We start from the raw sequence: 123,631 nt of genomic DNA on the forward strand, positions 1-123,631 counted from the left end.
CAGCTGCAGAATCAGGCCCTTTGTACACATGGGCTTGCAGTAATCTTAAAAGAAATAGAATGGGACCAGCAAAATGGCACTTCAGCTCAAAGAAAAATCCAACGTCTTCCATCTGCTCCCTGATCTTGCAGCTGCAGTGAATTATGATGTGCTGTCACATTTATAGGGTGATTTCATCAACTGATTTATTTAATTAATTTAGATTTAACATTGTACAAAGGGTATGTGATAAAGTGGTGTAACTCTTTCCTCGGCCACCACACCAGCCAAGATTTATTTTAAGTATCCTCTGCCTCACTGTGTCCTCCCTTGTTCTTTTCAAACAGCAGCCAAGAGAGAGTTCAAAACAGCTGATTGGACCTAAAGCTGCAACCTCAATCTTGTGTTATGATCCATATATTTTCTCCACCAAAAAAATACCTATCACACTGGTGTATCCCTAGTGACTCTTGAATGCTAACAGTGGGTGCATCTGGGGCCAGATAGTTAGTTGGAGTGTTAACAATTTTAAGAATATGCATCTTGAATACCCTTCTTGGATATAACCTTGAAATGGCACCAACACCCTCTTTTACTTTGGGTGGAACAGTAAAATCTATAGGTGCTAATAGATAAAATCAGTAGCATTACAAATCCACACTTGTGATTTGGTATCATGCTGGTTGCAAAAATAAGACTCTTTCCCAATGATGGTTTCAATAATCATAGTACATTTATATAATGTAGAAACTGGAAATTGGGGCACGGGTTTAGGCAGCAGTTGTATGCAGACACAGGAAGTCATGATCTCTGTGCTGAAAAGATTCATATCAAATAGATAAGACAAGTTAATAGAACAGAAGTATTCAAAATTTAATATATTCTGATATATATGTATGTGTGTGTGCATGTGTGCATGAGAGAGAGCAAGAGAAAGGTATTTAATTATATTTCTTGACTGGGTGGACATAACTCTGAGAAACCAAAGGAAGCTGCAGTTTCAAAATTTTTTGCCTTAATATTCTCCAGTGGTCATTTAAAATGGGGACAAAGGCCATGCTGAGTAAATCCCAGTAAAATGCCAAGCATAGTTTAACTGAGTCAATGTAAAATATCTACATTTGTAACACTTATTTTGTAGAATTGATCTTGCTGCAGTTATGAGCCATAAGAATGCAATGATTTTCATATATAAGGAAATAATTTTTGGTAGAAGAAAGAATAAAAACAGTTAATAGGACTGGATATTTATTACAATGTGTACATAGAAGTGGTCTGAGCACCTTTTGTGTACCCTTGCATAATGGCCTAGGCTTTCTGAAGCCAGAGATAATAGAAAGGTTTTCTGTATTTCATTTTCACTTGTCTTGCTGTGGTTTTCATAGTCCTCGAAAACATTCAAGCTTTTGAACTGTATTTTCCTGATTAATTTTTCTATAAATGAATATTTACTAAAAACATAGCTTATTTCTATGGAATGAAACCACAGAAATAAAAGGTTTTTCACTAGTAGCAAAACTGTAAAATAAAAGCTCTGTTAAAATGTATGTCCTTAATCTGAAAAACTTTAATGTTTGTTGGCTGTTTTAATTTCCCAATACTGGATAAAATCAGTGCAAAGGGAAAAGCATTATTACAGAAACTTGAGTTGTTTCCACAGTGCTAGAATTAGGATTGCTAGAACTCTAGGCAGTATGGCAGTATTCAACAAATAAAATTGATAAAACCCCAATATTTTATTGTGTTAGACAATTATAAAAGGAGTCATCATGTGGTAGTTGGAAAAAAATGAGTTAAAACAGCGTAGGAACTATATCTTAATTTCAGAATTGACCTGCATAATTAGAAGAGGAGAATGTCACTGAGATAATGACTTGCTCAGACTTTTTGGAAGTTTATTAATCAAAAGGTAGAGATGAGAGGGAGAAAACAGCATAGAATGTTGAGTAATACAGAACCATGAGCTAAGAAGAAATTACACAGAAGATCTATTTTTCTAATAATACCCATTTCTAAATATCTTTTTACCTTATATCTACAGCTAAATGTGTGTATTTATGCCACAATCGGATTAGATTTACTTTCTCCATCAGTATAGTTTGAGTTAATAAAATTCTTCTTCTCCCTCCTCCCTCAACAGTTTGTGTAATTCTCATGTTGCAACAGAACCATGTCTAAAATCAGAGTCGGTTCCCTGTCGCTTCTGCACAGATTAACTGCTGTTCTTATTGACCAGTTCACCTTTTGATTATTCAATCAATACAAACAGCTCGGTGTGGATGCCAATGCCTTCCTCTGCCTCTCACTCTTTATTTTCTGTGTTTTCTACAGTAGATATTGTTTGTCATGGGCCCATGTCCTGGTTCTCTCTAAGGGGATTATTTAGGCTGCCCTGGCTGAGTGCGTGTGAAGTCAAGGATTTCTCCTCGCAAAAAACCAAAATCTCTGGTAAGTGCTTTCAAATCTGAAGCAGCATGCATGTGAGTTGATAGGTATGGGGAAATATAGTAGAAAATACTATGTTTAGCCAGAGATTTTATCTATTAGTGTTGAATGGGGTGTTGATTTTCATGATCATATCACATTTGGCAGATTCCTTCAGGGCTGTGCTTAGGGTTTTTTCAGTTTTACTTTTTTTCTCTTTTCTTCTTTCTGGTAGTGTTCAACTTGAAAACTGGCACCACCCGCTTCACTTCCAGACCAAACTGTGGTTTGCCTAGGAAGTGAAAATGAAATGCTTCTGAATCAGAAGTCTGATCTCCATATGGATTCGCTCAGTGTTATTAAGAAGCTAACAAAAAAATCATCCCCTCCTGTCAAATGCAGAATGTTTGACTTTCATATCCATTTTTTAACTAGGAAAACATGTTTGAACCTGGGAGATCAAGCAGTTCACAGACATCAAGCTAATCCATCACAAATCTAACAAATCAACATTTAAAAATAGCCTTAATGCTATCCTTTAGACAGTAACAAACATTATATTGTTATTACTGTATTATTAATGTGTTTTTACTAGTAGCCATAGTAGTCATCTGAGAGGAGATGTCTTCATAAACTGGACATGATTTTGTTAATGAAGTGATGGTGGAAAAATAAATTATTGGCCCTAGCCAGCACAAGAGAGAAGGGGCTAAGAAAAATTACATTTATTTATTTTTGCTTGCACTATACAGAATGATGTTGAGACATTTTTTGAACAAATCAAAATGTTCTCTGTTAGACATGTTTACAGACTCCAATTTTTTTACACTAAACCACTGAAGGAGCTTATAGAGAAGAAACTCCTTCAAAGATTTCTCTATACGGTTCATTACTTGCTGTTTGATGGGAAAGGCATAATAAATTGCTTCCACTTCAAAACAGAATATTAGTGTAGCTATTCCAACAGAAGACTAGATGTATATGTAGCTAAGAAAAATATCTAGAATCACTGCAGTGAATATTGCTGCTTGAAAACATTTGAAACCACTGCTCATTCACAAGGACTAGCATCTCCTTAGGCAGCAGATTAGAGCCTGGGTCACAGTAATCCCTCCTAAGGTGAAGTAGATGACACAATGTGTGCATGCTGGACAACTTCTTGTCACACCCCTCAGAAGTACTTGTCAAACACAAGACTCTTGTGGATCATTATTTGAACCCTTTAGTTTGTCTTTTCTAGCAGTTCTTACCTCTTTACAATCACCTTTTGCCATCGTCCTCACCACCCATGTTAGACTCCTTTTTCCACTCCCAGAATTTTCCTGACTCATGTACTCTTTTATGGCTGTCTTCTGACTCCTTCTGCATTTCATGCCCCATATCCTTTCTCTTCAGTGTTTGCCTCTGCACTGTGTGATCACTCCTTTTTCTTTCTGCCCTCAAAAATCTCATCTCCTATGTCAGGCATTTTAATTCCATTGCTGATTATATATCAGTGGTGAAGGGGCCATCATCTTGCCTGAGAAAAGTACATCTTTAATGCTCTGTAGCCATCTGAAATAGTAATATTCTTCTGTGCACTTACCTAGGCTGTAAGCATGCTGCACTTAAGCAAAAGGACTCCAAGCATCACATCAATAACAGGAGGAATGCAGTGATTATTTTGGTCATTTGAAGCAAATGAACAGGAGACCATGAGCAAAAATACCCTCTAACCGAAATCAAGAGGAAATGCTGTGAAAATTGTGAACTCTACATAGTGTTGGCAACTCTTGAATATTACAGTTTTGTAAATCCTTCTACTTGTCTATCAAGAAAGGCAAAAATATCACTTTATTTCCAGAGATTCATGGGATCTCTTGTCTCTTTTCCTGGCCTTCCTTTGACTTTTATGTTTGAATCCTTGGAAGAGTACAGAACAAAATTCATTGATTTGCCAGGTTTTGCATTAAATGATACACAACCTCTGTGTTCACCATAATTTCCACCTGAAATCATAAATCTGCTCACAGTCACTCAGTCTAGGATCACGGAGAAAGTTTTTAAAGGGCCCAAATGGAGGTTTCATAATAAAACCTATCAGCAGGTTTGGATTTCATTACAAACAATTTGTACTGTCCTTTTTCAAAAGCATGCAAGAAACATAGAAACTGGCCAAAAGACAAATCACAACTGAGTCGTGCTGTCACCAGAAAGACCTGAATTTTTACCTACTGATCATGGAAAAAAATGCTAGTAATGTTCACCAATGGGTTTTGTTTGTTATGTGGTGGGGATTTTTGTTTTGTTTTGGGTTTCTTTTTAGACACAACAAGCCATCTTGTGTCACTCAAAATTAGGATTTTTGCAGTCTATCTAGTGTACCACCACAAAAAAGTAGCTAAATTAAAAACTTTTGGAAAGTTAACCAAACACAGGACTGATCTTATATTGTGCCTAGTCTATCAGAAAGTAAAAAATTCACCATAAGGTATCAAACCAAGAGCAGTTGTCTGCTAACTGAAAGAAGACAGTAGGTTAATGTTATGTGTTGGAGAACTGCCCCCCTATAGAATTATCAGAAGCCATAAAGGCCAGAGTTCCTCCATCCAAATGTTCATGTCTTTTTGATTGGTACTGAGAAGAGCATTATAGAAAACCTAATTCTAAAGATTTCTCTCCGCTAAGAGCCATGCTGCCATTTTTTTAAATTAACTTTTTAAGAAAATTACAGGGCTCTGAAGGCCAAAATAGCTGATATCTTTCAAAAATGGTGAAATTATTAAACCCATGAATAGAATTTGAGAAATTGATATGAAACTACAGCATTCTTGCAGACATATTGTCCATGCTCAAGATATATGACAGGACTCTGGGCACCTAAGTGTAATATATCTTAAATGACTTCCTAGAAAGGTCTTGCTAAAAATACTGCTGTCTGTCTCCATAATTGAATGGTTCTAATATGTGCCTTTTAAAATGCTTATGCCTAGAAATTGTACTAAGGCTACTGTGCTTCTAGAAATTCCTTATATGTGGGAAAAAAAGATCAACTATTTTAATGTGATATTGATTATGATATGATATATTAATACACAATGTCCTTCTGAAATTTTATTTCTTTAATGAATAAAGAGAATTTCATTTAAGATATTGAATTCATTTTATATTCTTCATGAAACACAAGGAAATGCATTTCTCCTAATGGAGAGTTAACAAGTCTTAAGACTTTACAGTTTCTTTGAAAAAACCATGTACTATTTCCCAGTCCTTTACAATGGATGTTTAAAAAAAATATTGAAAGAAGCCATGATGGTTTTAAAGGAGAAGGAAAAATCAATAGGCAGCTACTTAGAGTATTGCAGTATGCAGATAAGCAGCTTTGCTAAGTCTGAACTTTGCACAGTAACATCAATACAACTTGTAGAACAATGAACTTCAATACAAATGCTGTGGAGGGAGAGAGGGAAAATGCCTCTTATAAACAAAGCTGTAAAAGGTGTTAATGCATGTTGACAAGAGCCTGCTTGAGTAATTTACTGCGTTCAAATACTTTGCAAACCAATTCCTAGCAATAACTGCTTCAGAGAAAAAGGCATGGAACTGATGTGGCCTATTTGTGTGAAACTCAGCCTTTCACCACTACAAAACTGTCTTGTTCAGAAAGGCTTTCCACAGAGGTTACTTTTTTTTTAATTGTGTAGAATTCAAATGCCTGTATATAAAGAATTATTTTACATGTGTAAATATTTCAGCGTAAAAGATTTGAAATATTTTGTGCATCATAGCTTCTTAAGTGCGTGCTACAAAGATTACATTGGCATGTGTCCTGGATAACTGCATTACAATTATGAGTGGTGAAGGCATGAATAAGTTACTGCTTATACCAAAGAAAGGATGTGGTGAGGTGTAAGAGTATTAAGTGCCCACTCTTTATGCCTTAAGGAAATAATTCATTGCATACCTGGCTATTTATTCAGCTTTCTAAAATGGAGTAGTGAGAATGATCTAGCCATCAGACTTTCCAAGCACTGAGTGGGGCTGAAATAGTAATTCCAGATTACTGGAATGACATGATTACTGACAAACGCTTCAGTCAAAGTTCTGGTTTTGCTGGGAAGCCTGGCTTCTAGGAATTTCTTGGGCAATCCCTTGGAGACCTTCAACTGATCATTTGTCCTCACACACGTCTAGAAGGTATAATTAATGGACTGCAAAACTCCTGGTTTCCTTTTTTTGTGGGGCATCTGATAGTTTTCTTACTGAGTTTTCCTCGTCTTTTAATATGTATACTGAGGATGAATACAGTGGTGGAGACTGTCTGGTTTGAGTCAATCAAACCAGTTGTAAAATAACCACTGGTCCCTGAACTAGTAGAAATTGCCATCAGAAGACTCTTAGGGTCCTGATAGCTGCTGCCACCTTCTCTGTAACTTGGACTTGTAAGTATGTCAGAAATTGTCTTTTCCCTGCCCTTGCTTTCTTACTCCTCAAGTCCACTGTCAACATCACATGAGAAATCAACCACTGCTTATAATTTCCATTGTAGGAAATCCTGCACGTTTTTGTAATGACAATATTTAAGTTCAAAATGGGTAACTAGAAAATCTAAGGAAAAAGAGAATTAGAGTAAAAAAACAAACAGTATGAGCATGGGAAGCAGTGATCTCGAGAGTATGCATCTTGGTTTGATTCCTAGAGTAGTACAGCTCCTAACAGAACCTTCTGACTGTTGACTAGACAAATTATAAGCAGAAAGTAAATGCGTTCATTTTCATGAAAACATAATAGCTAGATGTTTTTGCTGTTTATCTATTTCTATATTTTAAAATTACGAATACTGCAGTAGTGGGGGAAAAGTGAAGTTGAATGTTGATTTAATTAAAAACATAACAAAAAATGACTCTACAACATAAGCAATTTCAGCTACTGTCACTTGAAAGTTCGGAATAGTTTTGATATCTCATTTTTAGGTAATTGTAACTTTCTAAAGATTGCATCATTTCATGCAATTCCAGGCAAAAAAAAATTCTTTTAGCAAGCAGCCTTAAGTATACAAGGGAAAGCAAAAGGCTATGGTGTCATAAGACACCTGAGATGAGATCCAGGGATACACCTCGGCCCATTTCTCAATTCTTGCAGGCCAGTTGCTGCCCCATGATGTCAGGGAGCCCCAGAGATTCCAATCTTTCTGGCCTGATGTTTCCTTAATGTCACTCAAGGGTTGTGCTTTGTCCAGAGTACTTTTATTACGCAAGCCCCCACCCAAAATGCTGCAGGGGTCTGGTTTTGTTTATTTATTGGGTGTTTTGTTGTTTCTGCTTGGTTTTGTTTTCTCAATTTATTGTTCAAAACAATTCAGCATAAGACCTTTAAACCAAGATGATGATAACGTAAAATGGCACCTACAATTTGAGATGGGTCTTTCTAATACTGTGATACTTCTGAGTCAAACACGTTAATCCTGCATGACAGTCAGGAAGAATCAAACTGCTCTTGTTGCCCATCTGTCTTTGCTGGATAATTAAAAGTCTATCCAAACATTAACTCATCGAAGCCCTTACTGTTTTATATGCTTTATTGAGAGTGTTTGTAAAATTATGGACTTACCAAGATCTGAAAGGGTTGGTATGGTTGAAACAGGCACTCAAATCGGCTTGGAACACTTTATGTCACTTTCTTTTGGCAATTTGAATTAAGCAATTTTAGAGAATTTTAAAATATTTTGAGTATTTCTGCTTCTAGTAAAGTTGTATGAATATTTTTGCTCATGGTGTCCCTGTCAGCATGGAGTATGTCTAACTTTTCTTTCCTTTGGTGACAGTAAGCTACAAATCTGCTCTTTTTAGCTAGCTGCCTGAATTTTGGTACTTGCCTCACTGGTCTTTGATAATGGCACAAGTTAAAGCTGACTGTATACCTCCTCCTAAAGCTGAAGCATTCAGCTCCAAGGAAAACTCCTTAGCAAGTGTGGAGGCAACACAACTCTTTGCCTAACTGCAGCAATGCTGTGGTACATCTGCTTGAAGATCCAGTTCCATGCATTTTGCTGGTCTTTTTAATGTCAACAAACCCAGACATTGCTACTGTGCACTTTAGTGGTTTTCTGCACTTTTCTCTCCTGCAGTGGGAAATGTAAATCTAAATGTGACTTATCAGTGCTCTCCACTATCAGTCTGATGGGGTTTTTTTCATTGTCACACCCCTGCCCTCTGTGACTACAATGATTTGTTTCTTTTCTGTCCTTCTGAGACTGATGTTATGTGATGTTGATTTGAAGTTCTGGCAGAGTGGCCAGTCTTCCATTTGTCTTGGAGAGGACACTGAAACTAAATCATTTATCTGTTGCTGAAGTAAAGGAATTGTGCAGGAGCTCTCAGCAGTGAGGGTCGTAAGCTTGTTCCCAAAACAGTCTGGCTTACTGAAAAATAACTGCTGTGTGAATAAACCTCTGTTCATCTAATATGCTATGATATTCATCCAAATAAGTGAAAAGGCTGTTCTCTGATGTATTTTATGTGCTTTTTAATATGAACCACATAGAAAATAGGGTGTATATTTCCAAGGGAAGTCAGGGATCATTTTTGATCATCATTTTTGCTTAATTCAAAATCTCCTCTGGACACATTTGGAAAAACTCTGCTTATATCTGTGCATGGATATGAATTTGCAATTTATCAAGTTTTGATGCCAAATATACTGTTTCTGTAGTAGGTCATAATTCAATACTCTGAGTACACAGCACCATGCTGTTGATGCTCAGCCCCAAGAGAGGGAGTGGGCAAAATATGTGAATCTGATTTCCAGCACTGACTTCAGCAAAGAAAAATGTAAATAATCTATCAGTTTCCAAATCTTTCACAACAAGGATCGCTTCCCTCTTGATTCCTCTTTTTCTATATGGGAAATAGGGCTTTATCTGCATATTGCTGCATGCCATCCTTTCATGTTTCTACTTCTAAAGATTTTTTTCTTCTAGATTTTTCATGTTTGTATGTTCAGTGTTATTTAATCCCAAGAGTGAGAAAAGTGTTTGACTTTTATAGTTTTAAGGTATGAATGCTGTCATTTTGAGGCACCTACTTCCCTTTAAACTAAGAAACAAATGCCTAAGTTTACATGCTCAGCTTCTCTTTGCAAGCCTACTAGGTACATCTCTCAGATGCACTAATATTTTGAGGAACTACTTTTTCCTATAGAGAAGAATAAACAGCAAGTAGCCAATGATTTATTTTGCCTCTTGGGCTTCAGTGTTTGAAGATATTTGTTATTTGGGAACAATGACTCCGGTAATGTAACAGGAATTATTAATGGATTATGAATTAATTAAGCTTTTTCATTCCATATTAATAAGAAATCAAATGCCCTCTGAGGCCTTTAACAAATGTATAAGCACAAGTTTAATTCCATGAACTTCACAAGGAGCAGTCATTCACATTTAACATATGACAAAAACATTGAAACTGGGGGTTCCAGTGTCAGAACACAAAGCCCCCTATTTTTAATAACAGAATATCTCCTCAGCTGTTTGGAAAATGGAAATGTAAATATGTTAAACATATTTAAAAGATGTGGTGCACAAAGAGTTGGAATGAAATTCAAACCTAATACACAGACTTGGTTCACCAATATTGGCTTTTGTGTGCATCAGCAAGCTAAGTCAGATTTTGGAGAGATTTAACTAATTTATGCTTACTCTTTTGAAGTTTCTCATTAAAAAGTTAGAATATAATATCTGTTTATCCTTTTAAAATGTCATCTGAGTACTTAATTTTTTTAGGACATAGGGCAAGTAATTTTAATTTTACCTGCCAGATTGTTCTAAGTAGTGTTTTCCATACCGCGTTTGCTAAGCAAATTCTACCTGTGATAAATGTAAGCAGTGTGGAATGGAAAAATGTTCAGAAATTGAAACTTGTTCTGCAATCATTTCCTACCTAATCATAATTATGTATTTTTGAGAACTGTCTCTGAAATGGATCTCCCTATACAGGCAGTCACTTATATGCATTACTAGCTCATATGTTACTTGATTTTTGTGATTTTCCCAGGATAAGAAATTGAGGCAGGGACATTGCTGCTCGAATTTTATTCAAACTAATCAATCAGAACAGAAAATGAAGGCATTATTAACATTCAAACTGCATTTTCACTTCCCACAGACATGTTTTTTATTATTATGACTAACTGTGTCAGCAGTCAGACTAGACATAGACTCATTGCCAATTAATATAAAAATTCTTTTCTTTGATTTACTAGGAGAGATTGAGGGAACAGAATTGTTTTATTTTAGTTCATGCATTTTCTTTCCCCAGGCTTCACCTGATTGAGGTATTTGCTCTCTGTGGGTCAGTGTACTTTAAAGTTATTAATTACTTTAGTTCAATCTATAATACTTAATTAAAGCTTAAAACAAAAAATAAATTGGTTATGTTTGGTGGAAATGGTGTCAGTCAGATGGGATTTTAGCAACACAATAGAGCCGATGGGTTTGTTTTGTTTATAGCGATACTGGATGACCTTGAAGCGTTCATCTGGCCAATGTGGACTCTTTAAGATAAGAACCCAATTTCTTTTCTTCTCTTTACCTGGGTTAGGATTAACAGTTTGCATTATCAAAAGGATATTAGTACATGACAAGCCTACAGATATTTCTCCTGTTATTCTCCTTGCTGTCACTTAGAGCCAGCATGAAGGCACTGTCAGCAGAACTCACGCATATTTGACTGCAGCCCTGGCTGAACAGAGAGGAAGGCAGCTTTAATATTTACCCTCCAAGATTTGCTATTGCATTTCTTACTCTCATTCTGTAACTGAGCAGAACAACATTGTTGTTTTGTTGCTCTGAGAGGCAGAATTCAGAAATGAAAAAGTTATTAGATTAAAACAGCCATTTGCCTGCATCCTTAGAACAGAGACCAACCAGATTAAGAGTTAGGTATTAAACTCTTCCAAACCTTCTCTCCTTTGCTGGAATGATTAAAGTCCAAAGGACTTTGTAGCTGGTATCATTTAAAACCAGCTGGGCAAGAAAAGCCTTTTCAACATGCCACAAAATATTCTGCCCTATTCTAGACATCAGAGATAGCTGCTCTGCTATTTCTATGCTTTTCAGTTACCAGCCAGGACTAGGAGCACGTGTTTTTCCGTAATAAAAACAAAACCATTTTCATTAATCAACTGCATTAAACAACATTTTAATCCCAAATTTCACATTTATGCAACATACCATGATGTTTTAAGTTGCATCCAGCTGTTTCTTTAAGGTTAATTCTCTGTGAACAGAACTTGGTTTTGATATCCTAGAGAGATTTTTATACCTTTTGAATAACATAGATGGTCTGTTTTCTTTTGAATAACAACTATGGCCTCGTGAGGTGCTTCCTCCCATCTTCCTCCCTTCTGTAGTACAAATGCACTCTTTTAAAGGCAGCATCTGGGCTGAAGTTTTCTTCCGCTTATATAAAACCAAATGTTAAAAATGAATTTTAAAAAGGTCATTGTATGGGCTATGAGTGCCAATCTGATATAGATGTTACTCAAAACTGAACACAGGCAAATATACCCTTTTGACTATAATCGAATTCAGCTCTGGTTTAATATCTGGTTTATCTCATATCTAGCATTTTCTAGGGTAAAGCTTTAAAAAATATGGTATGTAATTTTATCTAACTCTTTTTGTGTGTGTGTTGTATACTCCTGTATAGTTTTGAAACATATTTAGGTATATGTACGCACTGTAAGTTGATCATTGCTACAATACCTTAGAAATTTTGGCTCCCAACGACTCCAACGCTCACTAGTCTGTAAAGAATTGGATGGTATTACAGGTTGCTATCCTGCTGATTCTGAAAGACAAACCTTCTTGTTCTGCCCTGATATTTTCTATGTGTATAATCTTCGCCGCACTCAGAGCACTGTGAAGACTCAGATGGTCAGTGTGTACCTTGCTGGTTGGAAAACGCTGTCTCCTGGGACTGCCAAGGCTCAGGATGCAGGCTGAGCTGAAGCACTCACAGACACGGGGGAAACTGCACTGACAGAGGGGTCAGTCCTCTGAAGGTGTTGTCATATGATAGGGGATGCTGACATTACTGGTGTTCCCCTAACAGAAGGCAATATGTGGGTGTGAAGTAGGCTTAGAGAACATAAGCTCTGTACAAACATCGTGCTCTTTCTGCAGGTTAATCAGGTCTTTAATAAAAGACCATGAAAATGTCAGCAGTCTGAACAAATAAAACAGAATTGTAACTGAATGTTCATTCAAACAAAGAAATATAAACCCTTTTTTTATTAACATTCTTCACACAGAGAGAAAATGGATTACAATTCTAATTAGAAAATATTTTATAAATATTATCTATAAATTTCATAACAAAACTGAATATATCTGCACATTAATCTTACAGAGGTGATCACACTTTAAGGCCTGCAGTCCAAAATTTTTTAATGAGTTTTTTTCCTTGGTAAACAGATTAAATAAATAGAGGAGTTAACTAATTAAGCAACCCTTTGTATTGGATTAATTAAGAGATGATAATGATAGGACAGAAAAGATGATAATTTTTGTATCAAGGCAAAAGGTCAATCAGTTATAGTTTTGGTCAGAAAGATCAAATACTCTTTAGCCAGCCTTTTGTTGGGTAGTGGTAAAATACAGCTATCCACGGAAATATGTTTTTCTGAATAGAGGAAGATGAAACTGAAAGGGAACTAATAACACGTGCTCCTGAATCCTATATTAGATATAATTTTTTATCCTTCCAGGTAGCATTATTCCTATGATACTATTTTGGGAGCAGGGTTTTTTACAAAGATATTTTTTTTAAAGTAATATGAAAACAAGCTGGCAAGCTGGTTTGCTTGCTTGCTCTTCTTATAATGCTTCTCTGTCTTCTCTTAAAATTTACTCTAGTAAGTTTTTTTCTCTGTAAAATCAGGTCAATATAATGATGGATCTAATAAGTGGAATGTAGATAGAAAGACAGGAAAACTATATGTTTTGTACACTGTAGATAGGTGGGAATACAGCTGGTAAAGCAAAATAGATTAAATTGCAGCATGGAAAATTTACATTTGATATAAGGAAAAACATCTATCCTCTAATATTGAGGAAATGAAGCATTAGAAGAGAAAGCCTAGCCAGACTCTGTAATTTCTACTTTTTTCAAGAAATAGTTATACAAATATTAGGAATGACAGTCATGTCTGATCTTTCTCTGGAACAGGGGATCGACTGCGTAACCTTTGTAGAAGAACGAAGAATGTGGAAGGAATCATGCATTACCTATCTAAAAAGACTGATGAGAAAGTCAGTAAGCACTTCATCATTTTCACTGTATGAAATGGTTTCTGTCTTTTTTTTTCTTTCTTTCTTTCTTTTCATTGTTTTCAGATAAAATGGGACAGTGTTTCTTAGATTCCATGGACCCTGCCAAAGCTGATTGTACCTGAGGAACCATGACCACACCCCTAAGATCCTCCCTGTGCTCTCAGATTTGCCTCTATTTGCTTTTCCCAGCTGGAGAGAAGGTTAAAAAGAAGCCTTCTACTTAGTGACACAAGGTAAATTCTAACTGACATCTAGTTTTGGCAAGGCTTCTCCTCTTTTAAATGCTGAGCTCTAAGCTCTGTTTCTTTGGTGTTTTTTGACACAGGTGTGGTGTAGTGCCATCGTGTGGATTCAGGATGGGTGGAGGCAGGACATAGGCTTGGAAGACAAAAGTAGGTGTGGGGCAGATGTGCAGGTATGGTTTGAATCACCATAGCCAAAGAAATGAAGATGTTATTCTAGATGACCAGGTTCTGAATAGCCATTCCTCCAACAGTTCTTGAACAGTGAGAATCATTTAATCTAGTAAATTGTGGAAGCAATAAAAAGACATAGTTGTAATCCAGAACTTTTTTGTCACAACCAGAGTTATGGATAAAGAAAAATTCTTTATCAAGATTCTTCTCCTTTCCTAGATGCCTTTTTTTTGGTTGCATATCTATCATGCTTATTGCAAATATCAGTGCAGGTTGGTCTACTTGCACAAAATTTTTGGTCTAACCATGATAATCACCTAACTAAACTCAGCAGCATAAATAGTATTAGTTATGCCAGGTAAGTGGAATCCATAATGGGACAGAAAAAAGAGATGTACAGAACTAAAGTAGTATGAATATGTCTGCAGCAGTGGGGACTATCAACTCCTGCCTGCATGGAAGCAACTAAGGCTGGAATGAGGCTTTCCAAGGAGTCCCCTAAACTGGACCATATTTTGCAGTATTTCTTAAAGAGAAAGACATAGATGAGATTGCCAAGTGGGATGTGAATTAAAATATAATGTGATGGATTGTGTCGCAGTTACCTGTGGCAGACAAATACTTTATTGTTTGCTATGTAGAAAATAGCAGTGCATATTTTGAAGCTTTGTAATGAGTTAAAATAACGGTCTGGAATTCATGCAATAACAGTTCAAAAACCTGTAATGGCTACATCATTAGAGGGTAAGCTGCTATTGTGTAGCTGATCTAGTTTATTGGGTTTGGACCAAAGCATAAGATAGTTTTTGTCATCATTAGTCTTTGCAGAAAGGTGTTTGAGTGTCTAACAGAGTTCCTGTTGGGTATTGTCCCTGCCACTGAACATATTATCCAGACATTAATGTTGATAGCTTTGCCAGTGTGTTTATGAGACAGGCCAAAATGTGAAGAGGCACAGACTAAACTAAGTCCTCCCTTCCTTCCTTGGTACGGCCTTGATGCTGTACGTGAATAGGAAATCTATTATTACCTCTGCAGTGCCTGTCTCATGGATTAATAGCAGAATTTAGCCTCCCTGCATGTTAACATACACTACTCTCTCAGCAGCAATAAATTCACACAAAAGTACCAGCAGTTCACCAAAAACATTGAGTCCTGTGCTCTTTTGATTCACCTCAGGTGCACTGTGCCTGAGATTTCATATGAATAAGTCTGGTTGATGATTACTGCATGAGAGGAGCCATATTACTGCTTTAATTACTTATAATGAAGGATCATGGGATGGTGATGTCATCATTTTAAGACTTGCTATGTCTAAGTGCACTGCCAGGAAGAGGAAAGTTGAATGATGATTTATGTACCTTGGACAAAATTCAGATAAAAACCACTTCAAAAATGTTAATTATTTGAGGTCATTTTCTATTACATAGGATCTGTTCTTTAGAATTTCTTCCAGGTTAATAGTGTTCAGCCTGGGTTGGTTTGACAAGAAAAAGCAGCAACTGTGTGGGGGAGGGAAAAGAAAGAGACAAAGGGTGTGATTTATCGATGTGCACTTTGCTATTTGTGACTAACAAAGAGATGGTTCACAAATGTCTCAGACTCAAAGCTGTGATCTGTCAGAACTGCTGAGCTGGGGAAATACTACTACTAAGTAAAAATAGATTGGTCAGCAGTTGCAGACTTATCTGTAAGCAGGTTATCCCATACTATCTGCATGTGCAGCAGGCAGATCATTTTGCTGGGTTAGGAGTAAGATAACTTTGTTGCTGTGCTGTGTTTATCAATCAATTATTTTAATTAGTTACATGATTGACTAATAATCCTTACTGATTAATTGATTTTTTTTTTGATCTGGCTAACACTTGCTTTATTACAAGGTAATTTATATTCGAGCTATATAAAATAGCTCAAATAAATAAACCTTTGATAATAAAGGTTTATTATCAAAGTGCAGAAGGTTTTTATTGCTTCTGAGGGAGTGAAAGAGTAAAAGCATGCAGAGGGAAGGAATACTGACATCTGTCAGGAAAGAAAGATATTAAAGGTACTACCAATCAGTGTTAGTCTGATAAAAAAATATTTGAAGGCTCTGTGAGAGCTTTGTGAGGGTTTGCACATTTTTTTGAAGTCTACTGCCATTAGCCAAAAATCAACCTTTTTTAATGATGAAAGGGATTTGGTTTAATATTATAACACTTCTCCCATGCTCTGTAATAACATAATCTGTAAATACTCTTATATTTACTAAATAATAAACCTAATGCTTGCAGTTTTCTTACCACCTCAACTCACAGTTTCATATATATACGTATACACACATATATACATATACACACATATATATTGCACACACATCATAGAATCCTAGAATATCTTGAGTTGGAAGGGACCCACAAGGATCATCAAGTCCAACCCAGCCGTGCACAAGACAGCCCCAAGAGCCATCCCCATGGCTCACGCCATGTGCCTGTGAGCCTTGTCCAAATGCTCCTTGAACTCTTGAAGAGACAAACTGTGTTATCGTGGGTAGTTATGTGCATATGACTTTGCTCATCATAAGTCTAAGGCAAGCTTTGCTGCAGCTAGCAGGAACCATCACAGTAAACAAGTGATGACACTGATTTGGCTCATGAGATCCTGATCCACACGTGTGTGTCATTACAGCTTGTGGTAGTATCTGTGGAGTGGCAATATGCTATATGTATCACAGAAATGATTTGCAGCCTGCCTGGAAACACTGAAAGAGCATCATAAGCAAGTTGTTACACTAAGCCTTCCAGGGGAAATGGACTGAGCTGTATACCACATACTGAGTTGCAGGACTTTTGGATGCTAGGCTTGAAAGTGTGAGCCTTGAATAAAAGTCTAAGCAAAGCAGTTTATCCAGGCATACAGACCAGGATTCAGTTTTATTTTTCTTCATTGCATTGTCTTTATACTGTTCTAGCATTGAATACCTTCTCATTTTATGTTCCAGTGTCTGTCACTGACCACGTTGGCTGTTTTCCTTGATTGAGAAAATGTTTGTGCTTGCTTGTTTCTGTCCTGAGACGTGCATTTTATTAGACTAATGACCCAGAACACTAACCCAGCAATGTTACTGAAGTTCATCCACAGGCCTACTACCATCAGTTCATCCACAGGCCTAGAAGCCTGACTAACACCTGCAGAATCAGAGTGAATTACACATTTATGATTTTCAAGGGATGGAGGTTTAATGAGAAAACATCAAACTGACTCAAGATGAAGTAGCCTGCTAACTGATTTTCATCCAGTTCAGGTAGTGCATGCTTTGTGAAGACTGCACATTACAGAGAATAAGGAATACACACAGCTAAGCTTATCTGGGGCTCCCTGCCAACTTCCAGCAGACAGGTGAAACTTTACTTTGTCTCCTCCTCCCTGTCAAATACTGTGGTCCACTTCTGTATGTATTGACTCTGAGCTCTGTTCCCAGCTACTGACTCTGGGCAACTTACTTGATATCACAAATCCACCTTTGGGGTATCTAATAGGGAATGTGTTTTTCACTGATTCTCTTTTGAGAAGAGAAATAACCATAATAACCATAATAATAATAATAATAATTCTGAGAATGGAGAGTATGTGGTAATGTTCATGCAACACTAAAGGCAATAGATCTGAGTTATTTCCACTAACAACACTGTATTTGTATTACAGAAAGATAAATCATAAATTTTTTTGCACTGGAGCAACAATAGTACAGTATGCCATTCTAATACTTGTAGTGAACTCTTTTTATGGCATCTAGATAGGAAGTAGTAGTAGTGTTTTTGCCACAAAAACTATGTAAATAAGAAATACTCCACCCCTGTTAAGGCACCATAGCTCTGCTTTTTGGTTCTGGATGGTTTAAATGCTTATTGTTAGCTGTAGTTTCTTGAGTCATTCAGCTCTTTTGGGTAGCTAATGAATTGCTTTCTGCAAATGAAAGAGCATTACTGTAATTATTTTGCGTGTGTGATATTTCCAGCTACGAGTCTTTGCTAAGCTTTAGATCACCCTTATGCAAGAGCAGTGAAGCAGATGATGTGCAAAAGGGAGAACTGTCACTGCCAGATGCTGCGTTTCAGAGCATGTCCACTCGCACAGTGGAGACACTGAGCAGCTGCCTCAGCCAGGCTCTGAGCTCAGCTGGCTGGTGACAAAACCATTGGGTTTATTCACTGGAGCCCAGTGCAGCTGATGAAACCCTTCTACTATTAGCTGGGGAGTCAGTATCTTCTCACTCTGCAGTGGAAAAACAGAATAGATGACACATTCTATTTGGGAAAGAAATTTTCTGATTCTGTTCCCTTGGCCTTTAAACTCAATCATCCCTCCTGTCCCAAATGTTGCAGGCTCTAAGACCTGGGACTGGCTTTGTGTGCTGACTATGTAGATTGCAGGCTGAGCCTTATGAGCTGTTTGTCAATTTGTGCTGGGTCACGGACGGTAGCAAAACAACTTTCCCAGGTTCACTGCACAGCTTGGAGCAATAAGGCCACTCCTGTGGGCTTTGTCAACAGGCTCTGGGCCACTCTGTCACTGCTCTGAGACTTGCAGCTCATCTGTAGCCACCCAGTACCAAAGTCTAAGAAACAGCATAGGCCTGGGACCCTAACTTCCTCAGGAAGCTGATCCTGGTGAGCCCTATACAGGTAAGACATCTTAGGTCAGTCCTGACATTTCACTCAGTATTGGTACTGGAAAGGTGACTGTTGGACAGGACATAGACAAGGACTGAGCTTGTCCTGCCCTGAGGATGTCCTCCTGGATAGCATTCACTACCCCTATGCAGGTCCCTTCACTGTGCTTCATGCCAGCCTTAGTGGTTTTAGGTCTGTATTGTGAAGTCTGCAGGGAAGCACTTGAACAGTTGATTGCAGAAGGCTAATATAGTAGAGAGAGGAATTATATAAAGAAGTACAATAAGATGTAGACAAGCAGAAAGTGTACCTCAGAGTTCAGAGAGGAAGTTGGAAGTAAAAAAAGAAAAGTTCAGAGGACAAATTTTTAGTGTGATCACATAGTGGAGATATTTTGAATTCTTACTCATGTAGGATTGTGTAGTGACATTAAGTCACCCTGTCTAAGCTGAGCTCTGAATCATCTTTATGAAGTCATTGCAGGTTTCTTACGGCAATAATCAATAGAAACTTTTTTTCAGTCTTATTCAAGCATTTCCTGGAGGGAAAACTGTTTTCAGGAGTTCTCTCTCATGAGTAATCACAGGAAGTTTGAAGGAGATAGGTATGTTGCTGATGCAGGTAACAATGGCATTTCAGGATGTATTTTAAAAGACTGGATAGGATTCACAATGAATGCACAGAGCAAAATAACTTTGAGAACATCCAGCAAATAGTTCGATTAATATTATAGAGCAAAACTCCTAAGCTAACACCCATAAATTTGGGATCTGTGGGACAGTTAGGTGAGGTTAAAGCCTTCCAAAATGGAAGATACTGAAGGCAGTAGGTCCTTTAAAATTACTTCTGGGTTGTGATTTGAGAGTTTTTGTCTAATAGCTTAGAAGAAGTTAATATTCTTAACTTCATGCTCTGATAATGTGGTTCCAGTTGGTTTGTGCTAGAGCTTCTTGTCATTCTCTGTCTACTTAAAGTTCTTCAAGTCCCCAGTGACTTGGAAATTGGTTCTGACAGAGCAGGCATTCTTGTTTTCAGTTTTCTACTGAACAAGATGTCAGCAGGTGACAACCAGTGTTTTCTTAACACAGTTAACGAGGTTAAAGAGACTTAATCTGTGTCCCTTTCTTGTGACTGTCTTATTATTCTGACACTGTTTCCCACTAGCATCTTAGCTGGTGGGTACTGAGGACTGTCAGCTTAATGTCTAACATTGTATTTCACTGCAAACTGCTTAATTTCATGTCCTCTAATCTGTGGAATCTTGTTAAGAATTATTGTGTTAGGCGTGCAAAATAAAGTAGATTCACCACAGGCGATTACCCGCTTAGCGTCTTGGAAGACTCTATCAAGCCAGTCTCAGGTACACTGGACATGTGCTTTTCTGTGTTCTCTGGCTGGTGGCATAGAAAGATATGTATGGTTTGTTTCAGACAGGAAATTTTTTGCTTGATTTGGTTTGACATGAAGCATCTTTTCCCTGTAGACACACAGCATCCTTTGAAAAAAGTGACTTCAGCACTTCTACAAATGATCCCAGAGCTGGGATTTGGGTCAGCAGGGTGGAGATAAAATTCCCTCCAAAATAATATATAAATAGTTACTATTTTATAGAGAGTTCTTATCAGGCTTCATCTATGGCACCACAACTTGGAGGGGCACCTCCAGGAGACCCAGCCTGCCAGTGTGCCTGGGGACTGCACTGGCTGCAGAAGTCAACACCCTCTAGGTCAACATCCCTACAACTCTCTGCCCTAGGACTTCATTTCTTAAAGTCTCCATCATCAACAGTTAAAGCATTGCAGCTTTTTAATATACCAGACATTCCTTTCATTCAGGGATGCCTTATGCAAAGCATTTGCTGAGGAACCAGTATAAAAAACTTGAGACAAAACCACCTTCCCCACGGGAGCACTTCCCCAGTACATGTTGATGAAACATGTCAAGACTCTCTAAATTGACTTCTTAGGTTCACTGCACGGTTTCTCTTTCAATCACAATCTTTTGTTCTGTCTGTGCCTTAGCTGTATATATTTTGTTACTCCTTCAATGGTTGATTTATTGGTGGAGAGACTGGCTGTGCCTAGTTTACATGAGACATATTATAGGAGAGATGAAAAGGTCTGGTTTAACTTAGAAATATTAGACCTGTAAAATTGTTGATTGTAGGTTGATAGAGCCTTGACTTACCTGATTTCTGTTTACCTGGATCAGTCAAACCAGTTTCTGCCAGGTGTTAACCAGGCAGTATTCCAGTGCAGTAAGTGTAATGGAAAAACAGATCATTTCAGATTGGATCCCATGAATTTTGTTTGTCAGAATCTAAGGGACAATAGCCAATATTTCAAAGTTTTCTCTTCCAATTAATGAGTGGGTGAGCCTGCTGAACTATTGCCCTGCATCAAACACCACCTGGTGAGGCCTTGTTTGTATTCACTGAGATCTCAGTTTTAGTTAAACGCTGCTCGATCTGCTAACAAAACTGAAACAGCTGTGTTGAGTTTCTCTGAGTTGCCATGAGTTAGAAACAAGAAACTGTTTCCTTCATATGTGCCGCTTTAGAGAAATTCCAAGGAAGACAAATTTCTCTGAGCTGAAATACAGGATGCTCCACAGCCCAAACAAATAGAAATAGACTCCAGGTAGCCTATCTGACAGTGCTAACTTAAAAGAGAAAACTGCCTAGCCGTTGATAATAGGAGACATATATGACTGTCAGCTCAGCTCGTAATATGCATAAATTAAAAATACGATGGTAACCTACTTTCGGTTATCTGCTTTAGGCACTTAAAGTTTCTCTTGTCTTTCTCCCCCTGGGCTCTGATTCCTGCTCTGTAAGTTCATGGAAGTCAAGGCACAAAGGAATAGCATAATGAACTTCTAAGGGTTTATATTATTTCTATGCATGTGAGTAAAGGTAGGCAGTATTTCACCAAAACAGATATATTTCCTTCTATCTGAAAACGAGGAAAAATAAATACGAAACTGTCCTTGGTGATTGGATTCGCAACACCAAGAGAAAAAAAATACTACTTTTATAATATTTTTAATATGTGCATTATAGGTAGAATTGAGTTTACTGTTATCTCGTGCTGTTGTTGCTGTTTGTACTGGAGAAAGTGCAGTCAGAGCCTTGTGCTAGATAATGGGTAACTGTGACAGAGACCCTGTCTCTTCTCCCCAGGTAAACCTTATATAATATTTTGCACTTTCATATAGGTAAGGTATCTTCTAGAAAAAAATGGTAAGAGGTCCTCTGTCACTGTATACTTTGAAACACTTTCATGACCTGGCATTTTGAACAGAGACCTGAGGGAAGAAAGGATTTTTCCCATTTTCTTGAAAAATTAAACCAGATCTGCCTGCTTGTTAAGCCTCTAACTAAAGGAACTGGCACACTCAGCACTTTCTGAAGATTTTCTGCTAAAATTCCAGAGAAGTCCATTTGACCATAACGTGTTTTGCACTCTACAGAGCCTTAGGGCCATGCAGTATATTAGAAGGTCGTGGACCTCTTGCTGCAGGGTGAATCTCTACTGGGCTGGCCAGGACTTAGCATCCAGTTCTCCTTTTACTTGCCAGGATGATTTTGAGAATGTTCTAGTTCTTTTTAAGTTCAAATGATGATCAAATTTCAAAGTTAAAAACCAGATATGAGTTATGGCACCTATTTTGTTATGTGCTGTTCTTGTTTTGGGGCTCAACTTTGTTTTGTGGGTTTTTTTGTTTTTGTTTTTGTTTTTTTTTTGGAAAACCAGGTTGTGCTAATATGCTTGGTGCCTTGTATATTTATAATATGTCATGGCTACCTACATTAACTAGACCAACAGACTATTTTCCTTTGAAATGGTTGTTTTCAGCTGTTTAAAATCTCATATTTTAACGAGATAACTTATGCAGCACTCAGTGTGGTTCCATGTGATACAGTTCTGAAAATTTAATTCAGAAAAGGTTAAGAATGAAAGAACATTAAAGAACAGTACTATAGTATTAGGCACTCAAAACAGGAACAGAGTTTACCTTTTCAGTCTGAATTAACCCCCTTTGTTCAGAGTATTTGTATATGTAATTGTATATTCTTGCATTTACAGGACTCTGAGCTTACTCAATGCATGGGAAAAGCAAGGCAGAGTCCTCTGTTAGTCTCAGGTATGTTATTTTGAGGTTACATCTTTTGAGTTGATTCCCAGGAATTAACAAGTTCCAGCACTAGTTCTGATGTTATTTCTAGGTGTTCCTGAATAAGACTGGTAAGGCATATTAGTGGGCAAATGAAAAATGCATGGGGCAATCTCAGCCCTCACATTTCCTCTTGATTTCATTTTTAATGTAATGTTCTTTAAATGTAGAGACATGTGTAATATAAAAACACATCCTGCTAGATCGATAGAATGCAGGGGCAAACGTGCCTCTATAAACCGTGGTGCAAATGAAGATGTGTGACCTGACTATCTGAGTGCTTTCTTTTATGGCCATGATACCATATATTTCAATATACAGTTTAGTGTGAATCCAGATCTCTTGAATTAGCCCAGGATCATATTTCCTGGTTTCTAATGATTACAATTTAGTAACATACAGGGCTGAAAGTAAATCAGATTATGTAGATCATTTAACCCAATACAGGTTAACTTAGAGGTGAAATCCCTTGTAAGTCCTGATTCTGATATTTTTATACTAATTCCTATAATGACAAAATTAATTGTTATTTCATTGAATGTGATCTTCTTTTCATTAACTTTAGTGTGCCTTCATGCTTATATTCATGCCTGAATAACGGCCATGAGTTTGTCAGCTCTTCCCTGACAGAATTTGACCTGACGATTTAGGAGAGAGAAGACTATCAGGTCACCATTTCCCCTTAAGGAATCGGGGCTAATCCACCAGTAACATGAATTACAGTACCTCTATTCTGCAACTTGAAAGTTTTCAACAACCAGGGCCCTTACCTGCTGTTGCCATAAAGCTCTTGTCATTATCAAAGAAGATAATGTGTATTATTTTAATTTTTTTTTCCTTACCATACTAAATCAAACATAGGAGTAGCAGGGTCTGACACTTCTGTCCCAGTGGCTTATTTTGTGGAAGACAGAATGATTTGAGTGTCCATGCCTCTCACCTTTGGCCCTGGGCTCTGTCAAAGCTCTGTCAGGGATTTTGTTTCGTTTGTATGGGAACTCTGTAAGGCGGTGAGTCAGCAGCTACCATGTTTTCCCAACTGCTTGCATCCCACCATGGTATCCCACCAGGACTGAAGACTGCTAACTCTGGCAGGACCACATCTCTGATAGCAGGTGACATTGTCATTGTCACTGTGGCAGGGACCGAACCTTTCTGTGGGTGGCAGGAACTGGTATGAAGAGTAGTGTGGCTGGGAAGTCTCTTTTGGCTCTCCCATGGAAAGTTGTCTGTGCAAGGAAAGTGAGGCCTCTTCTAAGGAGCAATGTGGCAAAGTTAAACCGGAAAAGATTTTGGAGCTTAGTTGTTGAACTTAAAGAATACCATGTTTGATACGGCTCAAGGAAGATACACTTTTGTCAGTCCAATTTGACTGCATTTCATACTGAAGTATTTGTCTATTTTGACTTAGTTATTTTTAAAATTCTGATATTTGAAACTCCTTATATTTGCTTTTCAGGTTTGAAGCCCCTGGGGTATACTGTGGTTATGTTTTCAAGTTTTCTGCAGCCAAATGTCCTATGTAACAAAGAAACAAAATGTAAGCTCAAGTTCACAAATATTTACTGGTCATTTAGGATGTATCACAGCTTTATCTGGCTGTTACTATTTTTATTTGAGTTGGTGACGAAGTGTTGTTTAGGGTCATCAACAAACTTCAGAAATAGTTTTGGTGAGTTGCAAATCATAGTGAGCAGATCTGACTGTATATTGGAGAGAATCACTCTCCAACACATTCACCTCCCCCAGGTCACTATAGGGGTACTTTAGCAAGGCAGTGAACAGGAAGCTTGCTTGGTCATAACCCAGGCTGTAAGTTCTTTATAAACAAGTAGGGAATTAAGGTTTCACATCTCTCAGGTGGGCTGTTATATTTGACACTGAATTCTAAGAAACTAGGATGAAAATAATCTTTTTATTGTTACAACCATAGTAGTACATTATCTGCTGGAAATGGACCTGGAGAAGAGTCAACAAAGGATGTTTTATATTTTGTTAGCTGGTTTTAATTTATCAGCTGCCAGTTTCAATATATTTCTCTAAATAGTTGTACTGCAAATTCTGGAAAAGTACATACCCCCTACTATTCGAATTCTGATGGGGTATGTGTGCTTGTGCATGTTCATAATATTTCCAGGCAGATCCAAAATGTTTGTTTAAAAGCTAGAAAAATCCAGTCTTCAAAGTTCAGAAGAACTTTACTGCTTATACTGATGTGGAGAGATATTTCATACTAATGTTTGCTAATACCTCAGGGAAATTAATGCCTCTTGAGTAATGGAATAAATGTTGAGCCTCAATGCCAAGGTGCCTCTGGGTTACAACTGTTAGGATGATGTTATTGTATGGTCCCAGGCAAAAAAGAATTGTCTCTGCAAATGAGATAATCATGAGTCATCAGCCCTGTTGCTGTCCCTGATGCTGGCTGGGGGACATTCCTGTGGCGATGGAATGACAGCCACCAGCACAGCTCTGCTGGATGCCCTGCAACATGCACATCAGCCTTGTGACAACGGGGTCTCTCTCACGTGGGACAGGGCACATCACCCCAGCAAGAGGCTGCATCCTGATTTCATTGGGCTCCTGTAATCCTGCTTGGCACGCCATAGTATAGAAAATGCAGCTTTGGTTTCACTGAGTTTTGATACTTATGTTATTGAAAGGGCAACAGTCCAGTGTCAGTGCATCACAACAACACGCACTCCATATGCCTTGTTGCTGACATAATAGGTAGCATTCATGGACAATCCTTTGAACAAAGATAGGAAAACTGAGATTGAGTTTTCTGTCGGTTTTGAGGGCTAATGTAATAAGACAGATGCAAGATGACATGAGATCCTGAGTGGAAACGAAACAAGAAAACAGCCATTGTGTGCAAGTATTGGGAGAACTTGTTTCCTCTTTGCATGGAAATGCTGTAGCATAATCACCCTGTGCTTCACGGGAACCTGCAGAAATGAGGTCAAACAGGTGAAAGTTTCAGATAAATCAGTGGTCAGAGAACTATTTTGTTACTGACTTCTGATGGCATCAGACATTGAGATCTTTTGTCCAAGAAAACAGATGGCTGTGATTTATGATTTTATTATGGTTTTGATAGTTAAGTTTATGCTTTCATTTAAACAATCTGATGGTCAGAAATCAGGCAATTTTTGTGGACTAATGTATTTTCTAATAGGCTCTATATTGTATTTACAGTGACACAAACTACCATTGTTGGAGGAACTTAGAATCTTATCGTCAAGAAGCAACAGTGAGGTCAGATGAGTCCTGTTGAAGCCAGCTCATGGGAGGGATAGCTTTGACAGGTCACCAAGGAACATTGGTCATGATCCTGGCCCAGGCTCACGATCTGTTCTGCTTTCCCTCACAGCATCTTCACTTATGCCAGTCTCTTGTCTCTGTTTTCACAAGAATCCTGGTTTTGCTTTGACATCCGTTTATTGGACAACACTGAGCTCTTGCTTAAACTTCATGTTATCAAGATAGTTGGTAGCACTCTTTCTCCAGAAGAATCATTTAATACCTCCTGACTTGAAAGAAATAGCTTCTTGGTTCCCTTGTCTAGGTGCCATGCTAGAGACATCTCTTAGCACAGGTTTGCTGTTTTCTTGTGGTATTGGGTGTTTCTGACCAATACATAGCACTTTTAGATGAGTATTCCAGGAAAACACAATGCTTTTAGCCTTTTCAAATGGACAAAAATTAAATAGATGATGTTCAAATGTTAGATGTATGTAACAAGTAGAGAAGAAAGGAATAGACAGAAGGATAGGAAAATAAAGCCCAGGAATTGTGGAAAAACATGTATATAAGAACTTGAATTAAGTATGCCATGCAGATAAATTGTCATTGTCAGGATCAAAATTTGATCTCTCCTTTTACTATTAGATCTACCTCAGGAATATCTGTTCAGTGCCATCCTAGTTGTAACTGTATGAAAGCCTCGACAGTTTGATCCCAAAGTAGTGTTGAGTGCAATTTTTATCATTTTAAAATATTTTTTGCCTACATGATCAACAGCAGCACTTCAGACTCTAAGACTCTACAGTAACCAACCTCATAGCATGGGGGAAAAAGTACTTGAGTCCTGAACTGATCAAGAATTAGATTTTAAACACAATGTTCTAGGAGGTGTTTTGCCTGAAAATATTTCAATGTTCATGTGTGAGTGTTTGGAAAACATGGCAAGGTGGAACAGTCCTCAAGTGTCCTGCCCTGATGCTAAATGAGCATGACCTAAGACTTCTGATGGAACCAAGAAACTGCTATCAATTAGCATCAGTTTCAGGAAGCATTATGGTATCAAGACATCTCAGGGTGCCTTTATAGAAGAAAAACCTACCATAATTTAATAGCTCAGCCTGCTGTGCCAAATGAATGAGTCAAAGCAGGGGAGAGTATGAGCCATAGTTTCACAATTGCAGCAGCCTTCAGGAAAGTGTTGATTTACTTCCAAAGTATTTTTGCTAGGAGAGTGCTGCGAGATGTTACTATAAAGATTGAGCTTGTCTGGGAAATTAAGGACACCTTGCTTTTCTATTCCCCATTTACAAGCACCAATTTTCATTCAGTTTTCAAAAGGCCTCCAGGCAAAGAAACCAAGTGAATGACATGAACGTGTATTTTATGCATATCAGAGCAGAAGTTAGCTGTTGGAAGGAGATGGTTGTTGTAGGCTTGTATTCCTCATGTAAACTCAAGGGCAGATGGTTCACAGCCTGTTTTGGGCCTCTTTAGGGATGTGGAAACCAGGCTGGGCAGGATAGGTTTCATTTTTTTCCCCTGAAGTTTGAATTCTGAGTGGAAAAGTTAAAATGCCTCCATTTTGATAGGCTTTTGTGAGGTTTCAGAGGCGCTGCAGTTATTTTTGCCTTCCATATGGTAGGCTATGTTTCCCGGATGAATTATGTTTCCTCAATATACCATCACTTTTCTTTGTTCACTGTAGAGACTGTAAAGGAGAACAGCTCCATAAAGAATAGTGACCACATTAACATGAGAGAGATCATCACTGTAGTTGGAACAATGAAGACACCAGTATTTAGTTCCTTTCTCATCCAAGTTGGCCAGTTTTTTCCAGGTGTGCTGTGCAAAAGCTATGATCCTCTGAAAATGAATAAATCTGCTTAACTTAAAAGCCTGGAAATCAAATGAAAAAATTATTCTGATGACCTTACTTCTGTTCCTTGTATGACGAACATGATGGCATCTAAAACTGGTTTTAGTGTGCTGGAGCAGAGCCTGAAGTTGGCAGAAGAGTATAGCTTTGGCTTCAGTTGCTGAGATGCCAGAAGAGATTGTAAGTCCTTGAAATTCTTCCAAGAAGTCACTTTGTCCTGGATGGAAACTGGCATTTATCAGTGCAGATGATAGTGGTGTATTTTAGATGGCATCAATATTGATTTGTATACTGCACGAGCTTTTAAATATGATTTAAGATAAAGCTTAGCTTAACGTAAGATGTTTCTCTACAAAGCATTGATTTAATGTTAATGTTTTATATGTTGCTTTCTTTGCTATAGCCTTTCCTTTGGTTTATGGAGACTTCCTCAGTTCCCTCTTTCAGGTGCTTGCAAAAGCCCCACAAATACTTGAGCACGTGAGTAAGTATTCGAAAGTTTAATTTATACTATCTGACAGGCAGCTTCAAATGCAATTAATGGTGGTCATTAGTGTTCATCTCAAATTCATTATTACCCTTCCAGGTGTTTGGACTTGGCTTATTGTTTTCCCACGCCTTATGATGACCATGGGAATGCTTGATGGAGATCTAACAGAAAAGCTGAAATAGGCTAGTTCTTTTACCAGTTCAGTAGGGTGGTTTCTTGTACTTTGCCTCTTACAATGCTGGGTATTGTAAGCAGAGTCCTTACAAGTCTAGAGAGATAATTTCCTATTTGGCTTGTATTTAAATAATCTATAGCAAATCATACTAGGTGCAATGGCACTGAGTATCAATCTACTGTGTGTCTCCTTGCTCTTGCTTGGGCGTTTCAGAGTGTGAAGGCTGGGGAACATCAGCGCTGTAGCTGCTGATCTGTGTCTGCGACTGAATCCTGACGCCCAGTTCTCCGGAGCAGCGCAGCTGTGTGGAGGCAGCATCAGCTTTGGGGAGAGGGGTAGAAAAAACATTTCCCCAGCAGGTTGAAGATGCCCTGAGAGGAGAGAGGCAGGGTTTCCTTCAGCCGGAGTCGCCGCGTCCCCTCCGGAGCCTGCGCGGGCGCGGTGCCGGCGGGCGTTGCGGGGCTGTGCCCGCCCCGTCCCGGGCTCCCCGCGGGCGCTGCGCGGCTGCGGCAGCGGGGCCGTGGCCGGGCGAGGGGCAGGCTCGGCGCTGCGGAGGGTTCGCCGGGCGGAGGCTGCTCCGGCAGCGGCGCAGCGAGTGCTCTGGGCGGTGTTTGCCAGCGGCGGCTTTTTCGGAGTGCTTTTCTCGGCGATCCCGACCTGTTAAAGCGCATTTCTGCTTTGGCTTGGTTAGATTTTTTTTTTTTTTCCCTTTCCCCTCCCGCCTGCGGTTTGAAAGTGGCGTTTCGCCGCTCAGCGAGACGCGTGCGTTCCGGGTTACTTTGGTTGCTTGCCAGGTAGCGCACATCTTTTACAGCATCCTCCCACCATCAAGCAAAAATTGTCTCCTCTCCCAAGGATTAATTATTCAACACGTTTAATGTGTTTGGGGCTGAGGGGGGAGGCGGCCACTCGGGCACATCCTGGTGCCGCAGCGCCTGTCCCCGCTTTGTCTCGCACCTGGTGTGTTTGCGCGGCTCTCCCGCCTTCCTCCCCCTCCAGCCGCCGCCTCCTGCTCCTCCCGCCCGCGCCCCGCTCCCTCCGCGCGGGGCCGGAGTGCACGGGCCGGGGCACCGGGACGCGCACCGGGACCCGGCGGTGCCGCTGCCGCCCGGCCCCGCACCTTGCCCGCGGGGATGCTCGGGGCGGGGCCGGCTCCGCGGGGGCTCCGCGGGCGGGGCGGGGCGGGGGCCGCCCGCCGGGCGGGGCGGCAAGTGCGGGGCGGCCCGGGGAGGAGGGCGGGGGGCTGGCGGGGGCCGGGCGGTGCCGCTGCCCGGTCAGCGCGGGGGGCTCGGCGGCGGGCGCGGCGCAGCCAGCGGGGTTTCGTTGGTGACTTCGCTTCTCCCCGCAGAGCCCGAGAGGCGCCGGCACCACTGAGGGGACGAGGTGCTTTTTCCCGGCCGGTGGCGGCGGGGCGGCACCGGACCCAGGAGGACCGAGGGAAGGACCGGCGGAGAGGCATCCCGGCGCGGGCCGTCCCGTCCCGTCCCTGCCCGGCTCGGCGCTCCCATCGCGGCTCGCTGCCGCCGCCCTGGGCCATGGGCCAGCCCGACTGAGAGCCCGCGGGTCCGTGCGCAGCCCGGCCGGTGCTGCCCGAGCGCCGAGGCGGGGCCGCAGCAGCCCCGGCGCGGGTGAAGATGCTCTCGGCGGGGCGCACGGCGGGAGCCCTCCTCCTCTGCGGGGGTAAGTACCGCCGAGCCCGGCCCCGCGGGAACTTCGCGGAGCTTGGGTGATGGGTGTCACCAGCGCCTGGGTCCGGCTCCGAAGATCTTTCCCAAAATACAGACAAGATATAAATAACCCTAATACGTTTTCTTCTTTTCTTAAGCGCTAAGTTAGAACAGATGTGAGTTTTCTTGTTCTTTAAATTTATGATGTGAAAGGGAAGAATATTAAAGTGTATTCTTATTCTAAGTTTTTAAAACGTTACTCCTTTTCTTTTTTCCTCCTCTCAGAGCTTTTTGTATCATCAGGTAAAATGCGTTTTTGATTGGTAAATGAAAATGACCAGAATATGAAAAGTTACTGAGTTGTAACTTAGATGATGCTATCCACAGATGCCAAGTTTCTAAAGCAAACAGCAAATCCATTATATCTCTTTTTCTTCCATATGGCTTTGTTTGCTGATGGATTTCTGACATTTACATGAATAAATCAAAGTTGTCGTATGGTAGAGAATGTAGTGTAACCTTGCACACCAAAAGTGCTTTTGTGAAAAAAAGCAAAGCCCAAACCAGTCCTGTAGTTCACTAGTTGATTTAACAGTGGATAGAGTGCACTATTAATTCTGTCTTTGTGATATCCCATAAGTGTGTGACTTGTTCCTCCTTGTTATTTTCAAAATAATTATATTAGTTCACACCATTTTAAACTTCTTTCTGTAACTTTCAAATATTATAAAGCTGCTATTTTATTTCATTATTTTGTTTCATTTTTTAATTTCATTTTTTCCTTTAGCACGCTAAAATACTTCAAGTTACCCGTATTCCTTCTCTTCCTAGTACATTATTGTTGAGGCCTGATCTTCATAAAAACTCATTGGTACTGAAATCTAGGATATCTGGTAATAAAATGTGTAGGATATACTGCATCTAAACACTCAGTAAAAAACTAAAATGGGTTGTATCCCAAGACATTTCACTGTCAAGAAGAATTAGCTGTACTTGTATTGCTAATGGATGATCTATCATGCCTACTTTGCTTTTATCTTCGGCAAATCCATTTCCTTTAATGTTTTTGGCAGAATTAGGAGAAATGTAATTTACGCAAGTTCTTCAGCTGGAGGGGTATGTTTTCATTAGCCAAAATGATTCACATGCATTTGCTTGAAGATGATTTTCAGTGTTTTCTGTTTAAGTTGGACAGATGAGCTTACTCCAGTTCATGCTGTGATAGCACAGATTATTGTACATACTTAATTAACTGATGTTTGGAACTCCGAAGCTGCTTTCTCGTAAGTTTTGGGGTTTGGGTTTATTTCATCATTTCCCTTTCAGTTGCACTATGATTAGATTTTACTTTTAGCTGTATGGCTTTATATGAACTACACTCTGAAACTTTCAAGGGGAAAAATTATTCTGTTCTCTATGTGTTCTCCCCACTCAAGATAGATATCTAAACCTTTCTGAGTATCAGACCTCAGCAGTTGAAAATACTCTCAAAGACTTTTTATTATTAAATGTGACCATAAATTGTTAACTCTTGGATCTGTCCATAGTTTGGAGGAATATTATAGGAGTTAATTTGAGTAGGGTAGGCTGCCAAATAGACTTTTTCTATATAACGCTTGCTTATACGTATAATTGCAAATATTTTGTTTATGCTCTCATCTTTGACTTAATTTTTTACTAAAACTATGGGGAAGAAACGTTGTGTACATTTATGCTCACACTTTAGTGTAATTGTATTCACAGTTATTTCCAGAAGTCTAAAATATTAGCAATGTTGTATGGGTGTCTGTTGGTGGAGAAGCACTGTTTCACACTGTTTAGATGTGTGACACTAATTCCTGTTTTATGGAATAAAAGCTGAGTTGACAACAGGGGTAAGATGAGACATTATGTCTTGAAGGTACCAGCAAAATCCCTGCATTCATGGAGTTTCAGTTTAGAAGCAGAGCTATCTTAGGAGTGATGATGCAATCCCCTCATAGGAGGAGGAATGCAGTGAAACTCCAGTGAGCTCCATCCTAGGGGAAAGGCAGAGATTCTTCAGTGGTAACCGTGTCGTGCTCTTGCCAGCTGTTGTGAAGGAATCTCTCTCACCTGGGCAAGACTTCATCATAGAGGATTCCCACCCAAAGTTAACAGGCAGTGATACCCTTGCACTCACCTGTTGTTGGTACATCTTTGGTTTATCTAAATGTGGGGTTTTGGAAAGCTTAAAAGTGCCATAGTTCTTAAAACATGTGCTCACAACAAACCCAAAGGCATTTTACTAAGTAAGCTGGGGTAATCAATCTAGTGAGTGTGCTGTTAGTTGAAAGAATTAGATTTGGTTATTTTGTATTGCTGGGTTTCAAAAAGCACACTGAACCATTTGTTCTGAAGCAGAAAAGTGTAGCCTTGCCGCTTTTGAACCAAAGGTCTCCTGCAGGCACTGGTATTAACATGCAGCAGCCTAGAAATAGTGAAAACAGAAGGAATGTTTCCTCTCAAATTAAGACTTTTGTCTCTTTCATCAATATCAATTAAAAGAAATGCAGGATTTTGTTATGGAATGTGTACATGTGTTTTTCAAAAGTTTCACATCCTGTCAGTTGTAGGGCTTCAGGGTGTTTACTTGCACATCGTGCTGCATGGCTTTTTGGTGCTGGAGTTTTGATTCGTTTCTGAAAGCTCATTGATATCAGAGGAGGACCTTGTTCAGTTAAATGTAAAAAAGAGTGCCTATGGAAAAGGCTTGGTAGGATTTTCTCATCTGGAAAGTAATTTTTGTTATTAAAAGGAATACTTTTGAAGAGATAATTTGTTTTCAGTGAATAAAATAAAGTTTGTAAGCATTATATTTTGCCTATTTCGTAAAATTGGATGGGAAACCTGCTTCTACATGAAAATATTAGGGATCCTACTTCAACAAGTGTGCTCTTGAATACAGATTTTTCAGCTTTTTCTCTGTTTTATTAACTGTGATATGAAACTACTGATGAATGTATCAGTTCTAATATGCATTTAGAATGAATTTGGATCTGTTTGGAATCGATTCTTACAGTATGTTTCCATGCTGCCAGAGTTAATGTTTTATTTTGACCGGTTACAATTTGCAGCAAGTCCTGGCTTAACTCATGTGTCCAGATCAAGGACAGACCAACTGTGCAAATATCAACATTCTTCTCTCCAAAGTTTAGATATTTTGTGTAATATTTGTTTTTCATGATAGTAAATGGATGCTTTCTCTAGGAAAAGAACACCTATGTGATTCTTCCAAAAAAAAAAAAAAAAGAGAAATCTCCTGTGCACTCACACCTACAGATCAAAGCAATGCTGATCAGATCAAATGGTGGAGCACAGACCACTGTCTTGAGCCAGGGACTGGGCTAAGACAGACACAAATTTGTGTGCCTATTTTTTTGATCAGTGCTCTGGTCAGAAAATATATGATCAGTATTTTACTTCTGTTTTATTATAACCCTGACTGCGAGGTAAGGTGAAAGGGAATCTGTGAAGAAATATGAGAGGCTCTTCACTAGATACATGTCTTATTTGAGGAGGATCGAATGGTTATGTGAAAATTTCAGACCTCACCGCTCTTTTTGATAGAAAACAAAGTATAAATTTCAGTGCTTTGGTTCCTTCCTACACTGTTACTTGTCTTTGCCCGGATGTTCAACATCTTACCTGCTGGCTCTTCCCCAGGCACCTCACAGCCTACTGGTGGCACTTGCCCTGTCTGACCACCCTGCTGCTGCCTGCATTGGACCGTGAAACTGCTGCTTCACTCGCACAGGACTGGCTGCAGAGTTCATCCCAGTGCTCCTGTGAACTGCCAGGAAAAGTGCCTGGACCCTTTGTGACCCTCTAAGCTTAGTGGCTCTCCTCATTCTATTCCCTTTCCCAGGTTCCTCACCTTCCAGTTCCTTCACAAATTAAATTTTGCACTGAAGTTCACAACCTGCAGCATTTTGCATTTCACAGAAAGTAATTTACTTTGTTGGTTTTTTTTCTAACTCATGCTAATAGAATCCATATTTGTGTTATATTTAGTTCCCTTGTCATTGTTATGTGCTCCCTTCTGAGGGTATGAGTCAGGGCAATATGTGGTATTGGTGTGATTAATTCTGCCAATCAGTTTGTTGCAGTCTTGGTCTTTGGCTTCATTCAAGAGTTTTGTTACTATCATAAAGACAGTATAAGGGAAATGAATATGAAGATTACAAACCCCCACCATTTTAATGCTTAAAACTCATTTGTTAGGCTTTGATTAGCAGACAAGATTTCTCGTAGCACTAACATAAGCAGTCAGTTTGTATGGCAGTGTGGGTTCTGCACCTGAATGCATCTTGCATATTCAGTAGTGTGTCCACCTTCAGTTTTCCATCTGTATGTCATATTATGGTCTTACATTTTTTTCTTTTACTGAAGCGACAGATATGACTGGTGAGAGCATGTGTATTTTGTTAATTTTCCTTCTGTCCCTTTCCCCTCAGTTTGGCACCTGAAAGGAAGGAAAGGATTTATTGTCTTGTTGCTGTACTTCCATGCTTGGCTGCTGGTCCTGCTCCTCCACAATGCTCTCTTGCCCATAATGCAAAGTAGCAAACACAAATATGCCATGGGTTGGAAAAAATCCGTACCACAGCAGCCTAGTGTTTTCTGGAGAGCCTTGATGTGTAAAGGTCATTTAGAGCCTGTCTGCGGTGAGGAGAGGGTTTGCTTTATTCAGACATTGGCATCCTTCAGCTTTCTGGCAGAACTGTAAGTTGTGCCAGCTGGTGATGGACTGGCAATTGTCTCCTGGTTTTGAAATGTTACAAATTGCCTGTAACAAAATCAACAAATGGGGTGTGTTTGTATTAGTAATAGTAACATTGCAAAGCTTACCTGAACACAGGTGGTAGTTCCCTACGTGAGAGAGGTGGATGTTAAGATCATCCTCTTTCAGGGTTGAGGCACGCTCGTGCTACAGTCTGTTCTTAGCTCTTGCTTTCCACTTTCGTTTGGTTTGGCAGAAGCAAAGCTTAAAAATTCACCAAAATATTCTAAAGAAACTTCAGAATTGTTTATTCTCAAGATGTTTTTTTTAAGACTGTATTACATTTAGGAAAGCAAGCGACTGAAGCATTGCAAGGATAAATACAGCAATTTCTGTGGGAGAAGGGTAGATTTGAGGTTTGCATATTAGTTTGGTTAGATCAGAATTCAAGTTCAGTTAACAGCTGTGTTACAGATTTGCTAATTGTCTCACACTCTCTCTCAGTTTTCTCTAAAGTACCGCCATCAAAAACTTTCTCCTTTGAAGATCATGTGCATTGTTGATTGACTAACACATAATTCCAAACTGGGGCGTATTGGAGCTGATGCAAAGTGGGGAAAGCACACTGGGAAACTTTACAGAATCTCTAGAGCAATGATGCATCAATGAAAAACAGCATCAGAGAAGCTGTAGAATAAAATCTATTCCGAGGCTTTATTTTTACATTGTGATCCTGTCTTTCATCAGTGAGATATATTGGTCTATTCCACAATGTTTTGGCAAAGTCATTTTGAACCTTTTGATGAATTTTCATGTTGATACGCTGCTAGTTAATAAGGTTATTGAGAAAGTTTTTGTTAATAAAACAATAAGTCAGCTGAAGTGTGAATAGCCAGAGGTATTTTGCTCCTTTGGGAGTTCACCTTTTTTAAAAGGTATCCGAAGCGATCCCTTTTTTCCCCACATGAGGAAAACACAAAACTGGTTTTGTTAAAGATTACTTCATAGAAGTAGAGGAACAGTTTCAGATTTCTAGATCTTGAAATGAGGCCATAAACATGCCAGGCACATTTTTACTTATGAGATGCCATGTAAATCTGCTGAAGCGAAGATGATCATCAGCGCTTTAGAGCTTAAGGGAAAATTGGTGCGATTGCTTTTAAAAAAAAAAAAAAGGGGATTGGAAAATTTGCTGGGGTAACACTGCCAAAAATGTTGTTTGACTGAATTACTTTAGAAATTTGGCTGATTGTAAATCAGGTGATTGTAAAAAGAAAATGGATATATGACTCTTAATGGCTGTCTAATGGCTTTTCAGTGTATGCCTTTAGAAAACTAATTAAACAATATATTTAACTGATATAACAAAGTTGCTTGTGTTGCTGTAATGGGTGGTTGTTTTTTTTTCTTTAGTGTCCATTATGGCTTTCTTGTAAGTGAGACAAATTTCAATCTTAGATAATAAAATTAAATCTAGGTTTTTCTCCTAATTCAGAGACACCAGGTTTTCTGATATGGGCAATTCCATTATCTGTTCTTTTCACATGTGAAATGGCAAAACTCGTATTGACATCAGTAGACAAGAATTTCACATATCTCTGAAACCTCTTAAAGACTAATTTTGCTACTGAATTAGAGCAAGCATCCAGTAGTCCTATCAGTGCCATTCCAAAAGGGGTTTGGAGATGAGACTTAAATCCTCCCAGTGGCTTAAGGACACAAAGTTGGTATTGCAAAATGTAGATGCATAATTGTGGATAGTTCTTTACCATTCTTACATCAAGAGCTGATACTTTCAGACTGGCCCCTAACACAGATGGTGCAGAGCAGCTCCCCTTGACTCCCTTAAGAGGTGATAGTTCTGCACTGGTTGGCTTCTGGAGGTTTTTGGCATTTGTTGATAAGTTTGCCTTCCATATTGCAATATCTAATGTGGACTTTAAAAAGTATTTCTGTGCAAAGAGAAATAAGAATGTAAGAAATATCAATGGTTCACAAAATGTTGGTGAGAATGGATTGGATTCACTAGGTTATCTTCTCCACCCTGTGCCACTGTGTTGCTGAAAAATTACCTCTCATGTTGAAAACAGCTCTTTTGTGTTGCTGCTGTGCATTTGAGGGGAAGGTACTGACAGCCAGTATTCCTGCTTGGTCAAGAAGGAGGGTAACAATTTAGATTAGTACAAATAAAATGGAATATAAAGAAAAGCTATGGTTTCCTGAAATTTAGCCCATAACAGTCTATGGCTTTAAAAAGCTGATTTAAAACAAACAAACAAACAAATAAATAAATAATTTCTATTTGGGTGGGAATACCCAGTATAGAGTGATTAATACATATGTTTATGACGGTCAGTCATCTCAGAGTAGCAGAGGGTTTGCAATGTGTATGTACTCTAGGGCAGCAATCAGACTTTCTTTTACACAGAATAAAAGCAGGCACTGGGAAATTATATGAACACATATTGCCAAATTGTTTTGTCCAAGACTGTAAGTTGAAACAGTGCTCTTCATGAAATCTAAATAATAGGGAGGGGGAAGAAAGAGATACAAAAAATTCTCATCAGGAAAAGGCTTAAAGTTTTGATTTTACAAGGAAAAGAAGTTTATTTTCCAGGAAAAAAACCCCAAAAATTCAAATGGGGAGTAAGGGAATGGGAGTGGATTTCAGTAGAGGGCATTAAATGTTATGTGAAGTTGCACTGTGATGATTGGGATGTTCTGAAAGGACCTTTGGAGAAAGTATCCAATGCTGATTATTAATAACAGAAAAGTGCTGCTTTGGCACCTCCAGTATGAAAACGTAATTTTGTAAAGCATTTTAACAGAGCTTTCTCCCATCTCTGAAGTGCTTAGGCATATGTTTAGGTTTATCCTGTATCAGCAAAATGCTTTAGACTGAGACTGCTGCATCAAAGCCCTGTAAAGAATTGCACAGCACTTCCCAAAGTTAAAACTCTGGCAGTACATTCAAGTGCCAAATGTCTCTTTGCTACCATTTGATGTCAAGTTCCCCTTTCCTGGTGTGTGCCCAGTCTAACAACTGGCATGGCTCCGAGGTGCAGGTTTCCCTGTTGTGTGACTAAGATATGACAAGTCAGAATAACATCTCAAACTTCTTTTGCTGTGTGCAAAATACAAAGACTCACCCAATTTGGGAGCTGCATGTGCTACTACTCAGGCATGTAGGTGAGGTTAGCTTGCACAGAACTCTGTATTGCCTTAGTTTACAATATCAAGGCTGGTTTGTTTAGAGCTAATTTGGATAGCTTTGTACTCCCTTGTCACCTGAGGTTTAGGTACAGTGTTCCTGACTGCTTCCTCTATGTGACTAAGGTACACATTTGAGATACTTTTCACTGACAGCATGAACAAAGTTGTGTGTGTATATATATAGAGAGAGAATGATTTATTTAACTGGATAGTTTTAATAGGTAGCTTTTTTAATAGTCTAACTTCCCTGAGTTAGACCAAGTAGGATGTCCTTAAAGCTTTCTATACGACTGTGGTTTCTGTGAACTCTAGATATTTGGCAATGGTTTCTGGGGCTACCTTGGCTCTCTCATGCTGCTTTTGAACCGTGAGTTATATAGTAGGTACCCTGTTTATTTTGATAGTCAAAGTGCCTTTAAAAAGAGAAGCAAATATAAAAGAACTGTGATTATCTGTTACTGCTTTTGAGCAATTCTGGATAGAGCTTTCTCTAGATGAGCCTGTGGACATCAATGAAATAAAAGGAGGAAGATGATTTCTGTAAAATGGCTCATCCCAGTTGCAATTATAAAAAGAAAAGAAAAAAAGCAATGGGAATGTTTAAATTTTGGGTTTGAACATACACGTTTTGAAGTAATGAAGAGGAAACAATATGGCTGTAATATAAATTTTATTGCACATTTCAATTCAGCATTGCTGACGTGCTCTGAAAGAAAAAGCATTTTAAACAGTTTTATTGCTTTGGTAAACTTTTGCCTTTGGGAAGATCAGAAAAGTTGTCCTAAGTTGCTTTGCTAAGGACTTTTTGGCTAGTGAGAGAGTTTCTAACATACATTTTCCAGATTTTTTTTGTACTTAGAAAAGGAGAGAGAAAACCCCCAAACATTTAGAACTTAGCTTCTGTAGATCCAGCAACAAGCAGGATATCTTAAGAGACTGCGATAGATCACCTATAAAAGCTCTGTAAAGACCAGAAACCTTTATAAAATTATTTTTCCTTATACTATTGAGGAATTTAAGTGAGCCTGTTGTTGGGAAAAGGGTCTTTATTTAACTGTTTATTTTCTTAGATTTCAGTCTAATAAAATTTGAAATGAAAATTGGACCAAAAATTTAAAGGCAGTAAATAGCTTAAGAAAATAAGTAACAATGGCAAGCCCAAGGTTTTACTTCTTGCCTTTTTTTGTGCTCCCCTACCCCTCTTGCCCTTTTTTTTAATTTTTTTTTAATCTGGCCACAAAAGACTATTTTCGTTTGTGTTTGTATAACTTTTCCAATAATTTATTAAGCCTTGTCTCCTGGGATCATGCAGTTAGGTGTCAGTTTTTCACTTTATGGAAAACATTCTGTCCTCTGTCTTTGCACAGGCCCTTTTGGGTTAGCCATCCTACGTAACTGACAGTTAGAAAGCAAATTAAAAGAATCTGTATTAGTCTCTACTTTGGCATTTTAGAATATATTTGTCCACAACACAACTTCTGGGAGACAATACAGGAAATGTAGGTTATTTAAGTATTTAGATTGGTAAGCACAAACTCAGTTTAGCTTGAATATAGTAGTTACACGTGTCAGAATAATCAGGAGACTGGTAACAAGGACTTAATTTATAAAATGTTCTATTGCTGAAGAATCCTTATGGCAAATGATTTTTTTCTCTTTCCACTGGTAATCCTTGGTGATGGTGATAATGTAAGAATTACTACACAGAGTCACACTAAAAATTCACCTAGCACAGTAGTTTATTTCCTGGTGATGCCTGGAGTATCCGATTTTGAATGGTGCATTTTGGCCTTCATACTTCTTGGAATGCAAAGGGAAATAACAAGAGCTTTGGGAATGCTGGTTTTGAAGAAAAATAGAAATGATTGGCAATATTTATTCACAGAGAACAGAGTTCAAATTTTTCAGTTTATGCAGAAATATTGTAAAGATGGATGTAATTGTGGAAATGACACATGAGACATAACAAATGATATAAGGAAAGCATTTTGGTAGCAAGGGGCTGCAGGAATCTCTCGTCTGAAGTCACTGTGGGATTTCTGTTACTTGAGAGGATCTTAAGAATGGGTGGGACAGCAATGTATTGATTTATTGTATTGGTTATGTGTAATTGATCCTACCTTGGATGGGTTGGATGACTTCTCTTGGAAACTTTTGACTTCATCTTACAGTTTTGTGCTTAAGGTATAAGAAATAGGACAAATGCAGCTTTTGAATGTCTGCTGAAGTTAATGCCTGGTATCTGATCAATCAGGGCTCTTAGGATGTGATAACTTGTGTCTGCAGTTAATGTAATTTGAGAGTTGATAGCAAAATACTTACGTTCTTAATCATCAACAACTGAATAGGCAGGAGTTAGATGCCTTTGATATCAAGATGAGCTTTTGGCGTTTCTGGTTTTCAGAATATCCCCGGGGATGTATTTGATATGTGGTGGTCTTTGTCTTCTCAAAAATCGAGTTCTAATACCATGCTCAGCATTCTCAAATCCCAGGCAATGATCTGGGGACCTCACACTGGCACTGAGCATTTCCAATTAGGGCCTTGAAAAATCTATGTACATATGGCCTAACCTTGTCACCCAGAAGAATTAAGAGTGCTCTTTTCTTTAGACAAAAAGGGAAATGCATTGGAGAGATGATGTTTGTTGAAGTAGACACAGGATTTGATGATCCATTTTCTTAAGAGTTAAACTGGATTTATGTTTTGGTAGGCTGTTCTTATTAAATGAGAATTTAATGATAGCAGAAAGACCATGAAAAAAATCAGCACTGGGGTTATAACTCTACTTGTCGGCATCATCCACTCTGAATCCTAAATTGCAATTGCCAGGCCCGTTTATCTGTCCTTGTCTTCTGCTGCTGAGATCTCCTCATTTTATCAATGAAATGCTTTGTTAGATTTTAATCTCTGAAGACCTGCAGCCTGTTTATTTCCATTGTTTCACAGTTAGCATTTTCCACTGCAGTAATGTATTCACTGTAGTTTTGCATTTTCCATTTCAGTGTTTATGTTTCAATGTGCTTAACTTAAAGTGGGGCTTGGGGCATGAGCTACTCAACCACTGTTGGCTGGCAGCATTGGTCTCATGGAAGGAACTGAGAATAAGGTCTTTTACAAAATAAAACTCTGGGGGAATATGGTGCAATTCTGTAATGTTATCCTATTCCCCATTCTGAGAAGATTTTTGTTTACCCTCTCTGTACCAGCGTGGCATAACAATAGGTTGTATCCCATTCTGAATGCAAGAAAGAGGCAGGAAATCACTATGAAGAGAGACTATTATTCCTCCTTTCCAAGGACTGAATTCAATCCTAGTTAGTCTTGATTTGAAGCAGAATTGTTACCTTGTCACCTCTTCTGGCATTTGGACAGAAACCTACAAATGTGTGGAACTGCCATTGAAAATGAAATTGCACTGGGCTATGTGATTACCTTTCCAAATGTCCTGATAGAGAGTGCAGACACTGTCACAGCATCTGTGATTGTTTAGACATGTGATTTGGTCTGGGAGGAATGTTTTGTTTGGATTTTTTCCACATTTAACTTTTGAATAGCTTGTGAGTCCAATCGGTCTCGCAATAGAATGAAAACCTTAACTCTTTTTACATTCATTAGAAAGATAGGAAGGAGCATTATTGTCACAGAGGTGATTTGGAGAAACTGCAGAACACCTCCAGAACACCTCATCTTTCCCTTTTCATGACAGACACCTTTCTAGCAGCTTTAATTGTGACTGCTCTTAGATATCACTAGATAATAGGTGTAGATGTATCCCTGTATCAGGGAGTATATTGCCTAAAGTGGTAACAACACTGAAGTTTTTTGTGCAAAGGCCTGCCTTTACCTTTTTTTGTTAAAAGCCCTCATGTATCTAGGGTTGACCAGAGTTCCAAAATATAACGCTGCTTAGAAAGAATGAGCTTAACAAAAAAGTTGTCAATGAAAGAATAAATTAAAAATAAAATAATAAAAAAAAAAACCCACAATGAAACTAATTCAGTTACTACACTCCAGCTTCTGTGCCCGTCTTACTTGCCTGGAGAAATTCCAGAAAAGTGGGTGTTAAAATGCTAGTTTCTTTTCTGTTCCTAATGTCAGTTATACTGGATGAGGGAAAACAGACTGAAGCTTAGGGAAAATCAGGAAACTGTCAATGCAGAAGTACTATCTAAAGCAGAATGGGCAAGATTTTCATATAATGGTTCACTAGTGTGTTTAAAGGGGTCATAGTCTTTTCTGGCATCACCTAATGAAGACTGATTTTTTTCACCTAGTTTTCAGGTAACCTGTGGACTGTAAAGTAATTAAAACAAGAATGAAACTGCCACTATTATGAATGGTGGGCTTGTTTCTTTTAAAGATGCTATACTTGATTCTGGAGAGCACATTGAGACTAGTTTTCATTCCTTCTGACGTGGTAACTTTTCCCAACATGAAGTAATGAAAGACAAATTTGGTGACAATTTCCAGGGTTTGTAAATTACTTTGGAATAAGAGCTGTAAAAGGGAGGGGTTTTTCCATTTATTTCAATGCAACATTAACACTGAAGTGTTAGTCAAAGATCATCTAGAATATCACACAAATTTTTCAGGGACTCTCTGTTTTAAGTATCTACTGCTGGTTTTTAATAACAAGATATTATATGGTGATATATGAAGTGGGAGGTTCACATAAAATAAGTATACTAGAAATTCCACATGGACTGTTTTGCTGATTTTTATCTCGCTAAATAATGATCCTGTTATTTTGCAAATGCTAGTGGAGAACCAGGTGCATTACAGGTGCTTTCCATTTTCAGGAGTCCGTGTTTCTCATTATAAAATTGAGTCAATTTATTGTCAAGTACACAGATAAATATGTGCAAGTTTATTTGGTTTTACTCTCTCTGGAGTAGTGTTTCTCAAACTATGGTTTAGTTCAGTACATGTTTGACAGATGCTGGTGGTCTTTGTCTCCATGTCAGTGTTGCTGTATTGTGCCTCCAGCAGCTCAGTATCCATGGGAAAATAGGTTAGGTTTTGATCACTGGTTGCTGAACTGTAGGCCTCTGATGGACTGTCAACCACAGTAAAGATCTGAGAAGCTTTATTAAACAACTGTTTCAGTAGTGCTTGCAATTAAGGCCTCGATGATAAACATGCATGTTGTCCTAAAAAGAGCATGAGGATTGAGAGATACAAAATGCAGGAACCCCTCTTGTGGGTGACAATATAACAAAATTTTTGTTAAACAATTTTGAATACACAGCTAGTCCTCTTTTTTTTTTCCTCTCTTTTCTCAATTATACATATATATGTGTGTAAAAATAACAAACCAGTCGAAGAAAAAAGTCAAAGCAAACAAAAGCCTCTGACTGTCAAATGCCTTGAGGCTGCTATTCTTAAGGCACAGAAGAAGACTAAAGTAACTTTCTGAAACAATGGACATTTTCATTATAGGAGGCTTAAAAATATGTTCAAAAATAAACTTAGAATCAAGCCTTCTTCAGAATATTAAAGGTTTATCTGGCCTGTCTGCAGCTGTCAGGTTACTTGGTCTGTTTAAATAAAATTTGTAAAGTAGGGATTAGTCTACTGGATCTGTAAGGTAAGGATTTCCCCTTTGTACACTTAGGCCTGTCAGATCTGGTTTGGGCACTGATGTCATACTTAATATATTATACTTTAACAGCAGTTGATGAACATCTATTCTTATCAGCAAAGCTGTCAGGTGAGAAAGGGAGAAATGGGCATTTCACATCTTACTGTCACATCTCCCAGCAGTTGTAGTATTCAGCCCTGCTTCCCTCACACTTGGTATGCAGAATGAATGAGGCTGTTTTAGTATGACTTCTGTTTTTATAGTTAGCTGAACTTTGAAATTGTCTCCTAAATCATCCTTGCCAATAGCATTAACTACCCCTTTGCTGGTAGTCAGAGATTATTCTACAGTAAGTTAAAGGGTAACTCATCTTCTTTTGTGATGACAGGAAACATGGAGGGATGTAAAAGATAATGGCTAATTCAAAGCAGAGCACTCCACTCTGCTTCTGGAAATCCATCAACTGCATTCAAACACGGATCTGAAATTTTGCAACAAACTTGGAAAGCTCTTTCCTTTTTGCTGCTTCAGTAAATTGTTATCTGGTGGAGGATGATGCAGATGCCCTTGAATTATAATGCCTTTCATTACGAAGGGGTGAATTGCACATTAGCCTGGCATTCAGAATCCTGGAGGATTCAACTGCTGTGCTTTTACTGCTTCAAAAAGGTAAAAGAGAGATGCAAAGTAGATAAATTATGTGGTATTAAAGAAAGGTCTATCCTTCCTTCTCCTTTTGCAGTACCAAACCCCTGAAAATAGATCATTTAAAAATGTACTCATGCAGAGATGAGTCATCCCAGCTGTATGACTGGACCAGGTAGTGAGGTGACAGGGGCAGGTGGAGCACAGGAACAGCAGGTGAATTGATCCTTGAGTAAACACCTGTGTTTACTTTTTTAAGATTTTCTTGTTAAAGACAGCTGCAGCAAAGGAACAAGAAAAATCTAATGTAATAACAAGCTATAGAAGGATATTTCAGAGAGTTACTTTTTTCAGAAACAAATGGTATCTAGCTCTCTTCAGTGGCAGTTCCATCCGTACTTCTCTGTTCATCACCTGGGTTGCTTCTGGTACGCAAAATCCTGTTGTGTTTGACAGTCAGATTGTTGCTGCTGTTATTAGCTGTTTCAAAGAAATGACATTTTTTTACTGCAGATGTGTGTGTGTGTTTGGGCGGGGTGTTGGGATCAAGAAAACATTCCTGCTAAATCAAGAGCATTATGTCTTCATTTACTGTGTTCTTCTGGAGCAAGGCATCTTGTAAGACCTTGAGCAAAAACTATGAAAATTCAGGATCAGACTGTTCGCTGGTGGGGAAACATGGACTGGTTTGAGACGGGCAACTCCCTTTTTAAACACTCCAAAAACCTTAGGAAACAGTGGGTCTGAGACAAATTTAAAGACAGCTCTCTGTTCTGAGAGGCTCTGTTTGGAGACAGGGGGAAAAAGACTAGATTCTTCTGTTACAACCACTCTTAATCTTTGAGTATAGAAGTAATTTGTTTAGGCAGCATTTACGTATGGCATTCAAAAACACTATAAAAATTATGAAGTAGATTGGTTTTGTTAGACTATGATTATTCACAACTCTTGAAATGTGTCATGTACCACAAAGCATTTTTAATTTCCTGAGAACAATGCAACTTAAGATACCTTTCTTCATGAGGCCATTTGATTTATTAGAAAACTGCTAGATCCATGCATCACAGACTGTGTTGTGATGATTGTTGTGTACCATTTCTACTGTGAAAACGGGAGAAGTGTGGTAGTGTGTTAAATTGTTGATGTACATTTTAACATGCCATATATATGTCTCTATACAAGGCCTGTTGAAGAAAAATAAAGGAAATATTCAATGCCATCCTTCCACTGTCATTGTAAAGCAGAGTAGGAGTTGCCTTACTAAAGTGTTCTGTCTTCCTTTGCTACCACGTGCAAAAGAGATTTATTGAAAGTAGAGAAAACAACACTGATGAGAGAAACAGACTTACAGTGAAAGCCATTATCACAATATAGCTACACTGTTTAGCAAACACCTTATGGAAGACAATACAATGTGCCAGCAAGGCTGCTTTTATTCTCCAGTATTTCTTTACAAGCTAATCGACAGTGTGCTTGATAAAATTAATCTTGTTATGATAGATGTATTTCCATTACAAGTAAATTTTACTAAATGGCTTAATTTATTTCATTTATTCCTTACAAAGTCAATATGATACTTGAGAATCAAGCAGTTCTTTGATGTCAGTGTGCTAAATGATTAAGGGGGCAAAATAAATAAATGAACGAGTAGGAAATAAGAGAGCCATCTACCAAAAAGAGTTTAAATTTTGTCCAAACATTGACAAGCACTGCTGCCTTCAGAGGGCTTGGACCAATTCCTATGACTCACACCCTTAAGAAAAAAAAATTAAACAATTTAAAAGTACCTGAACATTTGCATCCACAACCTTATTGTCTGTGATAAATCAGGGAAGGATATTTTGCACAAAGCTATTGTCCGAAAAGTTTATAGCTGTTTAATGAAACAAGTAGTTGGTATACTTTTGGTGCAAGGATGTACCTTTTTTTCCAGATAATATGCTTGCATGATACTGACTTGCAGTACGGTTCAGGCGTTTTTATTGGCATCTTTCATGATTTATGGCTTGCTGAGTGACATTTTATTTCCTACTCAAGGTAGTAACAGCTTGGAGTATTCAATTAATCACTTTTATAAGTAAAACTGATGCACTGGATATTTATAGAGCAATTTTCAGGCCAGGGTCCTTGAGATATCCAAATTACCAAGAGAAAACCATGTGGATGAACACAGCCTAGTGCATGCAGATACATATGAGCCAGCAAGGATTAAAGGAGGGGGCTGTAGCTGTAATGTCTAGACTAGCATTTGTGACTGCTAATACACTGCTAATATGGGTCTGTTTTTTCAAACAGAGGTGTTCAAAGGGAGCTTAAGGTCCATTATGAGTTTTCCTCCTGTGACAGAAGAGAAATAACTTTGGATAGGATCAGGCTTTGTGGATTTCAGCTGCAAAACTCTCATTAAGTTTCATTTCACCTTTTGTGTTGGTTTTGAGACCCTGTCAGAATTTCATTTGGCACAGAGAGAGCAGTAAGTTCATTGAAGAAACACGGAGTTTTAGAAACCATAATTGCTTTTACAGTCTGCTGGTGTGTAGCCTGGCAGGACAAGTGTCTCTGTCCAAAGGCTCTGTAGTTCATATCCCTGCATTCGTGATTAGATTTAATTTCTTAATAAAAACATTAAGTGTGGTTTAGGGAAAACATTGCAGTGAGATGATTAGTGATGGAATGAAAATACATGCTCTTACTGGAAATCAAGTGCTTTCCTCTGACTTTAAGGCATACAGTGATGAATATGCCACTGCTAATGTGCATTTTTCACTCAGCCTTAGAAGAAGAGGAACACTGAAGTGAATATGTGAATATAAATGCCCTAGAAAGAAAACGAGGTATCTGAAGGGAGGTTTGTTCATATTTTGGAAAATAATAACAAGTTGAATGAACAGGTTATTGTCAGAGCTTTTGTATATCAGGATTCTTTATGTGGAAAAGAATAACCTTCATGATCTCATGGGATTCTGGCTTCTGAGAGGTCAGCACACTGGCTTGTCAAGGAGTGCTTGACAGGCTACCGAGGACAAAACGTCAGATGAGGAGTTAGGAAAAATGGTTTCCTTGTCATTTCAGTTCTTGGCCAGATTTCTTCCACTTCACCCATTATTTCCTCCTCCAATTTATGGTGATAGAGATCCAATATTGTAAAAGCTGTTTGTGATCTGTGAATGGAAAAGTACTCTTAGTTCTAGGAACTAAATGTTACAGTCTTCTTGCTTGCTGTTCTCAAGCATTACCATAATTTTTTTAAGTATTTCGGTGTACAGGTTATTGAAAAAACTTGTTTTATTTGTTTCTCTTACAGAGATATTTCTTATTAATTTCATCATGTAAGACACTGCAGCATTGTGGGAATGGTGGGAAAAGACAAATGCTGTTAATCCACTCTTTTGTTGGTTTAAGTAGGATTCTCTCTTGGGTATTGCCTCCATTTGGAAGAATCAGACAGTGCTTGTGCCGGTTGTAATATGGTGTTTGTTTAAAGGCAGAATTCCAAATATATTTGTTGGCTTTCCTCCTGAAACATGACTGTAACAAGGACATGGATACCTTAGAGAGCTAAATATCCTACAGTCTGGTTTGCTACTGATGTGCATACATAATTTCCACTGACAGTAATGGGAGTTACATGTGTATAGAAAACAAAACAGACCCTTAAAAAATGTTGGTCAAGTAATAAAAGCTAGCCTAAAGACAGGGTGGAAATAGAGAGTGGGAGGGTGACTTTTTTTTTTTAACTTGCCTTGTCTTTAAAGATATCCTCACTTCACTCATGTTAACTTAATATTATTTTTATGGATTCAGTTCTGATTTATTATGGCATGAGAGTTAAGGTGGGATCCATGTGGAATAGCTAAGCAGAATATGGTTTTAAAATATGCTTGCTCCCTCTCCCAGCTCCCAGAAGAATTAGAAGTTTTCCTATATAGTGGTTGTATGGTAGAGGAGGCAGCCATAACCATTGTGATGCTTGTAAATCTTTTACACAGTAGCAAATAGTGCTGAGTGTGCACTGCAGGGGCTCTGTGCCCACACCACAGCATGGGCAGGGGTGCAGAGAGTCCTCCTGTAACTGAGTTACTGTATCCCAGTAGCATCCAGAATCCAAAATGTAAAACTGTCTGTCCCAGTGTATTTATTGGGAGCTCTACTGTCCCTTGCACTGTGTTATTTAGAACTCTGAAAACAAGAAACATAACTGCTTTGGATGCTGTTAGGATTTTGAGTGTTTTCCTTGAGCTTCCTTGAGAAGGGAGAAGCAAATTCCTGGATAGTTAGACCTGGCACTCTGTAGTCTATCCCTTAATTAAATTCTCTGCAACCAGTGTGTTTTCATTGTTAATCAATGGACGTTTGTCCTCAGAAGTAACTAACTCTGGGGAGTGTAAGAAAGGATAAATGTTCAGAAACCCAAATGTTACACAAAAGGCATAAAAATAAAATTGTCCTTTTTCAAAATAGCTGAACATTATGGCATCTTAATAAAAGGAGTGCTAGAATATGTTCTCCTAATAAACCTCAGTAAAACCTCTAAAAATAACTACACAGATATATTCTAAGTTGATTACCAGTAATTGAACTGACTTAATGTAGTTGGATGATGTCATGTGTAATATTCCTCTAAAGTAATTTCTGTAGACAAGCCATTTGAAGTCCTCTTGCAGCCAGCATAAACATCTTCGTGTTGCTAAACTGAGCGCTCGGACTGAAGCGCTCAGCGGGAGAGCTCTGACATCTGCCTGTTTTATCTTGTTCCTTCGAGCTACTGTTAGAACTGCCTGTTAGAGGCAGCTTTGCTGTGGCAAATATCTCATCCTTGTTTTAGTGAAAACCTGGAAGCTATATAACTGCATAGCAATTTAGGCCAGTCAGTTGTAGAATAAGAAACGCTAAAGATGGAAAGGATGTTTGAAAATGTCTGGCTTCCAAGTTTCCCTGCAGTATGCATTTCCAGTGTTCTGTCCAACTTCAGCCTGCCCAAGGAATGGGGACTGTTCCATGGTCTAATTCATCTCACTAGAAGGAAGCTTGGAAAATGATTTTCCTAGGTTTTAGTCTTGTTTTTGCATTTGCTTATACATTTCCTTGTATATCTGCTCTTGTATTTTTACAACCTTTTGAAGCTTTCTAGTTGGTTAATGCAGGTAGAATCTTCTTCTTAAATTTGTTGCTTTTGTGGAGGTGTTTAATAGGGTTGTGTGTGTGGTTTTTTAGTTTGTTTGATTATTTTATTTTATTTTATTTGTTTTTCAGGACCAAGACTGATTTAAGTATTCAGGGTGTTGTACAGGGTATAAATGTGGATTCTACAGTGAGAAATTGCTGTGTCCTGGCTTTGAGATTTTTTTATTTACTGATCTAGACTGCTTTAATTTAGAAGTACCTCAAAATTTTTTTCATCAACTCTCTGTATTGACAGTTTCATCTGTGCCATGAAGTACTGGGGTATCAGTCACCCTTGGGCACTTTTTGTTTGGGGCACCAGTATGTCAAATACTGAATAATCAATTTGTTTACACAATGGAGAAATTGAACTATCCAAGATTTACCTTGTTCTTTACCACATCTAAAGGTCTGGAGCAATAGTTTGTGAGAAAATTTCATACTTTTGCTGGTTTTTTTCTGAACCCACAGGATTTTTTTTTTTTTTTGGTCCAGAGAGGTTAGTCAGTGAGTGATTCAGTAAAGAAAGCACTGATACGCAAATCCTGTCAGAAATTTGCACTAACCTCCTGAACCTGTCAAAGTGCCAAAGGCACTGTTAGTTACAGTGCTGCCCTTAATCAAGAGGCCTGCAAGCCCAGGACTATGGCTTCTGTTCTTGTATTATTAAATATCAACAGCTAATAGCATGCTTAGTTAGTACTAGTTGATTTCTTTAAATGATAGCTTATGGGGGAAGAACACATCCTGTGGAAATGGGGAACAGTCATTAGCTTCCTCTTGAATAATGACATTTAGGAGCAGGCTTCAACATGCCCATGTTTTGCCCCTTTCCCTTTTAGCCTTTGAAGAGGTTTCCTCTTTCTCTCATATGTTGATTTGCCAACTGTCCTGGGTTGCCAGCCCAGAGCACTTAGTTCTGTTTTCCCAGAGGGCTTGTGACATGTTTTTCAAGCTCCTGCTGGACCATGAACCTAACTGGCTGAACCAGTATTCTTTTTAAAACCTCTGTTCTCTGTGTACTTAAATGACACATCCATTGTAACCTTTTTCAGAATCAGATGCACATCTTATGGGTTTGAGAATTGCTGGTGAAAGCTTCCTAGGAGTGGAATGCCAGCAGGACAAGGACTGACAGATTTTGGAGTCTTTCTGTCTCTTAAAAACAAGTCTCAGTCATTCAGATCAAGACTGAACCTATAGAGTTCTGAGAGAGGCTGACAATACCATTTTTATGTACAACAGTGCACTCTCTATTCATCAAGGAAATGACCACAGAAATGTGTACCCAGCTGTCTCCGTATCAGTAGCATCTATGCATAGCAGCTGCTGATGTTTGTGATGATCATTTCCTATCAGACCTTTCTTATTTTGATGGATAAGCATCAAAATAATTAGTTAAAATCTTGGAACTCAAGGACACCTAAGAACCTTCAACACCTAAGAATATTCAAAGCTATTTCAGTGACACTGCTGTTGCATTGCCTTAATCCAGTGAATCTAAGCCAACACTGAATGATGTTCCCTCAGACAGGGCGTTGTGGCAGTATGCCCTGCAGTCCTTGTCCTTGAGTATCCCCTGCTACAGCCCTGGTCTCGTGTCACTTAGACCAGAGGAGCCTGTGGAGCTGTGCAGGACCCTGCAGACTGTGTGGGCGTAGGGTGCTCACATCTCCAGCTGCTCAGGAGGTGCCTGCGGGCTCTCGCTGTGGAGCATGCCTTGGCCATTAGCAGATACCATCTGAGCTAAGCCCTGCTCCAGTGCTTTGATTCTTTGTTGTAATTTTTAAATCTTTGTAGCTGCTTTCACGAGGAAAACTTCTGGTTTTTTTAATTGTTTTTGAAAGTCCCTTTTGTACAATTTTACAAGAATCACAGCAAGAGAAGAGATGATATCACGGCCAGGGCTTTAATCTATTATTTATTAGACCTCAGTTAAATGAGGTGCCTGTGACAAACAGGGTGCATGGTTTCGGTTAAGTCCCCTGGGTCCTCTGGTATGCAGTGTATTAGAACTGTCAGGGCAAAGCACTCTTAGAGAGGAACTTTGTATTTGGACATAACCCCCCTTACTACTTACAGCTCCTCTTTGCAAAGGAAATTATATCTTTAAAAGCAGATTGTAGATGGATTAGGTCTGCACTGAAGACACATCTGTGTTAGAGATTTTACCTGATGGACATAGTTTTGCCATTTAGATATATCCTTAGCCTTTCTATGCCCCAGTTCCCCAGGTGTAAAACAGGGGTGAGATTCTTGACAGCACAAGGAAGAAGTGGAAATACATTAAACATGATGAGACCACTTAGTACTACAGCAATGGGGAGGGATTCTGTAACGAGGAGATTCCATTTCACATTTGTTTTTAAGGGCTTGGGAACACTTATCTGCACAGAAACTACACCACAAATTTCTGTCCATTAGTCTGTGAAAACCTTCTGCAAGGAAGGAACTTTCTGCATCTGTTGTAGACCTGCACATTCAAACTGTCCTGTGCTTTTCTGTGTGGGTAAGTAAATATTTCTCAACCTATGTTGGAAATTCTTTTTCTTGTCCTAAGTCAGATATTGTGAAAAGAGTCTGTGAAAAAGGATGAAATAAATATGCAGGGGATTTAAAAACTTTGTTTACACAAAATATGAACATGTAAACAAACATGACTTCTTTTTTTCCTCCCTGTTCATTTGTTGTTAAGCCAAATGAGCACTCATCCAGTCAGCAAAGGATCATCATTTTATGCTGTTGAGGTTCAACCAGGAGAAGACGTGGACTGGGAGACCTGGGAGAGTGAGATTCTTTGTGGATATTTTGATCCTCAGAGCAACAGTCCCTATCAGACACTTCTCAAAACCCTTATTTTTTCAGTAACCTTAATCATCTTTCAATGGGTGTTGCTTTTTTGAGAGCAGAACTAACATGCTGAGTACTTACAGGGGACTCTTGGGGCAGGAATGACATTTAAGATCAGATTTGCCTTTTTCCCAACCGTTTGACAATGTACTCAGAACTGAAATGATCTAGCCAACAGCAGTGTGATCCAGGAGGCCACTCTTAAGCAGGTGTTTTTTCAACCAGTTGTTAGAGCTCCCAGTTGAGGCTTTGCTTCCGGAGCCACTGAAGCCTCCCCTGTCAGATCAGTGGCTTGGAACAGTGATCAGTGTAGCAGGCTTCCCATTTGCATGGTTTCCTGACAGGAGGTAGATTTCTTTTATTTCTAAGTGTTGATAAAATCAGAACTCAATTGCTAGGCTCCCAGCCTGCATCCATGTCAGCTGTGTATTAGTAGGATACCTTCATTTTCTAAGGTTTGTAGGTCTCTGTTTGTACAATGTCTCTAGTGCACCTCACATATCTTACTGACAGTGGTTCTACTGAAAGATTCATTTACTTTGACCCTCTTTTCTTTCTTATGAATGTCTAACCAATAGCAACAAATTGTCTTAAAACTTCTGTTTCACTGTTGGTTGGTTTTGTTGTTTTGTTTCAATGTTTTCCCCCCCAGTTCTGTGAACAGCTGTAGTAGTTGTCCTTGCATGGAAAACTGGCAAATTTTTAGTCCTTACAAACAGTTCAAAGAGCAAAACCTACAGAAAAGGGAAGAGCTCAGCAGTATGCTTGCCATGTTTTTAAGAATGTATAGGAAAATACACACAGAAGAATCAGGGACCAGTTATACTGAAGCGGTATATACCAATGAGGCAGAGACACTTTTCTATTTAGGCATACTAATTGATGATTTGTATATGTGGCCACCTAACAGTACTGTAATCTTTGCAATCACCCACAAGATTTAAAAAAATAAACCCCAAATTGAATAGAACAGCATGCATAAGATGGCACTTGACTGCTCAATGTGGTGTTGTAGTATCAATGAAGATTGATTTAATGGTATTTTCCTCATATGAAATGCTCAGGAAACCAGTTTCCCATTTTTTCCTAGTATGTCGTCCAGGAAAACAGAATTTGAGTGAATTCTGTTAAAGTTATTGGAAAGTTATAGATGCTCTCCCCCTGGAAAGAATAATGGCAAATTTCATTGGGACATCTGTTTGGTTGTTTGAAAAAAAAAAATGGCACGAAGTTGACTTGATTTTTTTTTTTTAGTTGTTATTTCAAATACTATTTGATTGAAAATATATTTTGGATTTTAATGAAAAGTATATCCAGTGCTTTTCTGGGTGCACATTTATATACATGCAGAGTAATGAAAGGTCATTTTTGTTTTACTTGACTGTTCCTTTGTGACAGTTTTATTCCATTCATGGGAGAAAAGTTGAGAAAATATAATAATAAATCAAACTTTATTGTGGTTAATACCTTAAACATTGGAAATCATCTGGAATCTGTGATCAAATTATCAACTGACTACTGTCATTATTTTAAGTACCCATTTTCTGTTTCCACGTAAATAATAATGAGCAGTAGGGAACTGCTACATTACTTAGCACATTTATTAGCAATTTTTCCTTTTGTTGGGGCTTTATTAAAAAAAAAAAGGAGAGAGTGGAGTAGGAGCTCAGTGTCTGAAGGTAACTGACTTGGATTAAGTTGATATTTCTCTTTGGAATGTCCTGAAGAGTGCAGTACAGACCCAAATTAAATGCATGTATGTATGAAAATTCAGTATTTTTCAAGGCTGAAGCAAAACAAGGGTTAAGGTTTTTCATGTCTTTTGAACTGTGATAATTTCATGAAATTGTTGTGCAGCTGACCTGGGCAGGAAACCAAACTTCTTAGTCTGAAGTCAGATCCAGACCTGTAACTGAGAGGAAATGTGTATATATGGAACTTAGTATCACCTCTTCACTCATTCAAAAAATTTTAATTAAGGCCTCTTTTCTAGCTCACCTGTAATTTCAGAAGCTTATTCTCACTAGTTTGATAATCTGCCTGTCTCTTGCCTTTATCAGATTAATGTAGCAAATTATGCTCAATATAAAAATACATTAAATAATTTAAAGTATTATAAATTTCACATGATTTGACCAGCCAGACTAATTTTTAGATGTTTAGAATGTATTTACAAAAACATCTTCATAAAAATAACCTAACAATCTCCAAAGTCACGATACCTTGGAGGAGGAAATCTCTGTATTTTCTGGAGTCAATGTTGTCGAGATAAACAATTGAAACTTGTAAGAGTGCAGTCAACCTACTAAAATATTCTGTAAGTTCCTCCTTAGGTGTTTGCTGAACACTGCTACTTTAAGGTGAGAAAGGTGTGAGATAGCTGTGTAGACTGACTTTTGAACAGCCTGTAGTTGTACTTTCCCTGAATTAATTTCTACCTCTCAAGGTCTGTTGCCATGGTGGAGTTTGTTTTAGAAGAGCAACTAGTTTAGATCTTAAAACATGATGGAACAATTTGCATTATATCCAGGTGAGGCTTTCCATTTTTATCTTTGTGCTAAAAATCTTATTCCTGTTTCTTTAGCTGTGCCCATCCAGTTGTTGAATGTGCTTAATCTTGGTTTACTAATTTCCAGTATCTTGTTTTGTCTTGTAGTTTCTTATGGTTTCTGTTGAATTGTCCATTAATGTATCTTCGACAGAAAAGCATGTTCATAAATTTTCAGTGCAACGGCCTGATTAAATGTTGTGCTTCCTCCATGTGCTATTTTGTAGGTATCCAAATGGGCTGTGGAGGATTTGAGTGTTTTGTCTGTTGTTTGAAGTACAAGAGCAGTAGTTTGTTCATTAGGAGCATGAGGCTCAGGGTTGCAGATTAACCAGCTGCACTGCCTGCATTCATGTGGTCACAACCTTCCAAATTTACCCCATCATGAAAGGAAGAATTAATTATAGTCCTAATTGACTGTTTCCTTGGATATAAGCAGGAAGGAACTGCTAGGAGGCAAAGTGATTAATCAGTTAAGCCAGTTACATCAATCAAATGTGTGAGAAAGTTCATCATCCCAAAGGCAGAGTAAAGTAATGCCAAAATACAAAAGCCATCAACTCTTTCGTTGGGGTTTTCTGTGTTTCTTTTGTCAATTTTCAGAGGAATCGCAAAAAAACCCCCAAAACACAGAAAAAACAAAAACAAACAAACAAACCACAAAACCCAAACAACATGACACATGGTGAGTGACCCAGTCTGTTCTTGACAATCTGTCTAGATTACGGTGGAAAAGGTAATACAGCAATCTGTTCTCTTATCAGACATTGCACGTAGTCCTCATTAAAAGACCTTAGCATACGTTTTCCATGCAGATGGACAAGTCACATGTATCTCCCAAACAAATAACTCTGTGCTACTGTCTCATAAAACCTGTCAGTTGTGCCAGTGAACTGGAGTTTCTAGGTTGCAGTCTCTTGTGAGGTACTACCCAGAGAACTTGATCTAGTGCAAGCAGAAAGCTTTAACTCGCAGTTGAGAGTGCCTCGTAGTGCTCCCCCTGTGTCCCCTGGCTGCCAGCCCTTCTGCTCCCAGGGAACATGTGGCACCTTGAGGGCAAGTGAAAAAATTCTGGAAAATCCCTTTGTACCACTAGCATCTTCAGCTGAGGATATTTTGGCTAATTATAATCGACTGGATTGTAAACAGCACCTTTTAAAGAGCACTTAGGTATTCCTTGCTTTGGCTGAAACCTCTGTCAGAGAGAAAGGGAGGAGACAGGGATGGGTAAGCACTCTTCTTTGTGCCAGAGTGCCTTTGTGCAGGGCCAGGCCCTGCAGAGCTGGGTTGTCCATACAGCCTTTCTTCTGGGCAGAGCTGGTTTAAACCCAGCTCACTCCTTTAGTCGTGCACAGTTCCACAATGCATTGACACAGCTCAGGTGATGGAGTGAGAGGGGAAAAGACCACGTGTGGGTGAGAACAGCTTCTGCCAGTGTTGCCAATAACAGCAAAGGTCTGTGGCACTAAGGTCCCAGAGCCTCGAGGCACAAGCTCAACACAGACCGTATGAGTAACTTTGCTTCACAGGAACCACTTGTGTTCTTGTATGTATGAACTGTGTTTCCAGGACTGGAGACTTCGTTGTGGAGCATTATTTTAGGAAACAAACCAGTTCCATTCACTTTTATCTGTGTATAATTAGAAGCTGGTAAATAGAAGGCTTTCTGTTTGCTTGAGCTCTAGAGTGCTGTGGGTGCCAATCTTGTGACAATTGAAAGAAAACTTGGGAAACAGCTGTGCAGGAGGTTAGGAGGGGTGTGAAACCATAAGAATAAACAGGTTTCTATAAGTTAACTGTGGAAAAACTAATTACAATTTTGTAGAGTCTACTGGATGTAGTGATGTATTCAGATATAAAATCTCTACACAATATGTATAGAAATACCTATAAATATCCAGCAAAAAGCATCTGAGCAGTTATGCTGAACAGTTCTTGATTGTAGCTAACAGATTTGGGTCCAAAGTCTGTTTGTGTGCATCTGTATTGCTACTTGAGTTTTATGTTCACAGATGTGTATTCATGATTATGAATGAGCATATACTAGTACATAGTCTAACCTCTGTGCAACCAATATGAAATTTAAGTGTTGAGATGTAAATTGTTTAAATCAGAATATAAATATGAGCAGTATTAATCTTGTCCTTACTTTGTTTCTGTACTTTAAACATTGGACTCTGTAATGATGATATGTTGAATGTTAGTTAACAGCTTCACTTATCAACTTTCCATTTTAAATTAATTGTTTTGGAAAACAGGGTATTCTGCATGCTTAAGAAGAAACAAATTTAATCCAAATTGTTCTAGAAGAAACATGATTACAGGTTAAAGAAACAATTTGAATTTTTTTCCTGATTATAATGAATATCTACACAGTGCTGTTTGTGTTAGCATATATATTTATGATGTAGATTTTATTTATATATGTTTACTTTTATACATATCAAATCCATTGCAACTTTTTAATGCAGCTACTTTTAATCTTTTATCATTGTGCTCAATCTTTGGCAGATGGTTCTCGTTTCGTAAAACTGAACATTTCTAGGAAGGTCATCTTTCACTTGCATATAACTTAATTTCTTGAATCAAAGGTGAAATGTAGGAAATAATATTGGGACTGTAAATGTCTCTGTGTGATCAAAAGGTCTTTTGGCTAGTGTACTTTTGGACTTGGCATAAAAAAGGTTCTCTTGAGTAACAGGACAAGTGGCTCTAGGTGGCTTTGCTTGAGTAGGAATATTGGACCAGATGATTACCGGAGGTCCCTGCCAACCTCAAGCATTCTGTGATTTTGTGGTGTGTTGTTTTTAAAAAATCTATAGCACAAGACTACCATTTCTGAGCAAATACCATCTGTGCCTTCTCAAATTTTCTTTCAAAAGTGGAAAAGATATTGGTGACTATACGTACTTCAGAGATGGACAAGGTGTCTAAAAAATAAATCCAACCTACCACGAGTAGGGTAATGCTGAGGAAACAGAAATATTGTCTGCAGGTGAGCAAACTGTTTTACAAAGGATCCAAGACATATGGCCATGGAGGTTGCCCATTCTATTCTGGACCTCAGCCTTATGACCATGGAGGCCTGTTGTATAACTCTACTCTCTCTCTTGCTCCAGGAGAGAGTTATATTTTAGTCGTACAGCTGTATAAGTTGATTTGCTCTGCCTTTATTCGGAGAAAAGTGAATTAAACCCCTAATGAATAAATCTAATTTTAAAATTACATTGTTGATCTTCACTGCGGCAACATGCGAGATCCTTTCTGAGGTTTGCCAATCAAATGTGCAAAGTACAGTACAAAATAAAATATATGCAGCTAGGCATTCCCATTTTCAGAGACAGAGCAATGTGATCTTTGTAAAAACTGGTATTTCAGCAAAAATTGGGTCAATGAAAAAACTTTGAGTTGAGTAGGTCCACAAAGTCCTTATGGCATCCAATAAAAAATAGTGGGTCTAATGATATAGAGACTGACTGACTCCACTGGGCTTTTTGGTAAAGTAGCATTCGTTCAAATGGATGGTGATCACTGAAGAATTACAATTGATGTGCTACGTTAGTTTTGGTTTAAAATGGGATATTGTCCAACCTTAAAAACAAAATGTTACTGAATTAAAGCTACAGAAAAAAACACATTAAACTCTTAGAGTAGTGCTAATTGTCCAAATACTATTTTGAACCTAAATTCTGGACAAAAAAGTTTAAAGCAATGTATACCATTACCCAGGGAATTGTAGCCAAGGCTTTTAAATATGTTTTCCTTAGCATAAGTTCTTAAAATATAGCACTTTATCATTCTTTTTGACTAAACATTTTTATACAATAGTCCCCAAGCATACATCTTTCTCTCCTTAGGTGTAACCCATGCTCTCACACATTTATGTCACTGTGGATATGCTAAAATTTGTGTTCTTATCCTGTCTGCAAGTATTTGCAAAGTGTTGCATGTAGTCTCAAAGCTAGTGAAGTCTTCTAGAGTTCTTGACCTCAGCAAGTTTGGATAAGGCCAGTGATTGTATTAAAAATAAGTATTTTCATGCGATATGTCTGCACTTGTCAGCTGTTCTGAGTCTGTAGCCTGGTACAGGCTCAGCATTACTTGGGCAGTAGAATGAAGTGTGCTTTTAATGTGGCCTCTGAGGAGAGCTGCATGTCCAGGGGCTCCTTTGTGAAGTGTGGGCAGACTTGGCACAGCAGTGCCAGCTGTGGTATCATGGAATTGTTAGGGTTGGGAGGGACCTCTGGAGGTCATCCAGTCCAACCCCCCCTGCCAAGGCAGGATCACCTGGAGCAGGTGACAAAGGAACACGTCCCTGGGCAGCCCATTCCAGTGCTCTGCCACCCTTAGTGTAAAGGGACCTCATGCTGAGGTGAAACTTCCAGCCAATTCACCTCTACCTTTCACTCAGCTCTTCTCAAGCTGTTTTCAGTCTAAGAGTCAAGCATTTAAGGAAACTTTTGAGCCTGCTGTGCGTCCTTAAGTGAGACATAGTCGTCAGTCTGTGGTTTTCAGGATTCTCCTCCTTAAGCAAGACCAGTCAGATGGTGAGCTTGAAAGTTAGACAAAAGTGCTGGCAAATAGTAGGTCTATTTCTATGAATCTTACCCTTAGATATTGCTACCCAAATTTCTGTTCTCTCTTCAACACTAACTATAATCCATGTAACTAAGCATCTGATGCCTATCAGTTGTCCTCCATCTTTCTGAAGCACTCAGTTTTATGTGCAAGTATATGTGTGCACAAACACAGTAACACCCCCACAGGAAGTGGGGGTGAGTGCTGCCAGTGCTTTTGACGTTTTATTTTTTATATACTATTAAAATGTTGTATGTGTCATGTCATCGTTACAAACGTTATTGAGGATGACACCTTTGCAGCAGATCAGATAACCTTCGTCTAAATTACTTCCCACAATTGTCTTGTCTCTCAGTGGGCTGCTGTATTTGCAGCACTCAATGGAACTGGTACTCTGAGGTACTTGGAGACAGATCTATGCAGAGTCCCTCCAGAGAAAGCCCAGAGAGGTGTGAGGGTGCCAGGCTTCACTGGAAGTCCCTTTGTACCTGAATCCAAGTTGTCGGTTTGTTTTTTTTTGTTTTATTTTGTTGTTTTGTTTTGTTTTGTTTTTTTAAATTCTACATTGTGTTCCAGATACACAAGCAATTGGGTTAGACAGCTGAGCAAAGTTTTCTCCAGTGCATGGAAAAATATGGGAGGTCAAGCCCTTTCTAATAACATATAAAAACTAGGGAATAATCGCTGGAAACAGCATTGCCTTCAAACTGATTAATGCAAGCCTAAAGCCAGAATCTTATCTCTTTCTTTGAAATCCGTGTTGATTAAGTTGTTAATTGCTTTAAATTGGAGAAATATGGAATGGACTGACACTTATTTATTTTCCTTCCGACTGCTTTTGTCTTTGCCAGCCGGTGTGTGGAACTCCTGGTGAGGACCAGGAAAACTGTTCATTCCAGAGCAGAGCAATGGGAAAGCCACAAAATACTTTCAAGCAACTCCACCCTCACTTTTCTCACATTGAAATCTCAGTAGCAAAGTTGCCCAGTACATTTCACTGTCCTCAGAAAAATATTGGCACATCAACAAAAGAAATGTGCACCAAAAATGTAAATATGGACACGTGTGATTGGGTAATGCTTGGGAAGCAGCTTCAATGCTCCTTGAGGGACCTCTGGGACCTGAAGATTGACTTATACCCTGGACCTTTTATTCTTTAGCCTGAAACTAGGAGAATATTATTCAAAATTTTTTCTAGATGTCCAGCTTGGTTCTTGTGTGCATTTTGCATCATATATACATTGTGGTGGTGTCTGGAGTCAATGTGGATCCACGTTAAAACTGAAATTGAGTTTCTTATTTTCAGTAAAACCTGGGTTACCAAATAATGCTTTAGGAACATTTAGCTTCAGCCTTGGGTCCTGAACCTGTTTGCAGAGGAGATTTATGAAGAGTATATCCTACTGCAAGCATGTTAGCAGTAGCATAGAAAGAAATCTGTAAGTTATAAAGGCTTGTATGTTGTGGTCTCCTTTTGGCATGAAATGTAACAGTTGTCAGTAATGATAAAATTGGAATAGATAAGTGTTTCTATAAACTTAAGCTTTGTTAAGTTCTTACAACAAAAAACATTAAGCCAAGCAGCTATTCATTCCTGGTACAGGGAAACCCATGGAAAGCATTCATGGAAAGGTCAATGCACTTGGTATGTGCCATGACTTTAAAACTCTGCTTGTTTTGTTGATGCTGATGTTTGTGGTGTGTGTATGGAGGGTTTAAGGCACAGGTGAGAGTTTCTGAGCAGAGCCACCAAATCTGCAGTTTTTAATTTACATTTCTCTGGTATTCAGTTGAAATCTGAACTTGTGTTTTCATTCCACATTACAGTCTTTTAGCCTGGGAATATTGCTGCCTTGATAAAGAAAGAGGGGAAGCAGAGGAAATGATTTTTTTTACTGACACTTAAATTTAAAGCATGAGCTCTTGATGAAATAGAGCAACAAGCACCTTTGCAGAGGAGTTGAAAAATCAAAATGCCTTGGTAAAATGCGCATGAAGATACTGTGCTGGAACAAGACCTGATTACTTGTTTGTGACAGGAGATGCCACTGGAGGTGTTTTCAGCTCATAAACAGAGCAGAAAGCATCAGTTTCACCATCTGAGAAAAATGTAAATGCATAAACTTTGTGCTTCAGTATTCTTTTGGGGTTGGGTTGCCCAGGAGCTAGTAGCTGAACGACGACAGCACTTTCTTTGACTCTGGGACTGTCACTTACAGTTTGTTTATGCATCAAAAATGTGTGATCAGAATGACTACTCTGGTAGTCCTACAGTTCAGAATAAATGTCAGCATCAAGGACTATCTGTGTGAATCACTGCAAACCAGAACTCAGTGCAAACCTCAGTGTAGTAGAACTAGCTAATAATTATAAGCAGTAAGTGATCAGAAGTTACCCAACAGACAAGCTGCAGTTAAGCAGCCTTAGTAAAATCTTTATCAAAAGTGACTTTACGAGAGATATAAAGAATTGTCTTCTCTTCTGTTGGCATTGGAGGATATGAACATGGGGCAAAGTTTTAACTTTTAAAGTAAAAAAGGCATTGAAATAGTTATGGAATGTGTTAAGCAAATTCAGTCTTTATTAATCGGAGTAGGGTTGTTTTGTGTGTGCAATTGCTTGGCAGTCTGTGGTGGTTTGGCATGCCCTCCACCAAGGGATTGGGCTGGAACCCAGAAGCTCACTTAAAAGAAAATAAAGCTGTTGTAAAATCCTGTACAGGCCCCTACCATTCCAGGTTTTACTGCTGCTTTTATTGTTGTTTCTTTTAGACTTCTCTAGTTCATTGCTATAGCTTGTCAAGAGTTCAGTGTAGTTCATGTCTGTCTTAAAGCTGGTTGAGAAGAGCTGTCTAGAACAGTCTTCACTGTCCAATGCATATCATTAGTGGTCTGTCTTCCTGTTTCCAAGCCTTGTCAATACAATTTCTACCCTTTTGCTGACAACATTTATGCTTTAAGACAACAGCATAATGACTAGCTACTGTGCAGTAATGACTGAAAGTCCCCAAAGGAAAATTTCTGTTCTATTAAGCATTGATTTTGACAGCTGGGATATGGGGGGGGTTCTTGTCCTTTTATTATGATTTTTTTTTTATGATGGCAGGTGTGACACAGATCTTTATGAAACTGTTTTAGAAGCAGGTCTGCCTTGTAAGAGTACCTAGGAAAATGTATTCTCTGCCAGGTGTCTTAAGGAATTACAGGTTCAAATGCAGATGAGTCTTAACAGTATTTTAGTTCTTATATGTATATCTATTAAAAAGATAATAGAAATTGAACATTAAAAAACAACAATATGAAAAGAACTTATATTCTCTATTTCCTTTCATAGATCACCTAAAATATGGTAAACTACACCTAAAATACAATAATTAAACCAAAATGCTCTGTTAATTCATGACAAAACTTTAAATAAATCAATCAGTAAATAAGCTCACAGTTGCACTGAGATTTTGCTTCCTGGTCTGAAAAATTGAACTGCAGGCTCATAGCTCCCTTGAGTGTTTGGAAAGAGAATAGCAGCTCTTAATAACAGAGCACTTTCCTGTGAGAGGTGGACATTCATGTCATTACCATTTTTCTGGCAACTTTTCAACAACCAGCAGCAAAAGTTTTCATTGATTGCCTCCTGCTGTAAGTCAGTAATTAAACTGCTCTGTCTCTCTTTCATAAACTGCAGGAATTGCAGAAAATAAGGGAAGCTAGAGATATGGATAAAACACTATTCAGGCTGGGCTATTTCCTATGTCACTACATGTGGTCTAGCAGGCTAATTTTTACACATCTGCAGTAAATATAGAAAATAGATTTTCCTGTGCAACAATGGAGAATCCAAAGTAAAAATTCAATCCAGATGCTGTAAAGTCATCCACTCCCTAGAAAACGAGAAAGTTTTCTTTGAAAAGGCAGCTTTTCTCTGAAAATCAGGTCCCTCTTGCCACAGCCCAGGTACAAGGGTTGATCTTTTTGAAGATTTAGTCATTGTACAGTTATCCCAAACTTATACTATTACCATTTGGTCACGGTTTTGTTAATTGTTGCAATCCAGTGATGCTGAGGGGGGGAAAAAAGCTATTTGTGAGAAATATTGGTACCTATTTCACTTGAGTGTATTTTCCCTATGAAGATGGCTTAGGCATAGGAAATGGATGGAGGTGTTTGTGGATTGCACTGAGCTGTCAGAAAGTGATCCCTTATGCCTGACTCCATCTATCTCTAATTGACAGGAAGACTTGCGTTCATTTTGATGATGCAGAATCAAGTGCAGCTGGAGGAAAGGAAATGGGGAAATTTGAGCTTAAGTAGTAATGGAATGCAGGAGTTTGTGCATATACAAATCTTTGTCATAAATCAACAGTTAATTGTCTCTCATTGATTTTCATGACTTGGGATTGTGAAAATTTAGTACTTTATTAAGGAGTAGCACAGCGATCCAAATGTATATCTTAATGTAGGAAATGCATTGTGATACTGATGTCCTTTTAACTAAGATAATGAATTTAAAGTTATTTGTCTTTGCCTTCAAGGATCCTTTCATCTTGTCAAGTGTGCTGAACAATTTCTGCAGATAAGAGTGTCTTGTGATTTATTTTCATATTTTTATGAAATGAATATATTTAGTTGTCAGTACCTTGTGCTCCTAATCGCTGCTATAATGTTTACCTTCCATATGAGCTCAGCACTGTTAGAGTAAATATATGTGAAAGCTAATTAAAGTATAACAAGAATTTAGAGCACTTGTATGTTACTACATTATTAATTGAGGATTTTGTGGTTTTGAGATTTACAACTAGTGTACGTCAGTTTTATCACAGAACAGTGATACGTACATCACTGGTCTTCTCTAGCTCCTCATTATCACAATCTTTATGTATATATAATACATAAACACATTCTAGAAGGCACAGAGAGAGCATGCACAGAGGATGACTAGAAAAACAGATCTTTATTTAAAAATTAGAAATAAAGCAGCAGACCGAGTCCACCGTCTTGGCATCTCTGGTCATAGAATGCAGAATAATTCCACTTGGCAGAAATACAAACAACATGAATGAGCCTCGGATGCGTTGGGTTTTGGGGGTTAATTGAAACTCGTGAAAGCAAAAGAAAATTACTGAAAAGTGTTAGATTAGAGTGACCCAGTGTTTGCAGAGTCTGTCTCTGACAGAGCTGGGAGTTTTAAAAAGATCTCGTTGCAAGACTTTACTCTCAGTTTTGCTTTTCTTCTCAATAATCTTATTCCCTTTCTACAAACCTATATAATGCAGAAAAGAGAGGATGTAAATGTAAAAAGAATCTTTGAATACTTGAATCTCTTATTTTGTATATCTTCAGCAGTGCTAGGTTAGCCCCCAGCCCTATCCAGTTCCTGCTGCAGGGGGAGTATGTTCACAGAATGCATGCTATGAACTATTATTATTAAATCATAGAATATCTTGAGTTGGAAGGGACCCACAAGGACCATCAAGTTCAACTGCAAATTACTACAGTTTACCTTTTTGAAAAAATAATGTACAATGTACAATGTTTCCAGTGCTAGGGAAGTACTGATAGCATCTCAGTGGAAATACTTCCTGGTTTCCGATGCTGGAATTGTTGAAAGCTTTGTCTGTGTTCAAAGATTCAGCTACTATTTTTAAAAACTAATTTTTTCTTGTTCTTAGTGTTCCTTTTGCTTTAGAAGGTTCGCACTGAATAAGGTGCTATTTAGTTACAAAAATGGGCTACAAGCGTGAGCTCTCTTTGTGAGATCATTTCTCTGATGCTTGCAAATTTGGATTAATTCTCAAAGCAAAACACAGAGAGGTCACTAGAAATACAGAAGTATGGAGCATGATAAATTGAGTCTGTACAGAGCTGTATTGGAGTGGTATAAAAATGAACCATTATGTCATCTTCATTTTTTATACTGCCATGTAAACACCCTAGATTTCACCCAGATGTAAATAAATTATATTAAATATTTGCTACATAATTTGTGCTGTAAACAATAGTGAGTTTCTTTGTCTTACATTTCAGCTCCATACTCCGGTAGAGCAAAATTATATCCTGATATTCTCAAGCAATTAAGCTGTACTTTATAGGAATGGCAGAATCAGGATCTGAAGAATTTTCAGAAACCCCTGCAATCTCTCACAGAAGCTTTCCATGCATGCTAATTTCTATGAGGGATGCTTTAAGTTTTACTAACACTGGTATTTAGAACAGTGAAGCATCAAAAACTTACCCTTTTGCTAAAGTAACAAACCCCCAAACCCGAAACCAAAAAAATAACAAAAACCAACCAACCCAACAAACCAACTCCCCAAAACCATGAAACCAAACAAGACAAATGAGAAATCATAAGAAAGCAAGAGGAAAGAAACTTCTAGCTTTTTTTTTTGCACTTAAAATTAAAAAGTGATTTTCTAAAACTTACGTAGAAGTACAGTCTCTGGCAGGAAAGGTTTGACCTCGGTCTGAACTGGTAAGTAGAGCTCCAGTAGAAGTGCTGTCCTGTTCTCTGGTAGATACTGAGCTGCACAGATTTTCCACAGTTCTTACAAATCCAAATTCATTTCTTTTTGTTAAATTTAGAGTCTGTCTTTGATCTTGACATTTGTAAAATTTATGTTCAATATGCGTTATACAGAAAGAAAGCTTTCATTTTGTCAAATCCATCTTTTGGCTTTACCTCTGTCTTATTATTGTCTTGTGGAATTCATTCTCATTTAGTGACTAGCAGGTCAATATAGGTGGCTGATTGAGCTTTTTTTAATCTGATATTTCTATCTACCTATTTTCTAGATTTTCAGTCTAAAATTTAGGGTTGTTTTCAATATGAGCATGGGAATCTGTTGAGGAAAATCACAAGAGAGGCAATTAACTTAAACCAGACCAGTTTAACAGGTCTGGAGTATATTCTAGTTAAGTACTGTTTCTGCTTACCATCACTTCATAAGGACCTGTTCTCTCTGGAGGTATCATGTTCTGTAAAACATATGTATTTCACTAATACTGCTGTTATTGAAATTTATTCTGTTGTTCTCTAGCAATTCTGCTGCATTTAAATGTATACAACAGGTGAAACTTAGCAATTACTCAGCTCCATAAAGCTGGAGTATACTTTGAGAAAATTCCAGTATGAAGCTCTACAGCAGTCTTTCCCCAGTCAACTCTAACCTGGGGCCCAGACAAGCAGCTTTATAAAAAACTAATTAATTTCATTTTCACTTTAATGGAGTTTCTTATGTTTTCTGGTTCATACCAAATCTGTTACAATTTCTGTAATGATCAGCTTAAAAATAACACACCTAAAAGTAAATAACGTCGTGCTGCTGTCTTGCTGCTTAATTATGCCACTTCTTCCATTTGTCATCGTCCTAGTGACCCTCAAACACATTAGGAATTACACCTGGCAGTAATGCTGCAGCCTAAACTCGGTGAGCTGATGGTGGAATTTGACCTCTCTGTATAAAACCAGAAGAACTGTTTGTGATTTGTGCCCGAAGCAGTGTCCCCTGGGTGGTGATTACCCAGGGGTGGTGGTCCTACACCCAGGGTGGTTGGCAGGCTGGCTTGCCCTGGTGCCGGGCTGTGTGGGCACTTGAGGGGGAGATCAGTGGCCCCAGGGTCCCCCTGGTCCCCCTGGCACCTGTCCCCTGTGGCACAGGCCGACCCATGCTGTGGCCACCTGGTCAGCTGGTGATTGAATCCCAAGTGTTGCTTTTAGCTCTGCTGTTTCATACTGCTTTTCTATTAAGTGACAAGTGGGGTTTTTTTCTAAATTACAGACTTTTTGGTTTATGAGGGCAAGTTTATTTCCTAATTGTGTAGGGACTAGGAGGGAATTAAGTGAGGAAGTCCTTTAATTTAAAATATACAAGTGCATTACTGCCCTTGTTCTCTGATGAATCGGACATTAGGTATATTAATACTAGTAATGGAACATAATGGCTGCTCGTCAGAAGTAAAGATAATTATTTCAGGAACACAAAACTAACGTTGGCAGATAATTGCTTGTTGAAATCTGATGCTGTATAACAAATGGAGGATTATTAACAACAGACTGCCATGTTCATCTGTTATATCATTAAATCCTGCATGTTACAATGATAGGGCTGTCATTTCATTAAAAGCACCCCCCTTTTCTTGGAGATGCATGTCAATGTTTGATTAAGGATTTTGACTGCGTGAGGGCTGTTCTGTTCTAAATAAGTTGTTATCCTCCAAAATGTGGAGAAGCTCTGAGTAAATTTTGTCAGATGTGGATTATATATTACTTGCTGAATGAAAACTATCATTCCATTTCCATTTCTCTAATTTTTTTTCTTTATGTCTTTTTTAAAAACACAAACCAGTGTTTTTAATTGCACGTTCATCCAGCAGGCACCTTGAGATCTGTGAATATTTTCATCTACTGGACTAAAGTGTAACTTATAAATAATACAAACTAGTGAAAAGAAGTTGGAAGGTAACACTCAGGCTTGAGAGACACTTTTCAGATTACATGAGTGAAACCCAAAATAACTTTAGAACATAATGTTATATTTCAGCCATTTGAAGCTTCTCTTCAGAAGAGGATATTGGAGTTGGTTCTTCTGTCCAGGGTAATGAAATGCTTGTGACTAGGAACCCCACTATGTGTTGATTGTCCTCTCTTATCACCATCTCTAACATGCTTTGAGACTCTGCAGGTGATCCACCCAGACCTGAGATGGTTTTCCAGTTATCTGATCATGTCCTTTCCCAGGACAAATCTTGTGACTTGGACGGTTCACTCCAAAACATTGTCTGAAGTCTGCAGTTGTACCTTGAAAGATGGTTACAAACATTGTTTGGGAGAATGTCTTACAGCGGAGTCTTCCTCTATGCTAATAAAAAAATTCATGCCACTTCATTTTGTGACTAAAAAAATAAATTATGGTTTTTTTTCATCGTGGTTGATCATAAGAATACAATGTTTCTATAGTCCATTTAACAGTTTTCATCAAGAGTTGTCCCCCAGTGCTACTCAAGAGTAGAGCGGCATGCATAAAAAGTACTGAAAACATGTAAAGTTTTCTGCAGCAAATTGTGTACAAAAAAAAATCAATTTGTATCAAAAAAGGCATTATTTACCTAGTAATTCATGACTGAAAAAAGCCACGTGAAAAATTGCCTTATTTGAAAAGGCAGTCATGAAGGCTTCAAAGTACATATAATCTCATTTCTCTGCTCTCGTTTTACCTGCTTTCTCTCGCTGAACTGGAAAACTGCTGTCATAACTGTATCTATTTCCTGCAGGAGCTATTAGTTAGTAGCATTACATCCGCTTAAACGTGATCACTTTTCTCTTCTGTGTGTTACTGATATGCTATTATCCCATAATTTTGCTCATCCATCAGAGGTTGCCGTGTTTCCTGTGCTGTTTGTAGTACGGAGAGCTGAAACATCCTCTAAAAAAAAATTGAGAGATTCCAAAATATTTCAACAACACTCTCTCTGTTATGTTACTCATGTATATTACAGAGCACAACCTTCTCGTGATATATTTCAAGTTGTAATGTGAAATTTTTGTCTGCCTTTAATTCCTAAGCAAAAGCACTTTAACAATCAGTTTTGAATGTAACCATCTCAATTCCTCTTTATTTAAATGGCAGATTCATTAAAAACTCCATCTGGCTTCCATAGGAAGCTTGCACAAGTCCTTGGAAATGGATTTTTTTTTTTCAGGACACAAGGAAGTGTGGCCAGGATTAGAACCTCTTCCTCCTGCAGCATACTTGCCAGATGGCAAGTTTATTGAATCTGGTTTTAACTCACTAGGGCTTAAAAGAATGAGCACAGCTATGAGATGTGGGTGCTATGTTTCTACTTCAAAGGTCTCCTCTAAGATTAGCCTCCTGAGATTTATATGCAGAGTGTAGTTCTGACCTGAGCAGTCTGTTGCATACCTCTCATCTCTTTCAGTGCTTGAAGTGGAGTTAGGGTGACACAAACAACTTTACAAAATCCCAGTAATTTCAGATATTTGGTGAATCTTGTTACATAGCTAAATCAAATTCATATTTTTTAACTTATTTTATTTTACAGTGTTGTAAAGTCTCTTCACTTGAAATACGTTTTCTTTACATTTTCAAGTTAAACATGAAGGTATGAGATATCCACTGATGTCACTTAAAACTGTCCTTGGGTGTTGCCCTCAATATAGAAGTCTGCTCTGTACTAAAAGCTAACAATTCTGATGGACAAAATTTAGTTTTATCAGCTTTTAGGTGTGAATTGAGGAGTAAAAGATCTTGTTTCTACTTTAATTCCCTACAGCAGTGTTCCCTCCTTGCTTAAAGTGGCTTCTGATTTAAGATAGAGTCACAGAGTAGTCTGAGTTGGAAGGGACCCACAAGGATCATCGAGTCCAACTCTTTAGTGAATGGCCTCTCTGGGGATCTAACCCTGACCTTGGCATTATTAGCACCATGCTCTAACCAACTGAGCTAATTTCAGTTTTAAAACTTGTGAAATACATTTCTGGTTAATTAGTGGTGCAAATTCTAAATTATTTTATGAAGGAACCCTCTTTTCAAAATACAAAGCACGGGTTTGCATTTCTGTTATTTACAGAGAAATCAGATTTTTATATTACAGGATTTTTTTCCTTTTTTTTTACTATGGAGAAGACTCCTCCTGTGAACTGATGCCAAAGAACTTTAGAGAGTCTGCAGCATAAATATTAACTTTATCTTTCAAGTGCAGACCAGTCAAGATGCTGACCTCTGCTCAGGTGTAGTTGCTTGCAAGGTTTCAGGCATTTAAGTGGCCATGTCTGCCATAATTATTTATATATTTGGTTAAACACAACTGTACTCTCATGCAGTGTGAGCCCCGATTTATAAAGCAAAGAATATAAAGATTAACACACTTCTTTAAGAAAAGGAAACAAATAATTGCAACTCAAAATATTCCAGTTTTTCCCTTTTGCACTTTCACGTTACATATCAATACTGTTAATATGTACTCTACTTTCTGTATGCTCCTTTTACTGGAGGTGATTTCATGTCTCTCTGTGGTGCTGGTTCTTGTACCACAAGATGTGTTTGTGATGCTGAGCACACAGCATTACTCATGTTGGGACTACAGGCTTGGAAATAAGGAAATAATAATTATTCCTCTGTCCTGTAACTAATGTTGTATTAGGCTCATTTGTTTGCATTTGTGGGTTAAAAGTAATTTTTTAGTCTTGAGTAGTGAATTTTCAGTGTTGAATTTCTTGCGAGGAAGTTTTCATTGTTCTAGAATCAAGTTTTTATACAAAATACCCCAAGAGAGACTATTTGCTTGCACTGGGACTGGGCTTGTTATTTGGATGTTACCTTATCCGTCTCGGTAACGAACCTCTTTGTAGGACTTCTAATAACTCATATTCCCAGGTTTTCCTTCACTTCAAAACTGAGAGGGACCGAAAAAATATTTGAAATTTATTATAAATGTTCAGGAATCTTAACTTAAAAAGAAGATGTTGATAGCACCAGAATGAAAAGTAAAAATTTTCTCCAGAGAGAGGGTGTCAGGATTTAATGCTTTTCTAAAACTCTCAGAAAGAATATTGTTGGCTTCCCTTTGATTTAAGTCCTTTGAACTGAGTTCACCTACCATATTACTTTAGCACCTTATTCATATATTGCAAAGTATATGTAGGAAAAAAATAATGGGTCTCTGTAAATCTCATGGATGTAATTGCATCCAGGGATACTGATGATGTCATGAATCATTGCAAGGTACACTCGTTTCTGTGGTATTTCCAAATGAAATTAGAGATCTCTTGTTTACAGTTTGTTTGCGGTGCACTCCCTTCAGTAGAACAGCGTATGGACCCAATAATAATACAAAATAAATATGTGCTATAACCTGATGCTATTTTGAAGATATTTTGGAATTATATCCTTAATTTTACTGCTACGTTACTATCATTTCCAGTTGTGTCTGGCTTGATTTAAGCTGACAGAGCTTTATAGTAGTAACAGACGGAAATTGTTATTGTTTACATTTGTTCAGCAGATGTGTGAGCTTTTTATATGCTTGACTCCTTATCAAAGTGGATTAAATGATGCACAGTTCTGCAGTATGCAAGTGTTCTTTTGGATGGGAACAAGTATGGACTGTCAGTGCATGTGAAGTCCAAGAGTTGACAGTTCCAGTGTTTCAGTGCCTATGAGTGCAATGAGCATCACTTTGTCCTTTCCTTGCTTATCGAGCATTCCACTGTGATCATATTTGCAAGAAATGAAATTGGAGGGGAAGAATTGGAAATGGGTAGAGAGGCCATTGCAAAATGACCCGGTAAAATGAGATCAGTTGAAGAAACGGGCATCAAAGGGCAGTTGAGCTCTACTGAATGTAAATGTCTGCAGTGCCAGGGTGGGAGGTGACTGGGTCAGTCACAACCATTGTACCAAAAACAAATGTACGTTTTCGTCCTCATTCAGTTCCCAGCTTTCTCATCTGTCATATTTAAAATACTTACAAGACTTTCATATCAGTTTTTTTTAAACAACTCCCATTTTCTGTACCGAAAGTATCATGCTGGCTTGTTGAAAAAGGGAGGGAGCCACAAAAGGACTCCTGTGTAAGAAAGGTTTTATGTAATCTGAGGAAAAGTGGGTAATACATTTCTGTGTTTTCTCTCAACAGAGAGGATGTTTAGGCTTTCAGTGGAATTACAGCTGAGAGTGCCAGGTAGAAACTTAAGTAAAATTTGGCAAGCAGAACTTCCTTAAGTGTTCTGCTTAAACTGGACCTTGTCTACAGCAAGGCAGTTTTGCTTTCAAAAAGCAGATGATTTTGTAACTGGAACATAAGCTATAGAGCACATTTTTGGTGGCTGTGTCCTTGGCTTGAGTACAGTAAAACTGTATTTATTTACACCAGTTGAGGATCTGCCTTTTTCCACATCTTTTTTAGTGCTTCTTTACTTCTTAGAGACTGAAGCCTTTGGTTCTTTGGAAATACATCTCTTAAGAAAATACCAGTGCAGAAAGTCATTTAACTGGGGCTGCCTCTTCTCTTGTATGCCTTCCTTTGCAGTGGCCTTTGGTCTCTACTTCCCCAGGAAAGAGTACTTGGAGAACGTGTACATCGATGAGCCAGCAGGTATGCCGCTCCTGCGCATCCACGCCTTGAAGGATTCACATGAAGAAGTGGCCCACTTTCATCTGTGCCAGACTCTCATAATTTCTCGAGCAAGATCCCATGAAAATAATTGGTTTCAAATCAAAGAAAAAACAGGACTTCTCTACCTCAGCAAAAGCCTGGATAGAGACGATTTTAACACGTTGTGTAAGTATAAGAAGACTAGTTTTTCTTGTTGAGATATCTATTCTTAGAGAAAAATACATTCAGATGATGAGATTTCTCCAGCAGAAGAAAAAACACATCTGCCCTTTTAAAATGAGGAATCCGACTCAATGAAACCCACAACAGGGAACAATATGCCAAAGCAAATGGTGACCTTGGACAGATCCAGTTGCTTGCACTGGGGACTCCAATAGGGTGGGAAAGTTGCATTACTTGAAATATTTTTTTTCTGCATTTCACAGCTGTATAAGTCAAAGCTTTACACTGAGGTTTGCAGTTTGTTCATCTACTGATGCAAGTGAGGCCAATTCCAGCACTTAGTGCCCAGAGCAAGGCTGTTAGAGAGGTTCAAACTCTTGTAAATGGTCCTTGAATTCTGGTAACATGGATTCACAATGTACATTTGCATATAACACCCCAGAGCTCTTAGAAGAAATGGTTAATTGTGCCTCTCTCCCTCTCTTGAGATTTGGCTTTGTTAGAGAAGCTTACTGTTGAACTACAGAAATTAATTATCTCCTTTTTTTCCCCCCTTCTTTTATACTCTAGCAGCAAATTGGTTTTGGTGATTGTGATCTATGAGGAAATTAGGTATCATTAGAGGGTGGAGGAGGAAATGGGTGAGGAGTTAATGGCATAGTGCTGTGATCAGTTGCAGAAATTTTACTGTTGGAGAGAGTCTGTAGTAACTGTCTTCAGTTTGTAAGAACCATATATCAACTCTACCCTCTGACTTAGGTACCTTGATGTTGAAATTTTCAACTTCATACACTTACTGTTTTATTTTTCGAGTGCTGAGTGTTTGATATCCGAAAATGATACCATTTTCACTGCATTTTTGGTACTTGGTGTTCATGAATATCAGATAGCTCTTTGTAACTGAACAAAGGAGGAGCATCTATCCAGCACCTGAGAGCCTTGTTTTGTTCCTGCAAATCAAAGTGACCTACAACATCTTTTCAAGTGAATTAGATCTGTTACAGAGGTATTTCTGTGCTGTCTGTAGTCAAACCAAGGTAATCAAAATAAGGCTTGAGTGTGTAGTAGTAGATGCCACAGGATACTTTTAACTTCTATTTTATCTCTTGTCCAGCTCTTTATATTTCAAAATGATGAACAATCTGTCCTCTAAACCTAAACAATTTGACCCGTGTCCTCAACTGGAATAAACTGTCAGAATACAGTGACTGAAATGATAGTAGTTATGGGTCTGTCCTGAGTATCTCTTCCATTTCATGCATTATTTTTCCTGCTTCCACCCCACTCTACTCTAGTCCCTTCAAAAAGCAGTCATACAAAAAGCTGATTTTTAATAGAGACCTGTTTTATGTTAGTGTCTTACGTCTGTAATGCTGATATTGTTTGTGAAGTTCCATAATGTAAAATTGGTGCTAAACCCTTAGTATTTTTTACCTTACTGGGATTATTAAGGTTTAAGGTCTTCCCACCAGAAGAATTGTTTTATCACATAATAGGACTAAATGATCATTTATGAAATAATGGACTAGAGTAGAAAATGAGGAAAAGAAATGTTGACTTGTCTTCTGTAAAATATTTCTTCTGGCGTTTTTTTTCCCTTGAAGCTGTAGGGAACTGGATGCCATTATCAAAGGTGATGCTGTATGTCTTCCTTTCATCCCACCCTTTCCAAGAGAAGGAATGTGACTCTGCTACACGCACCACGGTTTTCCTCTCTTTGATCAATGCTACGGCACCAGCTTGCAGTTCCTTGACAGCAAGGCAACTTTGCTTCACAGAAATGGATCTCTCCTTTCACATCAAGGAGAATAAACCACCTGGCACATTTCATCAGCTCCAGTTACCCTCAGTTCATCATCTGTGTCAGAATCTCAGCATTTCCTACAAACTGCTAGCAGGTAAAACTGGAACTGAGCTGGTCATGTACCAGCAATAGATGCAAACAGCTGCACTGTTAAAGATCTCTTTTGCAGTAGATCCTCTAGATTGATTCTGTAAAGGAAGTTCCATTGCAAATGTAAACTGAGCCTGAAGATTTTGCTTTTGAGATATACAGAGGGGATGGGAAGGAGGACTATCCCCTTCCGTAAAGAAAAGATTACTTTTAGAAGTTTGTACCTGCTAAAAGCAGACTGAGAGTAACCTGAGCTTTAAATGGTCCTGCTTCTAGACTGTAGAATCTTCCCATCTGTTCCATGTTTTCTCCCTACCCTAATATAACCACACAAATTCCTTGTATTTCACTTCTGAGTCTGTCTTTTATTGTGTAGTCGTGATGCCCAAATGGATTGCAAAAGAGTACTAAAGAAGGAAACTATCAGAGCCCTATACCGGGAAGTGATTGTCCCTCTTTCTCCTGTGGCTGTTTTCCAGCTGAGGGTCTGCCCTTTCGCTACAATGAGAACAGCACCAGTGTGCGTGTGACACAGCGCCTGGACCGAGAGGAGAGGGAGAGATACGAGCTGATTGCCAAGTGCACCGTGAGAGAGGGAGTCAGGGAAATGCAGGTTGAGGTGCCCTTCCTGGTGAATGTGTTGGATGAAGATGACTCTCCTCCCTTCCTTCCCAATGGCACTGATACTGCAGATGCTGTTGTGGAGTTCAACAGGAAAGAGGTAATGTTCTCCTTTACCTAGTGCCTGGAGTAGGAACTCAGCAGTGGGAGGTGTGATTACTGGGAAGCACCAAGTTCTGGATAATGGATCTCAGCAATGAGCCCATCATCACACCATGCTCTAGAGACTGTAAAATGATGTTTGTAGGATTCCTGTCCCCCGAGTTATATCTTATTCAGGCCCCAAAAGAAAGAAGCGTTTGGGTTAATTAAACAGTGTGAAGAAATTTGAGCAGTTTCCAAGGTCAGGATGGACAATTGCTGAGTCTGTGGTTAGGACTGCTCTATCTCTCCACACTGAGCTCTGCTCTATTTGTTGAAGGGTTGTTTCCCCCAGATAATTAAAACTGAGTGTTGTTTTAGAGCAAGTATGTCTGTGTACCAGTCCCATACATGCAAATCTATGTAAGACATCAGAACTACATTCAGAACATTTATTAGGATGCTGTAACAATAGTGGTTGACTTCTGCAGGCAAACATTGCCCCTGTGAAGTTTCCAGGGCCAGGCTGTTAAGGGAGAACTCCAGGATCTTTTTATTGTGACCTTTCACTTCCCCCTTACCATGCCAAGGTCATCTTTCTAAAGATCTGAATCCCTGGGTGTCTTTTGGTAGTCAATTCTCCCTTCAAAGTACATTTTGATCATATTTGTGTCAAAGGGAAGGGAAAAGACTGATTTTGGGAGTTTGCTGCCATCTCCCGACTAGAAGTCGTCTTTACAAGACACCTGTGAACATCCCATTTACCTGGGCATAAAGTAATTCCTTTTTATATTTGAAAATTTTGAAATTTAGCTCTGGATGATAGAAAGTGAAGGTCTCATAAAACTGTTTGATAAAGTAAAATATTCTTTTTGAAATTACATGCCTGTGACGTGTTCACAATGTAGTGAATTTCAGTGATATTTTGTAGTAAAAAAAAAAAAAGGCATTATGTTTGGAAACATTCCATTCAAACAAATCTGAAAGAATAGAATTGCTAATAAAAATCTTAAAGGCCTTTTGGTCGCAGTATCCAAGTAGAAAACAGCAATCTAGTAGACTAAGCAGACAACCCAGGCCACTTCTGTCACGTGGGTAATGAGTTTGACCTGTCTGAATGTATTTCGTGTCTTGTAAGTGCTGATATTACTTACCTGCATTTTTAAGTAGCATTGTAGAATAACTGATTTTAAGAAAAGAAAAAAATCAAGAACTGTGTATGTGCACTCATTTCCTACCTCAGCAGTTTAGCACTGTATTTAGACTGTATTTAGCTCAAATGATTATATAGCAAGTTCTTTTCCACTGTTTCCTCTTTTGAGCTTCTAACTCAGACCCAAACAGGTGTGAAATAGTGATAACCTGAATCTTAAAATTAATTTGAATGAAAGTGGGTTTCAGTGAAAGTTGTAAGGTTTTATTTGACCAATATTTCAATCTCCAAAACACACATCATTCAGCAATGCCATTTATCTTTTCCTTCTAGGGAACCGTTCTTGCGACGCTGACTGTGTACGATGCAGACACCACACCTATTTATCCTCTTGAAAGCAGCAGAAAGAAATACACAGGAACCATTGTCACTGATGATCCTTGGATAAGTGAAACATTTCGTGTAGAGCACATCTTTGATGAAATCCACTTCAGCCCAAATGGCAGCCAAGTGAGGGGAACTCGACATGAGTACAGTAAGGTCTCTTTCTTCAAATAAAGGAGAAGTTGCTTGTTAGTGATTGACCAGTAAGCTATCATAAGCAGTTTGTAAATATTGAGCCAATGAAAGCTGAGAAATTTCAAGTTCGGAAAAGACTGAGTTTTAAATATGTACTGAAAAAATGGAGCTTGTGCATCTCTGGGATAGGGAGTGTACAGGATGATGTTTTGTAAACTGATAAGTAAGAGGTTTTGATTGTAGGATTCTCAGCATGGTAGGTAAGAAGGGAAGAGGGCCTCCCAAATGTCTTGAATGACACAGATATAACTCCATAAGAATGTATTTAATATTTAAATTGCCTTCTGTTTCCTGTTAGGAAATTTTGATATGTATACTTAATTTTGTTATGTCTCTTTTTGTTGGGGTTGCTGTATCAAAATATACACTTAAAGATAATGTGGGCTGGTAATAGACTAATCTTTTTCCTTTGCAGAACTGGTACTGAATAAAAGCATTTCAGTCACAGAGCATCGTTACTTCCAGCTGGATGTTTTGGTGAATGACACGGAATTTCATGGCCCAGAAAGATCAGTGATGCTTCATTTCAATGTCTCCATCCTCCCTGTCAGCATTCAGTTTTCAAACATGACTTACCAGTTCACAGTGAACAGAAATGCTGAACGCTTTGCACAGGTAAGAACTGTGTTAATGATACATTCACTTCCTGATAGAGCTTAGTGGATGGATCACTGGGATGAGGTGCCTTAAGCTGTTTGTTGGTTTTAACTGTTTTAAGTAGAATCAGTGAAAAATGTGATACCAGTATGATTGGTGCTGGATGCAGTGGGTAGCAGGTACACTGGCCAGTAGCTCTTCCATCACATAATAATAGAGAAGGACCCACACATGGAAGTACTAATAGAGAAAAATAACGTGTGTTATGGACAGGAGGACTTGCAACCATGAGTGGCTTAGGCTTGAATAACTGGAACAATATCAAGGGCAAAAAAATAAATTTGCCCAGCTGTTGGAGTTCCAGCTCTACATATTCCAGTATATTAATGGCTTTTCTTAAGATAATGGCTAGTTAGTAATTAATGTGTATCCTAACTTAATCCTCATTTTAGCTTAATCACCACCATTGCCATTAATAATGCTTCCCAGAAACACTTTCTAACAGGTTGACGTTAATCAGGTGAAAATTACAATGTAATTCCTATGGAACATGTACATTAATAAGGAACTAGTTCAATATAATTCACGTTATGAAAGTGAATATTAAAAACATCAGTGATGAACCTTTTTGGGAGAGCTGCTGGAAAGTTTGCCTTGTAACTATTGTAGCAGAGAGGAGGACTGAGATTAAAATATGATCATCCCAATTACAGAGAAAACCAATTCATTAGAAGACTCTTAAGGAAGAATTAAGTTTTATTAATCTTTAAGCCTCTGGCTAATTGTAAAAAGAAAGAAAAAGGGAAATTAGATATAGTGCATGTTCTTTTATTTAATCTGATGAAATACACTGTGGCTTGATAGCTCTTCAGAGTACAGAACAGGCTGTACATGAGCAATAAAAATGCTACTGCTCTGACAAGGGACATTTTGTCCATAGTTTGCACTGAATATCCTAAATCAGAGGAAGATACTGAGAGTGCTCACATAGCAGTCTTCCTATGAAAAGCTACTCCTTTATGACATTTTATGATGCCTTGTGGCTGCAACTTTTCAATTTGCAATCTGTAAGAAACTTCAGAGGCTATTCTGTTCCTTTTGTGCAGATCAAATTATTTTTGGTGTTACATTTGAGGTTTTTGTAGCACCAGATTGTGAAAGCTTTACTCTCCCCTGTTGCTTGGGGATAGGGTGAAACTGGTGGATTTCCCCCTAAAAGAAGTAATAGCACAGGTGTGTGAAGTACTCATAGTCTAAGCTCTTATGATCTAGAAATGTGCCCCAACTGTATCTTTGTCACAACATGACAACTTTGTAAAAAGTGTGGAAACTTACCTGTTAGGTAAGTATGAATTTAGATTAATTAATTAGGGTTTTTTTCTGTGTGTGTTTTTATATATAGGTGTATGCATACAATAATATTATGAATGAATGAGCTCCACATTAAATTTGGTCAGTTGTTTATCTGTGCATGCCCTAGATTGCTTGAACACATTAGTTTTAAAATCTGGGAGTATGCATTTTTTTAGTTTCAGAGTGCAAAACAACAACAACAACAAAAAAAAAAAAACCCCAAAAAACAAACAAAACAAACAAACAAAAACAAACAAAAAACCAAAAAAAACCAAAAAACCCCCCAAAAAACCCCAAAAAAACCAAACCAAACCAAAAAAAACCCAAAAAAAACCCACAAAAAGTTGACTTTTAAAGCTGCTGGTTTTTCATGTTGTCATGAGAGTCAAACATCTGAAAAGGAATTTTAGGATTTCTGGAAACAGTGATGCTTCCCACCAATTGTGCAGTTTCACTGGGTGGCAGTAGTAGTAGGGAAAACTCTTCCTGGCAAGAACTCCTCCGAGTCTTTGGGAAGAGATCTTTTTCTTTGTGCTGGCTAAACACAAATTCACAAAGAGATTTTGTTCTGATTCTTGAGCAGAGAAGTGCAAAACTCATCCTGGCTCTGGAGGTGGTGTTCTCAATCAGTGTCACCTCAGTTAAAGTGTCATCCACTTACTTCTGAGACTGGGTTTGAATTTACAGTGTGCTCAGCTTGGAGCACAAGTCAATGTAAGCAGCTTAGTCCCTAACACTTCACATTATTAAAGTTGGCTGCATAATTAGCCGTGATATGCCAGAGCAGTCAGGAAAAGTACTGGGCCAAATCAATATGAAGGCTGAACTGTCTCTTGCCCTAAGGAAAACACAGGAGCGTGAAGAAATTATTAACTGCTGGGCTGATGCCATTTGTCTATTTGAGCAGCTAAATGAATTGAATAACAGGAGCATGGCCTGACGGTACAGGCTTGCCCAGTGGCATTTAACTTATCAAAGGACTTAAAGATCTATTGACATTTACTGAGACAAATGATGAATAACATTGGCTGAGATTTTTAGAGAGGTTATATGTCCAAATGTCCCCAGAATTCAGTGAAGAGGAACATTATCATTATCCAGACTTCAATAAACTCTGGAGCTCAAGAGATGGATTTTTTTGTTCCTATTTCTGATAATGGTATTTCTATGTCAACTATTGAGAGTCTCGCAAAATGCACCTTTGAAGGTTCCTCCCCTATAAATTGATGTTAATCCTGATTACCCTTTACCCTGATTACCTGATTTTTCACCTTCCTGAGAAAGAGGAACTGGCTGCTTCCACCTTTTTGCCCTAGGGCTGTGCTTTGCTGCACCTGAGAACTGAGCTGACTCCAGAATTTGTGGAGCAGAGCAAAGTTACAAGGTTGGGCTTTCCTTAGTAGAATCAGGCAAAAAGAGAAAACCTATCTTTCTTGCAGAAATTTCTGGAGGGGGCTCTTCTAGCTTCTCCTCAAATTTTACAGAGAAAGCAAAACTGACCAATGCGCCGTTCTAAGGATAACCTGCTCTTCAGGGCCCCTGAAGTTATGGGATCTTGTCCATCCCCATTGAAGGAAATTTCTGCTGGTCAGAATCAGCAGTTCCTGGAAACAGCAGTTGTGACAGAGTAGGCAGAAAGGGCAGTTCAGTGTAGTTCTGTGTAAAGGTCAACACCACGGAACATCATTGTGTTCTCCTGCTGCCTCGAGGGAACACCATCCCAGCAGCTGCAAACCTCTGCCAGTTGCAATGCAGCACCAGGGCTGAGATGACGTGGTTCTGGAAGGGACATGTCTAGACCTTGTGTCTAGACAGAGTTTATAAACAGTGGAAATCTTGTCCTCTTTTTCTTCCTGCCAGTCCCAGCATGCTACGGAGAGGAGAGAGCCAGAAAGAAATGGCCTAGCTTCTGATTGCTTTAATAGTCTTTCTATGTTATCCTGCCACCAAAAAAAAACGCAACAAAACTGGTGCCAAATGAGCCATCAGTGATGTGAGTGGGAATAAGTTAGATAAAGTGGGACTATCTTATGACAAAATATGCTTATAGAACTTCAAAGGCTTCCCCTCTGACTTTAAATAGTCCAAGTTCGTGGGAAGAGGTCTTAGTACAAAAAAACCTTTTTTTTTCTGTTACATTTTTAAATAAGAATGCTGAAACCAAGATGTACAGATATGCTTTTACCAGCAGTGGTGTTACTTGAAAACATTTCTGAACTGCAGCGTTTGAAAACAATCCATCACCAAGTTCCCTTCAATAACACCCCACCCTTCACATTGTGGTTTTCCCTGCAAAGGAAGCCAATGCCTCTGGGCCTGATCCGAATCCCACTCTTGTAAATGGAAAAACCAAAGTGAATTTTGGATCAGTTCCTGTAGGAGCTGGACAGGACATGGGGCTTTACATTCCTCTGCTTCTTAGATGATGTGTTTCAGACTGAGGAGTGTTCTAGCATAGATATTCTGGCAGGCAGAAGTTCAAATATGGCAAACCAACATATTTTAAATTTTAGAATAAAATGTTTTAAAATTGCAAATGGGAAACAATGAGGTTCTTATTCCTTTTAAGGCTTTCAGAGAACTCTGCTGGACAGAAACTTTTTGACTGTAATATTATAAACATGAAGTAATAGCAATTTTTATGTTATTTGAAAAGAGTCTTAACTTTGTTAATGCTGAGCTCTTTGCTTTCTCGAAGAAGACCATAGTTTTTTTCACTAGTCAACCTGGGACAGAGCAGGGACTGAACTCAGACTTTCCCAAGGGTCTTGTTCTTACTGAACACTGCTGATCATCAGCAATAGGCACCAAATACTACTGATACTCTGGGTCAAGGCTTTTTGCATTTCCACTGCTAGCCTGAAGGCAATGGTAATGCTTGACCTCTCATTTTTACTGAGAATAAATCTCATTTAAAGCATTTGTAGTAAAATATAAAATCTGTAAACCCAAAATAAATGCTGAATTCTGCAAGTAGTAATATCCTTCATTTCATTCCAGATGTTTTTGGGAAACAACGTTTTTTGTGTATCGTTTTGTTTCTGTTGTTTGTGATTTCTTTGTTGGTGTTTGAGCCTAGATAGGAAAAATCTGCATTGAAAACTGTATGAAATTCCGTGGTGTAAACATCACCTACAAGCTGCTGTCCCCCAATGCAAGCTGCTATCCTGTGGGCATCGTTCAAGGCCGAGAAGACAAATACGGAAGCCTTTTTGTGAATGATTCCTCTGCGCTGCGCAGGCCCGAGTGCAAGGAAATCCAATACACTGTTCAAGCTACAGACAAGCAGAGCAGGAAACATGCCAAGACCCTCCTCACTGTTGTATTGGAAGGAACTCGTAAGTACCCCAGTCAGAACTATTCACTTACTGTTTCTGTGTCACCAGTATTAGTGATGCCAGTAACTGTAGCAGGGTGATCTATAGCTGATGGCGTTAAAAATGAGAATGAATCTGAGGTACAAGACACAGATCACAAAGTCTGTGTTTTGAGTTTGAGTCAGACCTTCCTGTAGCAGATATTTGTTTGAAGAGCTAATGCACAGAACTAATGCAGTGTATCACATGCAATTCATAATGCTCATGATGACATTTGACTTAGAAGAATCTTTAGTGTGTGTGTCTGTGTGATCTTTATTTTGTATTTCACATATTCCCATGGAATAAAAAAGAGTGTGCATTTGTGTATCTGTCTGTATGAAACAAGAAATCTCTGGCCTAAGTATATTTATTATATAGATATAAAAATATATAAATAATTTTTCTCCCCCCTTCTCCCTCCAATGTTTTCTTTTCTTTCTTTTTTTTATTTTTAAAAAGTTTTCTTAACATTCTTGTAGCAATTGCACTGACATCATTTGACTGAAAAGTTCATAAGGGCAGTGTTATGACCCACCCTTAAGGGGAAGGAAGTTAGAAGTATTCTATAACAGCCACAGCAGAAGAGCATTTCACTGGAAACATACTGATTTCTCTGCAAACTATATTGCATTTTATGCAAAACCTTTCAATTCTACCTGATAATCACCTCCTGTCCCTTCTACATGTCAGAAGTCCTATGGCAAGAGCAAATGGGTTGAAGAAAAAGAAACAAAAGCTTGCAGTGGACTTGCGTTTTTGCAAAAACCTTGTATTGTCTGAAAACATACATTTCCAGCTGATGCTCTTTGGGCTACTAACGTGTTAGCCCAAGAACTAAGTATTTTCTCTTAATTAAAAGTTCTGTATGAAGCTGTAAGTACTTGTGGTCTCCATTTTTCTGTTATTTTCTGTTAGCTTGTGTCTACAGTTCTAGGCAGTGACAGAGTGCTATCAAGCAGAGATAACCATGTCATTATGATCTTGCTGCTTATCTTTTATTTCATAGAAAAGAAACACCTGGACTTTTCTTTAATGGTTATCTAAGTTTACTCATAGTTGGGGCAGTCAGTGTTCAGTCTTTCACTGCTTTCTTCATCTTTCTTTCCTTCCTATCTATCTCCAAAAACAGAGTTTTCCTAATTTGAGCTGACTTGCTTGTGTGTTCATCTCCTCTGTCCTGAATTTACAGTAAACACTTTTCCCAACAGTTTTAAAAAAAGAAGAGGACTGCCCTGACTCTTGTGCTATAAGTAAGCACCACGCTGAATGTGAAGAGTGTGGTGGCCTGGGAGTACTAACAGGAAAATGCCAGTGGAGACAAGGCAGTGGAAAAGGTACATTTAGGTTGTGTGAAATCGAACTTCTGTTTAGTTGTAATAGTGCATTTTACTTCTGTAGATATAAACTGATTTATACATGTAAACTATGCAGAAACTGGAACCAAAAAAAGTTAATACCCATATGAAACATGCACTAGGAAGGAAAATGTGATTGAGTTGGCATGGTCATTCTTGATCTTGACCCTACTGAACATGAAATGTAAATCACCAGGTAGTGAATTGAGGTTGCAGCAGTGTAACTGGAACAGGTGACCTATGGCAAGATGATCTTTGTGACTGTGAATTGAGTTTGGAACATAGCACTGTGCCTCTGAGCAGGTACACCCCAGCAGAGTTGGTGAGCACAGGAGCAGTGTCTCAGTTTTCTGTGGTGTGTAGCACACACCTGGCTGGTGACAGCACTCCTGACTCTTCCAGAACAATGCTTCTGTGTCGATGCTTCATCCCTTCAAAGTGCATAAGTATCACAAATTCTCTACCATCACTTGTAACCCTCATATTTGCATGTAAAATTGTATAGAGACATCCTCAGTTGTGAAAACCACTCTTCAGTCTCAAGTTAATCAGCTAGCTCTTTTTGCTCTGTTTGCTAAAGCAATACTTGCTGTAACTGCAAGTGACATGAAAAAATAGCAAAAGCAGAAAGGATAGCAAAAAATGCTTCTTCCAGTTGCTTTTAGCTGTTGTTTTGCTTGTAACTTTAGCAGATATTTATATTTATAGATGTTTATTTTAAAACCTGTGCTTTAGAGTGTCAGTGTGGAGTGAGAAGATGCAATAAACTTTCCTTCCAAGCCTTGTGGTATTTTTGCAGCTGTCCATTTGTGTGTTGACAGGGATCACCACAAACTATTCCACGTGCACCCCGAGCATCAAGACTTGTCCAGATGGCATCTGTGATGTGGTGGAAAGCAAAGATCCAGCTGTGTGCCCCCAGGACTGCACAAGTATGGAAATCTTTAGGATGGGCTTATCTGTGTCACTACTGATCACTTCTCAAATTTCACTTTCCTGATCCCAGATACTTTCACAAGCTCAGCATCTCTGCATTTGAATTATACAAGAGAGTTAATGTTATGGGGATTAATCTTGTCCTTTTTTAAACCAGGCAGGTAACACCTATTGGCTGACAGTGATGGAAGGATAAGTTTTTTTCAGTAATTCTCATTCTGCTCCCTGTTAAATCACAGGTAGTGTTTTCCAGTGGAGGCAATTGCTGGAAGAGGTTTTAGGCATGTTAATGACCTACTTCCTAACTTAAGCACAGTATGATAGGAACTGTGTCTATTTGAACTCTCAGCTAAATAAGTTAAAAGAAACAAATTTCAATTTGAAATAAATGTGTTTACAAAGGATCATGTGGGTAGACAAAGGGTAGAAAAACAGTGTAATGCTCTTGAGCAATTTCCATCTTCTGTGAGATGATAATTTTTAAGTTGATGTTTTTATCCATCAGTATCTAATTCTGGAATAAAGACATAGATGTTTCTTGACTACTTCTTCTGACTCTGACATCGTATACTCCAAGTTTAGTTTTTAAAATGGGGTCTTAGAGGAACTAGCATTTTCTTACAGTTTAGGACTTAATGTTCTTCCATAAAATGAATTACTAAAGAGACTTCTTTGTGTTTCTAACGTGCAAGAATGGGATTGTGTGTTGTAAATTAGTGTTATTGCAAAGATAATTATTTCATTAGAGTGCATAAAAACAATCTTTAAAGTGCCAGAAATGCTTGAAGGAAATGGAGTAACTTCTCTAATCATCTGAAAAGAATTTTCTAATGATAATAACCACAATCAGTTTTAATTCTAAAAGTGGAAATATTTGTGCCAGAGGCTACAATGCTAAAACACATAATGTGCAACATATGCAGCATCAAATGTTTTGCTCAACAGAAGCCTGAAAGAAATATTGTCTTACTTGATAATAAGCAAGCAAGTAAGACAAGTTTTCAAGATGTTATGCATGCCCTTTAATGCCAGAGCTGAATAATTGTATACATGACTTGACACAATTCAGAACCTGGGTTGGTGCCCAAAAGCAGTGTACTTACAGACAGAGAAATAAGTGTGTTGTGGGAGCTCAGAGGTGCAGGAGTACCATTTTATCAACTTTTACTGGCAGGGGGCATTTCTTTGGGAATGGCAAGCAATAAATAGAAAGGCCCAGATGCATCAAGATCAAGAATGTTCTTTAAGTACAGACAGTTGTGACTTATTTTTGTAATTCATTTGTCGTTTTGATGGCCATGTACTTGAGTTCCAAAAGTGCTTTCTCACAGGAACACTGTGAATATTACATTCAAGGGCACTCAGCTGAAACTACTGTTGTCGTGGCTGTGCCTATCGAATAGAGGCAACCTAATTGCATTCTGAGCAAGAGACTTTCTTGTAGTAAGTAACTGCTTCAGAGCTGGTTGCAGTGAGTGAATCTGGCTAAGCAGTTGTAAATTAATTATCTTTGTAGGTTCCTCTGCACTTTGGCTTTCTGATGATGGAAAAATATACTGCTCAGACCTATATACCTTGCTGCTTTCTTGTTTTTAGCAGTAGTTGTACATCATCTTTGGTTTTGTCCAACAACTAGTTGTTTCTGGAGTTTCTACATACTGTGGAATAGGGCCATGTTTTACTCTTTTTCCAAATGACTTTGAAGCAGGGAAAGCTCTTTCCCACTACAGGACAGCTGATGATTTTAAACAGGAGTATGTGAAACATCACACAATCCAAAACAATAGTGACAATTCCTGGAATTTCCCTACCAGCAATGCTTTGGTGAAAATTAAGCTTTTTGGTCTCTGGAATGTGTATAGGAAGTTCCATGTTTCTAATGTACAGCTGCAGTAACAATGTACTCCTTTCCCTGCTGTGTAAAACCCCTTTGTCTTCAAATCCCTTGCTCAAGAACAGTTTAAGTAGGACTGGCTCATTCCCTGGTTCCCCCTTCTTCCAGGTCCTCAAACATGAGCAAATATACATAAATACATAACATTTTCTGAGGCTAAGGGGAACGTTATTTCATCACCTTGTCACGACAGAGAAAGTTGGCTAGGGAGTGGCGGGGAGCATAATCAAGACTTTTTGGGAACACTGATGCTTCTTTAAGTGTCAGCTCAGAGAGCAGTGACTCAGCAGAGTCTCTTCCAAAATTAACCAGCTGAGTTGCAGACAGTTTAGTAGGTGTGACCTCTTTAGAAGGACGGTCAAAATCTATTTTGCTTAAATGCTCTCCTAAAAAAGGATGTTTGCCTTTATGTTGGAAAAATATTGTCCTTCTCTGTTCATTTTACAAGTCCCAAAAAATGGAAAAGAAATATTTGCTCTACTACTGCGTTAGATGGGATGGAGGACAATGAACTGAAATAAAAAGAAGACTATATTGAAAAAACTACTTTTTAATCTTTTGAATACCTTCATGGTTTAGGCGATTTTTCTGAAAATCAGCTAAGCTTCAGAATTTAACTGGTTTCTGTCTATGCAATGGTGTTGGTGATTAAAGGAAGCTTATAGATGGAAAATGTCATGAGTAATGGTCATTTTTATAATATATACAGAAAAAAATTATTTACTTGGAAGAGTTGCTGTTACTGTACATGAAAAACTCCTGTTTGAAATCAGGAGTATGAGTTTCTGTGTTTTTTCATAATATTGAACAGTGCATTTCTAGATAAAGAAAGATCCATTTTTTAATCACTTACACTTGGCACTTACTCTTAGTGCTTTTCACTAGACTGTCCCGTGGCATTTTACAGAGGTGGTTAAGTATCATTATCTCCATTTGACAATGGAACAAATGATACCTAGAATATTATGCTGACTTTTCCAAAGTAAGGGGAAATTGGCATCAGAACCAGGAATGGAACTCAATAACTGCTAATGAGGACTAATGTTTAAACAGTCCAAGTCCCCCTATTTCAGAATCTCACAAATTTCAGAATTCAGAATCTCCCCTCAGGAGTCCCTGTCATTACTGCTGCATTGTGCTGCCCTGTCAAATTCCAGATACTGGCATAAACCCATGGCTAACTCTGAGCCTTTTATTCCCTTTCACCTACATGTAAGAATCTTGGCTTTTGTCTGTATTTGATTAGGTGGAAACATTATTGGTGGCCATGGGAAGGGTATTGGAAATCTTGGAATTAAGTCAGGACATGGAATTTGTTACTGCTTCCCAAGACAGAACTGTTATTGTGAGAAAGATGATATCAAAGGTAAGTCTAAACATTATCTGCTGTTGTCATAGTAATCTTTTTCTCTGTTTGTATCTACCATGTGTATAAGTACAATGATCTACACTTGTGGGCTTGCTAATAAACAATATCTTTGGTCAGAGACTGCTAACATACAACTAGTTAAGAACTGTCACCTTGACATCTACTGTGGAGCCTGAAAAATTCCGGAGTGGTTATTTATAGCCTTGGCTAAAGATTCTTTTTTGTTCATTACCACATGACAAACAAGTCAGTAGTCCTTTGATTTCCAGCAGCATTTGCATTTCAGTGAGACTCACCTGATATTTACAGAGGCCCCTAGGAGCATTAAAATAATGACTTCTATTACTTTTAAGTAATTCCAGCTTCCTAATAATTTCTGAAAATCTCAGCTTCAAAATGTCAGAGATAGCCAGCACCCATGGTATTAGGAGGAGGAGTGGATTGCTTTTTTCATTGACCTTTGTTTAAATAGAAAAGCTTTGTGTAGTTGTTTGAAACAGATTGAAACAGATAATGGATTTTTAAAATTGTATTTATTATGGCTAATAATAAACATAACATGAAATATTTTGCAACTCTAAAACCAAATTATTTAGAATTTATATAAAAAGAGAAAAATTAAAATAGATGTAAGAAAAAAGGGAAGCGTAAAGCTTCTTCCTTCTTATTTCTTTTTGTTTAATCTTTTTTTTTTTTCTATTCTAGAAAGGTAGTGTGCTGTTTCCACTTATTGCTGAGGTACAGCATGCAGGTGTAGCTAATTACGTATGTGAAGTCACTTAATCCTGACTTGAGATACAGTAGTGCCCAGGACATTATTTTGGATCTCATAGTTTCTTTGGGAAGTGACCCCCTAGGGATGCTGTCTGGGGGCACACAGACTTAAAGAAAGTTTCTAAAGTAAGACACTAAATGTGCTTCTGCAGAAAGGGAAGTAGTAAATGGGGAAGAAAAAGCCTGCATGTTTCTTTAGCAGCAGATGCAGCATGAGGCAATGTTTTCAGAAACAATTACTTTGTAAAATACAAAGCAGAAATATCCTATGTCACCTTATGATCCAAAAGATGAAGAGAAATATTCTTTATTATCTAACAGTTGAAATAATTAATTATTTTTTTATTTGAAGAAGAGTTTATTTGATGGCTTAAAAGACTCTACCATAAACTGTTGTGCACAAGCAAAATTCAGTCATAGGTATGCAGAGAGATAAGTGGTATCTGATACCAGAAGATATCAGGCTGGGTGTTAAAGAAGAGTGTCAGAGGTAGCCAGTATCTATGAAGATGAGAAATATGTGGTCAAGCTGGCTGTCCCCTACACTGGCACAGGCAGTTAGGCAAACAATTCCTTGCTGGTGTCCAAAATAAAAAGAAGTAGTAGTGCAATGGGCATATTTACAATTTCTCAAATTTCTTTGTGAAACAGCTATTAAGTTTTTCCCTAGGTTATTAAATTATTTTGAGCTCTATTTCTGCCACACCTGTGTGTGTTCCATGCCCTCCCAAATCAGAAGTAGGAGATCACAAGCAACATTCTAAGAAACTCTTCTTGGTCCACAGAGCAACTATGTGATGAAGTGTGCAAGACTGTGATAGCAGGGGCAGTGCTGCTGTCCTTCATCATTTCTGTGCTGCTTTCTTCCTATTTCATCCATCGTTACCACAAGAATTCTCCGAAGCCACCTATTGCCTCTGCAGAAATGACCTTCCGGCGCCCAACCCAATCCTACCCCATCAGTTACTCCTCCAGCAACGTCCGACGGCCTTCTCTGGATTCCGTGGAGAACCAGGTGTCCGTGGACACCTTTAAAATACCAGTAAGCCTGATGTCATTTTGCATGCTGTTTTTTGATGTCAGCCTTGTTTATCCGTGCAGAAAATGTTACAGAAGTACCCAGTACAAATAATGACATTGGAATTCACACGTACAAGCTGGGAACTGGAGATACTTTATGAGCATTTGGATAAACATTATAATTTATAAGGCCTATTTGTTCTTCCACTTTTGTTATGCTTTAACATATTGTAATACTTCACATCTAATTTCAGTTCATGGTTTTTTCCTAATGTAACTGCATTTGATAGTAGTGTGGTTTTACTTTTAACATTAAATACTAATAATAGCAGGTTTGTACTCTGGGATAAGCCATAATACTACAACAAGGCTAAGTTTAAAACGTAACAAAAAACCCCTGCTGAAACCTCTTCCTGATTTTTGACATACAGATTGTGGATGTCAGTTGGTGTGGGAGTTTTACCCACATTTAAGGATTTTTGCCCAGTCATGCTATCATACCTTTAACCTATTTTTTTTCCTTCATTGAATCCCATACTACCCAAGATGCTTGACAGATGGTGCATTTTCATGAACCAAAACAGTAGAGAAACACTGACACTTTATGTGACATGTGGCAACATTACATCTATTTGAATGTGAGATATTGAGGTCTTCACAGACCTTGTGCTCTGCTTTAATTGCTTGTCTGATTTCTGTGTCTGTCATCATTTTGCAACCTTAAGGTTTAATAGTGTTAATTTCATAAGAGAGGATAATTGTTTTTTTCTGATGAATTCTTAAGGGAAAGCCTTATTCTGTGAGTAAAACTAACTTACTTCTTCACAAAGGTCATATATTCAGTTATTCTGAAAGCAAGCATTTATTCTGTATCGCTTCATTTTTCATTTGTACCCTATTTCCCAGACCTGCAAATACAATCCATTATCCACAGAGTACATGTACAACCTGTTTTAAAGGAGGTGTTTTCAAGGTAATGGAAAAAACACTTGCAAAATACCTACATATTCATAAGGTTTTATAGGAATACACTGATATTGATAAAAAGAGCAACCAACACTGTACACTGAAGTGTTCCTATTCCTGAGGAATAGCTAGCCACTTCTTTTCCTTGCTTCATCTCATAGAGTTGCTTTTCTCTCCTGCAGGAAGATCCAAAGTGGGAAGTCCCTCGGAAGAACCTAGTTCTGGGCAAGACTCTTGGAGAAGGAGAATTTGGAAAGGTCGTCAAGGCAACAGCATTCCGACTCAAGGGAAGGGCTGGCTATACCACTGTAGCAGTGAAAATGTTAAAAGGTACATTGCCATCTGGATTTGAAATGATTTGCAAACTGTTTGTGGTAATCTCTGAATTGATTTTAAGAGGGGCCAGCATGATAGCAAAAGGGTGGCTAAAAACAACCAGTGTCACCACCTCTATTTCTTCCAGCATTCTGACATATTCTGACAGATTTCTGACTTTAGGAGCTAGCATCACATTGATCCAAGTAACTAATTCTAAATCATAATGTGCAAGGAGCCTCTGTCTTAGCATAGCAAATGTGTTTAATTTTGTTTGGCATTGATGGAAATATTGTGAGGGTTTGTTAAACTTTCTAATTTTTTTTTTTTTCCCTCTATCCAGTTTTCTGGACCAAAGCTTTTCAAATAAATTGTGTTATAATCATGTGAAGAGACAGAACAGACCTATTAAGTTACTTTTCTGATTGAGAATTCCATCCAGATTGAGAATTCCATCTAGTTTTATCCTTTCTGATCTGCTTTTCAATCATTAGGAGCTCAGCCAAACTGGCTTGAATAACCCAGTGCTGTCTCCTGCTGTCTTAGTTTTCCCTAAGACTTTAGAACTGGGAAAAACAAAGTATGCCTTGATAATGTTAAGATGATATGAGACCTTGAACTCAACCACTTCCTGCTGCTTATAAGTAAAAGCGTGCCATTAGAGAAAAATGTTGTACTTATTACCATTTCTGTTATATTCAAACTACGTCTGCTGCTGCTTGAAAGATGCTGCATATCCCATCACTTTACCTAAGAAATAAATGCATTATGAAGTGCATGCCTTCATTCAAGAGGTTCAGTGGAGAATAGGTCACATGGAGGAAGTCTAGGAACTAAGATTTTTCAGAAGTAAAGACTAGTTAACTATTATTTGTAATACTTGTATGTCATTATCAATAGAATAGTCATTATTTCATTTCATGTTTATTTGTGCACTTAGTGACAGTGCTTTTTCTAGCACATTTTCATCAGCAACCTGTGCCTGAGTTCAGATTCAAAGACATAGTGGTGAAAATGTTGCTTTTACTTGCAGATAATTTAACATTCAGTTTCCCCTAGCTGTTATGAAGGAAAGAATTGACAGAATTGACAATGTGAAGGAGTAAAATTTTATTTTAAGCACCTTATTTTAATAAATTGATCTGACATTTACGGTAATGCTTCAGGCTCTAATGAATCTCTCTGTAATGTAAATTAAACTGCTAATAGTCACCTGAAATTCTCTTTTACAGCTTCACACTGGAGAACATTTGTCATTCTGCAAATATTTATGTGTTATTATTGGTTTAACTTGACTGTTCACACATGACAGTCAAAGAACCACTGTATTAGTTGTCAGTGCCCTTTACAATGCTATCATGAAGTATAAAGGACAGTTATTTTGGATCAGGCCAACATCACCCATTGTTTCTCTGTAACAGATGCAGAGCAGGTAATTTGTCCAAGCCAGGGACTATACCAGACTATGTCTGATCTTTAAAAGGCAATGGTAGGTGCACCAGGATGTTAATGGAGAAAGCTTCCTGCTTATTTTATAAAAGACAGCTCCTGCCTGAGCTATGTAGATGGGCACAATCTGTGGTTAAAAACAGACCAGTGAGGACTCTCCCCTACTGTGTCAACTTGGCATTATGTACTGGGGAGGGAACAGGGAGCAAAAATCAAATAGCTGAGCTCCATAGTCTTGGAGCTATGGATGGATGTTTAAAGGAGCAGAGGGATAATTTTTTTTTACCCCATTATTCCCACTTTTCTCATATGAATTAAATCTGACATCCTGCCTGATATGAATGCCCTCGTTACAATAAAATTAAAGCAGGAAACACCAACCAATATGTAAATACAAATTATTGGGAATTTGTGGGGAAAAAAAAAAAGGGGGCTTAAAGGTCCAGGGCTAGATGTCTCCATTTGAAGTTAGATTTTCCAGCAGATAAACAGGTATGGTACATGGAGAATTTTGTTCTATTGTGTGTGTTCATGTCACATTACTCCAGAACTAGAAAAATAGGACTTTTCTCACGGGCATTAAGTTGATTTTCTTATTTTTGGTTTACATAAATACATATTTTTTTGTAGGCCTCCTCAGTATTGAGAGACCATCCGATATTGTACTCCCTGGGGTAGAAGACTCTACTATGAGTGGAGATTCAGACTATGAGATAATATATGGTGGATACAAACATATGGTAGTGATGGAAACATATAGTACAACAGAATAAAAATTATTCTGATCAGAGCAAACTAGTTGCACATATATTTTAAATGAATATATAAATTAATCCTCTGGTGCTTACAGCCTTTATGGGAAAACATACAGCAAGCTACCAAAGAGCAGAAGCTGAACTTGTTTTTATTAGTCTTAAATAAGGATGAACCCGTACTTGTCAAATGCCCAACTCACATACTTGTCAAATGCCCAGTGTCACACTGTAGAAACTATCCAGACAGGTTCTGTGTGTCAGAGAGATTTAAGGTGAGGTAACAAAAGGGTTATCTCTGACCCACAGTGTCTTTATGACTAGGAATCTCCTTCAAGCCCCAGTGTGTCCAAATAGGAAACTTGTCAGTCTGAAGAATTTTTCAAAAGAGCCCAAACACTTGAAAGCCTAAGAAAGCCTCTAGAGGCCATATGTTATCACATGATTCTCACTGAATCTGCATACACGTGACTCAGTAAAATCAGTCTGAACTATACATTTAGCTTCTGAACTCTAAATCTGGATCTGTGCTAGTAGACTAGTGGATTTTTACTCTGTTGGAAAATGTATTTAGGAGGAGAAGGGCTTTATCCTGTCAGTTAACTGAGAGAGCCTTTTTTGGTTTGATCAACGTAAAATCATGTCTTTCTTAGGCTTCTGAAGCTTTGATTGCACTGATTCACCCTAAAAAGTTTCTCTAGAAAACTAGAAAAGCTCTGTAGTAATTTCATGGCATTTGCAATACATTACAGGCTCTGGTTTGGATTCTTGCCTGACCTACTTGTCCTATAGTCATTTGTCTCAGGGCAAAGTGGTGACCAGAGCAGGTTCCTACCAAGCCAGAACAGCAGCAGTCACTTTGACTAGGTTCTGATGTGAATGACTGCAGGACAGTGGACATGGGGAAATTCCTCTCCTGTGGAGAGTTTTCCAAACCCCTTGCTAACTCCAGGATTGATGGTAGATGTCGTAGTTCAAATGGTACATAGAGAACTCTCGAGTAATGCTTTCCTAATCATAACTGTGTGTTTGGTCCCTTTCTGCAGAAAATGCTTCCCAGAGTGAGCTGCGAGATCTACTTTCGGAGTTCAACCTTTTGAAACAGGTGAACCATCCCCATGTCATCAAACTTTATGGAGCCTGCAGTCAAGATGGTAAATATTAGAAGCTTGTTATTAAGACAAAACCATCAAGCAAGGAAACAAAACCAGTTCATTGATGGGTTTGTACCACTGCTTAATAATTGCTGAGCACTCTTTAAATTTGCTGCTGGCTGAAAAAAATGAGGGGCGTATAAGAAAAACAATGTTTGAAAGGAAGGGGAAATAGTATTCCAGTGTAACTAAGCATTCTTCAGTGGTTTTCTTCAATGCACTTTTTGATTTTGAAACTATTTTAAATTAACAAGTCTCCTATGAATTCTCTTCCAATCAATATATATTTTTATATTATCTTGATGCTCAGTAAGTGTTTTCTAATATGGGTTATATTTCAAGTTTAATTGAATTTTCATTATTGTTGTTATTATTTATACTAAAACAATGCAAAAAGACAACTACAGAATCCTTCTGTTAAAATGTAGCTGGACAGTTGGATTAATACTCAGTTTTCCTCCACTGTCATAAAACTATTATCTCCCTCTTACAAAATGGTTGCTAAAAGCCACAGTCATGGATGGGTATATTTCAAGGGGGAAAATCTTCAGACACGTGTATTATAAGCTGCCAATGAAGCAAATTCTGTTGTACACAGAAACTGCTCATTTTGAATGAGGTTGCACGGCAACATTCTCTTCTTTTTGCATCTGCAGTTGTGCAGCCTAAAATCACAGTATGGATTCTGCAACTCTGGGCAAAGGCCTGCCTTCTTTGCCACCCAGTTCTGTTGCAAGTGGCACTCTTAGTTGTAGACAGAGATTGTAGTTCAGGAGTGAGTCATCTCTGAGTCTTAGTAAGGTAATGAACCAGTGGGGCGGGTTATTTTTTTTCTTTTCAGAACAATGTATTTTTTCATCCCAAAGGAAGTGAAATTGTTCTGAGTCACAGGCTTTTAATAAATATCAAGTTAATTCATTAGTGTCTGAGGTGGGAGGGCTTTGATAGAGCAGACAAATGTATTTAGCATTAAGGCACTGAGTCGGTATTATTCATGTGGATAATGGGGAGCAGAAATTAATGGATTGCAATGCCAGAATGTTTCTAAGTGCTCTCAAAAGGTACCTTAAATGCAATGCTGAAATTAACAGATGATTTGAGCTCAGTGTCACAAGCTCAAGAAAATTATTTTTATTTTAATTTTTTTTTTAAAGTTTCTCTAAGGCTGTTTCACAGATCTGATTTGTAAGAAGGTTGTCTCTTTTTGGTCTCAAATTATCTAGATGAGGGAATATAGGCAGGAGCCAGCATTCTGCCTTGATTTAGGCTGAAACTCACTCACTTTGCATAGAGGATGTAAGCTAAAAATATTCTCATTCTCTGGCTGATTCAGTGCTTTTTACATAAAGGCCAGAGGTGTCTGGAGCAATGTGCTGACTAGAAGAAACTTTTTTGAAAAAAAACCCATAAAATGGTTATCTGTTAGTTGTTTACTTATCCGTGTGTTTGTTTCTTTCAGGCCCACTGTATTTAATTGTGGAATACGCTAAGTACGGCTCCTTGCGCAGTTTTCTCAGGGAAAGTCGAAAAGTTGGCCCGAGCTACGTGGGTGGTGATGGCAACAGAAATTCCAGTTATCTGGACAACCCTGATGAGAGAGCCTTGACAATGGGAGACCTGATCTCGTTTGCGTGGCAGATATCCCGCGGGATGCAGTACCTGGCAGAAATGAAGGTAGGGCAGTGTAACGGTGACCCACACGTGTGCTTGTGATAGACACGTCAGCTCTTGGCTCCTCCACAAGAAGCATAAACACGGCTGTTGTTTCCTTCCCAAAGCTCGTGCATCGTGATCTAGCAGCCAGAAATGTGTTGGTGGCAGAAGGGCGCAAAATGAAGATTTCTGATTTCGGCCTCTCACGTGACGTGTATGAAGAAGATTCGTACGTAAAGAGGAGCAAGGTACAGTGCACATTAAAAGCAGTACTGAAAATTATTAGCTAATCAAGAAAATGAATTTATACTGCAGCACTTGAGCATGGGTGAAAAAGATAATAGCTATTAACTTAAAATAATTCTTTATTTTAAAGAAATAAAAATGAAGATGAAGCAAAATCATGAACTTAATCATTGGGACAGAAATATATATGTATGTGTAAAAGATGTATCATATTTAAGTCACTGTTAGCTTTTCCACTCCTCATTTATCAAGTCCTCTCATTCCACTCCTTATTTATCCAGTTCCTCATCACACTATGTGAAAACACAAACAAAACCACACATCTTTTTTTCTTTGTCTCTTTCTATTTATAATTAAAAATATAAACAAAAAAATCTCAAGGAGTTGAAAAAAGTGTAGTCAATTTGTATAAAGATCCTAATTTTAGGAATGATCACTTCTATGCAGAAGACCTGAAGCAAAGCCCTCTTACAAACACTTCTGAACGTATGAAAGATGCCAAACATTAATCAAAATTTTACATCACAGGTCAGAGTAGATCAGGAGCTCATGATATCTGCCAGAGGTTACTTAAAGTAGTTGTGTTTTTCCTGCCAGAGTAAATTATTACTGGGTGCCTTGATAAAGTTCTGCCTTCTCACAGTGCTCATGGCAGTATGGTACCATGGCACATGGTAACCTTTCACCTGTAGGAATGTGAAAGGAAATTTGATGGAAAGACAAGTTATGTCACTACTTTCCTGCAAAAGAAACACTTGAGCATTATAACTTTGAGACTAAGAAGATAAGGCTTACCATTTAATTATTCTTTTGAAAGCCACTGTCAAATAGAGTAAGATAAATCCTGCTTTCTGCCTGTTTTCATCCACCTGTCTCTGACATCAGAGGAATTTCCATGAGTCAATCCCAGGCTAGACTGTGATCTTCATGAACACAACTTTCTACTGACTTTATCAGATGAGCATTGTCAGTTCAGTTCCCTCTCTGACTTAATATGAAAGAGTTGCCAACAGAATTTTTGCATGTAAAAATGTTAGAATTTTATGAAAAGATTTCCATAAAATACCGTGCATTTTTAGTTTAGCTTTCCCTGTTTTTTCAGGCCAGTTTGTGTGAATGTTTCGTAAGTCAAAACAAGCTGAGAAGAAAAAAAACTTTTAGAAGACATGGTCTTCTGTAAAAGGGTTTTAGCATGTTTGTTTAGCTGTTTTCTGATATGTTTTTACACTGATCTGTACCAGTTACTCTGTATTTTAAGAATGATGCATTCACATAAAGGCATTTAGGCAGTTTCATTTCACTTGGTGGGCCATGATATACTGAATGGATATTTTCTCTTCACTTCTGAGACACTCTTCGCCTGTAGTACTATTCAGAGCCTAGCAAGCATCTGTCTGCTTGGATGGGGAGACAGGGAAAATAAAAAATTGAGAGGAAGGCAGAAGGATAAGTTTCAAATCCTACTAAAACAGGTTTTGCATAGATATATATGAATTTCATGGGAATGAAAAATAAGGCATATGAATGCTAGTCATATTGCAAAGGTTATGAAACATCTTGAAATTTTGCAAACCTAGATTTTCATGAATATCTGGGGCAGATTTTTCAGATTTTCTCAGTGAATTTCTACCAGTGAAAAGTAGCAATATGTAGATTCCATTTAGAAACTAGTAACCAAATATGACAGTCCAGGTTCAGTTTTGAAATCAAAGGTATCAGGGTCCTTCCATTTATGCATCATCCCTTATATAAATGAGATAGCTCTTTCTCTTTAACCATCATTCCCCATAATTTTTGCACTTGCACACTTTGGAAGTTCTTTGTTAAGAGGAGAACTGAGTTTATCTGGCTTAAAACTGGTGACCACCGGCAAAAAAACCACACAACCTTCTCACACATAATTAGATTGCTAAGTGTATGAAACAAAATGAATGAGGGATTTTAAAAACTCTTACAATTGTCCTCACTATTTTTCTTATGAAATGCCAAATCATCAAGTCCATTGAAAAATTCTATAGTATGGATAGAGTATCTTTTGTCATTTTGAAGATAAATACCTTTTTTTTTTTTTTTCACTAGGAAACTTAATTTTCTGACCAGTAATTGCATTGTTGCTTTTTTACCTCCTAGGGTCGAATACCTGTGAAATGGATGGCCATAGAGTCCCTATTTGACCATATCTATACAACACAAAGTGATGTGTAAGTGTAAATCCTTGCATACTTTCTGGTTTCTGTGCTTGTTTAAGGAGATGAGGGAGGAAGCACAACAAGGTACATAGGAGCCAGACTGGTTCCTCTTGCAAAAAAACATGAAAAACACAGTTTGGATGGCACCATCAACTGGCAATGATACATAAGATTTTTGCCATTGAATTAAATATGAATAAAAGATTACCAGAGGTATTTATGTACATAATTCCTGTTGAAATCAAGGGTTGGATGTGTCCATGTGACACAATTGCCTTTGAATTTATAAACACAAATGATTTGTCTTAGCTAAAGGTAATAGCTGTATCTGAACTTCTCAGTTCTGTTCATCACTTGTTTGTAACACTTACTGGCAGGTGAGAGATGGATTGGAAGAAGGGAGGAAGAATTTAATGCCTGACCTCACTCCTATTGGAATCAATGACAAAACTCCAATTAATTTTAATGACAGTTAGTTCAGACCTTAGGGGAATGGTCCAGTTCCAGTGCCAAAATACAAGTTCATTTGCATGATTAGGGAAATAGAGACCCTGAAGATGGATATGCTGCTCTCTCCACCTGTGATGATGAGGTGACAAAACAACCACAGCTAAGCTGTTTTCACGTTAAGATCAGATACTTGCATTTCTTTCTCTTTGGGGTGAATGATGCTTGTGATTTCACCAGGTAGACACTGAGTATTATTTATTTAGGAGAAAAACCTCTGAAGGACTGTAAAAGCAGCAGTACTTACGCCTGATTTTCTGCTAGGTAGCATTTTGATACCTTTCAAGTTTCCCTTGAAAGAGAGGACGTGACTAAAGTAATGTTTTCATTACACTCAAATGGAGTAAAACATACCAATTTCAGTGGCATTGCCCCTTGAGGGCAAAAACACTTTGATAATAGCAAATGTCCAAATAAGCATCTTTTGATTTGTACTTCTAAAATAATTACATTTATTTTTTACTCTTTTCTCTGCAGTAGTGAAATAAAGTATTTTGCATGCCTTGGAAATTCCTTACAAAATGAATTTCCAAAATATTTTCCTTTGTTTAGTTTCAGTTGGAGTAAGAAAAGAAAAAAAGATTGGGGTAATTCTTGAGAGAATGTCACATTTACATAGATCCCCTTCCAGGTTTTTCTGCGTCTCTTTTTATTCTCCTCAGAGCATCCATTGTTCTGACTTGCTTCTTTAAATCTCCTTTTCTCAGAGAATTGTTAAAATTCCTCTAAAAACTTCTTAGCATATTTTTAATTTCTTCATTTTCTTCAAAACGGTTTTGTCACTATGGTTTGGGGCCAGAACAGATTGTGTTGTCATGTAACTGCCTCTTCTTTGATTGCTGATTGATCTTCTGGATCCAGCATCATTCCTCCCCATTTGTTTTCCTGATGGGCTGTTATTAAGTAAGCCCAGGAGCCTGTTCCTTGTACAACACCACGCAGAGATTGCCCGGTGGCATCAGGCAAGCTCAGAGCCCTGAGCGACACAACACGCTGGTGCTCTGTGGCTTTCCTGCTCCCCAGGTCTGGGTTAGTGTCTCCTGTGACGCTGTGCTGATTTACCAGCTTTCTTGGAGGTGCATCAGGCATTCTAAAGAGAGCACTGCCTTGTGTTTTGTAGGTCTGCTTCAGTACAAGGGCATCAAGGTGCTAAATATCTGCACATGCTTACACGGTGCCTTTGACTCACTTGGTGGGGTCACCTTTGCTGTGTCATTGTACATTAAATCATCTGAGTGCTGTGCAGCAGCTCCTAATTTAGCCAAGTTCCTACAGAGCAGAACCAAGGCCACGCAGAGTTGCAATCCAAATCCTCTCCAGCACTGGATTGCACGGATGCCAGTTCAACAGCAGCAGACTGATCAATGAAGTACTTTTTTTGCAGCATTGATTGTTATTTTTTTAGATAATTGCACTCACTGAAAATATTATTTTATGGATATTCTTTGTTGTTTGTGGTGATGCAGTTATATTTTAGGTGAACATATTACTCATCAACCATTCCAATATGCTCTTTTTTCTGATATTTTGTGTTTCTGTTTTCCAGCTTTCTAAAGCTGTTCTATATAGTTAGTGGTTAGCAAAGCTTAATAGCAGTACCACTTGCCAGCATTTACAAAAATCCCATTTTTGCTTCAGAGGTCGATGACATCAGTGGAAAGCAAGCATACTGTCTTCCTCTTCACAAACTTTTCTTTCCTGCCTTCTTCTGATCATATTTTTATTCAGCAATAAACATAACATAGAGGAAAATTTTTCAGCCCTCATTTGTCCTCCCACAGTATTTAATTTGTATAATAATTTTGAAGTATTGCAGCATTCTATAGCATTCTATTCTAATACATCCATCTACTAAACAATTTTAATTAAGAAATTATTCATCTGATCTCTCCTTCCATAATTCTGTAAAATTCCTCTTAAGCAGAAGTGGATTTTAAAAATAAAGCCTGCCATGCTCCAAAGTTTATTTGAATTAATCATGGACAGAATTATAACCTGATGGCAGAGCATAATTGGCTTCAAAAAGGGTATGAGGAGAAATATTAATAAAGTATATGAAAATGCTATAAATATTCATAAGCTTTCAAGAATATGCAGTGTGATTAAAAATTAATTCAGTGAATGGCATCAGGGAGAAGAATGGCAGCATACCGCTTAGGACTGTGTGAGAGTCACTTTGGCTTCTCTGATCATTTTGGAAGTTTTATTGCTGTACTTTTGGGCTTACCATTGTTCTTCAGAATGTGAGAAGCGCAGGTGGAATGTAGTCAGACAGGAGGTGAGGTATTTGGCTAACATTTTGCGATGGAATTTTCATAGGGAATTAGATACCGCTGTTTGGTTTGGCAGTAAGTGTGTAACACTTCCTAAAATTTTCTTAAAAGTAGAATTTACAGAGAAATTACCAAAGCTAACATTTTTTCATAAATTGTATGCAATTTTGCTTCCAGATGAATCCTACTGAGCATTCCCCTTGAGTGAAAAAGTTTCCTTCATTTTGAACATCCAGATTTTGTCAATTCTGTCAGTTGAGCAGATTCAATGTAATTTGTAGCTCCTTTGTCTCTCAAAAAAGCTTTTCACTAAGGAAAGGGAAGTATTTTTGCCTCTCTTCTCCTGGCCTGTCCTCCAAAAATGGATTAATTCTTCTAAATACTTCCAACCTATTGCACAAGGTCTTTTTGTTTGAGCTCCTCAGTAAAGCAGGTTTATAAATTCACCATTTCTTCTGTTCATTATAGAAAATAGTTTCTTCTGTTCTATGCCAAACTTTATTTTAGGCATCTGGTATTTCCAGAATAAATTCTTTCCTCTTCATTCATTAGAAAATTAAGTCCTGAATCACTGAAATGGCCCAACAGACCAGCTGATATGGTTGAAGTAAATACATTGTGCTATCTCATAGTCGAGACAGCAAACCAGTCCCTTGGTAACTGTGTAAATTTAATTTAGACAGTTATTTCTGATTAGGACTCTAAGGGCTAATTAGGGATGTTAAACTCCCTCTGTAGACAGGAAAAAGAGGGGCACTTGGAGGAGCACTGCATAGAAGAGGAACAAGCCTTTGGGCTGGGCCACCATGGGAAGGACTTTCTGCTGCCTAGAGAAGATGGGCCTTCCCAGGATATAGTTAGCTTTTGTCAGTGGATAAAAGAGTGGTTTCCATTTTCTCTACTGTTTTGGTTGCTAACCTGTTCAATGAACAGTATTTGGGAATAAGGATGGCTCTATTTGCATCCTTACAGCCCTTCTGGCTTGGCAGTATCTTGAATTTTGTTGGGTTCTGAAAACAGTAGAAAGAGATTTGTCGTGTGAATGCCACACTAAGCTCATGAAACCCACCACTATAAATAAAAGCTCACTTTGTCTTTTTCAGGTGGTCATTTGGAGTTCTGCTGTGGGAGATTGTTACTTTGGGAGGCAATCCCTACCCAGGTATTGCTCCTGAAAGACTCTTTAACCTCCTAAAAACAGGCTATAGAATGGAGAGACCAGAAAACTGCAGTGAAGAAATGTAAGTAGCTCTTTATCTGATTAGATTCATAAATGTTAATAAATGCACTTAAAAGTTTAAATAAATACCACATAAATACTATTCTGTATATCTCAGAGATACAGTCAAAATATGTAGTGCTTAAAAGAATGTTATGAAATTAGTGAACATTAAAGTGACAGAAAAAGATTGCCAACAAAATCCTTACAGCTACATCCAAAAATATTTGTAGGATATTGAATAACATGCTTACCAAACAATTAAAAGAGTTTGAACATTTAAAACTTTTGAGGGTGGGGGAAGGAGGAAAATTTCATGAAACACAGTGGTAGGTGAAATATTCAAGAAAATATCTTTGTACTTTCCTGCAAATGAGACAGATGTTCCATCCACAGTCATTCTCTATTAATTGTCCTGGCATTACAAAGGAGAAATGATACCTTGACACAGAAATCTACACTCTATAAGATATAAATTTTCTGTGACTTGGTAAGCCCATGGCAATTTCTTTCCTATTTGGAGACAGTCCATAATTTGTTGGCTGATTTATTAAAACACTCTCAATATGAAATATATTCTGTCTGTGGTCTTCCATGTTATTTGGAGATGAGGCATGATTTCTGTTCAGCCTGCAAATCTGGTCATGGTCGTGGTTTTTTTGAAAGTTACCAGGCTGTAATCACTGTGACCACTCTTTTGACTGATTTTCAATTGGAAGGATGCTTTGGCCACATCTGGGCTGAGAAAATACAGTATAAATAATAAATCATTTTTTTTAATAGGCAGAGAAAAAACATTAAGCATCTATGAATTTAGGGCAGTGTAGAAGTTTACAAGTGTGATTAGCAGGTATCCTCTAGGAAATGTATAATATTTAATTTTTTCTTTGTTTCATCTCACCAGGGAATAAGACCTCAGTTCAAACATGTTATATCATTGATAATTATTAGGTTAGGCAAGCTGACCATCTCTGTGTTTCATTTTCTTATTCAAGCCACATCATGGTTTTCTGACTTTTTTCAAATTTTTCTGTTTTACTCAGAAAATTTTCTGACAGCCTTTGAAAGCCCACTTTAAGGACCATTTTTCTTAAATTGCATTCTCTGCTTTACCCAGTCAAGCAAGAGAGATTGTGGATGAAAGCAAAAAATGCAGTGCTTTTCAATAGGTTGGTCTAGTTCTCATAGCCAACTGTTTCACAATTAGAGCACTTACGTGACAAGATCACTTAGTCCTGAAAACACCTGAGCTAGAAAAACAATGTGAACAGCACAGGCTGGAGAGTTTCACTTCCAGAACTTGGCCAACGTTTGTCTGGTAGTCACTCCACTACAAAACTTTAATTCTGTTCCCTTTCCTTTTCATACTGTATGCCATAGAAGGCAGTTAAAGACAGAATAAAACCAGATGTAATCAAATAACAATAACAGAAATAAGCAAAAGAACATTAGTTTGTGCAAATAGTCTTAGGATAGACTTCACTTTGAAGAAAAGTTTACAGAAACTTTTAAGAATTTAAGCAAATGAAGAACAAATTTCTACTTTCTGGTATAACAGCAGAGTTTTTCAGGTTGACATACAAATTTCTTTGGTGTCATATGCAAACAAAATTAAATTAAATCTGGCCTGCTGCCTACACAGGAGGTGGTCCCTTGAGAGACTGAAAACAGAGAAAGAAACCTAAGACTACAGTCCTTCAAGGACAGCCAAGTGCATCATTATTTAAACTCATAAAGACTCATGGAAATAAAAGCCCGTTGTTGTGAATGTCAGTTGTTAATTTAAGGGAACATTTAACAGAACACAGCAGAGACTGATGTACTTGTGGATGGCCTTCATGCCACAGTTCAGCTTCAGTACAATAAATTATTTGAGCAGAAGCACAGCCCACTTCTAACAATTTTGGGTTTTTTTCCACCTTGTGGTGGGTCACAGGTACAACCTCATGTTGCGCTGCTGGAAGCAAGAACCTGATAAAAGACCAACATTTACTGAGATCAGCAAGGAACTAGAGAAAATGATGGTGAAGAGTAGGGTAAGTGTGGAAAGCATGAATTCTGAAAGTTTTTGGGATCATCTGAGTTTGAATGTACAGAAAAAATGATTTTTATTTTAAAGCAAAGTAATTTATTTTTCATCAATTTTTGAAGTATTTACATATCTAGTTTCTTGCAGCATTTCATGCAATCAGAGAACTGAAAGGTGTATGATCCCACCATTCTAAGTTACTTTAGAACTATTATAATCCTGTATAGAGTTTCTTTAAATGAATGGATACTGAGGTCTAAAAATAAGTCCAAGTTGCATATATTTATAAAATGTATACATACCTACTTGCACATAAAACTTAAATTTTTTTTTCCATCTAATAGTTATGCTCTATGCAAAAAGATCTAATAAACAAGTGTGAACAACTGGCTTCAGAATGTGAATGTAAAAATAAGTTCTAAATTAAAAATGGCAAAGTGGAAGGTCCAGGCTGTACATTAAATCACTCTGATTTATCAACCACTAACTTATATTTGCTGAGAATCTGTGTGCAAAAGATATGCATGTCCACTGACAGACTTGTAATACAGAAGCTGGCAAGTTTTCTGAAATGATCATCATAATTAAAACAAAATCAATCCAAAATAGAACTTGACAAATTAGTCATTTTTCTTCTTGCCTAAGTGACAAATTCTGAAGATTTTTTTCCGTCATAAAATTGCATAACTTCATCTTTTAAAGTTCAATTTCAGTAAATTTCCAAAGGAAAAGCCACTGTGAAAATAAAAACTGTATTTTAGATTAGTCGAAAATGCTTCATGTTTCTTTTTTGCATCAAAGCAGTTTGGTAGCATAGATGAAAACCAACAAATTCTTACAGTTGACCTAAATATTTACTTTTAGAACAGCATCAAAAGCTTTATTTGACAATATTTTCTTGTTATATAATAGCTTTTTTAAAATTATTATGAGATCTGAGTACCTTCTCCTTTAAGAATGCATATGTATCTACATATGTATTTCAGGCATACATATGTATCAGGGCATACCAGAAACTGAGAAAAAGCGAAATCAAAGAAATCAGCACAGCCCTTCAATTTTTGGGGTATTTTCCTGATGTGCAGAATGAAGCAGGGGAAGTATTAATGTATCTTTAGCATGTCCAGTGTCCAGGCAAACCAGATGCTTCCAAAGATGCCGTGGTGCCAGAGGTTCTAGCAAAAGACAGATGCAGTGGGATCTGTACTTCCTTGTTGTAAAGAAAGCAAATGCACATTTAGCCCTTATACCCAAACAGCAACACTGTACATTAACCAGCTTTTTCTGTATTCACTTCTCAGGACTACTTAGATCTTGCGGCTTCCACACCTTCCGATTCCTTACTTTACGATGACGGGCTCTCAGAAGAGGAGACACCTCTCGTGGACTGTAATAATGCTCCCCTCCCTCGAACCCTCCCTTCCACATGGATTGAAAACAAACTCTATGGTAGAATTTCACATGCATTTACTAGATTCTAGCAACACACACACAAAAAAAAAAAAAAATTGATTTTTCTTCTGCACTGTTCTCAGACTCTGTAACCCCATTACAGTGTTTCTTGTCCGAATGAAGCCAATCAAAATTTGCTTGGAAGCTTCTTTTGGGTTTTTTTTGTTTGTTTGTTTTTTCTTTTGGTAAATGTCAAAGTTTGCATCAGGATCATCCTTTAGTCATTTTGCAGCTGTGTTTAAAATAAACATTTTTAAAAGGATGTGAAAATAAGTAAAATGACTAGATATCATACAGTAAAAGAAAAAAAAAGATCAGGGAAGTATTCTCAGGGGAAATATAAAATGCTAATGAGTATCTAATTCAACTATCCTGTTGGGGGAGGCTAGAACATTTAAAATATGTTAGATTCTGCACCTCTAATTTAAGCAATAGACTTTTTTTTTTTAAATACTGTTTTTTGCATAACTCAATGATAGGACTCATCTGCAATATTTTTCATTTATTAAGAAGGATTTCTAAATTTCAGCTGCTGTTAATACATTCTGGATCCATAAGCTGAAATGTATTTAATGTATCATAGGATGAAAACAGATTATTATATACAGAAGGTAGAAATACTGTATATAAATATTATATGCAGACTAAATTGACATGTAAATTCCTTTGAAAATGTAATTAACAATGGGCATTTTGAAACTACATTCAGCTGTTTTCACGTCCTTTGATTTGTTATGAACATGTTATTACTAAACCTTGACTGAATGATGTAGCAAGTGTTTTTAAAAAGAACATATGCTTTCATATTGTGATGGTGAGATGGACAGTAAAAATGGTTCTTGCCAAAACTCCTACATTTTGTCTCCTGATTAAATATTCTACATGGTTTTAGATATTTACGAACATCACAGATACTTTTTTCATTCTTCAAGCAGTACGACTTTTAAAAAGTTGGATCTTTTAGTTTAAAAGTTGCCATTAGTACATGGCTTTGGGTCTATTTTTGATCTATACCTTAGCTATTATTTTCTTCATTAGGTTTCCCCAGCTCACATTGACTTTGGGGCACTTAGTGGTCAGATTGTTAAAAGAATGAAGTAGCAGGAAAAGCTGCCATGAGGTTGATGGCAGATGCTGCATGCTTAATAAGCAACAAAATCAGTTTTCTGTTTTTTAAAATCTCAACCCTAGTATGGTTCTGTGCTTGTACAGCTGAATCAACATGGTGCTGAGCACTCTGTGTGTCCATTTTGGTAATTGCTTGTGCCTGAACTGAGAAATAGTTTCTAGACTCAATGCAAATAATTACAAGCCTAAAATAGACATTTAAATGCTGAATCAAGACAAGAGTGCTCAAGACTTTGTTGGACTTTACTCAGTTGTGCTCCTGGGATTTCCTGAAATTAAGCAGGGGATCCCTGGTGAGGGTGTGAGAGTGTCCCCAGAACCTCACTGAAGCCAAAGGAAAGGCACCCATTTAAGTAAATGGAAATAACTCTCAGTCATTGGAATGGACTTTGGATCCTGTCCCAAATAGGTTTATTAATTATTGAAGCATTTCCTGTACAGCAAGAACTTCCTCTTGCAAAGCAATACATTGCTATGATTGTTAAAAAATAAAATTGTGGAAAGTTGGAGGCTCATGAGAAGAACAATTCTTAGCTTTTTATTATGCACATGTGCAATGTATGCACACAATATTTTATCAAGTAAGCACTTTAATTTTTCCAGGGTTTTTGCCTACATCTGAATTTGTGCTTCAGGGATTTCAAAACATCATTTATATTAATTGATTTGGGACAAAATCCAGTGGACTGGCTTAAAATATTAAAGGGAGTTTTGCCAAGGGCCTTACTGTCTGCACATGAAGTTATGGTTCTTCAGTGCAGAAAAAATTATCTGTTTTCATTTTTAGGCATGTCATACCCGAACTGGCCTGAGGAGAGCCCCGTTCCACTCACAAGATTCGATGGCACTAACTCTGTGTTTTCAAGATATGCAAATGATAGTGTATATGCTAACTGGATGGTTTCACACTCACCGGCAAAATTTATGGACAAGTTTGATAGCTAAAATTTTCTTTGTGAAAGGTAAAGGACTCCTGAGGAGAACAAAGAGGCAAAGAGTGGGAAGTCCATTGGCTCGTTCTTTGTACAGTCAACAACTAACTTTTAAATTGGCAAACCCTTTTATTGGTAGTTTTTAAAATGTGTTATTCATGCTGAAGACTGTAACTCGTACTTTCCCCTTTCAGAAAACATATCAAGCTGGATAAAAGTTGTAGTTCCAGTACTTCTTTCTGGATTGCCATTTTGCCTATGGTTCCATTTGGCAACTTCTTACTGCAAATGGCCTTGCACTTCATCCTCGATGTTTTTTAGACTAACCATCCTGTGTTACAGCTTTCTTGGATGGCAAAATGTACTCGAACTGCTACTTTTATAGTGGCTGTTAGAATACGACCACTTGACCTAAGCAGGAAGCACAAACAAAATATGGAAAGGAGGGGGGAAACAGGCTCCGAAATTACTGAGCTTGCTATCGAATGACAAGTGTTACAATGATGTTGGCAGTAATGAAGCCTGTATCTTGGTTTGGAAGCAAACATTAAGTAACTCTATAGAGGACTTGAGATTCAACATTTGAAGTCTTGTAAAATGTATTGTCTTGTCTTAATGAGAAGAGAACTTGTTTTATTAGTCTTAACTTCTCTTACCTTTAGCACAATGGAGATAAATTTGATACCAGATAAGTTGTATAGACTGATGGCAATCAAGAGTGTTCATCTGACACAATTTACTTTCCATCACCTACATGTTAGTAATGTTAAAAAATACAATCTTGTACAATCATAATTTCTCTTATAAGTTAAAAATAGGCTATACAGTCTTTTTAGACTGGATTCATAGAATTGAATAGTAGCATCATGGAATGGTTTGGGTTGGAAAGAAACTTACAGATCATCTAGTTCCACACCCCACCCCACCCCCTGCTGTGGGCAGGGACACCATCCACTAAACCAGGTTGCTCAAAGCTCCATCCAACCTGTCCTTGAACGCTTCCAGGGATGGGGCATCCACAAGTTCTCTCTCTGCGCAACTTGTTCCAGTGCCTCGCCACCCTCACAGTAAAGAATTTCTCCCCAATACCTAATTTAAACCTGCCCTCTTTTAAGCCAGACCCCTGTCCTATCACTACATGCCCTTGTAAAAACTCCTTTTCAGCTGCCCTGTAGGCTCCCTTCAGGTACTGGAAGGCTGCTCTAAGGTCTCCCTGAAGCCTTCCCTTCTGCAAGGCTGAACAGCCCAAACTCTCTCAGCCTGTCTTCACAGGAGGGATGCTCAACCCTCTGATCATCTTTGTGACCTTCCACTGGACTCACTCCAACAGGTCCACTTTCTTATGCTGGGGACTCCAGAGCTGGATGCTGTATTCCAGGTGGGGTCTCATAAGATTAGAGGGCCAGAATCACCTTCTTGACTTTCTGACCACAACACGCAGCCCAGGACACATTTAGTTTGTTGGACTGTGAGAACATGTTGCCCAGTCATGTTGAGCTTCTCATCATTCAAGACCCCCAAGTCCTTTTCCCCATGGCTGCTCTCAATCCATTCTCTGCCCAACTTGTATTTGGGATTGCCCTGACCCAAGTGCAGGATCTTGTCTTGGTCTTGTTGAACTTCATGAGGTTGCACTGGCCCAGCTCTCAAGCCTGTCAAGGTCCCTGTGGATGGCATCCCTTCCCTCCAGTGTGTCGACTGCACCACACAGCTTGGTGTGGTTGAAAAAATGTGCAGAGGGTGCACTGATCCCACTGGTCATGTTACCAACAAAGATCTTAAATAGCACTTGTCCCAGTACTGACCTCTGAGGAATGCAACTCGTCAGTGGTTCTCCTCTTGGACATCAAGCTGTTGACACAACTCTTTGAGTGTGACCATCCAGTCGATTCCTTATCCACCGCGTGGTGCATCCAGCAAATCCATGCCTCTCCGGTTTCAAGATAAGGATGTCATGCAAGACGTTGTCAAATGCTCTGCACAAGTCCAGGTAGATGGTGTCAGTTGTTCTTCCCTTATCCACCAGTGCTGTAATCCTGTCACAGAAGGATATTTGTTGGGTTTGCCCTTAGTGACACCATGTTGGCTGTCACCAATCACATCCTTATTTTCCATATTTTCTCATCAGGTTCCATGGATTTGTGTGCCTTCAGGTTCCTTAGATGGTCTCAAACCTGATCATCTATGGTGGGTAGTTCTTTATTCTCACAGTCCCTGCCTTTGCCTTCTCAGCAGAGTGATTTGGGCCCCAGTGGCTGGAGCACTTGCTGGTGACAACTGAGGCAAAAATGTCATTGAGTACCTCAGATTTCTCCATGTCCCAGATAACCAAGTCTCCCAGTTCCTTGTGGACTGGGCTCACATTTTCACCGATGTACCTATAGAAGCTTTTCTTGTTGCCCTTGATGTCCCTGGCCAAATTTAATTCTGTCAGAGCTTTAGCTTTCATAACCTGATCCCTGGCTGCTTGGACAATTTCTCTGTATTCCTTCCAGGCTATCTGTCCTTGTTTTCCTTGTTTTCCCTGTTGCGTTGTCCCTCCAATGGACATTAGGGTAGTTGAAGTCCCCCATGAGGACCAGGGCTTGTCAACATGAGGCTGTTCCTATGTGTCTGTAGAGGGTCTCATCCACTCAGTCTTCCTGGCTGGTTGGCCTCAGCAATCCCCCACTATGATGTCCCCTGTCCCTGCCCTCCCTTTAATTCTGACCCATAAGCTCCTCATCCATCACCAGGCACAGTTCCAAGCGCTCCAGGTGGTCATGAACATAGAGGGCAACACCCCCTCCTCCCTTTCCCTGTCTGTCCTTCCTAAAGAGCCTGTATTCTTTAACTTCAACACTCCAGTCATAGGAGCCATCCTACCACATCTCTGATGCCAGTAAGATCACAGCCCTGCAGGTGTGCACAGTCTCTAACTGCTCGTTTATTCCTCATGCTATGTACATTTGCCTAGAGACATTTAAGTTTGGCCCTTGATGAAGGAGAGTTACTGGCAGGAGTATCTGGAATTCCTTTGTGCAGCAGTTCAGGTGCTCTTCTGCTGACCTGCACTCCCTCTCCAGGCTCTGGGCATCTCTTGTTGGTGCTGGCATCAAACTAGGAGTAGGATGGATTGAGGATTCCCTCTCCCAGCAGCTTCAGTTTAAAGCTGCCTTCATCAGCTTGGCAAGCCTGTGACCAGAGATGCTCTTCCTGTTCTCTGGCAGATGGGCCCCCCCCTCAGACTCCATCAGCCAGGTTTTTCAGCATGAGTCCCCAGGGGTAGCCAGACCTCTGCCCATGGCACTAGTCCCATAATCATTTGCAGATTTGCCAGATTCAACTGGCCCTTTCAAACCCTTCCCTTTGACAGGAAGGACTGATGAAAAAACAGCCTGCACTCGAGGGTCCCTTACTGCCACTCCCAGGGCTCTGTAATCCTTGGTAGTCCTCACATTGCTCCTGGCTGTACCATTGGTGCCCACATGAAACAACAGCAGTTCGTCTTTGGACTGTACGAGGCTTGGTAGTCTCTCAGTGACATCCCTGATCCAAGCCCTGACAGGGGGCCCAGTGAGCCCCTCTCCAGAGAGCACATCAGGTTGGGAAATGGGTGCATTCCTACCTCTCAGAATAGTCCCCTGCTACTGACACCTGCCACCTTTTCTTAGTTGCTGTGGTTGTTACACAAGGAGGAGATCAGGCTGCCTTACTCAGCACCAGCCTCTCTCCTGATATAGTGGCTCTATAGTGGCTACTCTTCAGCCTGCAGAGTGGTGAAGCAGTTCTGCAAGGGCACCTCATGTTTCAGGGGAAATCTCTTCCTCTTGCAGGTCCTTGCCATTTCAAGTGTCTATTCTCCTGCCTTGTTGCCCCCCCCTTCCCCCTCCCCTTCTGTGTGTGCATGGTGGGGGAGTTTTTGCCGGTTTGGCTGTGAGTTTACTGCAGGCTGTGCTCAGAACCAGCTCTCTAACTCCTTCTCAGCTTCCCTGGAGTTATGTAGCCTTCTCACTACCTCCTGCAGCTCACCACTTGCTGCACGAGGTCCTCTGCCTCAGCACATCTTCCGCAGACATTCAAATACAGCGATTCTGTTTGCAGTCTTGTTCTGTGGGTTGGAGTCCTCCTCTCAGCTCCAAATTGGACACTGCCACAACATAATTCCAAATAAGCCTATTACCTTGGAAGTCACGAGCAAATAACACTTGCACAGCAAAATGGCTCTAAAACTCTACTGTTGAAACCATACAAGGAAAATGTCATGGCAATTTTTTAAGGTGAAATATAAAAATGTTATGCTTACAAAAGTGACTTGATATTTGGGAGAACAATCAGACTGTGAGTCATGTTCAGTGTGGAAGCGTAAATGATCAGCACTACTTTTGTCTTTGTTTGTAATCCACCATGGTTAAAGGTAACCTTTTGTTTGCTACAAATGTTGGGATGTAAATCCCGAGTGACTTGTTGTTAGCGTTGTGATGGTTATTCTAAATAATCCAATTCTACCAAAGCTTGCTCCTGTCACTTACAATCCAATTTAGATGTTTCAGATCTGTTCTCAGATGTTGTTTTGTGTATCAACTTTATGTTTCCATTAAAGTCTGTGATTTCAGAAACATGATCTTGAGTCAGACTGCCAAAACCTGAACACAGATTTTCATTTTACGAAAAATGGGCGTGTTGAAATTTAAAGACTTTCACTGTTGGATTTCATACTTGATCCTGTCCTGGTTTTGGACAAGCACTAAGCAGAGTGACCTTTTCTTTGTACAAACATTTGCCATGTTGAGTAAAACTTATGCACAGTAAACAGATACAGCTATATATCCAGAAGGGGTTCCACTGTGATATAATGGTGATCTTCACTGGTGTGACACAACTGTCAGGGTGCATACTTTTAAAACAAATGGCACTGAAAATTAAACATATTATATGTGGGTTTTTTTTCTATTGAGAGTACTATGAAAAAGTAGAGAAAAATGACACTTGTGGTAACTTTTGACTCCAGTCCCTTTCCTATATTTTATGCTTGTAAATGGGAATTCTTTACTTGCCATGAGCAATCAAGGCATCAAAATTTTTGGGTTTGTTTGGGTTTTTTTCTTCCTTAAATGAAGAATTTCTTTTTACTTGCTACCTTCAGCAACAGTGTGCAGTTGAGAGATGGGAAGCACCTGGCTTCTAACCTGACAAGCCCTGCGACAACATTGTAGGTGAGTGGAACAGTAAGTGATGCTGGAATAGCCAGTGGGTGCAGGGAATATTGTGTATTTTAGACTTCCAGCATAAATCAGTGTTATTTCAACCATTAATTCCTGTGAAAAGTTATTACCACCCACGTTACTGGACACAGATTCTGCATATAAAATACATAGGTCATAATGACAGTAGCCATACACAATTACCTGTATTAAGTGCAGTTTAATGAAAAATTCTTAAGTGTTTCCTAATCCATTTAATTTTGGCTCCCTTCTTGCTCATGAATGTTGGCAAGAAATAGATTATTGTTTTGGAGTATCCATTCACAATATGAAAGCTTCTTATGTCTTCTGCATATTCTATTTTTGTAAATATTTCCCTTGAAGTGTTTCCTGTTTGTTCTGTGTTGCCACTAGTTAGAATGGTGACAATCTTGTTTCAGTTCCCCATTAGAGAGTAGATGTATTTCCCACGTGGGAAAAAAGTGATACAGCAGATGATTATTTCCATCAGTGCCAGAAATACTTATGTACTTGGCTGCCCTGAGGAAAGTGAATTCGAAGGGAACAAATGACTCACCTAAATATACAGGTTGGAGGAAATAACTTTCTAAAAATTTCTGCTAACCTTTTCTAAATATCTGTGAAAATGACATGGTTTACCTGGTCTGTGCTTTGAGTTGTGACAGATGGGGGAGAGCATGAATCTCATGTGTCAGTACAGTCCTTAGAGCAGCACAAGGAAATTATTGCAATATTTGTTCTCACAAACTTTTCCAGAGGTAGAGTAGTTAGAAAATCTACTGTGAAGTTGCAGATTTTAATTTGCAGACATTAACCTGTTTCATATAATAGAAATTTTAAAACATACTGTCCCATGGATATGAGGCACATAACAATTGTGGGTACAATTTGTCATGCAAAATATGCATGAATCTTTATGGTGCGCTCAACTGGACCTAAGCAGTTCTCAAAAACATAGAGTAAAAGCAAGTTTCTATTCCTTAATGTTTTATTATCAATCTTATATGAATAATACAAGCCTCAAAATATATCTAAAAAGGATATTTCTACTGTTACTTGTGAAAGTTTTTAAAAATTACTTATAATTTTTAAATACTTTGTTTCAAAATCCAGCCTACCTGAAAGCCGTGTTTCTCACTGTAGCTACAATAGTAAATTTATAACAAAATACCAGAGATAACATTCCAGAGCACCAGCCCTTAAGTTGTGCATTCCCTAAAGATGTATAAAAGTGTTTAAAATTTTAATAAGAAGACCTAAGCTGTTCAGGTCCACTGAATCTAACTTCACAAAATTTAAGTAGCCCCTCTGAAGTTAGTGGAATCATTCATGAATATATTATTCATAAACATTTGCTGGTCTAAAATCAAATATCCCAATAATCAACTAGAAAAAGTACGAAGAATATTTCCAAAATGTGGACAAAGCAGCAATAGTCTTGGTCTACCCATTCCTAGTACAATATTGTAACTTGCCTATTGGCAAGCAGTATTTAGAAGCAGGTGCTAGACACTAGAGGACAGGTAAGCACAAATACATTTCTAATGTTTACCTAGAAGAGACAGTGAATGAAATACTTTTTGGTCTTTATCAAGTTCTTCAGTACAGCTGGGTTGTTCATGTGAAACAGCATTTTGTATTTGTTTCTCATCTCTAAACTTTGGGATAGCAGTCTGTGTCTTCAGTTACAACAGAGAGATATATACTCTTACTACAGTTTTGAGAAGATTAATAGTTCCTCTCTTTTTATGGTGTGGTTTTTTTGGCTTTACCTAGTTTTATAAAGGGTTACATGGTATCTTAACACAACAAATTTCTTGCTAAAACCTCTTTCTCTGAGCTGCTATGAAAGTTAATTTTGCTAATAATTTTCTGAAATCAAGTAAAACCATTTTGCCTACCTGAGGACAGACAAGTGCACTTCCCCTTAAGCTCCTCTGAAATAATTAGCTCCTTGCTTTGGGCTAATAAGGTGCATCTCATAAAAATGCAACTTTACCTCATCCGGAAGCTTTTTCCTATGGATTAATGTAATCCAAATGGTTGGGACAATTTAAGAGCATTGCAGTTGTACCTCTAATCATCTCGGTGGCCTCCTCTGGACCTGCTCTGACCATGGACCATGCCCTTCCTGTGCTGGGGACCCCAGGTCAGGTCTCACTAGAGCAGAGTAGGAGGGGAGAGTCACCAGCCTTGACCTGTTGGTTACACTTCTTTTGAGGCAGCCCAGGATACAGATGACTTTCCTGCTGGAAAGATTATCCTTTGTAGCAGGACTACTTTTTTATGTATTTCATGATCTCCTGTAAGGGAAAGACAAAAGATAATTTAAGCCAACACATCTAGAGCTGTACTTTTAGAATTATATTTGCAAAAATATTTATTATTGAATACTTCAGGGACATGTAATTTTAAGCTTTCAAAACAATAGTGCCAAAAGTAGTTGTGGAGTTACTTTACACCACACTAGCACTACGTCTCTTGGACAAGGAGTCAACAGATGACTGCAAAGAGCAGATGAGTGGTCTCTTTCTTCTCTGCTATCACCCTGGTATTCCCTTAGTCCCCAGTCAATCATTGCAGTTTCTAGTCTGATTCTTCTGCATTCAACAGGTCACATAAATAATTGTTAAAGCCCTTATACAATTTTTCAGCTGTTCAGGGCTTTCCCTCCCAACATGATAATAGTTGAAAGAGTTTGATGTGAACACTGATTTCCATTTGCAACATGTGCCATTTTCATAGCTTCCTGCCAATGCAATTTCCTGTCTGAATTTACTGTGCTTAAGGATGGAAGTATTTTAAATTTTTTAATAAAACAAAATCAAATGAACATGTATTTTAAGCATTTGGTTTGCAACAAATCTTGCTTGCCTACATTTAGGTGTATTTTAGGATGGTTTGGGGAAAAAACCCAAACAACTCCAGTTCCTCTTTCAGATTTTGTGATGTAAGCTATGGCCTGATGCAAGTCACTAAAACAGTAGGAACACTGATCCTGCTTGTTTGCCAAATTGCTACCAATAACAAGAACAGTATCTCTTTATTGGAGAGTATCTCACAAAAAAAGGAAGAGATTTGGAATAACTTCATTTCAGTCTTACATCTGTTGTGAAAGAAAATGTCAAAAGGGTGGAATCTCAAGCAAGAGGTGGCTGATTTGACACAGGAGGAGGATGTGAGTGAGGGCTGATCTCATTCCTTGAGAAAGCTGGTAAAGGGTTAATCTTCAGATGATTGAAAAGCTTGGAAGAGCATTGTAAAGACTGAGACGTGGGAAAAGCCTATGGAAAGATCCAGGACATAAACACCAGATTTATAGTATGGGTTTTTTTTAATGCATATGTAGCTTCAAGAACCAGCCAGCAAGAAGCAAGTAGAGTTCACTGTTCTCCAAGGTAGTTTTTGTCTGGTCAAGACTGTTACTGATTGATTTGACAGAAGACAAGAATTATTCTTTCTGGTACAGGGTATGAATAATTGAGGGAGATTTTAGCCTTGAGTCAGGAATTGTTCAAACACTCACTTAACTGGTTTTGCTGTGTAGAGAGAGGCTTTCTGAACAGTGGCCTGGTCCAACATAGGAAATAGAAAGGCATTAAGTTTATACTCATTATAAGGATTTTTATTTTAAAACATGGCTGTTGAAGGTCTCACCCAGTGTTGCTCTTCCAGGATCATTTCTCAAAATGAACTGTGACAATTTCTTAAATACTGAAGAGAAACAGGGGATGTGGGTTTCTGTAAAAATACTACTGAGAATATTTTAATTTATACCAAAACCCATTTATCATCATCTTTATATGCACAAAGATAAAGTAAGCAATCAAATTAGACTGCAACAAGTTGTCATCAGAGGCAACTTTTTAACCAAACAGAAATACTGTTTATTGAATCATTTCTCTTTGCTTAATTGAGTCTCCATTATGGTTTATCCATGTTACAAAATGTGAAATGAATGTTTTGAAATGCTAGACCTTAAACTAGAGATTGCTTTTAATTGTTACCATTTCAAGTGATAATCACATATTTATTAGGCAATAAATAACAACACTATTCACAGTGCTAAACCTTGAAATGCAGTGATATGAATAGCACATATTATCTTTATTCTATAAAAGGCATTGAACCTACAGTAAAGACCTTGTCATATAAGGTTTGAGTGTAGCTCAGGGGGGAGGAGATACAGTACTGTAGCTTGCATATTGACCCCATAATTCACACTACAACAGAAAGCTTACAAAAATATCACATCCCCCTCAGCAATTAAGCAGCACCTCCTTATGTGTCACAGTCAACAAGAGCCCCTAGTTAATCTGGATACTGGAGTTCAGTTAAAAGCTGAAATTAGAGCTTTTAAGCTTTTAGCCTACTTGCTAATTCCACGCAGTCCCTTGGTGGCTCCCTGTCCCCAGCTTTAGGTTTGCTGTGCCCCCACCTCCCTCCACAGCAAGAATGTTGCTGCTGGCCTGGGTGTCTGGGAGAGAAAGTTGTGCCAGTTCTGCTGGCAGTTACCCATCTCAGGCAAGGGGTGCTCAGGGACCCCCTCCTTCCTTCCTTTTGGCCCTCATCTTTCCAGTACCCCAGCCCAACGGGTTTTCCCCATGGAAATGGCCTGGGTGCATAAGCACAAGTGAGCATCATCCTAATCATCAGTTCTGCCTCACACTTTCTTATTAGTAGAAAGATTCAGGATGTGCTGCTTGTGTATAGTCCAGGTCTTATCAAACCTTACAGATAGCCTGCACCTGCTAACAGCTCTCAAGCAGCAGCCTTGACTGAGAGATCAAAATTGCAAACATTCACACCACACAAACATACACAAAATTATCAGCAATATTTTAGCATTCACAGGTTAATTTATTTTTTTTTCACCTGCTACATAGGGCCAAATTTTATAATTCACATTTTTCTGCATTCGTAATGATCACCTTAATGTTTTGAGTGTACGTCAGTAACTTAAATACAGCTTGCATGCAGTTTCTAAGATGCTTGAGTTGCAGAAAAAGTAAATTTTAAAAACTTTTTATCTCCATGCTTATCCTGTCATGATTTATTTTTTTTTAAATAGTACAAATCCTTGCTTGTCTAGCCCAGTGTCAGAACTGGTAACTAACATTCATTAAATTTAAATTAAAAAGAGGATAAAACTGGAATAGGAATGTAATTTATAACCATTTGAGTCCATCTAGTAAATAATTCTGAACCTGACGCTCCTTAATTTAAATGGGGTACAGGCTGCCAGATCAGGTCTTTCTCATTCTAGTTCTAAAAATAGGAACAGGAAATGAGAAGCAGGAACACATTTTCCTTGCTCTTGAGAAGGAGTGGCAACAAATTCAAGTGATTTTTCGAAGCATCTTGCTATTCAGCTCTCCTGTGATTGCATTCCTAATGTAAAATCTTGCTTTGAATTAATTTGATTTGGAGTTCCATTTTACCAACAGCTGTGAGCCATTGCAAGATTCTGATTAGCAAAACTGTTTCCTAACAAAAATAAAGACAAAACGATTGTTACAAGTCAACAGTAAAAGGGGAGCTTTGTGAGACTGCTAGGAAGGTAGTGCAGTGACATTTGATCCTGACTTTGCAAATCAGTTCATCTTTCCCAGCTGCTTTTATAACGATAATAGTGAAATCTCAACAGCATGCTTTAACACATTTCCAAAATCAGCCACTGCTTTTATGCACCACGGGAACAGATGCCAATTTCCAGGAAAATCTAAACAGAGTATTTTCAACTGCTCAGTTGAGGTATGGTGGTTTTTTTCTGGTTGTCTGTTGATATTCTATGGTATCCAGGAGGGTTCTCTTTTGATGAGGGAACAGTGTAGATCCTACCCTCCTTTTGCCTTGCCTTACATTGTTTCAGCCCTGTGAGAATTTTTTCAGTCATTGGTAGTAAAGTGGTACTAATACAATCAAAGTAGTTATGTGATTTTATTATTTATTTCCATGTCATTTTATTGAAGGCATAGTTTACAAATATTAAAATTGTGGAACTTAAAAACATTTTAATGATGTATACACAACACTGAATGGTACCAGAAACAAAAGAATCAAATAACTTACTTTATGAACTGACTGGAGTTTGGACTCAAAGGGAGGGAGATGTTTTTTGGGCAATGACAGATATGCCTGTAGCTAACACTAGGAAGAAAACCCCAAACCCTAAACTGGAGTGGAGTAGATAGATATTGCAAACAATAGACCAGCACGTTACAAACAATGAACAAGAGAAGTTTCTTGGTCTCTGATCCTGTCTATTGTACAAAGAAATGATCACTGGCTTTGTAGTAACTTTTTGCTAAGCTCTCAGCATGGAGGATCATCTCTGTACTTTACCTCTCTACAGTTTTGTCTTTATTCTGTGTGGAAGGTGGTGGTGGTTTTATTGACTACTGGACAGGCTTAGTGGGTACAACTGATTGTGCAGTAACAAATATTAAATACTGATATACTGAGTATTTTCTATAAAAAATTAAGCATCTCAGATCAAGAAAGCCCAAATATTTTTCTCTATAAAGATACTGTATTTAATCTAGATATTTATCTGAATAATTTGAGCTCTGGTGCATGAAACTTTCCAGCACAAGGAAGAACCCAACCAGATAACCAACCAAAAGACCTTGATAATTTATATTGTTATCTCATCAGATAAAGAATGTTCATGAAGGATTGTGTGGCTTAAATCTCACATATATAGAATGATCTAACTTATTTCTCTTATTGCATCCTAGATAGTTGAGCCTACACTTTAAAAAGTAATTTAATAAGATTGATTTTAAATATATTACTTTATAGTTTTCATAGGTTATGTTCTGCAATACTGAAGAGCAAAAAATAAAAAAGAACGTCTTTTTTTTTTAGTATGTTTTGCATAACATTGGGTCTTCTAGTCAAAACCCTCCTATTAGTTTTCCATTCTAGGTACAGACTACAGTTACTTGGACTTTGCTTCAGAGCTGCTTTGTAGTCAATATATTTGTGACAAAATTTTCTTCTCTTTTTGGAAAAATGCCTACAGCACTTGGTGCCATTAGACAGAAGCTATATAGTAAAGGCATTTGGAATAGTCAGAAATAAACTGGTATAGAATTGCAGCACTACATACATGGATTACTTTCCATATACGTTGTTACTGGTTATTCTGATGTGATACCCTGGTGCAGTTGCAAGAGAGCAGTGGAACCCTGGGCATACGACCCATTGTGCCTGCCAGGAAAAATAAGGCTGTGTGGCCAGGAAAAATGATCAGCTGCCACTGCAGAATATTGCCTGCTGCTCTCAGCTGGAGCAGGCAGCAGAGCCCAGGCATTTAATGCAGCTCCCTGCAATTCCCCTTCTGTGTTCCTGTTCCCTGTGGCACAAACCAGAGCGACATCCCTACTTCTTGTGCGGTAATGTTTCCACAGTCCATTTGCTACCACCACAGAGCTCAGCAAACACTTGTTGCTAACAGCAACTTATATATTGATTTCAAAAAGAAAAAGTTATTTTAAGAGATTCTATTCTGCTGTATCCTTCCACACACTTTCCCAGATGCTAATACCACTGCTAAACTATCACTATTCAAAGAAAAAAAACAAGTGGACTACAATAAGCACTGTTGTTATCAGAACAAAGCTTTTTCAGATAGTAGATAAAATTAAATCTTATTTACATTCACTTACAGCTGCGATTGTATTGTTTATTTTTTTCTGATAAGGAATGTCTTCTACTTACATGAATTAGTAGTAAAATTACTGAGTCTGCTTTAATGTACGAAAGGACTCTATATGATTTTAAAGTTGGTTGATACTGTTTTCTAATGGGAATTTCTGAAAGGAAGTAATTTAGCAACTGTGATCCCAAAACAGCAGGAAAAAAGCAATCCATAGCAGTTCATTTCCCAAACATTATATAAATTATATGCTTCTGAATCCAAAATGTAGCACATTATAATACCAAAGAATTACTATTTATTTGATACCAAACCACTACATGACTAAATGCAATCCTTCAACATTCAAAGATACAGAGACCAAAAGTCTAAGCATTGCCAAAATCAACATGTCAATGCAAAAGAAGGGGCACAGTAACAATAAATACAGGAAGGTTTTTGCACGGTATGTTGGTACAAACTAAGTTTACATACACACTGTCTCTCCTAAACCTATCGCAAGTCAAAGAGATTATTTCAGTCTCTAAAGCAGTGAAGTAAAATATCCTGACCTTCCAAGCACTTTTAGTACTCATTGTAGATGCCCCATGATGCTGATAAGACAGTGTCCTTTCTGCTTTGGGAGGTACAAAATGAGCCCTGGGCTGGCCTTTCAGTGACCCAGTTGGTGCTCACACTGCAGCATCATCAGCAAAGTCTGAGGTCAAGCTTAGTGTTCCCCAAGGCAGACAGAAGTTAATTTTATAGCACACAGCCTCTCCTAAAACCCCTCATTTCATAGCCCATAGCAACAAGATGTATTTGGACAGGACCAGTGACAAAGGGTTAGAGAGTATAACTTAGAAAGAAGCTCAAACTGAGGATTTTAAGGGATATAAATCAAGATAATTAAAATACTGTAGGGTGGTTTATTTCAGGCTTTTAAAAATTCTTCATGCTTTTGGTTGCATTGTTCAATATCTGCTATAAATAATTTGCAACAATTAAAACGAGGAAAAAGAAGGCAGCTTCACATGGGGTCATGCTGGAATTGTGCCATCAGTAAAGCTGAGCTGTGGTATTTGACAAAAAGCTCTGTGTCAAGGCAAACGAATGACTATTGTTTGGCAATTAAAGCTCTGAATTTTCAGGCAAAATAACAGACCATCTTTCTTATTCTACATACATGTTTTACTTTGGCTCAAGAGGATAAAAGAACAAAAATATCCTCTGTTGAAGGATTCTTTTGCTTTTTCTCCTTTGGTCTCATTTACATTACTCTTTCACTTTGGTATCATGTTCTCAGATCAGCTCCTCTCTCTTTTTTCCTTTTGTTTCTTCCCCTCCAGCCCACACATATGCTTAAAAAAATAAGAACCATGGGAAAAAAACTCCAACCAAACAAAAAACCGAAAACCACTAGAGGCTGGAGCTAATGCTTTGCTGGAAAACTCTTCTTTTTTTTGAATAAGCTATTGCCAGCCACTTCCTTTCCCCTAACTGTACCAATTTAAGAACAGTGTTTACCAAAGTTTAGTGAAACATTTTTAAAGTCTGTCTTTGAGTAATCATCCTATCATAATATTTTAGGAAAATTCAAGGCTGTGTCACCTATATATATATGTACACACACTATTGCTTTCAGATGCTAGGAGGTGTGCAAACTACCCCTCTAAGGAAAATCCCAAGGCTGAAATGAACTGTCTTAAAATATAGACATTTCCTAAATGTTTTCTTGCCTGCTTTATTCACAAACAAACTGGGATTTCTTCTGTAGGCCTCTTAAGAGTTACACCAAATAGGAACTATAACATCTGTCAGCATAACTATAGGTCTGAGTTACAAATCTTAGAACATCTCATTCTGATGTCAGGAAGCTATATGCAACATCACTGCAAACCCATCATTTTTCCTGTTGTGGTAGACCTCTTACATAGAGATGACTATGAATACCCATGTTGTTATTATTAGAGCTTAAGAAACCTATTTTTATCTTCTCTTAATCTGAAAAAAAAAAATCTTTCTGGCAGTGAAGGAACTCTGGTAAACAGAGTAAACTTGCACTTGAAGTATTCTGTGTACAATCTCCTGTAGAGATCTCCCCATGTAGTGGCAACTAGCTCATGTACAGAAAAGTGGTACCTGGGAAGCCTGAAGGACAATAATCAGAATCTGGTCGCTCTCTGTAGACCAACCAGTGGGTGATACAGGGTTGTCAGAGTTTATTTTGGACCTACATTGTAGTGTTAGTTAATGAAATCAGTAATTTCAGCTATTTCTATTCTGTTATCTTCTTTTACTTCCAAATAATATCACTGCAGTCTCCAGTGTCAGGAAAATAACATGGGTATCTACCAAACTCCTACACATTTACCATGATGCAGAAGACAAGCAGGTGCTGAGGGATATTCAACAGTCCTCTGTAACATGCAACAGAAAGTTCACTTGAGGTCAGGTTTAAAATAGTACTATATTTACATACTGTTGAAAAAAAAAAATGGACCCACATT

The 123,631-nt window shown here is 38.3% G+C and overlaps 1 protein-coding gene across 2 annotated transcripts; it reads left to right on the forward strand.

Annotated features, from left to right (window-relative positions):
- The first annotated feature begins 30,330 nt into the window (after positions 1-30,330).
- RET (ret proto-oncogene) lies at positions 30,331-110,783 on the forward strand. 2 transcript variants are annotated; one of them, XM_051800859.1, is made up of 20 exons: positions 30,331-30,425; positions 72,778-73,029; positions 74,631-74,924; positions 75,400-75,641; positions 77,109-77,310; positions 77,770-77,969; positions 82,384-82,642; positions 83,872-83,997; positions 84,840-84,950; positions 88,095-88,214; positions 89,777-90,033; positions 91,160-91,307; positions 94,540-94,647; positions 96,107-96,321; positions 96,426-96,548; positions 98,677-98,747; positions 102,619-102,756; positions 104,671-104,770; positions 106,065-106,212; positions 108,131-110,783. In XM_051800859.1, the coding sequence occupies exons 1-20, from the start codon at positions 30,380-30,382 to the stop codon at positions 108,286-108,288; spliced, it is 3,318 nt and encodes a 1,105-aa protein (XP_051656819.1). In that variant the 5' UTR covers positions 30,331-30,379; the 3' UTR covers positions 108,289-110,783. The 2 variants fall into 2 exon arrangements, with proteins under 2 accessions (XP_051656819.1, XP_051656820.1); XM_051800860.1 differs by lacking the exon at positions 30,331-30,425 and adding an exon at positions 71,997-72,157.
- Positions 110,784-123,631: the final 12,848 nt, after the last annotated feature.

This window comes from Manacus candei, unplaced genomic scaffold (genome assembly GCF_025592945.1).
Source record: "Manacus candei isolate 608988 ecotype Guabito, Panama unplaced genomic scaffold, ASM2559294v1 h1tg000050l, whole genome shotgun sequence".
Taxonomy (NCBI): domain Eukaryota; kingdom Metazoa; phylum Chordata; class Aves; order Passeriformes; family Pipridae; genus Manacus; species Manacus candei.

Excerpts from the sequence above, each read along its gene's own strand:
- RET (XM_051800859.1), top strand. The coding sequence starts at position 30,380 with ATGCTCTCGGCGGGGCGCACGGCGGGAGCCCTCCTCCTCTGCGGGG. Across the intron at positions 91,308-94,539 it reads AGCAGTGAAAATGTTAAAAG|AAAATGCTTCCCAGAGTGAG; the intron begins GTACATTGCCAT and ends CCCTTTCTGCAG. Across the intron at positions 106,213-108,130 it reads GATTGAAAACAAACTCTATG|GCATGTCATACCCGAACTGG; the intron begins GTAGAATTTCAC and ends TTTCATTTTTAG.